We start from the raw sequence: 144,179 nt of genomic DNA, 5'->3' as shown, positions 1-144,179 counted from the left end.
CGAGAATCACAAGAGAAATATTCATACCAAAAATTAAACAAAATATTGGTGGAGAATATAAAGTAGCGTTTCTCCATTGGTGCTAAGCCGCCACTCTTCTCTCTCAAAATAATACAGAATAATGAATTATGAATAAAAATTAAGCATCAAGTCTTTTAATAATATCTTCTCTCATAATTTCCTTCTAAGTCCCTAAACTAATTATAACTGATAAATTAATCTTGGACATAGTTACTAGGAGCCACATTTAGTCCAGACTGCTACTCTCTTTTGTGTCATAAGTCATCTATATTCCATAGTGCCATTATGTCTTCATCTACCTCATTAATACCAGAAATCATGCTAATCATATCAGTTAGCTCAATTACATAGAATTAGAGTGAAAACATATGAAACTAGGCACTTTGTTCTCTAAACTTAGCTAAAATATAGATAAGTTATGGTGCCTAGGCGTGTAAATACACCCAAGATCACCACGTTTTCCACAACCCTAGCTATGGGTTTTAGTTTCTCATGATTGTGAGGAGATTAATAACATTTATATTGGAAATAAAAGATGAAATCACTATGATAGATGAAAGAATCCCACACCTATAGATTGAATAATCATGCAAAGTCAATACAAAGAAATCCTAAGATCAAAGATGGATCTTAAAACCAAAATATGTTTCTAAATGTTAAAATGTGGCTCACTTCTACTAAAAAGTTTATAAAGGGTATTTATCAGACAAGAGAAAACCCTATAAACCAAGCCCGAATAGAATAGGACAAATTAGGGTCGGTGGCCACCCGCTTCCTATACCTGCGGTTTTGTCCTGGACAGGTTGTACCTACCATCTACCCTTGGTACATATACCAATTAAAGGTTTTGGAGGGGAAAATTCCATCAAGTCAGTTCACAGGGTTTTAGACTTTCTGGTACCCGCTTTGTCTACCTGTAGTCCATAGGTTAGCATAGGGTCCATCGTTTGACCTAGTAGCTCTCGGGAGTTGTTTTTTAGCTGTATTTTGAATCTTGAACATACATTGATAACAATTAAGCCAGAAAATATTCCAATCATCCATAATTCTCCAAAAGTAGGCAAAAACATCCTTTTCAACATTTTCACATACTTATCGTTCAAATCATGGTTTCTTACAAAACATACCTAATAAAATCATATCTAACAAAAAGGCATTAGAAACTTGTATATTTTCTCGTTTTAAGCATTGAAAGTGCTATATATCTATTGGACATCAATACCATCAAATTAGAATATTTACACATCGTCGGGCAACGTAAACACAACAAAACTAAAAGAATGCTTAACTAAGAGAATCTAAGATAGTCAAGGCAAACAGTCATCACCTTTAGATCAAATCACACTATCCCCTCCTATATCACTTTTTGAAGCCAACTGTGTATGAATATTAAGCACAACAATGTGACACAATGTGATCATGGTATGAAAACTACATTAGCAACCGACAACCATTTATATGTATATGTTACACTAATCAACATAAGCAGATAGCTAGCAATATGATTCAAGTGGCATCATAAAGATAATGTCCCACTCACTTATATGAAATCATAAATGTAAATAAAGGGATAGTCAAGAGACACTCACACTCAACAATGACTTTCCAATCAATGTATGTGAAATACCATAGGCTTGCCCTTATTTTCATTACCATAGCATTTATGTAGACAATTTAGGATCACTATAGGACTTTACTCAGCTTATAATGTAGGATCAAGTGCTAGAGTGATAGATATGGACACTTAAAGTGACTAAGCCTCCTTGTCACTACACTATCTTTGGTGTCTCACTTATTAATTAATTTTTTTATATTCTACCCTTATATCTACTTTTTATTCTTTTATTGCTCATTCAGGTTCGGTGTGATCTTTTCATTCTTTCTTATTCACTTTTGTTTTCAAATTTTTTTTGTTTTTTGATTTTTTTCTTTTTTTCTTTTCTTTTTCAACCAGTCCTATCCCTACTTTCTTTTTCCCTTACTTTACCCCTCTTCATAGCCACTATACACTAGATACCCCTATGATAGCCACACTCAACTTAAGCAATTTGCCTCAGCTTTAGTGCACAATTTCCAGGGAGGACCAGGACTAAAACAGGTTCATTATAACACAAATGGTAAGGTGAAATATGTAACAAGAAAAATAGGCTATAAGGCTCCAAAACAGGGATCAAGGGTTATAATTCACATATGGAAAGACATTTAGCCTAAAACTGGACTATAATAAAAATGGCCTATGATTATTTCCTAACCGACTATCCTTCAACCTAGGCATGACTAACCCGGCAAGTTCTGAATATAACATACAACGGGAACTTGGTAGTATCTCACACTCACATAGCACAAAGTCAATATCACTAACTACTACCTATTTAGTTCATGTAATTGTCTGCAAATGGTTATCATGTCCCTAATTGTAATGCCATAACAAGATCCCTAGAGTTAACACATATATACATCGACACACAGTTCTAAAACATAAAATTTTTTAGGGTTAACAAAAATCAGTCAAAATCTGACTACTTTCAAAAATACATAAAATATCCTAATTACACAAAACATCATAATATGAAAAACAACAACATTATGATACATAATTATCCAAGATATGTCTTTTATACAAGTATACTATGGACAACAAAAAAAGAAGCACGACAATAAAAACTCGCGGTGGCATGGAATGCCTACTCCCTACTAAAAATTGTGCACTATCCTTAATGCATAAAAACAAAAAAACATAGGAAAGTGACAACATACTTGGGATGCACTAAGTGCCCGAGTCAAGAGCCTCCTCTTATTAGTATATAAAAGTTGGCGGAGGCAGTGGTGATAGCAGTGATCTACTAGATGAGGCACCCATTTCTATAGCATCATGCCTCATCCTATCTAGGAATGTAGTCTCCAATGAGTCATGTCCGACCTTTTAAAGGACCACTCTTGTATAATAATATGATCCTACAAATCGTGCAAGTGAGCTCTCTTTGTCCAAACTATTGGGAACTACTCATAATCCTCTGTAAAAAAGTCAAAATATTTCAGTACGTGTGGAGGTGATATTTGGACTATAGGGATTATCATAAAGAGAGTATATATTACATAACTCTAGCAAGAGAGCATACTTCTGCCCATAGGATATAAAAATCTTCTCTCATCTTAGTGAAATCTATCACACATGTCTCTTTATATTGACATGTAACCTATCTCTATAGCTCATCAATCCATGCATGAAAGTTGACATGCAACTCAAATAGTGTGGCTCTCTAAGTAGCCTTTCGCCGAGCCTCGGACTACTCAAATTTATCCCTGACTCCTAATCTCATCTACCTAAAAATGGTAGTCATCTTCGTTCAACAACCTTCAACCAAGCATTTGTAGCTATGTATCTAAATTGTAGGCTCTGTTAAAACTCACTAGATACAATAATCATACCTATCACAGAAGTTGTATTTAATGAGTGAGCAGGCTTTATAGATGCACCAACAAAGTTTAAGGTTGAAGCTAGGGCTTAAGAAGAAGAGGCGTATGTCCCGTCTCCTTAGTTACTAGAATCTGGAGACCCTCTCTACTCCTCAATGGCAATATCTATATCAATATCCATATAATCTCTATGTGCCTTATCAGGTGCTATAAAAATTATCAGACCCCCATTCTAGGTTGTTGGTGCTGCTTCTTACTATTTAGATTTCCTAGAAGTGCCTGAATCTATCAGACCCTTTAGGTTCCTTCGCTATGCTGTAGCAGCTAAAGTCACCCTCTCATCAATACCTATTAACTCAGGAACATCTACCTCATCACATACCCTATGGATCATACAAGGAAATAGAAGGTTATTTGGCTCTCGAAAAGTTCTATTGTGTATCTCATACCTGAGGATGGTAGCAAAAATAATATCATAACCAGCCATCAAGCGGGCAGCTAATTCAAATCTTTCCCATGTTAATGCATTATTTGAAGTCATGGGAATTAATCGATATCAAATAAAAAACAACGAAAATATTGCCTCTAGTGTCAATAGACCCTTTTTAATCACAAATAGCCCCTCAATCCATTGGGCCTCATCACCTTGTGGTGAAATATAACTGGCTATCCACCTAGCTATCTTGACCCTCTTAGATTCTTTCTCAGTATCCCTCATAATATAACAATATCCTGCAATGTGCAATATGTTGACATATTCTACTATAGATGTTGGTATAATATAATCTAGGCCAAATATATCTCTACGGATTGTCTTTTTTATGGCATCAACTTTGACCCCTCCAACTAGTGTGTGATCAAGTTGTGGCTTTCATGAAAATCTTATAAAGCTTAAATGATGGAGCATGGAAAGGAGTATGGTGGTTCTATATTATGTATAAAACTTATGTACCATAGCCGAGCTATAAGAACCGAGTGACCTAGCAATCCACCCGAATTGATACCTGTCAAATGATGCCCTTAATTATGGTAAACTCTGCGACCCTAATAAGTCAATCCTGCATTTCTCATATATAGATCATCTAGGCATGCCTTGATCCTAGACAGTGTGATCAAGATCATAAATGTGTCACATTCCTTTCACACACCACCTCAATTGTCCCTCATCAGGAGGTACATCTGCAATATATATGGGTGCCTGTTGTACAGTGTGGGATACTTGTGTTGTTGCACCATTCTTAGACTGGTAGGGTACCTCTGTCTGTTGTGTATGAATGACGGTATGTTTCATAAACTGGGCACCACTTATGATTGCTCTTTTTTAACATCGTCAAAAGAATCCAAGTACCCTTCCACATCATCATCACCATTATCGGGTGGAGGAGTATGTGGCGGTGATATCCTTACAAAATTTATCTTAGATCAAGATTTGGCTATCTTAGCAGCTCGGAGAGTCTATCCTTGTGTGACTCTATGAGTCTCTATAACTTCATCATCAATATGACATTGTCTCGGATACTTATCCACCAAACCGCTAAGCTCAGATGACCCTGTCTTCTCCTCGAAGTACCAACTGCTTTCTTCTTTGCTACTTTAGGTGTCATGTACACCTGAAAGAATAAATATTAGTTTCAAACAAAAGTGAGGGATACTGAAAGTTGAAGAAGAACTTAAATTTCAAATAATTAGAATTTTTCCTCACTTATCACACCCCTATGACCTATTTGAGATCCCACCAAGTCCAATACATACACACTAATTAAAGATCATAACATTCAAAGCAAACAAACAAGTTCAACTCATGTCATTACTTTTGTTAATTCAAGTTCAATTTCCTGTTAGGGCTTAACATATAATATTAACTCGAAACAAGGCCTTTTATTATGATTTTAGGATAATTTATGGCTCCTACATACAATACTAATAGTTTTTTTATATTGACTATGTATTACACATATCAACTTTTTTATCAATAGGTAAAGTATTATATAACTATTAGGAGACAAGAAAGTTACAACTTTTATGAAAATTCAGAAGAGAATAATGAAGAACTCAAGTAAAACCAAGGTTAAAACTTGTTTCTAGCATGTTAGGACAAGTTGGTATCTTAAATAAGTGTCAATATAGCCCTTTATTAAGTGTGGGGTTTGATTATGTTTATGGTGGACAGTTTGAAATTAAAGAGAAAATTTAAATTTTGAGGATTAGATTGAGTTAGAATGAGGGTTATGATGCTTTTATATATATGGGGATTGTAATAGGTCATATTTAAATGTTGGTAAAATCAAAATATAAATAAAAAAGTGGACCCAATTTTTTACCTTGCTGCGTTACCTACGCACACCCTATACCCGCGGTTGGGTCCTAGGCCATAATTGTTTGCCTACGTTTCTACAAACTGTACATTGCGTGGAAAATTTTTTCCAGATACTTATCATTTCAAAACCTATGTTTTAGGTCCCAAAAGTAAAATTAGGTGTCAAATCCCACAACTTACCATTTCTTATCCTCAAAATATCAACTTCTCAATTTTCTACTCCACTTACCGTGTTGAACTTTTGACCATGATGAGTTGATCACATAGTCCCCATAATTGGAAATCAATGAATGTAGCTATGTTTACCATATTCCATGTAAGATCCAAAATTTAAAACCTATAAAAACAAAAACAACAAAAATGTAATAACTAATATATAGTGGGTTGCCTCCCATGTAGTGCTTAATTTAACATTGCGGCACATCATGGCTATGTTGGTAACTCTGAATTTATAAACAATCCCATGACTTTTCTCTAATGTAGCACTTGATTTAACATCGCATCATGATGCGGGTATCTTGACTACTCATTTTTCATCAACGTACCCATAGGAATATACTCCAGGGTCATTAATACAATCAATCACCGACATCATTCTCATGTCAATTGGATGCTTCATAGACTTTTGTATGTTTAATGTTGTTTCTTGTTTATTTAATTAGAATTTTATCTCACCTTTTTCCATGGCAACCATAGCTCTGCCTATGGCCATGAATGGCCTTTGAAAAATATTGGGCTTTTTGATGTCAGCGTCACAGTCCAAGATAATGAAGTCAACTAGTAAAATGAATTTTTCCACCCTGACGATCACATCACAAGAGATTTCCATGGGCTTTTTCACTGTACGGTCAATTATCGATAACCATATCGAAGTTTGTTTTGGGGGGCTCAACCTTAGTTGCTTCAAGATAGCCAGCGACATCAACTTTTTGGCCTCTAAAACATAAAAGGCTTGGGTAAACATGGATTACCCAATAGCACATGCTATAGTGAATGCTCTGGGATCACCTTTTTTCGTGCCACGAAGCTAGTCCTAATTGCACTATAGTGGTGCACACCATTTACACCCTATAGAGTTTCTTCTTTCTTTCTTATGACTAACTTTTTCATGAACCTGGTGTATCCAGCTATTTACTCTAATGCCTTAATAAGAGGTATGTTTAAACTCAACTATTTTAGCATCTCTATAAATTTCTTAAACTTACCTTTCTCTTTTTTTTACATCAGTCGCTGAGAGAAAGGTTTTGGTGGTCTCAGAATTTGTCTTGACTCTAGATCAATGACCGAACACTTACCTTTATCTTCAAAAACTATAACTCTCCTATCTGGTGTGTCCCATTATCAACAACTTCTATAGTAGGTAGTGGGGTATCCATGGTAGTGATACCACTCCTACTGGTAATAAAAAGTATGTGACCTTCATTTTTTAAATTTTGAATAGTGTTGCTCAGAAGGGTACTTGGCTGCCTCTGGTTCAAAGTTGTTGACATTTGTTAAAACTGGTGCTCCTGTTGCTTGATAGTAGTGGTATTGAACTCAACCTTTTGGGTCAATCATCAAATATTAGCTTTACGGATGGTCTCTTGATTTTCTCTTGATTTTCCTAACCCTTCACCAATTTAGCTAGCATCTTTTACCTTCTAGATTTTGTATCGCATCTACAAGGTGGAATATATCTATCTCTCTTCTCTCTATAGTCATCCTTATTCCTTTAATCACCATATCTCTCTCTCTGCTACAGTCTCTGTAGCTATAATAATAGTTTTAAACTTTGTCCCTTTGCCCTTAGGCTCGGAAAACTGCCATCTGACAATCCAGGTAGTTATCATCTTCTTCTAATTTAGACTCATATGCTTTAAAATCTAACCCATGTACCACTACTACATTCACTTTCTCAGAATCGGTCACTGCAAACTACTTCGCTAAAACCCTTAAATCATTCCTTAACAACATAATTTTTTGCGATACAATATCATCGACTGCTCTTTGGTTATGGGAAGCACCAATAGCATAAGTACCATATCCCCTCTCAGCCTCCTGAGTTTTCCACCCTGTGTTAGTGAGTGAGATCCTATCTAACATCTCTGAAGCAGCTTCCTAGCGTAGTCTCATAAAATTTTCTCTAGAAATAATGTATGCCATGTCTCTAGAGCTGATGTGCAAGGCTCTATTGAATATCTCTGATAAGATTTTACATAAAAACTAATAATTAGGCACTAAGTTCAGCTTCTTTTTAAACCTGACCAAAGCCTCCTACATGGACTTTGACTGCGGCTTCGTGAAATTATATGTCTCATCCTTAAGCTACAAATCTTTGATGAAGGAAAGAATATGTTTAAGAATTGCATACACAACTCATTTTAAGTCCTGATATAGCCTTTTAGAAATTCCCCTAACCATATAAATGATTATCCTGTAAGTGAGAAGAGGAAAAGCCTCAGTCTAAGTGCTTTCTAATTTACCCCTACATTGGTATACAAGATACAAATACTAAGGAAATTTGCAAGGTGCAAATTTGCATCATCGGTTTGCAATCCTACAAATTCACCCTTCAAATTTGGAAATTGGATCATGACACTCGTGATGTAAAATTTTATGCCTGGATGCAAAAACAGTAGGTACGATGGATCCATTTTCTGTTGGCTCAAAATATCCCATATCTTACTTATTATCAATACATGGTTGCACATACTGATATTTTGGGATAACTTGAACACGGTTACCTCTATCTCTATTTTGATTCCCACTGAGTGCTACTCGTTGGTCTGTTGCTTATCTCTGCTTAGCTAGATCTGCATCCTTACCTATCTTTCGAGATTCTTCCTCTACTATCTTTTTGGCTGCTATTTGAGATAAAGGATCACCCATCTGATGATCAACCATATACTATACCCCATCAGTAGAAGGCATAATATCACAAACCCCTTCTAGATTATCTCCTCTTTTCATCTCTAACATCTTACCAGGTATTTATAGGATCCTCTATGGATTTGGATCCACTGGAAGTAAATGATTTCCTCTACTCTATATGCTAGGCATACACCAAATTATACCAAAATATGAAAAAAAAGAAACACTAAAAATCCAAAAACTGCAATTTCCTTAATCTACAAATCAACACCTTATTCCCTTCTAACAATGCCAAATTTTTGTAACGTCCAAAAAGCTCCTCCTTTTAGATGATGATATGGTCTGTGTAAAGATATAGTAACCCAACTAAGTTTGGGGTAGAATCCCCAAGGAATATGTGAATTTACAAATCTCAATGGTTACAGACTATGTGCTAAATAGGAAAGTAAAAGAAAGGGATTTGTTTGTAGTAATCTCAAACACAACACAATATTAACTTTGTTGAATATTAGTCAAAAGTGAAAACTAAGATTATGTGTTACCCGGCATGTCAACTCCATAGGTTTCTCATGTACTCTTGATCCAGCCCAATACCTTGCTAGCATAACCGATAAGTTATGTACATTCTATAGTCTTTTGGACGAGTAGAAGGATTTCACACATTACCTTTTGAGTTTTAGGATGTCACATTAATAAAACTTACCTTGGTCCCAGTTAACTATCAAATTTTGAGTCTCAATTTATTAGATGAAGGCTAATAATCATTCAGATATATACCATTGTACTGTAATAGATCGACTATTAGCTCTCAAAATTACTGTTTTCTTTATCTTTTCCCAGTTTCTACCCCTTTATTGGATAAAGTAATAATATCTGTGTGGGATCCTAATGTATGAAACCATTATAAAATATATCATTTTAAAGAAAAAGAAATACATTCCATGGGTATGGGTTTCCCGTTAATAATCACACTTTCCTCACTTTGTCAATCTGCCAGGGTTTCCACAACCCTAGCTATAGGTTTTAGCCACTCATAATTGTGAAGAGATTAATAACATTAGGATGAAAGAAACCCACAACTATAGATTGAATAATCAAGAAAAGTCAATACAAACAAATCCCAAGATCAAAGATGGATCCTAAAATCAAAAGATGTTTCTACGTGTTAAAAGTGGTTCACCTATACTAAAATTTACATAAAGAGTATTTATAGTACAAGAGAAAGCCCTAAAAACTAAGCCCGAATGAAATAGGAGAAATCAGGGTTAGTGGTTGCCCGCTCTCTGAACCTGTGGTGTGGTCCAGGCCGCAAGTTGTACCTATGGTCTTCCCTGGGCATAGGTACCAACCACAGGTACGGGATAGGAAAATTCCTGCATGTAAGCTCTCAGGATTTTGGACTTTCTAGTACTTGCTTTGTCTACCTGCACTCCATAGGTCAACATCTGGCCCATAGGTTGACTTAGTAGGTATCGTGAGTCATTTTTAAGATCCAACATGCATTGATCCAATCATCCATAATCACTAAAAAATTGGCCAAAAACACTTTTTCACCATTTTCATGAACTTATCATTCAAAAATTAGTTTTCTGCAGAATATACCCAAAATAGATCATATCGAACAAAAGGAGTCATAAACTTCCATATATTCCTAGTTTTACGCATCAAAATTTCTATATTTCTATAGCACATCAACCTATGCACAATATTGTTGGAGCGTATTTCTAGGTTTTTTCCTTTTGCTTTGACTTAACTTATTTCATTTTTTATCATATGTTATTTATATCATGATCTAGATAACTCAATATATGATTCAACTGAGTGCTCGTGGTGTTTTTACTCATTCTACACTTCTGTACCTTTTTAATATAGATCTGAGTATAAGTTGTCATCATTGACATGACGTACGTTTCAGATTAATTTTTGAGATTAGGTGATCTCTTGTAGTCGGAGTTTCCATTTTTCCATCTACTTATCAATGCCTAGTCTTTCATCTTTGAGATAAATTGTATTTGACTATTCAATACATATAGTTTATTGAAGTTGCTCTTGTGTGCTGAGAATATTAAGTGTCGGGGTGGTGGTTGATTTTTTATTTATCAATTAGACTGTTATGACTGTATTATTGCTAATTAAGTCTTTAGGTGTTGATTTCAACTTTTAGGCCATTTTTACCAATGTTATCCTATTGTGTATAGCTCATGGCTACGGTTTAGCATACATACTAGTAGGATAATGTAGGTGCTATCACGACCTATAAATTGGGTCATGACAGTAGCATTGTTCTCATAGTAATATGTAGATTGCCATTTTGATAGTGTAGCATCATGTGGAAGCTTCTTGGAATGAGAAATCACCAACTTAGCAAACTTTATCCGGCTTTATTTGGCGTCTAGGTAGGCTAGGCTTACATTTCTCTTAGCTTGAGCTTAATTATAGTATCAATAAGAAATTATGCTAATTTTGGGTCAGGAATTAGGACTTGGAGGTATGTTTAGGGTGATTTAGATTATTAAGCCGTTTATGGAACCATAATTAGGCATAATTGACTTCACTAACTTTTCCTTAGGTTAATTTACTGTCTTAGGATACAATGAGACTTGTTTAGTACCTTGTAGAGAGATTTAACACCTTATTCTATTTTGGGGTAGAATTTTCCTTAGGATTGACTTTTGGGGTTTTGTGTTAGCCTCTCCGGTCAACCTTAGACCAAGATTACTATTGGCTCCTTGTAGAGTTAATATGCCTTTATACGTTATCTTAATTACATTCTTGAACTAGAGTAGGTTTTAGGAATACAATGGTTATTCTAATTTGTACTCCGAAGATATTAAGGCTAGTTCAAGTCGGCCGAATTATGACATTACTTTCAGTTTATATCCAAAAAGTGATCATAGTTATTTTGGTTCAATTTTGGCATCAAAGATACTATATTCTGGTTCAAGTATGATATTGCGAGGTTACTTTCAGCGATTATGAAATCTATTCGCTTTCGGTATTTACAATATGGAATGATGTACGATTATGGTTGGGAGATATGGATAGTTAGTGCAATATTTCTGTTACTTCATCTTGATTTCATCCACCAAGTTTATGGGGGGGGGGGGGGACTTATTGAGTTATTTTGTTTTTTATATCTTCTAGACTTATGGCGGCCCAATTATATTAGAGATAGCTCTGTTCTGTTTAATATTATTATTTTGGTTGTTTACTTTTAGCATTTGGTGTATTATTCCTGGTTTCCCCTTTCCCTTGACATAGCATATTAATCTCATAAATTTTTGTATTTATATTATGATTTAGCTCAGACAGTTGATGATGCCTACTAAGTACCCATGGCTTTAGTGCCATACTACACTTTTATACCTTTTTTATGAAGATTCAAGTAATATTTGTCGCTATTGACAATATGATTGGGCTTGCCAAATTTGCAAGATATGGTGAGCTCTTGGAGCCGAAGTTAACCTTCTCTCTATCTTTAGTTTTAGGATAGTCTTTTTGATTTGAGACTGTTGTATGTGTTACTTTGATAGTACTCGTATTCTTTTGGAAGAAGTCTCTTGCACTGACCTTACTAGGTCATGGGATCTCATTACTCTTTTCATTATCACTTTTCTGTTATCTTATTATGCTTATGTTTTATGGATTGTAATCCTTTTACTTGGATAATTTAGGAATTTAAGCCACTTTCAACCAAAAGGCCCATTACATGTAGTTTTGGAATATGGGTTGGCTTTCCCATTAGTGGCCATGACTCAAGAAGTGAGGTCTTAACACTATTCAACATTTGCTCTTATACTGGGAGGCCACTAACCTAGTCTCTAATGCCAATTATCATGTCACGACGTAATTTCTTAGTTCATGATGGCATCTATTATAACTCACTAGTAGGTAATACAACCCATAGTCCAATACTATTAATAATGGACTACCAAGAGAAATGAAGGAATAACACAGAATAAATACAGTAAGAAAATATTGAAATACATAAAATAAACCCAAAACCTGGTGGAATTAGTACAAAAGATTCTAATGTAATAAGATTACAAAATAATATTCTAAGTGAATATACTTATACAACCCATCTCTTAATAAAACGTAGAGATTAGTCTAGTAGATAAGAGGGAGAATAGTAATACATTGAATGGTAGCTGCTCATCCTACATCTCTGAATGATAGCTGCTCCACATGATAAAAACAATAATGGCGAGAACATGTACTATGACCTGCAGGTTGTAGAAGTTTAGTATGAGTACTAAACCCATGGTACTCAGTAGGCAACTGCAGACTGAGCTCCAAAGATAATGGAAATATAATAGCAAGTAAGCAGAAATGTAATTAATACCCACATATCCAACAAACTACATATTAAAGATAATGTGACAATAAGGTTAAATTGTCCTATTCATATCCAAAAACCTAGCGTAATAAGGATACGGAGGAAATAAGATTGAATTATCCAACTCTAGTCATTCATGAGACTCTTAGAATTATAACATATATCACTGGCCATTATACGAATAAGGAAAAGAAGAAGGATGTATATATATGTGTTCATAGCCAAGAAATAGATATACAACATGAATAAATGAAAGGGAGGGATATACGGTTATACCATAAATTCTATTTATAGATATATACATATAAGCAAGGTTGACTCAAAGTATAACCTAAGTAATCATACTTGCATCTCAAGGACTCCTAATTACAGAACGAACTAGATCTAACATAATCAGGGTCCAAAACCATAACACCTAATCAAGTACCATAATGTAACCAGTGTATACACTTCCTCCAGCTCGACGGCTTACAATGGCAAGACCTATGGTGACCTCTCTTCTTTGGAATAATGGATTAGGAACGAAGTGGCTTTTAGAGGGTTCGAGAGCACCCGTATACACCGACTTGGTCTTGATCAATGATTTACAATATGTATCATCGTCATCAATCCACTCTTTCTTGTACCTATATAAATACATATAAAATACACGGGATCGAATTATGGCTTAAAGAGTGTAAGTACATAAACATATTGTCTGAGTTAACTCTAAAACTAAATCATCATATATGTGTTCGAAGGGTTAGAATCTCTCTCAATCGAGGTAAATAGTAGTAGAAAAATTATGGACCGGAATATATCTCTATCAAATCTATAAAATATCATTTTTTAGTCTCATAGGAATATAAGTTATTCATTAAGATGGTAGACTCTCGTTATGAAAAAATCTGCTTTAAAAGTGGAAAGTGGGAATAATTCGCTTAATACAAAAAACAATAATAAAACCATATTTTTTGTTGGAATCATACAATTTACTATCTAAGAGATCATTACTGTACCGAATCTATGCAGGCCATCACCAGAATCTTAATAATATGATTATAAGCATCAATATGTCTATGAACTATGACCACTTCTTTTACAAGGATAGTATACTTCCTGGAATCCAACCAATATCATAATCACGACCTTGGTACCAATAATATATCCGGCATAACCATAATATCATAATCCGAGAAAAACCGTCACAATCCACCATGTAATGCTTTATACTAAAGGAATATTAGTCTTAACTATACCTAACATTACTAGTAACCTAAGGTAATAAGATCATAAAAGCACAATGAGTATTTCACCCTGAGGTCAATTACCCTTTTATCCCCAAAATTCATAATTTAGGCTAAGTCGCAGTATTTTGCCCACAATCACATCCTAACATCCCTATCTAACGTGAAAAAAAATTAAAATAGCATCTCAAGAAAAAGAGTAGATAGAAGCCTAACTCCATGTCGAACTGCAAACCATGAGTCATCCACAAATGATCAGTCTTCACTCCACAATTCCAAAATGCCATCATGACTATTGTAATAATAATCTAGATGAAGTTAGGAGTAAAATAAAACCCATATTGCTATATTACGGGATGGGCTGAATTTTGGGTCAAGAATGGGATGGTAGAGCCCGCAAATGAAATCTAAAATTGAACCCATCAAAGGTCCCTAAAAGGACAAGGAATTCGTTCTCAAAAGTTGAGCAATAATCGAACATAAAGTGGGTCTGAAATCAACCCTTAAATTTTAGGAATTCAAGACCTAATTTCGAAGAATTTTGCAAAGAAATAGGATGAAAATTAATGGGAATAGACTAAGATAAGTTAGATAAGATTATTTTAACCTATGTGGATGATTTCCAACTTTTTCATCTCTTTAAGCTCTCAACTTATAGTTAAAATAGTGGAAGAAGTGATAGATAATCATGTGGGTAAAAGGGATAAAAAGGATACGCATGCCACTAAAGTAGACACCTGGGGGCTAAAACGCTTATTGCTAAAACCGCTACACCACCGCTAAACTGGTCTGGTGGAAAATCCTGGGTACGACCAAAGAGACCCTAGTAACGCTAATGAGGGAACCACTTTATCGGCCATTAGGTGTTACACCGCACTACAACCAATGAGCAAGAGCTATTAGAGTGGACAATGGGCACTAAAGTTGCCCAATATGTGCTTAGGCGGACATACCAGGTTCCATGCACCATATTTTTTCCCAGTCCAAAATGAACTTTGATCGGGTGTTCAGGTGCTCGGGATGCATTAGTAACATAACCCGAACTAGGGCCTGGTCATGTCGGGTATCACAAGTCCATCCAAGACCAAAGACCACCCCCAATACCCAAAAAATTAACCTCCCTACACCCCATATTGGATGAATTTTAAGCATATAAAAAGATAAGGTAATGCTAAATTAAAAACGTGATAAAAAGTCTAAAATCAAAACCAAAAGCAATACCTAATTAACATTCTAATACCAATACCAATTGTAATACTAATACCGATACCGCCCATGCCCATAGTTGTCAAAAAAATCCTCTAACCAGAATCATAGAATATCTAGTCGGGATATGTCCCCAACCATAGCTAAAACCAAAACCAAAGAAAAAAGAATGACATACAAAAATCCATAGCATGAATGGAGCCTTCCGGGGTTTGGAAACTAACCACTTTAGTTTGGCTCAAAAGTTGTCCCCGCATCTCCAAGTCACTGAGCAGGAGTAGAAGTATGGTCGGTTCCTGCATCGTGTGCGGATACAGTGCCCAATTACAGTTAGCAGGGTGAATGATAGCATGCAGCTCAGTGATAGAGATAAAATAATATCATTAAGTCAAAACTACATCAAACTAATACAAATAACCATATGCAGTTACATATACATATATATCTTGCTAGGATAGGGAATAATGTTTAGCATGCATATAAAAATTTTACTCGAATGGTGTAGATATGCCCTCATTAATATACCCATGAGCTATATGGGTCCAGTGTTACCCCCTAAATGCGCCTAAGTGCGTGTAGCTGTACTAACCAAAGATATCATAGATGGCCGGGGATTCCCATGTACCCTTCGCCCTCAATGATACATATATACGTCTATAAACTTGATGGATTCCCTTGAACCCCTCAAGTATATGGTCACTAAGACCAACCCTCATGTCGGTAAACATGAGTTTCCAGTGTTTGTCATTTGGACTCACACCTTCACGACTAGCTATCACAACCAACATTATTGCCCACTTAAAACATTTTGCACATAACAAACCAAGCAATTCCAGGAATAGTTATTGATGCATTATAAAGTAGTATCATCATACCGACTATAGCATACAACTAATGTATTAACCAACACCTAGGGTTTTTCCATGTACCCTGAAGACTCATTAATAAAATCACACCGGGGATTACCATCTACCCTGCAAGTTTTTCATTATATAACCATTTGGGGGATTACTATGTACCCAACAAGGTTTTAAAAAACATCCTTAATAATTTGACCATTTATACCATGCATTAGTTTCAAGAAATCAGTCAAACCAAGGAATTTGGGGTACTAACCACTTAAAAAGTCACAAGTTTAGAGAAAATTACCATTATCAAGTTCCACCGCCATTCCATGCTTGCACATGTTCAAAACCATAATTAAAACATGGAAAACCATCATTAAACCATGGGAAAACATCATTCAACATTAATCATTGAAATACCCCTAACCTCTATTTCATAACTGTAACAATACAATGAAAGCCATATATCAAAACATGTGTTTTAAGTAAATTAACAATGACGGAGGAGTAATATGCCTGAAATACGAAGAATTTGTAAGATATTGCACCCCTTGAACCCTAGATGACCACTTCTTTTAAAACCCTATCCTTAGCTTGAACAAAGAGCTTGAGAGAGAATTTTGGAGTGCTTTATTGGGAATAATGTTACAATGAAGTCTCAATAGAGGTTTTAAGTTGTGGTATCAAAAGGACATAAATTGGGAAATGTCCAGAATACATCAGCTTAAAAGCTATAAAATAACCATCTTTGGTTACGAGTCGAACCATTGACTAGTCACCACATCGTACGAATTATAGCCTTGCATCATATCCTAGACAGTGAGTTGGACACCCATACACCATCAACGTTACGACTCTATGATCCCATCCATAACCTGATCCAATGACTTATATGGTCTCATTGTAACAAACACATTACCTTAAGTGGTCAGACGCTAGAAAACCTATGACATCACCCCACGATATGTAACCTATCCTCATGGTTCTTCGTTAGCCACTCATACTAAGAGAAAATTTAAGCCACTAAGTTAGTAATTTGGTTAAGGTTTTTCCAAACGAATCGTCACCATCCTTAACGATTCATACCACCAAGTCATAACCAAGACAAATATCCTAACTAGCATCCATTAGACACCTAACTAATAGGGTTACCTGACCCATAAGGAAGCCATATGATTCATATGGTCAAGTCGTAATCAAGGCATTGAGCTCAAAGCTCAAGAAATTTCCAAGAGCAAAAAATCCGGGGTGTTTTAGTTTGGAGTATCGTACACGCAAATGAACTATGCTACCATACAAAATTTGATGTTTGGTACTAAGCTGAACAATCAAATCTTTCATTGGAGGTTTTTTCGACTAAGTATGGGGCATACATATATAGTTCCATTTTTCACATAATCCGCCTAATAGCACAAACGAGTCCTAATGCTACAGTACCTGAACCAAGGGTTCCCCTAGCCTAAAATAAACATTCCAAAGCTAATGGCAATGTTGAAATTATCATTCGAGGTCATCTACTATGAGTTTTGGTCTGAGACCAAATCATAAAAAATGAATGCTCTGAACTAAGGAAATGGGCCTAAAATCCAAATGAATTCTTTGATAATCAAATCAATAGTACTACAAGGTCATAAATCACCTGTAGCCATTGTCGAAAGACTTGAAACACTGGAAATACATTCAAATATAAACTATTAAATAAAATTTTGTCCTTAAAATCAAGTTGAAAAGGTCTCTAAAAGTTTGAAAGGAGGAGATACTGAGGCCACGTACTCTAATCATGACTCACTGATAACCTCCACGAAGAAACAACACTTCCCACGGATTTTACTATTTGTATCCCTTTTTCTACCAACTTGCTTTCTTTCCTTCTCAAACAATCTTGACTTAACCTTATCCACATACTGGCCACCAATATTCCACCAACTGGATCAATAAAGGCTGGTGCATGCAAATTTAAACCACAACACACTGACCAACATAATTAAGCAAATACTCATCCAAGCCAAAGGCAAACGAAAACGTGATCCTTGCAACCTATTCCTAAATTCAAATATAACTTTCTTTTGCCTTTTTAAACCTATTATCCACTCTAAACCAAGAAGAAAGTCACCCAAGTCTTTTCTATTCAATTCCATCACACTATCTATGAAGACTAGAAGTTGATCCACTAAAAATCCATGACGGAAAACATCAAAACAAGGCCATAAGATGATACCTAGGAATAGAAATTGATATAACAAAGGTCTACAATCTATGCAGACGCTACAACCAGTCATAATGACAATCAAAATTGGTAGCCAGGAGTCCAAAGCATAACCACTCACCATTAGACGATCTCCTTCAGTATTTTCCATCAAGAAAGGATGAATTCATGTTGAATCCAACTCATGTATATTACTTCTGTTGTGTAAATAATCCAAAAATTCCAACGATAACTGGAAATCATGGTCATGACTGAAGGAACAGACACCGAATCCATAAACTTTTATTTGATCATTTATCAACCACAATCCATCTAAACTGAATAACACCCAATAGGCAATTACAGAGTAGATTGATCTACCTATAAATCAAATACCAACTAAGAAAAACCTAAAAATGAAAGATACACCCATACTATACAACACCAAACTAAATTATTGACACGAATAATTAATTGTTCGATCAGAATTACCCAAACAAAATAGTAGGATTGGTAAGCATCCACACTCCTAATTCATTATAACATCTAAATCATTGTTCCTAGGTGTTTAATCCAAAACTGAGCGAACGAGTCTAAATTAAGGCCAACTACTCAAATTGACCTTAATATCTAAATTAAACCTATTCTTACAGAATCAAGCTAAGCCAAAATCAAAACATAGTTAGAGAACAAATTCACAATGGAGGATAAATTACCGACTAAAAACAAAAACAAAAAAATCCATATTTTTTGGAGGGCATGAACCCCAAAAACATACTCAAGAACTACCAAGGTTGTCACTACACTAGTAATAGCCAAAAATCTAGAACCTTGGAGAAATGAGACTTTAGCTAGAAAATAATAAATCTCATACTCCATCTTGACAACGAATAACCAATTCACCAAATTAGGAAATGGTCACTCGTACTCCATCTATCTAAACACCACAAAGACAAGAACCACATTAAGAACAGAGTATCTAACTCCAAACTATTACCAAAAGCAAACTATTACGTGAATATGAACCCAATAAACCTGCAGGACAAATCAAAGACTAATCACTATAAACATCAAAACCCCTACCGAGTGATGAACTAGTCAATTAGAAGGATCGACCCTAGCCTAGTTAACCTCAGAAATGGGCTACACAATATAATCACCAACTCTAAAACAACAATTGAAGCATGGAAAGACAACATAACTTCAATACCATAATTAACTCCATAACCACTTCCATAGACAATAAAAGAGGAAAATTACAAACCTCACCTCACCATAGGAGTGAAATCATCCAACCAACTTGCTGTCTAAGCTAATGAATAAAAAACCTGAGAAAAGGAAATCAAACTATATACTAAGGGGTCGTTTTGTGTGTGGTACTAAATCAAATAGCCTCGGGATAAAATAATAGTCCCAGGATAAAATTTTTAGTACACCGTTTGGTTGTCAAGGTCAGGATAACTTATCCCACCATTAAAACAGTAGTAATGGGATAAGTTATCCCATATGGATGGTGGGATAAGTTATCCCGAGTAATCCCGGGATAACTAATCCCAGGATTAATTATCCCTGGATATCCATTTTCCAACAAAATAACCCCTAATAGTTTATCTATCTACCAAGTGAGGATCGATCAGAATCAAATAATGACAATAATAATAATAGGAATATAAACATCAATATAAATGATAAGTGGTACAAAAAATAAAATTGAATAACAAATACCACTATAGGGCCACAAAAAGGCCAATATGGCAAGTTAAATGGGACTCGAACCAAAGTTCAACACCCAAGGGGAAAATATCAATACTAATCTACTCCATCAACTAATAGAAAAGATAATCTACGATCGACAGTCATATATCATGAACTTTATATTGAGATACACAATGATAAATATAAACCTATCAAGACCTACAATCCTCTATGGGTATGAAAACTCTAATATGCTCAAATGAATAGTAAAGATAGGAAATAAAAAGTCGCACCTATCATTCTAAAACCCAATGTCACATGTCTAACATGCCCGAATAAGAAAAAATCTGAATGGGTTAAAAATCATGTAGAATATTAGAATCATCAACTAAGTCACTAAGCGCATTATCTATAATCGATGGGGCCACAATACTATGAGACTGATATAAATAATTTAAATGAAAAATAATCCCACATCGGACTGATATGAATAAGTTAAATGAAAAATAATCCCACATCGGGAATACTTTCTGGACCTGACCAATCTCTTTATAGTCATAACAAGCCCAGAAGCCCTAACCTAGCAAAATATATGAGTTGACCCCAACTAGCTGACCAACTAATGACCATCCTCCCGACAGTGATAACATACCTCAATAACTTTAGGTTTTTGAGGATTATATGCTAACCTAGTCTTAAAAACTAACTCGAATACGGGGCACTCTCTAGACTAATATCCAATCTCACCATAACCACAACAAGCTCTTAAAATACTTTGAAGTGCTACCCCTCATTATCCTAAATGAATGCAACAACTTGAAGTCCTTTACCAAAAATTCTACAAGGAACACTACTCGTTGTGATCAGCATGATTAATATAAGAGGTACCTATCATCTAAAATGTTACCTGCATAGAACCGATAGGCTACAAGTAAAGGTGACCTCTACTAGGAGGAACCTCACTTGTTGATGGAATACCAACTGCACTATATTTATGACTTGGAATCGTATCGCCATCTCTATAAGTATTAATACATTCTCTCTCTATGGACATCATATGATCAATAATTCTGGAAAATGGAATACACAGCTGCTATTAAGTGCTCCAATTCCAAATAGAGTGGCAATGCAAATCCTCAAATAATCTAGACACCATGTCATTCTCTAAAGTATATAGTATAGGAATATGTCTGGCCCTTTTAAAAAGCCAATATTGTACTCTGAATCTAACAAGGAACATTACTGAACACTAATAAGCCCAACATTATCCTGAGAACTGCTCGAAGAACCAAATGTCATCTCAAGCTGTGAGGTATCCACAAAATGACTGGGATCCCTAATGTTTAAGCTTAAAAGAGTGAAGTAGTCACAAACATTATCAGATCCTGGTCTATCCCTAAATCCTATAACAAATGCTAAAGATATTTGACATCATTCCCTAACTTCCTAGTTTGATACTACATTGTAGCTCTAAAAATATATGTCAAAGTCTCATCTATATCTATCTAAAACTTCACGTTATCCATCTGGGACAGAACAGAGTCAAAGAATGTACTTGAGGTTCGTAGAAATATGGACACAAGATAAGGAGTTTATAACAAAATTTCCTAAGAATTCCTCGTAGACTCCAAAAGATAGGTTACGAACGCCTTCGAAATAATCTGCAAGACTAATAGATAATTAGCTCTTGCATCAACACACTGGTAAACCTAGGCTTTGATTTTAATTTATCACAACAAAATTTCTCAAGTCATAATAATACCTACTATAACCCAGTTGTAGGTAAGCCTACCCGTATTATGAAACTATTAATAATAGGCTACCAAGATAGAATGAAAGAATAATGTTGAAAAACTATAGTTAAAGTGTAAAATATATAAAATAACCAAAAAACCTGATGGAATCAGTACAAGATCTTCTAATGTAATATGATTACAAAATGAGATTCTTAGTGAATATGTTGATACAATCCATCTTAGAATACAACATAGAGATTAGTCTTGTACATAACATGTCGAATAGTAAAACTCCACATGCCAGGATCTCACCGTACATCTCTGAACCGTAGTTTCTCCCCATGATGCACACAATAATGCTGAGAAACTGTAATACAGTCTCCAAGCTACAGAAGTTTAATATCATTAAAAAACATATGGTACTCATTAGGCAACTGCCGACTGAGCTCTAACTATAATGTAAAAATAATAGCATGTAAGCAGGAATGTAAACTACACCCAAATATCCTATAAACCACGTAATAAAGTTAATGAGATAATAAGGATGAACTATCCAATTCTAGCCATACCCGGGACCTTAAGAACTATACCATATTTCACTGGCAATTATACGAATAAAGTATGTATATATATTTATATATATATATATATAAACACAACTAAGAAATAAATAAATAACAGGAATAAATAAAAGGGGGGATACACGGTAATACCATAACTACTATAAATAGGTACATATATATCAACAAGGTTAACTCAAGGTACAACCTAAATAATCACACTAGCATCTAAAGGCTTCCCAATCATATTACGAACTAGAACTAACATAATCAGGGTCTAGAACCATAACACCTAATCATGGGATAATCATGCATATTAAAATAACTAAAAAATTAAGAAATTAGAATCATACCTCAAATCTCAATACCAGTCCAATAATCATCCTATCACAAACTATCCTTAACAATAATAACAATATATAGTAACCAACTAGTCTTGACAAATAATACCTAATTAAGCTTTTCATAAACCACCATCATCAAAGGCTTAGAAGTTTCAACCAATACTCATCAAAAAATAATCAAATTCGATACCTATGCAATCTCCCATAAGGATGATAATTAAAATCACTATATAATATATTACCGAAAGTACTCATATCTACACCTATGCAACCCCCAAATGGTTGATAGATATAGGCCATACAGGTGATAGGAAATACACGTGTAACAATGAATTACATGTAAATCAATAATACCATTATTTATCCTAAGTATAATAATATAACCCAGTGTATACACCTGCTCTAGCTCGATGGTTTGCATTGATAGGACCTACGACAATCTCTCTTCTCTGACACGATGGCTTATAGATGAAGGGACCCCTACGGGTTTAAAAGTACCCATATACATCGACCTGGTCCTGATCCTTGGTTTTCAATAGCTATGATCATCATCAATCAACTCTTTTTTATACCATATACATTTATATATACATATAAAATAAACATGCTAGAATCATGGCCTAAAGAGTGAATGTCCATAAATCCATTGGTTGGTGTATAAGACTAAATCATTATAATTTTGTAGAAAGGGTTAGAATCTCTCTCGATTGAGGTAAATAGTTGTAGCAAAATTATGGACTATAGTCTATCTCGGTCACATCTATAAAACATCATTTTAAGTCTCAAGGACACATAAATAATGCATTAAAATGGCATGACTCCTATTTTGAAATAATCCAATTTAAAACTAAAATGTGGTTATAATTCCATTTTTATAAAAAGTAGTAATAAAACCATATTTTTAGTTGAAATCGTACCATTTACTATATAAGTGATCATGAATGTACCAAATATATTCATGCCATCACCATTATCCAAACAGTATGATTATAAGCATCAATATTTCTATGAACTATGACCACTTCTTTTACATAGATAGGATACTTCCCAAAATCCAATCATAATCATAATCACGGCCTTGGATCCTGTACTATATTTGGCATAAACATAAGATATAATCCGAGACAAACCATTACAATTCATCGAGTAATGTATTAGTCATTATACTAAAGTCTTATAAGTCTCAAAAATACCTAACATTACTATCCACCTAAGGTACTAAGATCATTAAAAACCAATCAGTATTTCACCCAAAGTGTCAGTTACCCTTCTTGCCCTCGAATTCATAATTTAGGCTAAGTCAGGGTGTTGTACCCATAATAAAATCCTAAAAATGCTATCTAACATTTAACAGATTTAAAATACTCTCTCAAGAAGAAGAGTAGACACCAGCGTACCTCGATGCCGAACCACAACCCTTGAGTTACCCATAAATTATTCGTCTTTACTCTACTATCTCAATTTTTTTTCATGCTATAAAAATAGTAATCTAGACAATATTAGGAGTAAAATGAGACCTATATTTTTATATTATGGATTGGGTCAAATTTCTGGTCAAGAATAAGTCTGTGGGACCTGCCAATAGAATACAAAGTTGAACCCATCATGAGGTCCATTGAAGGAAAAAGAACTTGGGCTAAAATGTTGAACATAGACAAAGCATAAATTAGGTCTCAAGTCAACCCTTAAATTTAGTAATTCAAGACCTAATTTTTATGAATTTTACTAAGAATTAGGATGGAAATTAACGGGAAAATTATTGGGAAATGACCTAGAAGAATTACGTTACCTTACCATAAATTATGTGGATGATTTCCCACTCTTTCCTCTCTTTGAGCTCTCAACTTTGTATAAAAATGGTGGAAGAAGTGATAGAAGATGGGTTACAGGAAAAGGCTATGAGTGCCACTTTAGCGGACACCTAGATACTAAAGTATCTACCAATAAAGCGACAACACAATCGCTAAAGTGGTTCAGTAAAAAGTTATGGGTTCCGATGAAATGGCCCCAATGGTGCTAAGCTGCTACAGAGCACTACTTCCAATGGGCTAGGGAGACTAAAGCAGCCCAGTAAGCGCTTAAGAGGAGCTAATTGGTTCCATGCACTAGATTTTGACCTAGTCCAAAATGGACTTCGACTGGGTGGTCAGCATTTATTTGGAACCCCATGTGTGCAAATGAACTATACTACCATAAAAAATTCAACATTCTGGAATCACCAAATTATTTAAACTTTAATCTGGTATTGTTTTGACAAAATGTGGGGTTGTAATACCCCGTACGTTTCCTTGCTTAAATTTATCCCTAGAATGAAAAAAAATTGCTTCAAAGATAAATAATATTTATTCCACGTTGAATTTTCAAGATTTCAACTTTTCATTGTGTGGGAAATTGAAAAAGCTTTCCATCGACAACAAATTGTCCCTATTCTGACACTCAGTAAATGAGTTATGACATTTTTAAGTTGACAGTGTCCCAACTGAGAAACCACCGTGTTACAGTGAAGGATTATTTCATAATTGTAAATTCCAGTGGACCTTCAAATTCTGATTTGGCGATTTCCAGTATCTCAAAGCGATAGTGGCGCATCGCGCCAGTAGCCAAAATGGCAAAAAAACTATAGGGCACCACGATAGCTCCACATCACAGAGAATGCTAGTTCCCACTCGTCCTTTTCCAGTGAACCACCGCTATTCTGGCGCGTTGCGGTGGCCAAACAAATTGGGAAAAATTTTGCATTTTTTAGTTCAGACTTGAAGTTTAAAAGGGGCATTTTTGTTAATTTCCAACGCCCCAATCCGTCAAAACATAAGATTTAAGTTTAGTCTAAGTACTTTATACTCATTATTCATCATTCTCCCCAAAAAATTCCTAGAAACCAAAAGCCCCTTCTCCAAGAAATCAAATTCCACCATAGATTCTCCAAGGAACCTTGAGATTAAGGATTCCCAAGACAAGATAATCAAGAACTCATCATCAAGAACTCAAATAGGAATCCATTGTTCAGGAATATTCATGTAATCATCAATCAAGGTATGTAGGGTTTATGAACAAGGATCTCCTTCCATCCTTGTGCCCAAAACTAGGTATTAATTACAAATTAATATGATTTTGATTGATTATTCATGAGATTTGAATTACGGTTCGTACCAATTATTGTTTTTTACAAGATTTTGAGATTTCAAGTACTTTTTCACTAAAGTAAACTCAAAAGTAGAGATTGAAATACTCCCTGTGGGCTCTAGAGCTAGGTAGTAGCATCTTTTACCATTAAAAGGGTCTGGGGATCCCACACTTATTCTTGGTCATGCTCCTTAGCTCTATCTCTGGTACTCAAATTTTCCATCAACCTCTGAATCAAAACAAAAATAAAAACCATGCAAATTAAAATCTAAAATACTTAAAATAAAGCCTATCTTAACTTGGGTTTGCTCCCAAGCAACAACTGATTTAGTGTTTCCATGCAACCCAAATTAACTTTTTCCTTCACCTTGAGGATATAAATTTCCCCCAAAACCTTGCATCCATCATTTGATCTGCTCATAGGGTGGTGTTACAAAGATGAAAGAACCAAGTAATGGATGGTGCATGGTAAACCAATTGGACTTGTAGTTAGGCATGTTTTAGTGTTGCTTGTCTAGTGTAAATTTAAGAATATAGGATTCTTGTTCCTCATCTTCATACTCTTTAACTTTTTCAGATGACTGTAAATACATGTTATTATATGTACATAATGTAGAAAAGTGCTTTGAATGAGACCTAACCACTCCCACTTCAAGATTTACACCATCCACCACACATTCACTCTTTTACACCTTCTCAATGTCAATCTAATGAAAAAGATAACAGTTGAATGCCTAAAATACTTGTGTCTGCTCCACATATTAGATAGTATCTACCTAATCTAATGAAGGTCCCAACCACTCGCTTCCCTAAAAATTTAGACAATAACCCTCTTGGTGGGTCCTTCAAAAAAACAACAAGAATCATCATCACTGGAAAACCATTTGTCCCCAGATTACATATCACGAAGTGTGATAGAAAAGTTAAAGAAAATAAAAAGAAAAAAAATACTAATCTATCATATAACCCAAAATCGAGACTTTTTTTATAGGCATCTCAAGTCCAATAACTATCGAAGATTGCCCCGCTAACCCCACCAAACCATTATATTAATCCACCATCATCGGATAACTCAGAACATATAAGAAGATAACAGAAACAAAACTAACATTTACAACTTAAGAAAGTGTAGTCATTCCATTCATATCAACATTCCATATTCAATATACCCAAGTGTATAGTCATCCATAAAACCTCTACAAATCTGATTTCTATTAACTTGTTGGGACACGCCCCAGACAATAGCTAAATATCGAGTCTAAAACCACTCTATAACATAAATAAAGAGACTATCAAATTAATGCCTTCCGAAGGATGTAAGCTGACTACTTCAATGATACCACACGAACCGTCTGAACACCTGTCACTGCATAAAAAGAAAATAAGAAGCTCTGTCCCCCATTTCGCATGGGGACAGAGCGTTTGGGGACGGTTAGTGGTTGGAGCGCTAGCATGTAACTCAACGGTAAGGATAAAATAATGTTAATATTCAATTCCAAGGCAAACCATCATAAGCCTCCACATTCATATAGACATGTACATACATAAGGATATATTAAGTGTCAAACGATAACAAGACCATATCATGCATCTCAAAGCATTCAAGCACCAGCAATAAAGTTGAGGACATAAACCATCCACCGCATAGGCTATCTCGATCAAGAGAACTCTAACCTCAAGCCATGTTATTAAGCAAGTGGACTCTAACAACAAGCCCATCGCATTAGTCAAGTGGACATTAACCATAAGCTATTTCATTGCGTATACGGACTCTAACCACGGGCCCTTTCATTATGTAAGTGGACTCTATCCACAAGTCATTCCATTGCACAAGTGGAATCTAACAACAAGCTATCACATCCATTACTAGTCGACATTGAGCCTCTAGCCCATTATCCATTCATTCATATCACACCACTCACATTTGGGGACTATAACCCACTTAACTATTTAAAAGCCATGAAGACCACAATTCAATATCATACATGACCATAAGGTCTTCATTAAACATATATAAATCAAACACTGTAACAATCCAATGCATTATTTTCAAATATCATCCAAGCCAAATTGTGGTCATCAAAATCTTTTTCAAATTATTCATTAAAACTCTTGCACAAAACATTTATTCAAACATAATTCAATTTCATACTAGGGACTCTAAACCCATTTTCTTTAACCAATAAAACCTCCAAGGGCATCATTTAACTAATTACATGGCTGACAAGGCCTCAATAATATCATTTTCCAAGCATTCTTACTCAATAATCCATTGCCTTAGGTCAAAATTCTATTAGCAGGAAACTTGTAATTTTTCTTAGACATTTTTCACAAACACCTTGAAGGCATAGCTTAACCATGAAAAAAATTCAAGTGAAAACCTTCAATATTAGGGTTACTTAAGACCCAAATTTCAAAACACAATAAACAAGCATCCAAATGTGCAAACCATCACAAAAATATGTAAAATCATAAGTTTAAACCAACCGATCACTTTAGATTAAAAACCCTTATCATTTATCTCAAAATCCATCATTAAAGATTCATAAACAATATTTAAATAACATGGTATTTGAGAAATAATTACAGGGGAAGTGTCGCATGTCTTAAACAAGATGATTTCCCAAAGAAAGTTGACTCCTTTATTGCTTCTGGATGAACCTCCCTTGGAACACTAGCCTCCAATCCTCAAAAGTGTGTATAAGGGAGTATTTGGGTGGTTTTGATCTTGCATAATGAGTGTTTAGGAGGCTACAATACATTAGTGTGGGGACTTAAGGGTTTTGGGGTGGGAAATGTCCACATAGATCCTGACTTAAAAACCAAAAGTCACTTCCTAGGTGGGTAGAACTCACATAGCTCAACTATATCCTAGGGTTCGATTGGTACCCTAACTCGTACCCTAGGCCTCACCAAGGACCCTTCCACTGACCAAGGTATGACCATTCACATATTACTTGTACCCAAGGGTAAAAATGGTACCCTAAACCATATCCCTAAATTATACCTAAAACAATTTCACTAGGCCAACTTAACACTCTATATAACTAAGTAGTGTACGACTCGTACCCTAATAAACGACCATGAGGGGGCTAAGTCGTATCTTGGAAAGTGTATAACCCTTATCACACTGTCTAGCATACAAGAGAGGGTCACTAAGTTTTATCTAAGGGTACGACTAGTACCCTAGAGTTCTACCTCGTCCAGAAGCTTCAACTAATTAAATTTTCTAAGGGTCCAAAGCCTAGGTGTTTCAATTCCCGTTTGAATCATTCATCCTCGAATGAATGGTAAGGCAAGTACAATCACGTGATAACACATTATTACACATCAATATTACCATTAACCAAGTTAGAACACAAAAACACACAATAAGGATGAAACACATGTCATGATAATTATCATTCAACTATTCATTTAATTGTCCTTGGGACTCTAACCCATTATCTATCAAAAAACATGCCAATTTAAAATTTAGGGACTTGAATGCATGGCCTATCAAAGACATAAATCAAGTTAATAAGGTCAACACATACCTCAATCATAAGTTTCTGGAATAGAAAACAAATAGGGATACTTAGACTTTATCTCCTCTTCCACTTCCCAACAAGCTTCCTCAAAATTTTGATTCCTGCATAGAACCTTTACCAAAGCCACCTCTTTTGTTCATAACAGGCGAACATGATGATGTAAGATCCTCATGAGGACCTCCTAATTTGACATAAAGTCTTAAATACCAATGTCTTCAAAGGCAACAACTAACGAAGGGTCACCATACATTTTTCAACATGGACACATCGCATACCGGATAGATGGATCTTTAACTAGAGGCCATTTCAAATTCATAAATGACATTACCAATCCTCGTCAGAATAAAATAGGGACCAATATATTGGGGACTCAATTATCCCTTCTTACTAAACTGCATTACTCCCTTCATGAGAGAAACCTTCAACAATACCTAATAACTAATAATTAACTCAAAATCCCTTCTCCTCACATCCATATAGGACTTTAAGAGACTTTAAGAAGCTCTCAACCTATCAAAAATAACCTTCATGTTTTCCAAGGTTTGATGAATCAAATCGGGGCCAAACAACTTACCCTTTATAACATCATACTACCCTATAGGAGATCAACATCTTCTACCATAAAACACCACAAAAGGAGCCATACCAATGATAGAGTGGTAGCTATTATTAGAAACAAACTCAATCAGGGTTAAATGCTCGTACCAGCTACCACCACAATTAATTACACAAGTACAAAACATACCTTCCAATTTTTGGATAGTCCTCTCCACCTATCCATCCATTTACTTGTGGAAAGTGGTACTAAGGCATACCTTAGTGCCCAAACCTATACGAAACTTCTTCAAAAAATATGATGAGAATGAAGCACCATGATCCAAAATTATAGAAAGCAGAGCACCATGCAATTTCACTTTTTTTGCAAGGTACAACTTAGCATAATCCTCCATGGAATAACCAGTTCTTATAGGCAAAAAATGAGCAGACTTGGTTATTCTATCCATAATAACCCAAATAGAATCACACTGATTTCATGACTTGGGATGACCAATGATGAAATCCATATTAATCGCTTCCCACTCCATTCGAGCAACTCTATCTCTTTATACAAATCATCGGGCCTCAAGTACTCAATTTTCACTTACTGACACACCATACACCCATAGCTAGCCACATCTCGCTTCATATTATTCCACTAACAAAACTCCATAAGATATGGTACATCTTTATAGAACTGGGATGAATAGCATACCGAGACTAATGAGCCTCGACCATAATCCTTTCCCTCAATCCATCAACATCGGGAACATATAGCCTACCTTATTACCTCAAGACACCATCACCACAAATAAAAAAGTCAACAACCTTTTGTTGACCCATATTACTCTTAATATTCATCTATTTGGGATCCAACCTTTGTTTTTCCTTTACCTAACAACAAGACACGGCTACGATACTGGATGCATGAATGCACCACCATCCCCTAAGTCTGAGATACAAACTCCAAGACTAGTGAATCGGTGAATATCCTTCAATGACTCCTGCTTATCCTCATAGACATGAGCTAAACTACCCATAGATAACCCACTAAGAGTATCAACAATATTGTTAGCTTTACCTGGATTGTAATTGAGACTCATATCATAGTCCTTCAATAACTCAAGCTTTCTCCTTTCCTTGAGATTCAACTCTTTTGGAGTAAACACATACTATAGGATGTTATGATTGAAAAATATGTCAACATGAACCCCATAAAGATAGTGACCCCAAATCATCAAAGCAAAAACCACGTCCAATAACTCAAAATTATGAGTAGGGTAGTTTTTCTCATGAATATTCAATTGTATTGAAGCATAGACCACCACCCTTCCTTATTGCATCAACACACAATCAAGCCCATTACGAGAAGCTTAACAAAACACTACAAATCCATCATTACCCTCGGCCAAGGTCAAAACTGGAGCCGAAGTCAATTTATCTTTCAACCTTCTAAAACTACTCTCACACACATCCAACCATAAGAACTTGACCTTCTTATAGGTCTACTTAGTCAATGGAGAAGTTATCATCAAGAAACTCTTTTCAAATCTTCAAGAGTAACTGGCTATACCTAAGAAGTCTTGAATATTGATTGGAGTTATAGGTCTAGGCCATTTCTTATTTACAATAACATTTTGTTAATCCACCATAATCCCTTCACTAGAGATTACATGACCAAGAAAAGTCACAACCTTCAACTAAAACTCACACTTAGAGAACTTGGCATATAAATGATGGTCCTTCAAGGTTTGCAACACAACACGATGGTTACAAATATGATCCACCTCACTCTTAAAATAAACAAAGATATCATCAATGAATATAATGACAAACAATTCAAAAGTAGGTAGAAGACCCTATTTATAAAATAAATCAATGACTCCAAGGCATTGGTCAACCCAATAGACATAACTAGGAACTCATAGTGACCATACCGGGTCCTAAAGGTAGTCTTAGGGATATCTACTTCCCATTCTTTAGCTGAGTATAACCCATTCTAAGATCAATCTTAGAGAAATACTTGTGCCTTAAACTTGATCAAATAAATCATCAATCCTAGGTAAAGGATATGTATTCTTTATGGTCACCTTATTGAAATAACAATAATCAATCCACATTCAAAGAGAACCATCCTTTTTAGGCCCAAACAACATCGGAGCACCCCAAGAAGATACACTAGGAAGGATAAAACCTTTATCTAATAGGTCCTACGATTAATACTTAAGATCTTTTAGCTTTACCGTAGCCATTCTATAAGGATGGATAGAAATAGGATGAGTGTCCAAAACAAGATCAATCCCAAAATGAATTTCCCTATCGGGAGAAATACCAGGAAGGTTATCGAGCAAGACCTTGGGATAATAATTAACTGCAGGAGTGGATTATAGTAAATGACCTTTTGAGTTATAATCTTTAACTTGGACCACATGATACAAATACCACATAGAAATTAATTTTTTGGCTCTAAGATATGAGATAAACCTCTATTTAGGAACTAAAGAACCACTTTCCCATACACTGATTAGCTCAATAGGGAATTTAAATGTTACCCTATGGGTCTGATAATATAAGGAAGCATACTACAAATGCAACCAATCCATCCCCAGAATAACATCCAAATAAATCATGTCTTATTCTATCAAGTCTACAAGTGCTTCTTTACTACCAACAACTTGCCCACACCCCATAGACTCTTTTAATAATCATCGAGTCTCCTACCGGGGTAGACACAACCTGATATACAATAAAGACCAAAGTTAAAATTTACAACCACAAATAGGGTCATATAAGAGATAGTGGACCTCAGATAAATCAAACAATACACATCATGGGAGATTAGACTTAACATACCCATAACAACATTAAGAGATATCTCAGAATCTTTTCTAGTGGCAGGTGCATACAACCAATTCTGGCCAGTGCCGATACCAAAAACAAAAGAAGAAACAAAAGTCGCACCCTTCGGTGCAAGAGCAAATGAAGTAGTAATAGGGGCCTTATTAACCCAAGAAGTCACTAGAGAGAGGAACTCTCACTCTATGTGCCTTATTTTACCACATATAAAATATTTGTTCCTTTCCTTATCATACAAGCCACAGTGATGCTAACTACAGAACCTTCAAGGAGGGTATGATGGAACAAACTAATATCCACTAGTCTAAAATTGGGCACTCTATGCTCAGAACCCATGACCAAATTAAGGTCGATGATCACCCAATGGTATCAGTTGAGGAGCATTAGTTAAGGAGAAAAAATCAAAACTCCCTCACTTATTTCTTGGCTAGTTGCCACTATCTCTACTCTTTTGCTCAGTAGGGCAAATACTTAACCAACCTAGAGATGTCCACATCATTAATCAACAAAGTCGAGTTACTCTCAAAGACAAACTTATGAGAAAACCTCCAGGGAAACATCCTCATTTGAGCCCTCATATCTTACAGAATACCCAAAGCATACATAGATAATTGGTTAAAACTCATGGAATACTCCTTAATAGACAATTTTCATTGCTTAAGATTAACAAACTTCTTCACCTTTTTTCGCTCAACTCTAGAGTAAAGAAATGATTTAGAAAAGTATTAGTGAAGTCCTCCCACAAAAATGACTCATCAATATCACCCCTAGTCTGCTCCCACCTCTCATACCATTTGTATACCACGTCCTTCAACTAATAAGATGCAATTTCCACCCCTTACACATTCGTGGCATGCATGACGCTAATAAAAAATTTCATCTCATCCAATAAACCTTAAAGATATTTCACCACCTTAACATAAATGAAGGTTAGAGGCTAAAAAATTACCAACTGAGAAATCATATGAATCAACTAATGAAACTCAACATTTGAAACGCCAGCCTATAAAGTTGTAGGAGAAATCGAGGGAATCAATTGAACTCTAAAACCATTAGGTAACGAACCCCTAGATAGAGTATAGACTCCATAAGTATAGCGAGTCCCATCAACATCGTCTCCAGTTTTGATAAAAGGGTTTACAGGAACTTCAGATCTTCTTAAAGGCATAATTTAAAAGACAAGGAACTAGAAATTAGGAGGACCAAGACCTTAATCTATATCTCGAGATAAGAAAAAAAGAATGTGAAATATTCCTAAATACCTTATTACCTCTTCTTATAAGTGTGGTATGCTACACACCCATAATAGAGAATTTACTCGACAGGTCTTTGTCGACACCCAGCCGACCATGAACCTGGATCTAATACTAACTTAACACAAGTAAAAACCATTCCTTGTCATATGGGTATCTCAAGCCCAACAAGGATCAAAGATCTCCCTACTACCCCACCTAGCCATCACATCAATCAACCAGCATCGAATAACTCCTAACTTATTAGAAGGTAGAAGAAACAAAACAAACATTTATAATTTAAGAAAGTCTAGTCATTCCATTCATATCAACATTCCATATTCAATCTATCTAAGTTCACTTCATCTACAAAACCTTTATAAATTCAATGTCTATTATCATGTTGAGACAAGGGCCCAAAAATTACCAAATACCAAATCTAAAATAAGTCTATAACATAAATAAAGATACTATGAAATGGATCCCTACAGAAGGATGGAAGCTCACAACTTTAACATCACCATACGAACCGCTCGAACACTTATCACTATGCAGGAAAAGAAGAATAAGCTTTGACCCCTACGTCATATAGGGACATAGTATTTGGATAATATTAGCGGTTAGAGAGGTAGCATGTAATTCAAGGGTAAGGATAAAATAATGTTATTATTCAATATCAAGTAAAACAATCATAAGCCTCTGTATTCCTACTGTAATACCTCGAGTTCATACCCTGGATATTACTCGGTGTGTATGACCCCAACCGCCAGCTAACCCATGTCTGATATCTATTATGAGCACTAAATAATATACTATACTAAATACAAAAAATAGGTTAAAATGCCATAAGGTTCAAAATCCAAAATATTGATGAATACCAACATCTGATAAGACATCTGAATCTAAAATACTATTTGAACTAGTCTAGTCTGAAAAGCACCTAACTAAACTGTCTGAAAGTGAGTTGATGGGACAGGCCCCCAACTAACTCTGACTACTGATAAACTTAATTACTAAAATAAAAGCATGCCCTCGATAGATGAGGACTTAGAACTAAATCTTCAGCTACTAACTAGATCTATCTAAGCGTGGTCAGGAACCTGAGCATCCAAATCTACGATATAAGACATCACAGTACAAAGAAAGAGTATGTGGTTAGTATGTGGAATGTAATGGAATGCTAAATGAGGTAAGGCTGAATGCAAGGGTTCATATACATGAACAATAACTGACTGAATGATATAGAGTAACTCAATTTAAGAGTTCGTGGATAACTGATACTACTTAAAATGCTGAGTATACAATAATGTGGACATACATAGATATATAATACATCTAAGCTTTTCTTAAGCTGAGTACTAAGTTCTAATATCTGAGCAACTAATATATGAAGTTACCAATTACTGAACTCTAAACTGAGACTGAAACAAAAATTGTGGGAGGTAATCATTCAACCGACATGCCGCTTTTTAAACTTATTGGGGTCTAACCTATAACCCCAGTTAGAAGGGTGGTAATACCATGCTATGGGTATGAACACTGGATGTGAGTTAACCCTAGCTAATGTGAAGAGATTTTGTCAACCATAACTAATAGGAAAACTCATAAGAGATTTGTAAACCCTTATCTAGCAGTAAGTCAATCTCAACCTATGCAGGCTACGTAGTTCTGTAACTCAAGGATTTCTACTAAGGGTCAAACCCTACACTAACTTGAATGCCCCCATCACAAGATTTTCTTGGTATTGAATTGGACTCCCAACTAAAAGACATTGAACTTATTATACTTAACTGAACTGGACTAATATTGAATTTACTAAGTTCTCCTGAGTTCTATAATAGACTGAGAGTACTACTGGTCGTGACATGACTGATATATTTTTATAACTTATATTGGCTCTAGGTAAACAGCTAAATAGTGAGTATTAAATACCTTGAAGACTCGATAGCGTGAAAAGTTAATCTTAGAAAAATCTTGAATAACATAACAATGTTCACTTGTTCATAATTCATTCATAGAGATATTTCATCAAATACTTGTAATGAATAAGCTTGTACATATACTAACATATGATGATTTCATCATTTAATTCACATGAACATTTTATCAATCACTTGAGGAGAACGACCAAATGCACATATTTATAGATAATATATAAACATGGCAACTACAATGCCCAACTTTCAATTTCTTGGGTTTAATATGTTATTCATATAATTCCCCCAAAATACTATTTTATATTCATGAATCTTATCATAATCATGTATTGATGACAAAATAAACATCTTAGATACATTAATCACTTTCTAAATTCAAGGGTTTATCAAGATATTCACATATTTATCACACATGCTATTCATTCTCATGAACTTGCACTTAAATCATGGATTGAATCCCAACTAATATCATGAACATGACTTCATTCTAATTCATACATGGAAGTTCATAATTCAACAATGTTGTAGTCCTAAAATGGATTTGTGGACTCTATGGGTGAATGGAACCCATAGATGAACACCTAACATACTTGGATATTTTAATCTTAAAGGTTCTTGGAGGATTTCTTGAGTATGTTTTGATTTCTTGAACTAGGTATTTTTGCCACTTGAGAGAGAATGTTTTATTCTTTAAAGAAAGTGAGTAAATAATGAGATATTTGGTTATTTAGGGTATGAATACCGTGTTTAGTCTAATTATAGGTTTTGAGAAATGACCAAACAACCATTGATATTAAATAACAGAAATAAAAAATCTAAATTTTTTATCCTAACATGATGCGTTACAATTGAACCGGCTTACTGGAAAGTGGACAACTGAGAACTGGGCTAATGGCATGATGTAGTGCCATCACGGTGCCTCAATGTATAGAAAATTGGGCCTTTGTGTGATGTTCCTTATCGCGGAGCAACACCAGAAAAGTGATAATTAGTGCGATCTAAACTGGAAAATACTGAGTATTTCAAAAATTTTATATTGAATAACTTATGGACTGAGAGTTAATTTAAGCTAGGGAAATATGGGGTATTACAATATCTCCCCCTTAGGAACATTCTTCCTCTAATGAGACTTACTAGGCTGAGAAATAATAATAGATTGAGTTTTCACATTGAACATGCACGGCTGAAGCATGACTATATCACTGAAATTACAGATACACTGAGTTTTCATATTGACCATGCATATTAGATACATGGAATACATGAATGAAGTTTTGATAAGCTGAGTTTTCAAACTGATCATGCTTATCTAAAGTAGGGAATACATGACTGAACTGATTCATCAATGATGACTACACATGCAACAGTAAGGAATACCAAATTCGTAACTATAAACGAATATGGAACTAAGTAAATCTAAGGAAGGCTATTACCTTAGGTTGAGAATACTGATGAACTTCAGATTATTTACTGAACATGTAAGAATGGTAACTTGAGGGCATGACTAAGTCTGAAACATGATACATGAACTGAATATCCTGAACTGAACTGAGCCCCTGAATACGTGGCTTATGACTAAGATTAGAACTTAATGGTAAACTTATGAGTACCCACAACTCTAAATAGACACATTATGTATAGAGAAATTGGAAGGTTTAGGACATAAAAGATCAGGGATCATAGTGCATCTCTACCTTGGGACACTATGTCCCTTAAAGAATGCTGGCTTGGCTGAGATACTAAAGAAAAGCTGGGACGATGCATGAGACACCTACAAACTAAATCATTACTAAATATCGGTGATCTGTAACTAAGGCATGATACATAAACTAAGTTGAATTTTCAACTACAAGTATATTCCAATTTAGGATAGGACAACTAGATGGAAAGGCAAAAAACCATCCAAATTTGTCCGCCTGACTGGTAAATTTGATTGTTGGCTTTATGCACAATTTCATACTGAAAACCTACACTTAAATTGAGCACTTCTTTTACACTCTTCCTATAAGGTTCTAATGACTTTGGGGGGGTACAAAATCTTGAAATGGTGTGAATAAGACATTTGAATAAGAAACCACAACATGGCCAAAAATTCTATAATATAGGCACTGATAACCATACCTGCTGGGTTTTAAGCTAAACTAAATTCACCCCTTAACTTAAAGCCATCATTCTAAAGTTGTGATCCACTTAATCAACAACACTGAACTGAATTGTCACCACTTTACTCTAATGTTTGGGGTAGACACTGAGGAGGGCTTTACTAATATTTCAGGTCTGACACCGAAATTGATGTCTATATAGGGAGTAGAAAAAAATTAAAGCCTCGATATCTAACAAGGCATAACATAAATATAAAAGATTCATAATGAACCCGTAACTATATTAGGAGAACTCTCCTGATCATGGTGAGACTGGAGTGCATAAAATCTTTTCTGGCATTGACCACTAGTGGTACTGAAATTAGTGCCCTGCTGAGTTGGACGACTTGATAGAACGTAAGAATGGCTATGCTGACTTCGTGGACCATCGTTAGGATATTATAGGACTCTATGACTTGACTCACCACATCCAAAAAACACATCAATATCAGCTTTACACATAGTTAGGTGATTTCTTCTATATTCTTCTCAAAGTGGATGGGTATGACCACTGCTCACACTACCCTGGGCTTTAGAGCCTGGCGCCCCATCCAAATGGTCATTCCTAAACTTTAGTACTGGTGCACTAGCTGAGGAAAAATCTCAAACTAAAGATTTTATATAAAAATGGGAACGGTTACTACCTTCTTTCTTAGGTTGATTGAAATTAAAAAAATTTGTTCTATCTCTCTAGTACTCTCTTTCCTTCTTCTTAAGCTTCTGCTCCTTAATCTATTGAGCATGGACCATTAGTCTAGAGATTTCTATCTCCTTAGTCAATATTGTAGTTCTGCACTCCTTAACTATACTAACTGATACTCCAAACATGAACTTGCTCATTCTGGACCTATTGACTGCTACTAGATGGGGAGCATACTTGGCTAATTGAGTAAACTTAAAGAAATACTCTTTCACAGTATTGCCACCTTGCTTGAGATTGATGAAATCTAACACGGTCTTCTCTCAGCTCTAAGGGATATAATCTATCTAGAAAAGTAGTAGCAAACTCTTCTTATTCTACGAGATCTACATCTGTGCCCCTTTCTACATCTAATGGTTAAACTACGTATAAGCTATATTTTTTAGCTCATAGGTAGCTAACTCAACACTCTCACTGGAAGACACTCACGTAATATCTGTGACTTTCTAAACATGATCGAGGTACTTATGTGGATTCTCTTCTGACTTAGATCCTGAGAATAGGGGAAGATTCATTTAGGTGAAGTCCCAAATCCTGGATACAGCAGTATTGGCCACTGGGTTAGCCTCAACTGTTGTTGGCCGTTCATTCTGAGCTATCACAAAATTTTATAGTGTAGTGAATGTAGCTCTGAATTTTGCATGGGAAACATACTCGTCCAGGGTATCTGCCTGAACTGGTTGAGGTGCTAACTGATTTTTGGTTATGTTTTCATTAGTCCTTTTGGGAGGCATATTTTTTAAATAAAAGAAAGAAATATATTAGACTAAGAGTTTAACTTGAGCTCATTCTCACTAATGGAACATGAATACATAATGAAGGGGAACTTTTACTAAAACATCTCATAGCCTCCGATCCATAAGTGTGGCACGCTACACACCCATACACAAGACTCTACACGATACGACATTCAGACTCCCTAGGACTCTATTGAACCTTAGGGTTTGATACTATGTTTTAACACCCTGAGTCTATACACCAGATTCTACATGATGCTTACGACCTCAAAGGACCATAAGCTAACCCATGTCTGATATCTAGTGTGAGCACTGAATAATATACTGTACTAAAGTGAAAAATAGGTTGAAATGCCTTAATGTTGAAAATCTGAAATACTGATAAATAACAACATCTGATAAAACATCTGAATCTGAAATACTGTCTAAACTAGTCTAGTCTATAAAGCCCCTAACTGAACTGTCTGAAAGTGGAGTTAATGGGACAAGCCCCCAGCTAACTCCGACTACTGATCTACAGATAAGTTTGATTACTGAAATAAAAGCATGCCCTCGATAGATGAGGACTCACTACTAAATCTGCAAATGCTGACTAGATTTATCTAAGAACTGTCAGGAACCTAAGCGTCCGAACCTATGATATGAGACATCATAGAATCAAAAAAGAGTATGCGGTTAGTACATGGAATGTACCGGTATGCTAAATGAGGTAAGGATGAATGCAAGGGTTCATATACATGAACAGTAACTGACTGAATGATATAGAGTAACTGAATGTAAAAGTACGTGGATAACTGATACTACTAAAAACACTGAGTATAAAATACTGGGGACATATTTAGATATATACTATATCTGATCTTTCTGAAGGTGAGTGCTGAGTTTTCATAATTGAGTAACTAATATCTGAAGTTACTAATAACAGAATTCTACATTTAGACTGAAACTAAAATTGTCGGAGGTAATCAATTAAATGACATGCCCCTCTCTAAATTGATTGGGGTCCAACTTGTAACCGCAGTTGGAAGGGTGATAATACTGTACTGTGGGTACTAACATTTATTTTGGGTTAACCCTAATGAACAGGAAGACATTTTATCAACCCTCACTAACAGGAAAACTCACAACAGATGTGTCAACCCTTATCTAGTAGGAAGTCATCTCAACCTACACTGTTACATAGTTATGTAACTTAGGATTGCTACTAAGGGTCAAACCCTACACTAACAAGAATGCCCCCATCCTTGGGTTCGCTCGGTGCTGAATCCTACTCCCAACTGAAAGATACTGAACTGATTATAATGAATTGGATTAGACTAATACTGAGTTTACTCAGTTCTCCTGAGTTTTGTAACTAACTGAGAGTACTACTAGTCGTGACATGACTAATACTATTCTATAACTGACACTAGATCCAGGTAAAAAACTAAATTTTCAGGTATTAAATACCACCAGGAATTGATAGCATGAAAAGTAAAGGTTAGTAAAATCTTGAATAAGATAAAAATGTTCACTTGGTCATAATTCATTCATATCGACATTTCATCAAACACTTGTAATGCATAAGCTTGTACATATACTAACATGTCATTATTTCATCAATTAATTTACGTGAACATTCTATCAATCAACTAGGGACCATGACCTAATGCACATATTAATAGATAATATATAAACATGGTAACTACAATGCCTAACTCTCAATTTTATGGGTTTAACATGATATTCATATAATACTCCCAAAATTCTATTCTATCTTCATGAATCTTTTCATAATCATGGATTGAAAACCAAATTAACATCATAGATAGATCAATCACATTGTAAATTCAAGGATTTATCAAGATATTCACATATTCATGTTACATGTTATTCAATTTCATGAACTTGTAGTTATATCATGGATTGAAACCCAACTAATATCATGAACTTGAATTCAATCTAATTAAAACTTGGAATTTCATAATTTAACAATCTTGTAGTTTTAAATAATGGATTCATGGACTATATAGGTGAAAGGAACCCATAGATTAAAACCTAACATACCTGGATATTTTAATCTTGACGGTTCTTAGAAGATTTCTTGACTATGTTCTTGATTTCATGAACTAGGGTTTTTGTCATTAGAGAGAGAATATTTTATTCTTGAGAAAAAGTGAGGAAATAATGACATATTTTGTTATTTAGGGTATGAATCTCGTGTTTAGGCTGATTTGGTGTTTTGAAAACTGACCAAACAGCCCCTGAAATTAAAAAATGGAAATTGGAAATCCCAATATTTTGCCCTAGCGCAATGAGGTACAATCACGCCAGCTTACTAGAAAGTAAACAACTAGGAACTGGGTTGATAACATGATATGGGGCCATCGTGGTGCTTCACTAGATGATAAAATGGGCCTGGGCGCAATGAGTCATTATGGTAGATTAACACTGGAAAAGGGACAATTGGGAAATTAGCTAGTGGCACGACACGGTGGTATCACGTTGGATCACTGGAAAATGACAGTTGCCATTTGGATTGCCTCCGTGATGTGCTAAAGTATAAGGTGGGACATTGTTTCACAAAAATGGCTCTAACTCTTTGCCCTGGTATTGGATTTGGGTGAATTTTATATTGATGGAAAGCAGAATGAATTTCCTATGCATTTGTAAGCTCTAAACTGGAAAATAATAAGTATTTCAAAAATTTTAAAATGGATAACTCTTGAACTGAGAGTTAATTTAAGTTAGGGAAATATGGAGTATTACAATATCTGCTCCTTGGGAACATTCGTCTTCAAATATGACTGACTAGGCTGAGAAATGTTGATAGACTGAGTTTACACATTCAACATGTATGACTGAAGCATGACTACATGACTAAAACTACTGATACACTAAGTTTACATACTGACCATGCATATTTGATGCGTGGAATACTTGACTGAAGCTATTTATAAGTTGAGTGTTCATACTGAACATGCATATCAAATTCATGGAATACATAACTAAACTGATTCATGAATGAATGACTAAACATGCAGCGGTAAATAATACTGAATTTGTAACTGTAACTTAACATGGAAAAGATTAAATGTAAGGAAGGCTATTACCTTAGGTTCAGATTACTGATGAACCTGATATCATTTACTGAACACGTATGAATGGGAAGATGATGTGGCACGACTAAGTTTGAAACGTGATACATGAACATAGTATCATGAACTGAATTGAGCACCTAAATACATGGATTACAACTAATATCAAAATTGGAGGGTCAACTTATGAGTACCTACTACTACAAATTGGACTCATTACATGTGGAGAAATTGGAAGGTTTAGGACAGAAAGTTCCAGGATTATAGTGCATCTCCCCCTTGGGACACTATATCCCTTAAAGAATGCAGACTTGGATGAGATACTAAGGTAAAGCTAGGACGATTCATGAGGCACCTTCAAACTAAATCGTGATTGAATATCTAAGATCTATAACTTAGGACAGAACTAGAACTAATGATTTTTGATGAAACGGGGAATGGTTACGGCCCTCTGACTTAGTTTGATTAAAATTGAAACTACCTGTTCTACATCTCTTGTTCTCTGTCTCATTCTTCTTAAGCTTCTGCTTATCAATCTATTGAGCATGGACCATAATCCTAGAGATGTCCATCTCCTTAATCAATATTGCAGTTCTGAACTCCTTAACCATACTATCTGACACCCTAGACACGAACTTGCTCATTCTGGATCGATTGTCTTCTACTACATAGGGAGCATACCTGGCTAACTAAGTAAACTTAATGGAATATTCTTTCACAATTGTACTGTCGTTCCTGAGATTAATAAACTATAACATGTTGTCTTCTCTCAACTCTAAGAGAAAGAATCTATCTAGAAAAGTAGTATCAAAATCTTCCCATTTTATGGGCTCTACATTTGTGCCCCTGTCTACCTTTCACTGCATAAACCACATATGAGCTACATCTTATAGCTGATAGGCAGTTAACTCAGCACTCTCACTTAAAGTCACTCCCATAATATCTATGACTTTCAAAACTTGATCGAAGAAATTTTATCGATCTTATTCTGACTTAGATCTTGAGAATAAGGGAGGATTCATTCATGTAAAGTCATGAATCTTAGATGCAGTAGCAATGTCCACTGGGTTGGCCTGAATAATAGTTGGTTTTTCATTCTGAGCTATTGTAAAATTGGCTAGAGTAGTGAATGCAGCTATAAATTCTGCATGGAAGACATGCTCATCCAGGGGATTTGGCCGAATGGGATGAGGTGCTGATTGATTTACGGTACTCCTTTTGTTAGTCCTTTTGGGAGGAATGTTCTATACAAAAAAGGAAGAAATAAATTATAATAAGATTTTAACTCTCATGCTCACTTGCACAACATAAATACTTAAAGAAGGGAAACTTTTCCTAAAACATCTCATAGCCTCTTGTAAATAAGTGTGGTGTGCTACAAACCCATGCCCAAGACTCTATGTGATATGGCTTTAAGACTCCTTAGTACTATGTTGAACCTTAGGCTCTGATACCAAGTTTGTCACACCCCGATTCTGTACCTCATATGCTACATGGTGGTTATGACCCCGATGGACCACAAACTAACCAATGTCTACTATTTGGTGTGAGCGCTGAATAATATACTGTACTAAATGCAGAAAAAAGGTTGAAATACCATAAGGTTCATAATATGAAATACTACTAAATAGCAACATCTAATAAAACATCTAATAAAACATTTGAATCTAAAATATTGTCTGAACAAGTCTAGTCTGAAAAGCCTCTAACTGAATTATTTGAAAGTAGAGTTGATGGGAGTTGATGTGCCCCATGGAAAAGAACAGAAAAAACAACCATGTGGTTGGTGAAGTTTACACCTACTAGACTAAGCCAAATAAACTAAAAACAACAATGAGAAAAACTATTTGTAATTTGTAAAATATACCCAAAACTAGAAAAAAAACAACTAAGACTCAAGACCAGGTAACATCACTTCACCAAAAATAATGGGAATATCCTTACCCCAAACTTAAAAATCTACTTTGTCCCTAAAATAAACTCAATAGTAGAGATAGAAATACTTTTTGAGGCCTCTAGGCCTTGCTAGTAGTAACTTTTAACATTAAAAAGGTTCGGGGACCCTACACATAATCTTTACCATTCTCTTTAGCTCTAACCTCTAGTAATCAGAATCCATAAACATCTGACTAAAAATAAAAACAATAAATACATAAGTAAAACATTAAATACTTAGGATAAAACCTACCGTAACATGGGTTTCCTCTCAGGAAACACCATTTAGTATCGTAGCACAACCCATATTAACTCTTTTCGCCACCTTGAAGTTATAAATTTTACCCTAACCTCGTATCTATATTTTTGCTTTACTCATAGGATTGTTTTACAAAGATGAAAGAACTAAGTAATGGATGGTGTATGTTAAACCACTTGGACTTGAAGTGACGTATGTTTTCGTGTTTCTTGTCTGGTGTATATTTATGAATATAGGATTCTTGTTCCTCATCTTCACACTCTTCCGTAATTTCAGATAACTCCAAATTTATGTTTTCATATGTACATAATATTGAAAAGTTCTTTAAATATGACCTAACTAATCCCACTTTAAGATTTACACCATCCACCACCCATTCAATCTTTTTCACATTCTCAATATTAGTCTAAGGAAAAAATGGTAGTTGAATGGCTAAAATACTTGTGTCTACTCCACGGATTGACTAGTATCCACCATATCTAATGATTGACCCAAACACTCGCTTCCCTTCTAATTTGGACAATAACTCTCTAAGTAAGTCCTCTACAAAAATAACAAGAATTATCATCACTCACAAACCATTTATACCTAGATGATATATCACAAAGTGTGATATAAAAGTAAAAGAAAATAAGAATAAAAAATACTAAACTATGTATAACTATATATAGAAAAACTAAAAATAAGATAATTTACTATTTAAAAGTCCCTAACAATGATGCCAAAAACTTGTTGATACCAAGTATACACACAAGTGTACGTGGTCCCACCAAGTAGTAAAGTAGCCGTTTTAGAGAAAAGTATTAACACTAGATGTAACACAGTGCTTAGGACCTCGAAGTACCATAAGTTAACCCATGTCTGATATCTACTGTGAGCACTAAATATTATACTTTACTAAATGTAGAAAATAGGCTAAAATTCCATAAGGTTAAAAATTCAAAATACTGATAAATAACATGTGATAAAAAATCTAACTAGTCTGAAAAGCCTCTAACTGAACTATCTGAAAGTGAGTTGATGGGACAAGCCCCCAGCTAACTTCGACTACTAGTCTACTGATAAACTAGATTACTAAAATAAAAGCATGCCCTCAATAGATGAGGACTTACTACTAAATCTGCAACTATTGACTAGATTTGTCTAAGCACGGTTAGGAACCTAAACATCCATACCTACCGATAAGACGTCACAGTTCAAAGAAAGAGTATACGGTTAGTACAAGGAATGTACTGAAATACTAGATGAGGTAAGACTGAATGCAAGGGTTCATATACTTGAAAAATAACACACTGACTGATATAGATTAACTGAATTGAAGAGTACATGGATAACTTATACTACTGAAAACACTAAGTTTACAATAGTATGGACATACATAGATATATAATATATCTAAGCTTTTTTGAAAATGGGTACTAAGTTTTTATATTTGAGTAACTAATATCTGAAGTTAGTAATTAATGAATTCTAAACTGAGACTAAAACTAAAACTTTGGAAGGTAATCATCTAACCGACATGCCCCTCTTTGAACTGTTTGGGGTCCAACCTATAACCCCAGTTAGAAGGGTTCTAATACCACGCAATGGGTATGAACATTGGGTGTGTGTTAACCTTAGCTAACAGGAAGATATTTTCTCAACCCTAACTAATAGGAAAATTCATGAGAGATTTGTCAACCCTTATCTAGCAGGAAGTCATCTCAACTTATGTGGGCTACGTAGTTATATAACTCATGGATTGCTACTAAGGTTCAAACACTACCCTAACAGGAATGCCCTCATCCTTGGGTTGGCTTGGTATTGAATCGTACATCCAAATAAAAGACACTGAACTTATTATACTTAACTGGACATGACTGATACTGAATTTACTGAGTTCTCTTAAGTTCTATAATAGACTGAGAGTACTACTGGTCATGGTATGACTTATATATTATTATATCTAACATTGACTCTAGGTAAATAGCTAAATTGTCGAGTATTAAATATCCCCAAGACTCGATAGCATGAACAGTAAATCTTAACAAAATCTTGAATAACATAACAATGTTCACTTGATTAGAATTCATTCATAGAGATATTTCATCAAAAACTTGTAATGCATGAGCTTTTACATAAACTAATATGTCATGATTTCATCATTTAATTCACTTGAACATTTTATCAATCACTTGGGGAGAACGACCTAATGCACATATTCATAGATAATATATAAACATGGCAACTACAATGCCCAACTTGCAATTTAATGGGTTTAACATGCTATTCATATAATTCCCCCCTAAATACTATTCTACATTCATGAATCTTATCATAATCATGGATTGAAAACAAAATTAACATCTTAGATACATTAATCACTTTGTAAATTCAAGGGTTTATCAAGATATTCACATATTCATCACACATGCTATTCAATTTCATGAACTTGCACTTAAATCATGTATTGGAACCCAACTAATATCATGAACATGAATTCAATCTAATTCAAACATGGAAGTTCACAATTCAACAATCTTGTAGTCTTAAAAATGGATTTGTTAACTCTATGGGTAAAAGGAACCTATAGATGAGCACTTAACATACCTGGATATTTTAATCTCAAAGGTTCTTGGAGGATTTCTTGAGTATGTTCTTGATTTCATGAACTAGGGTTTTTTCCACTTGAGAAAGATTGTTTTATTATTGAGAGAAAGTGAGGAAATAATAAGATATTTGGTTATTAAGGGTATGAATCCAATGTTTAGGACAATTAGGAGTTTTGAGAATTGACCAAACAGCTCCTGAAATTAAATAACAGAAATAGGAAATCTCAATGTTTTACCCTAGCATGATGTGGTACAATTGGACTAGCATATTGGAAAGTGGACAACTGGGAACTGGACGGATGGCGTGATGTAGCTCCATCGCGGTGCCTCTCTGGATAGGAAACTTGGCCTTGGTGCGATGCACCATTATAGCAAAGCAACACCAGAAAAGTGACAATTGGGAAATTGGTTAGTTGCGTAATGCGGTGGTATCGCTTTGGATCACTGTAAAATGACAATTGCTATTTGGACTGCATCTGTGACTCGCTAAAGTACCAGGTGGTACACTATTTCACAAAAATGACTCTAACTCTTCGCCCGGGTATCAGATTTAAGAAAATTATATATTATTAGAAAGCTTACTGAATTTCCTGCCAATTGGTGCAATCTAAACTTGAAAATATGGAGTATTTCAAAAATTTTATATTGGATAACTCATGGACTAAGAGGTAATTTAATTTATGAAAATATGGCGTATTACAATATCTCCCCCTTGGAAACATTCGTCCTATAATGAGACTGACTAGGCTGAGAAATACTGATAGACTGAGTTTACACATTGAACATGCATGACTTAAGTATGAGTATATCACTGAAACTACTGGTACACTAAGTTTTCATACTGACCATGCATATCAGATACATGGAATACATGACTGATGCTTTTGATAAGCTGAGTTTTCATAATGATCATGCATATCTAATATAGGGAATACATGACTAAACTAATTCATAAATGAATGATTGAACATGCAATAGTGAAAATACAAAATTCATAACTGTAAATTAGTATGGAACTGAGTAAATCTAAGTAAGTCTGTTAACTTAGGCTGAGAATACAGATGAACTTGAGATCATTTACTAAATATGACTATTTGAGAATTTATCCAAATTTATCTATAGTCACGGGTAGGCTAGATTTAGAGGAATTAGTGTCATTAATTAAATATAATACTAAATTTCATTTGTGGATTCTGTTGAACACCCCATAAATGTGTCCAAATAACCAATCCAATATCTCTCAATTGATAAGCTTATTTACAAGATGGTACTATCAAATAGGTTAACTAAAAAAACACCCTTATTTCAAAGATGATGTTATCCCATAATCTAACCCATGTTATTGATTACAAATACTACTTACACAATACCCCTCTTTAACATTTGGTATGTGATCCTAAACAAATGGGGTTTTCATCCATAATTTCTAATTAAAACATTAAGTATATACAAAACCCATAAAAAACTAACTAGGGGGATAAATAAACAATGCCCATACACTAATCGCACACTATTTAAGTATAACCCCAAGGGAAAAAACTAGCTACTTATAAATATAGTAAGTAAAAATATACCAAAATCTCCATAAAATTGATTCATTAAAGATAAAGAAAATATCAACTACACTTTCAATTTTAATAAATCTTTAATGGAATTTCCCAATCCATCACATAGTAGTTACACTAATGTCCTGCTAGCTCAAGATTAGTACAAAATTTTTTGCAACAAACTACCAAGAGATAAGCTAAAAAGTGATAGTGAAACATAGGATAAAGATGGATGAAAATGAGATTCAACCCCCCCCCCCCTTTAGCCCTAATTTCACATTTGGCAAATATTGCAAAAATGCACTCTTGCAATTGGTCTATTTAGAAAATTACAGTTTTTCCCTTGAAATATTTTTGATCCATTATGATTGTGTCCTTTGGATCATGATCGCATTGCCGTAATCGGGCCTCTTAAGTCGTGATTGCTATAACTGAGTGGCATTCTAATCTATGATTGCTTTACGTAGATCGCAACTTTGAGTACCACGATTGCGGTATATGAGGGCTTTGTAATATCCTATGTTTTCTCCTTTTTGCCCAGTTTCATGCCTTTTTTGCTTGATTTTTTATTTTATTCATCATAGGTTTTGAAGGATCACATAAGTTTGAAATTAATGCATTCACATGGAGAATTAGCCTCATTTACATAATTTTAGACAAAATTGTCCAAGAATTTTTATGCCAATAAGTGTTAAATTTTCCACTTATCATTAATGAACAGCGGATGCAAAGATGGTAATTAGGATTGTAGTGTGAAGACCACCAAATAAACCATGGTCTTTATTGTGTAGAGTAAGGATACATGTTGTACTCCTTTTTCCTTAACCAATGTTTATCCAATTGGGTTTTCCAAGTTAAGTTTTTTATAAGGCAATAAGGAAATATGTATTCACTAGATTTCCTTTTACATGTACATACAAAGGGTAGTGTTATGCAATTATTTGTCCATGATACTTTGTGCGCAATTAGCCAACAATATTGACTAACTTTGTGCGGCTACTTAATGCCGAAGAATACAACTTTGTTTCCATGTACTTTGACCAATATATATGGCCCTCCTCCTCTCTGTAATTGAGATGTGTGAAAATAGTAAAGATGTAATATAGTTAATAGTTTCGTCTCTATCTTGTTGTCACTTATTTTTTTATTAGCAATATCTTTAATTTTATATCATATGCTTACTCCTCCCGATGAAAACCATAATTCTGATGGTTAAATATTCACATTCTAGTCCTAAGTACCATTTTCTCAAGATTTAGTGAACAAATATATTGGATTTTAAAATAAAAGGATTTTTTGTCAGTTAATATCACCATTATACTAGAGATCATTTGTGAAGAATAACTTTCACGAGATGTGTTTTGTTTTATCTTTTCCATGAAGCCTCTTTTTAACTGAGCTATGCATGCAACATTTTCTTAAAAAGGATTGTATGCATATTAATATCACACTTTAGGCTTTGTCTCTCTTTGATGAAATATATCACCAATCTCAATCATGCACATTCTTTACTTGCTTCATGAATAGTTATTATTTCAGCATGACTTGAAAAAGTAGAAATAATAGACTACTTGTAGATCATCATGATATAGCGGTACCTTCATATGTAAACACATAGCATAGTTGTGATCAATATTTATGTGGGTTAGGTAAATAACCTACATTTGTATGACCAACAAGATCTACGCTATCTTTATTAGAGAAGACATACTCATATCAATTGTCCCTTTTAGATATTGAAATATATTCTTACACCAATTCCAATTGTCTATGTCTATTAGAAAAAATATACCTGGCTAGCTAACTAACATAACAGATCCTTGTGCTTTTTTCAAGGTACATAAGTGCATCAATAGAACTTGTATATGGTACTTTAGGATCAAGAATCTCTCCATCCTCTTCTGGATCTCGAAATGGATCCTTACTCATTTCAAGTGATCAAAAAATCATTAGAGTACTTAATGAATATGCTTTGTCCATGTCAAATCATTTTAAAACCTTCTCAGTATAGGCATCTTGGTGGATGAAGAACTCTTCTACTAAATGTTCACATTTACATATCTAGACAAAGTTTTGTCTTTTGAAAATCTTTCATCTCAAAACTCTTTCTTTATATATTCAATTGACTTTTGGACCTTTTCTGGAGTTTCAGTGACATTTATGTCATCAACATAAACAATGATTATAAAAAGCTATTGTATTAGAAGTACAAGGACCAACGCCATGTTTAAGATAAGCTTCTTTTATTAAGTACTCTCTAAGGTTATGAAGCCACATATGTCCAAATTATTTTAGATAATCTAATGATCATTATAATATGATTGAGTAAATTTCCTAAGGGTTTGAACTCTAGGTGGTAAATATATTTAATATTATGGAATTTTCATTATCAAGTATGATTAAATTTTAAATAAGTGACATCGTCTAGTATTAGGACAAGGGTCCAACAAAATTTATTCTACCAAGAAGTATATTGAACTTCAGAATTATTTATACATCGGCACACTTAAATAACATCAAATTCAAGTCCTCATAATCTTATAAAATATTTAATGCTATATTGTACTATAGATATCATCACCGAAATATTTTAATTCATTCATAATGAGACATAACTTATTGAGATCTAGCCCCTTCATTATTTTTCTAAGGAACCTAAAATTCTCACGAGGATTCATGAACTGTTATGTGGTAGGATCTTCATGAGCACATTTCCTCCTAATTATGATCATTTCCTCTAATCCATTTTTGAGGATTATTTTATTTTTATTTAGTGGTCTATCATGCTTCTTAATGTTATAGACTATGTCCTTCAGGGAAACATAGTAGGAGCTTTAATTTAACTATGGTTTAATTCTATATATGGTAGAATTATATACAAAAATACCATTAAAATCTTGTAGTCCAAATGGGTTCATTCAGAATATGCATATGGGAGAATAACCATCTTTAGGTGGTCATATCTATCTTTTAAATTATTCTATGATATAGTATGTCCTTAAAAATAAGATCTTTTATTTTTAATCCCTCATAGAGGTGATACAGGAGAAATATCATGGCCTTAGCACAGTCTTGATTTGATACTAGTTTTTTATCATTGATGTTGTCTGCTAGACCCATTTCAGCCAAATCTATTTCAACATCAAGTTCCCAAGATAAGTATTTTTTACCTTATATATCTAGAGAAACATATTAAAGTTAGATAGGTTCGACGTTATGTTTTAAAAAATAAGTTCTTACCCTTATTATCTGCATTTACTCAAGTAAACAATGCATGTCATGGTAATCTTGGATTTTTCTAGTTCAAATAATTTTACCTATTGACATGAATAATTTTGTCTAATTAAAGATAAAAACATTAAGTATTAAACATATACTGAAGTACTCGAAGATTCTATAAGAAATATTGATTATTCTTATGATAAGTTCATTGAACCAGCTAAAATTTAGACTGAATTCCCAAAATTCTAGAAAGTACAAAAGGTGAATAAGGGCTTATTAACCTATCATGCGATATGATGAATCCATAAATTAGTCAAATGTACGTTTATCATCAACCAGTAGTTTTAAATTCATAGAGTTGCTTGCTCAGATAAATTGAGCGATATTGTGTAATCAAGACAATTGATCCGTATAATGTGGATCATATTGAAGATGATTTAGCATTTAATGCTATGACAAATAGCTAAATCATTGCTTATGAGAATAAGGCATCATGTGTAGGTATGAAATATGATATATTGTGTACCAAAGATTTTGTATGCATTAGAAAAATAAATTATGATCAATTCCACCCCCTCAATTTGGTTAGGGTTAGGAACCAAATATTACATCTAATAGTTTCTTGATGTATGGCATGTAATTAATGGATATACTATGATACATAAAGATGGATTATCAAAAGTGGATTGAAATATATGTTAATTTTCCTAACATGAGAGGGAGATAATATGAAACTAAGACATATGTTATGCATTATCATTAGTATAATCCTCATTTAAATGATTCAAGTCAAATGCTAGAAGCATAAGATAGATTTCATATTTAACTATTGATGCTCTTGTTGTATATACCTAAAGGGAAGATTCTATAGCATGCATGAAGCATGATAGGCCAATTGGCTAAAATACAGTAATGCTTGTGTAACACCCCGATTTTCTGAACCAAAATACTACACGGTGCTTATGACCCTGAAGGACCACAAGCTCACCCATGACTGATATCTGTACCTATACACTACATAATATACTTGTAAAATGCAGAAAACATGAAAAATAGGACATAAGGTTCAATTGAATAAAGACACTATCAAAACATGACATCCGTGTGGGTAGCTAATACCCAAAACAACTGAATCTGAACTGAATCTGAATACTAAATATGAAAACCTCTAAGTACCATCTAAATCTGGAGTTGAAGGAACATTTCTACAACTAACTCTGTATACTGAAAACTAACTGAATTAATAAATGGATAAATCAAGTAATATCATCCTCGAATGAAGAGGAATCACTACAAATCTGTATGCTGAATACGAATGCTACTGTTGGTTTGGAACTATTGTCTCTGAACCTATTGTGTAAAATAAAAAGAAAGCACCATAGCGCAAATGCGTAAGTACAACTGGAGTATGGAGTATATGAGTGAGGTAGGCTAATGCGAAGGGTTTACATGCATGAATAATGATAACTAACTAACTGATATGAACGTAAGAGTGCAAATATACATACATAGTAACTGCGATCATGAGTATGTGATAGTTAAATCTGTAAGCTAATACATCGCTAAAAATCTAATTCTGATAGGGTGAGGAACTGTATCTGACACTCCTGAATCTGATGGAACTATCTGAGTTTCATACGATAACTGAGATTTGACTGTTGATTTGACTATATCTAACAGTCCTGGTATACAGATATCTGAAGAAATTTCTGAGTTCTTTTACTGAGACTAAGTCTGAAACTATGGGAGGTATTTGTTTAACTGACATTCCCCATGTATGCTAAAGAAGCTGAACAGGGGCCCAATTACTGCCCTGATTGGAAGGGTGTCAATTCCGTGCCATGGGTAAACACATACTATGAGTGACCCTTAAATCTGGCAGTGTCCCTAAAAGAGAACAGCGGATGTCCGCCACCTCAACCCTCAAGCTGGCAGTATTGATATCTCAACCTATGCTGGCTACATAATTCTAAAATGCAAGGATTGCTTCTAAGAATCACACCTTCATCTGAAGTAGGTGAGTTCCCATCCTTGGGTCCAGTTGGTGCTAACTCCTACTCCCATCTGAAGAGACTGAACATGACTTAACTGATTATACATGAACTGGTTTTACTAAATTTCCATTGACTAACAGAATAATACTGATAACTGACTGAGATAATGAGGTTTCTGAGGCTTCCTGAGTCACATGACTGACCGAATTCTATGGAACGTGGCTTGGCTAAAAATATCGTGACCACATGACATGGCTCTAGCCACACAACTATAGTTTTAGGTACGAATAGTCCTAGGACTCGATAGAAGGAAACTGACACACATGACATGACTTGATTACAAGATTTGAGTCCATAATTCATAATTTCATAAATAAGGGATAGTGTACTTCATGAGTCTATTCATCATGTCAAACATGGTAGGGAAAGCATGGATACATTTCGTGTACATGTTCTATAATTCCATTATCACACATACTTCACACCACAATAATAACAACACATAAATTGCATGGAATTCATATTGAGTGTATATCTAATATGGATTTGTCAATTAGGTATCATAAAATCATTTAAATATGGACTTCTAGCATTCTAGGTATTTTAACAAACGCCTTGCATGCACACCTTGGGCATAGGTTTTCTCAACAAATGTTAATCATCTTTAACCACCCAATTCCATGGTTTTTAACCACAAACATGCATAATTCATGGAAATCATCTTAAAATTATATTCTAAAGTTTAAACAATGGTCATTGACATGAACACCATGACATAGCTACAAGAAAATCAAAGTTTCTCATTTAAAATCATGGTTCTTGAACTCTATGAATTAAAGGGGTCCATAGATGAACACTACACATACCAGACTCAAGGTTCTTAATGTTTTTGAACTAGAAAGATTTTAAATCCTTTGATTCTTTAAGAAGAATGAGTCTTGATCTTGAAGATTTAATTTAGGGAGAAAACCTAGTTATTTGTAATGATAGAATGATGAAAAGTGGCTGAAATCGGATGTAATTGGGTTTATATAGATGAGTGGTAAGTTACCAAAATACCCCTGTTAAAACAACCTAGAAATAAACTAAACATGGCGTGTGATGGTCTGACTAAGGGTTGGTCATCAGGCCTTAAAAATAATGGGTCCCTTCTTCCTTCAAAGTGACGGTTCAAATGGTGGTCTGTCACTAATTTGACGGTCCTCCAACTGGGTCATCACACCTGGGCGATTCTGATAGTTCCAAGTAAAATGTCTATAATTCCTTCATCTGATGTCAGATTTGGATGAAATTGGTATCGTTGGAAAGCCAACTCAATTTTCCACATAATAGAAAGTGAAAATCTTAAAAATACCGCATTTACAGAAACATATTTGAATTTTAAAGTAAGTCCTAGCATTATTGAGATGATTTCTAGATAGGAAAAAGCACGGGAATTACAATACCTCACCCTTGAGAACATTTCTCCTCGAATGAAACTGACTGGTAGGGGAAACAATGATCTGAACATGATCTCATGACTGATAAACTGTACATAGCATACTGATCATGCATATCTGATGCAAGGATAACTAATACATGACTACTTAACTGAGCAATCTGATAAACTGAGTTTCTCAAGGTGAGAATGCATAGCTAATGCATGATTAAATACTATACTGACACATGAACGCATGTATGAGTATGCAATAGTAATAGATACCAAGTTTATGCTGAATGCTGACCGTGAAACTGAATAAGCTTAAGAAGGACTGTTACCTTGAGCTTGATCTGAATTGGCGGAGCAAAGGTGAGGGTACTTGGTATGCGTATCTGCTTCCTTTTCCCAAGTAGCTTCTTTATGAGACTGATTTTGCCAAAGAACCTTAACTAGAGGGACTTCTTTGTTCCTCAATCGACGAGTTTGATAGTCTAACATTTCAACAAGAATCTTTTCATAAGAGAGGTTATTTTGAATATCAATGCTCTGAATAGGGACTACAACTATTCATTCACCTATGTACTTCTTGAGAAAAGAGACATGGAAGACTAGATGGACTGAGGCTAGATCTGAAGGCAATTTGAGCACATAAACTTCTTTCCCGAAGCAACTGAGAATTTTGAAGGGACCAATATAGCGAGGACTGAGTTTCCCTTTCTTACTGAACCTCTTCACTCCCTTCATGGGAGTGATCTTAACATAGACATAATTGTTGACCTTGAACTCGAGGTCTTTTCTATGAACATTTGCATAAGACTTTTGTCGGCCCTAAGCAGCCCGAAGTCTCTCCTTAATCAACTGAACTTTCTCTAAGGCGTTGAATACCAAAAAAGGACTTATGATTGAGGCCTCACTAACTTCGAACCAACTGATTGGAAATTTATACCTCCTATCATAGAGATCTTCGAATGGAGCCATCTGAATACTAGAATGACAGCTATTGTTGTATATAAATTCAACCAAAGGCAAGTGGTCATCCCAACTTCCTTTGAAATCAAATGCGCACACCCTTAGCATATCTTTGAGAGTCTGAATAGTCCTTTCTGCTTGACCATCTGTCTGAGGATGAAATGCTGTACTGAGATGGACTTGGGTACCAAGACCTTTTTGGAACACTTTCCAGAAGTTAGAGGTGAACTGGGTACCTCTATCTGAGATAATAGATGAGGGAACATCGTGTAATCTGACCAACTCCCTGATGTAGAGTTTGGCATAATCCTCGACTGAGTATGAAGTACGAATTGGAAGGAAATGAGCTGACTTAGTCATTCTATCTACAATGACCTAAAATGGATTATGCTAATAAAGATTGCAAGGCAAACCCATCACAAAGTCTATGTTCACTTCTTCCCACTTCTAAGTAGGAATGGTGAACTCCTGCATGGAACTACTAGGTTTTTGATGATCTATTTTAACCTGCTGACATATAGAGCACTTAACCACAAACTCTGCAACATCTCTCTTCATCCTACTTCACTAATAGATCTCCCTCAAGTCATGGTACATCTTAGTGGCCCCTGGATGAATAGAGTATCACGCACCTGCGCTTCTGCAAGAATTCATTTCCTCCAGTCATCTACACTTGAAATGCACAAATGACTATGACAACAAAGAACACCATCTCCCCCTTGGGAGAAAACCTCAACCTTTTGATTCTCAACTAACTTTTTTAGCTTGACAAGGATAGAATCCCTGTCTTGCTTTTCTTTTACCTCAGAAACTAGAGATGACTCTGAACTACACTGAACACATACACCACCCTTTGAAGAGTCAACTAAGTGAACGCTTAGCTTGTCATGCTGATGGATTTCCTAAACTATTTTCATCTTTCTATCCTCAACGTGAGAAATACTACACATGGAGAGTCTACTGAGAGCATCAGCCACAATGTTGGCCTTGCCCAGATAGTAAAGGATACTCATGTCATAATCCTTCAAGAGCTCTAACCACCTTCTCTGACGAAGATTGAGATCTTTTTGAGAAAAGACATTCTGGAGACTCTTATGATCTATGAAGACGTCTATATGAACTCCATAAAGATAATGACTCCAAATTTTTAAAGCAAAGACTACGCTACTAACTCAAGATCATGAGCAAGATAATTCTTCTGATGTGGCTTTAACTGTCAGGAGGCATAGGCTATGACCTTACCATGTTGCATGAGGACACAACCTAAACCTACTCTGGATGCATCACAATATACCACGAAACTGTCTGAACCATCTGGAAGGGTTAGAACTGGAGCTGAGGTGATTCAAGTTTTCAATTCCTGAATACTCTTCTCGCATGAATCTGACCACTGAAACTTGACCTTCTTCTGAGTAAATCTAGACATAGGCGATGCAATAGAAGAAAATCCCTCGAAAAACCATCTGTAATAGCCAGCCAAACCCAAGAAACTCCTAATATTTGATGGAGAGACAGGGCGAGGCCAATTCCTTACTACTTCAGTTTTCTGAGGATCTACTCTAATACCATCACTGGAGACAATGTGGCTAAGGAATTATATTGATCTTAGCCAAAATTTACATTTGCTAAACTTGGTGAATAGCTGATGATCTTTGAGAGTCTAAAGAACAAATCTGAGATGGTCTGGATGATCACGCTCTGTGCGAGAGTAGACTAGAATATCATCTATAAAGACTATGATGAACATGTCCAAGTACTTATTGAACACTAGGTTCATCAAGTCCATGAAAGATGCAGGTGCATTGGTAAGACCAAAGGACATGACTCGAAATTTGAAGTGACCATACTGAGTACGGAAAGATATCTTTGGAATGTCACATTCTCTAACTCTGAGCTGATGATAGCCTAATCTGAGGTCTATACCTGTTCTTAATCGTAACTTTGTTGGACTGACGATAATCGATACAAATTCTAAGAGAACCTTCTTTCTTGAACATGAATAAGACTGGTGCACCCCATAGGGATATACTTGGCCTGATAAATCCCTTATCTGAGAGATCCTTCAACTAATCTTTTAGTTCTTTAAGCTTTGCTGGTGCCATTCTATATGGCGGAATAGAGATAGGTTGAGTATCTAGGAGAAGGTCTATGCCGAAATCTATTTCCTTTCGAGAGGAATGCCTGGAAGATCTTCGGGAAAGATATCAGAATATTTATTAACCACTGGGACTGATTCGAAACTAGGAGATTCGGAGCTGGAATCCTTAATATACATGAGATGATAAATATATCCCTTAGATATCATTCTCCTTGCCCGAAGGTAAGAAAATAAGCTGACCCCTGAAAGATGTAGTACTACCCTGCCACTCTAAGACAGGTTCATTCAGAAACTGGAACTGAACTAACCTATTTCTGTAGACAATTATGGCATAGCAGGAATAAAGCCAATCCATGTTGAGAATGACATCGAAATTAGTCATATCTAATTCAACTAAGTCTGCTGAGGTGATTTTTTGAAATATCATAACCGGCTAGTTCCTGTATACCCGCCGGGCTATAATAATTTTACCCACTAGGGTAGAGACTGAAAAAGGCTCAGCTAGAATTTTGGGACTGATTCCGAAATCTCCTTCTATAAAGGGAATAACAAAAGACAAGGATGCACCTGAATCTATCAAAGTGTAAACATGAACATAAAAAATATGTAACATATGAGTTATGATATTTGGAGAATTTTCCTGATCATATTGAGTTCGAAGAGCATATAGTCTATTTGGGCGTTGATAACTATTAGTACTGGAAGTGGCACCCTGCTTATTCGGGCGACCGAACTGAGCTAGGGAATGGAGATATTTTTGCTGACCTACGGAGTACAATACTTGATCCAGTGGCCTGGCTTTCCACATCCAAAACAAACATCACTACCGGCTCTGTAAATACCCTTGCGGTTCTTACCACAAATCTGACATAGGGGATTAGTTTGAGCACTGCTAACACTGCCCTCAAACTTAGAGCCTAGGGATCTATCTTGGTTACCCTCTCTGAACTTAGGAACTGAAGCACTGGCTGTAGAATAAGCTAGGGCTGATGACTTAGGATGAAACTATGAATGGTTTCCTCCCTCAAATTTGGGTGGAGCAAAATTAAAACTACCTTATCTTGCTCTCTTATGCTGCCTCTCTCTAGTCTTAACATTCTACTCCTTTATCTGCTGAGCATGGGTCATGAGTTAAGCTAAGATCATATCACTATTCAAAATTGTAGACCTACACTTATTTACCATACTGTCGTTCACCCCTGACACAAACTTGCTCATCTTAGCCCTATTGTTTGAAATCACATGAGGGGCATATCTGGCTAGCTGAGTAAATCTAAGAGAATACTCCCTAACCGTCACGTTTCCTTGCCTGAGGTTGATGAATTCAAGAACTTTGGCTTCCCTCAACTCTTGGGGAAAGAATCTATTTAAAAAAGCCATGAAAAATTCCTCCCACTTAATAGGATCTGCACCATCTACCCTCTCGAATTTCCACTATTTATACCAAGTGTGAGCCACATCTTACAACTGATATATGGCTAACTCAGCACTCTGAACAGAATTAGCACCCATGATGTCAATGACCTTCTGGACTTGGTCAATGAACTCTTGAGGGTCGTCATCAGACTTAGACCAGAAGAAAAGAGGGTTCATCTAGGTAAAGTCCCAAATCCTAGCTATTGTGGAATTTGCCACTGGATTAGACGGAATAGCTGGTGGCTATTTATTGTGGGCAGCCACAGACTGATCAAGTGTAGTGAATGCGGCTTTAAATTCCAAATAGCAAACATGTTCTCCCAAAGGATATTCGAGCTGAGGAGCTAGCTGGTTTCTTCTCTTTGGAGGCATATTCTGAAATAAGAGAAGGATAGATTAGAATGAGAGTTTAACTTGAGATTATGCTCACTAGCACGACATGCGTACCAAAATAAATGAAATTGTTCCTAAAACATCTTATGGCCTCCTGCCCATAAAAGTGGCGTGCAACACACCCATGTACAAGACTCTACTACATGTGGCTTTCAGAGTTCCTAGGACTCTATTGAACCTTAGGCTCTGATTCCAAGTTTGTAATGCCCCAACTTTCTAAACCGGAATGCTACGTAGTGCTTATGACCCCGAAAGACCGCAAGCTAAACCATGACTGATATATGTACCAGTACACTGCATAATATACTTGTAAAATATAGAAAACAAGAACAATAGGACATAAGGTTAAATTGAATAAAGAAACTATCAGAACATGACATCCATGTAGGTAGCAAAGACCCAAAACAACTAAAGATGAACTGAATCTGAATACTAAATCTGGAAACCTCTAAGTACTGTCTGAATAAGGAGCTGAAGTAACATATCTCCAACTAACTTCGTAAATTGAAAACTAACTAAATTTATAAATGAATTAATCAAGTAATATCGTCCTCAAATAAAGAAGACTCACTACAACTCTGTGTGTTGAATGCGACTGCTACTGCTGGTCTGGAACTCGTGTCTCTGAACCTATAGTGTAACATAAAAAGAAAGCACCATAGCACAAATACATCAGTACAACTAGAGTACTAAGTATATGATTGAGGTAAGCTAATGCAAAGGGTTTACATGCATGAATAATGCTAACTGGCTGACTGATAAAAATGTAGGAGTGCAAACATACATACATAGTAACTGAGATCATAAGTACGTGATAGCTAAATTTTTTACGCTAATACATGGCTAAGAATGTAGTTTTGATAACATGAGGGACTATATCTGATAGTCCTAAATATAATGGAACTGTCTGAGTTCTGTACTATAATTGAGATTTGACTATTGCTATGACTGTATCTATCAGTCCTGGTACACAGAATCTGAAGAACTTTTTGAGTTCTTTTACTAAGACTGAGTCTAAAACTATTGGAGGTAGTTGCTTAACCGATATTCCCCATGTATGCTAAAGTAGCTGAACTAGGGCCCAATCACTGGCCTGATTGGAAGGGTATCAATACCTTGCCACGAGTAAAGACATATTATGAGTGACCCTTAAATCTGGCAGTGTCCCCAAAAAAGAACGGCGGATGTCCGCCCCATCAACCCTCAAGTTGGTAATGTTGATGTCTCAACCTATACTGACTACATAGTTCTAGAATGTATGGATTGCTTCTAAGAATCACACCTTCATCTGAAGCAGGTGATTTTCCATCCTTGGCTTCACTCGGTGCTAACTTCTACTCCCCTCTGAATAGATTGAACATAACTTAATTGACCATACATGAACTAGGTTTACTGAATTTCTGTTGACTGATAGAATAATACTGATAACTGACTGAGATCATGAGGTTTCTAAAGTTTCCTAAGTCACATAACTGACTGAATTCTATGGAATGTTGCTTGACTGAAAATATCATGACAACATGACATGGCTATAGCCACACAACTATAGTTTCAGGTACGAATATGCCCAGAACTCGATAGAAGAAAACTGACACATATGACATGACTTGATCACAAGATTTGAGTCCACAATTCATAATATCATAAGTAAGGGATAGTTTACTTCATGAGTCTATTCAATATCTCAAACATGGTAGGGAAAGCATAGATACCTTTCGTGTACATGTTCTATAATTGCATTATCACACATACTTCACAGCATAGCAACAACAATACCTAAATAGCATGTAATTCATATTGTGTGTATAGATCATATGGACTTGTCATCTAGGTATCTTAAAATCATGTAAATATTGACTTCTAGCATCCTAGGCATTTTAACAAACACCTTGCATGCACACCTTGGGCATAGGTTTTCTCAACAAATGTTAATCATCTTGAACCACCCAATTTCATGGGTTTTAACCACAAACATGCATACTTCATGGAAATCATCTTAAAATAATAATCTAAAGTTTAAACAATAGTCATTGGCATGAACAACATCACATAGTAACAAGGAAATCAAAGTTTCCCATTTAAAATAATGGTTCTAAAACTCTACGAATGAAAGGGGTCCATAGATGAACACTACGCATACTTGACTCAAGGTTCTTGATGTTTTTGAACTGGAACGATTTGAAATCCTTTGATTCTTAAAGAAGATTGAGTCTTGGTCTTGAATATTTAATTTAGGGAGAAACCCTAGTTATTTATAGTGAAAGAATGATGAAAAGTGGCTAAAATCGGGTGTAATTGGGTTTATATAGATGAGTGGTAAGTTACAAAAATACCCCTGCTAAAATTTCCTAGAAATAAACTGAATGTAGTGTATGATGGTTTGACTGATGGTCCGTCAGACTCGTAGTGGACCATTATTTATCCCATCAGACATGGACTATAAATGGGCTTCACTGGATAAGGGTTGACGGTATGAGTGACGGTCCATCAAATATCTGCTGGTCCATCAACTCGTCCATCACACCTTATCTAGAATGTGGCTCAACTGGAATTGCTTTAATGATCTAAGTGGTAGTCCATCACTAAGTTGATGGTCCGTCAACTTGGCCGTCAGGACTTAACCAGAATGAGGCCCTTCTACCTTGGAAGTGACGGTCCAAGTAGTGGTCCGTCACTAGTTTGATGGTCTACCAACTAGGCCGTCGCACCTAGGTGATTCTGATAGTTCTAAGTAAAACATCCATAACTCCTTCGTCTGATGTCAGTTTTGATGCAATTGGTATTGTTGGAAACCCAACTCAATTTCCCATGTAATAGAAAGTGAAAATCTTAAAAATACTGCATGTACAAAAACAGATTTGCATTAAAAAATAAGTCCTAGCATTCTTGATATGATTTCTAGCTGGAAAAAGGCACAGGTATTACAGCTTGAAATGGAAGTTGAGCAAATGATCATAATAAGGAGGAAACATTCTCGTGAAGAGCCTATGACATAACACTTCATGAATCTTCATGAGAGTTTTACGTGCCGAAGCAGAATAATAAAGTGGTGTGATATCAATAAATTATGTTGCATTATGAAACAATTTAAATATTTCATCATAGATATCTTTAGTACAATATACTTTGCAATATTGCATAAGATTTTGTAGAATCTAAACTCTCACTTATTTAAGCATGTTGACGTAGAAATAATTATCAAGTGAAATATGTGTCTTGGTAAGCATAAAGTTCATTTGACATGTAATCATGACTATAGAATATACCATGTATTTAATAATTAATGTTGTTACTCGATAATGAAAATTCTAGAAGGATTAAAAATATTTAACGCATATAGTTCATGATTATGGAAATCTACTTAATCAAGTTATAAAAATCATTATATAGTCTAAGACAATCAGGACATATCTGGTTTAATTGCCTTAGTAAGTAACTGATAAATGAATATTATATTAATGATGTCATTTGTCCTTGTATTTTTAACATTAGAGTTTTTTATGCACTTGTTTACATTGATGACATAACTATCATTGAAACTCTAGTATAAAATTAAATCAAGTGTTAATGCTAAAATAAGTGGCAACAAGAGGGAGAAGAAACTTTTACTATATTACTTCTTCACTATTTCCATGTAGCAAAATTACAATAAGGAGGAGATCAATATATATAGGCCAAAGTACTTGGAAACTAAGTTCCCATTCTTGGGCATTAAGTAACCACACAAAGTTAGTTAATATTCTTTACTACTTATTCACAATGTAACATGGTTAAGAAATTGCATAACACTCCTTTTACATGTCGATGGAAAAATAAACCTAGTGAATACACATTTTGCTTGCTACCTCATTCAAAATCTTACTAGAAAAATACTGTGAGATAAAACCTTGGTTAGAGAAAAAAGAGTAGAGTATGTATCCTTACTCTACTTAATGAAGACCATGGTTTAGATGGTGAGGTACTCATATTCATATCTTGTGTTCCATCATCTAAAGAGATGGAGTTGGTAAATATTTAGTCAACAAATAAACTTCCAGAGCTTAATTTAAGGCAACATAGATGGATTGAGCTGCTAAAGAACTATGATATTGCTATTCTATGTCATCCGAGAAAGGAAAATGTGGTAGAAGACATCTTAAGCCAGAAGGTAGTTGGTATGCTAAAAGTTAGGTTTTTGGGCCTATAGTCCAAACCCCAAATGGTGAATAATCAGTTTTCCATATATGGATCTTCGTATGTAAAAGAAATGAGATAAATAAAATTGTAAGATATAAGGCACTCCTTGTTATACAAGGATTCTTTCAAAGACCTAATGTTGACTAAAAATGAATATATTCACTTATTATGGATGCAATAACATTTTGATATATCATTGGTATAGCAATACATGAAATTCTGAAATGCAATTAATGGACATGGTAACAACTTCTCTTTATGGTTCACTTTATATTAAAATTTATATGATAATTCAAGAAGAATTAAAGATGCTTAAAGCATATAGATCACTCTTAAGAATTGTGTTCAATTATTTTAGAAGTATCACTATACAGTCTAAAAAAATTATGACTTATATGGTATAACCGCCTTAGTGAGTACTTGATAAATTTAGGTTATATTAAAGATGGCATTTGTCCTTGTATTTTCATCAAAAAAAACATCAGAGTATATTAAAGATAATATTTATGTTGATGAGATATATATCATTGAAACTCCAAAAGAGTTCCAGCGGACAATTGAATATATAAAGAAAGAATTTGAGATAAATGATCTTGGGAAGACAAAAATATTTTCTTTGTATGTATATAGAACATCAAGTTATCGGGGTCTTCAACCACCAATCTACCAATACCTATAAGGTTTTGATATGATTTTACATTGACAAAAAATATCCATTAAGTACATAAATGGTTTTTCGATCTATTAAGGTAAGTAAAGACCGAATCCAAACTCTAGAAGAGGGTGAGGTGATGCTATGTCCCTTAGTACCATATCTAAGTGCTATTGGTGCACTTATGTATCTTTAAAATGGTATAAGGCCTGATATAGAATTTTTAGTGTATAATTAAGATTGATTATGCATTTCATCAAAGACAAATATTACCTAATGTCTGATCTCAAGATACCCATAATCCTATTCGAAGACAATGTTGTATACATAGCTCATTTAAAAGAAAGCTTCATAAAAGGAAATAGAATGAAGCACATGTAGCCAAAGTTATTCTTCACACATAATCTCCTAATAAAATAGTGATATTGATTTATAACAAATTTGTTCAAGTGATAATCCAAAAAACTTGTTCAGTAAATCTTACCAACTTTAACTCTTGAAAAGTTGGTACTTTGGATTGGAATGTGAAGATTTAACCATCGAAATCATGCTCTTCTTTAGGGAGGGGGTGAAGCCTTATAGATGTGTGTTATACTTTTTTCCTTAACAAATGACTTATTCCATTGTGTTTTCCTAGTAAGGTTTTTAATGAGGTAGCAAGAAGATGTGCATTCAGTGGATTTCTTTTTACATGTACCTCCAAGGGGGAGTGTTATGTAATTTCTGATCTATGTTACTTTGTGAACAAGTAGTTAAAAATATTGATTAACTTGGTGCGGCTATTTAATAACCATAAATGTCCACTTTGTTTCCAAGTACTTTGGCCTATATATATATGGCCCTCCTCCTTCTTGTAAATGATATACACAGAATAGTTAAGAAGTAATATAGTTAATAGTTTTCTCTCTCTCATTTGTTGTAACTTATTGTAGCATTAGCACTAGCTATGATTTTATTACATGTATCTCCTTCATTGTGATCCTTATTTGTTGGCCTAGACAAATAACTTGGTTGGGTGATTTTGTCTCTATTAGTGAGGTGGGGTTGGTTGTTTTCCTTTTTAGTTAGCAAAGTTATGTCATTTATTGAGAAGAAATGATGGTAGGTTGGCCTTCCATGGCTTTTAATGATTCTAGAGTTGGCAATTTGGTCATATTACTTGTTTTTGATGTGGAAAAGTCTAAGGCTTGCTCTTATGGGTTGCTGAGATTTTAGCATTAGCTATCTTTTAATATATCCCATTCAAGAGGTTGATAAATTTGACATTTTTCCTTCTAATTTTGATAGTTCATTGTCCAATTATGGTCTTAACATTGATATTGATAGTGATTTGGGTACCCTATTCTCCCTATGATGTGGTGTATGATTCAGTTGAGTCGAAGTTGGTCTTCATTGCCGAATTTTGAAATTTCTCATCTTTAGTATTTATTTTGTATAATATCACTTCATGGGATGTTTGTTCTTGGAGGTATGTGCTTGTGTAATATTGTCGGTAACCAAAGTGGATGTCTTTTTAATTTTTATATTTATTATTGGTTGACTAGACTAAGTCTAAGTCCAACTTTATAATTCCCGTGGTCTCAGAAATAGTGAAAAAGAGTTGAGAAATTAATTGGAAATTCGAGTGATAAAGGGGGATTTAAAATCCCAGGTTTTCCTTAAGCGATTGCCGCTAAAGTGGCTCCTAGACCACTAAAGCGGCCAGATGAAAAGGGAGGCAGTCTCTAAAGAAAATTTGTGCCACTAAAGAAACTTCCAAGTAAGCAGACCTTGACCTCTAAATAAGACCTCAGAAAAAAGGGACAAGTCTTCTAAAGTGGCTCGGGGTCGCCAAAGAGACTACCACTTAAGTAGTTGCACAAGCAAGCTGAGGCAGAAGATTTTTACAAAATTCAAATTGACTCTGATCCAGTTCTTGGGATTCATTTAGAACCCCATGGGTGCAAACAAAATATGCTATCATAAAAAATTCCATATTTTGGACTCAATGGAACCATAAAAACTTTCATCTGAGATTATTTCAACTAAATCTGATGCCTGCACCTATAGTTCCATTGATCATAGAATCCACTCAATACCTGAAAATGACAGTGAACGCCTTAAGACCTGAACCAAGGGTCCCCCTATCCTACAATAAATTTGTTAGAGATGATGGAAATAAATTCTCATTTAAGGTCATTTACTAAGAGCTTTGGTCTTAGACAAATTCCCTAACAACAAAAGTTCCAAAATAGGGAAGTGAATCAAAAACCTAAACAACTATCTGATAAACAAACAAAAAACTTTGGAATGTTATAAATAACCTATAGCCATTAAGGGAATGCCAGAAACGTTAAAAATGCATGAGAATTGAGAAAATAACCTAGAGGGTCAATACATTATCCACTAATAAAAGGACTTTTATCTACAAAAGTCAGTTGATAAAAAAAGCACAATAGCTAAAGAGGATAAGCTATTGTTCCCATATGCTATTTGCATGACTCCTAAGATAACCTCTATCAAGACACAACGCTTCTAAGTAATTTTTTTGTAGGCATCCCTTTATTAACCATGCCTTCTTCACCTTTCAAATAATAAAAACTCAACATCAACAAACAACTACCTCTAACTGATCTGGAAATGTATAATGCCTGTAAAGCCAAACTACTGAAATTCAAGAGGGAGTGAATTGAAAATTTTTTGTGATTCATCTACTAACTCTTAACAGTTGACTTACTAATAGATTAGTACACTGTATAAAATAGATTAGATACGAAATAATAAAGAAAATAAATAATTGAGCATAAAATAAAGACACAGAGATTTATCATGGTTTGAAACATCAATATGGTGCCTACTTCCAGTCCCATTGGGTTTCAAAGTTTCTTTAGATCTCTCAATGTCAGGCTAAAGTACAATGAAGAGAAATAAGTTTAGAAGACCTATTTTGCTCTTCAGATCTTGTGACACAGCTTCAGTTGATGTTACAAAGTGGACTCAATCCTACTTTTCATATGGTAAATGTAAACTCGAAGTTACAAAGCCTTGTGAGACTAAGATTGAGACATATTTAGGTTTTCATTAAAGTTATGTAACCCATGTCTGCCTTTAGTCTTCTTCTTTTATAGCCTTTGGCTGCTACTCTTCATTAGGAAACCTAAGAGATTTCATCTCAATTGAGTATTTGAATTGATTCCTTGCTTGAGAAATGTTGCCATATGATATGTCCATATCATATATGAGTTCAGCAATTCCCATTGACTATGTATTCATCTTCAGTTTGTTGGCAAGTCAACTAAGGTTTGCTCCTTCATGAGTTATGAACTTGGGAAGTCACTCATATATAAAAACTGTCATTAGAATAGAAAAATTCTCACAAGAAGTTGTTAGAACTATCAGGAATAATATTAAAACATGTACAATAATAAGACTTGAATCAATTTTTTTAAGAATAGAGTTATATCAAAATTACCCCTTTTTTCTTATATATAAAAAAATTAATTAGTGAAGAACTTAATTTCTCATGCTAAGCTTTGGGAGCTCGTTTGATACTGTGGAGTGCTATTGCAGTTTGAAACTTGATTTTTGATAAGATAGATTTTTAAGTTTTGGAGCTTGTCTCATGGAAACTTCCTCATGAATAAAACCTTTTAAAATAGCTTAAAACATTTGAAGGAAGAAACTACTAATAATCATTTGTATGGTATTGGACCTTTCCATGAGGACAATGGTTTTATAAAATTAAGAAGCTTCTTGGAGGGAATCGCCTTGAGCTATATGTTTGTCTTTATCTCTTACCTTCTATAACCAACTATAGATGTCAGGGCAACTGACACTTGTCTTCTCACTTATTCTCTTATTTACACATATTCATTTGGACTTCTAAGGATGAAGTAATTTGGAATGTTGCCATCCTATCCTCATTTTCATAGAATATTTAGTTTCTTCATTTATGTTGTAGAAGTCGATTCTGTAGAGGTTATAGTCAACTTTTCTTGTGATGGGTCAGAGGTTGTGTGGACATTTTCTCTAGATTATATATTTCTTACTTGTTCTTCATCATTACTCAAACTCATCGAGAGATGATTAGATTTATCAAACTCAATATGATTGGGTTCATTATTATGGATAAGGCATCTATTGATGATGTGACATGCATCATATGCTCCTTCTACCCATAGATGATCTTGAATGTTATGTTTTAATACCAAGGTCCTAGAAGTTTCCTGAAAAGACTTTTTCTATCACTCTACTAACCCATACTTGGCATTCACTAATGAGGTATATTCTAATGTTGTCATATTTTATGTACCAGTTTTTTAGTTTGAGGAAAATTTCAAACCCATTGTGATTCGGCTGACCAATGCTAAGTGAGTTATACTTGAGTTCATCTACTAGGTATACTTCAGTTGATTCATATGAGAAGCTGAGCTTTACTGAGCTGACTGTGGTGACGTTTCATCTAGATTTGTCATTTGAATTTAACTGATCCTCTACCTACATTCTTTAAAGAGAAAGAAATTTTTTTCTTTTTTTGTAATGTATTTGGAGCATTATCCTCCATCAAGAGCCCATATTTCCTTTTTATGGTTTTGGCTGACATGTTTCTGCAAAATAAAATTATTAATTCTGCTTAGGTACCTAAGTGGTCTTGGGTTCTTGTGGATTAGATGTTCTTTCTTTGAGCTTCTAAACCCACACACTTTTAGGTTTATGTTATAGATATAGAATTTGTTCCCTATTTGTACACAGATAAAACAAATTGGTCCTCAAGAGGAGAAGGGGTCTTAGTTAATTTAAACGACCCTGATGAGGATCTTAGAAACTCACGAGCTAGTATAAGGTTTGGTGTGAATGACCCTGTTCGTGGTTCACACTATTGATATTTATTCGTATCCTGGATTGATGTGGGGTTGGGGCACTCCCTGGCCTTCCTTGACACCTCTGGTTCGTGTGACTAACACGTACTGGGCCCCTTTCAATAGTGGAGCTGAACCCATATAGTCTGTGGGTACCGTTATATGACGGTTAAACTATATTGTCCAAGATAATATTTAACTTGCATGCTAAGCCTCGCTCCCTATCCTAGCATCATAAATATATATGTATGTATGAATGTATATGAACATGTACATTGAATTTGGACTGGATTTTGAATTGGAATTATTTTGTCCTTATTTTGAGCTACGTGCTAGCTCTTACCCTACTAACCATCTCTAAATGCTTTATTCCCACATGATGCAAGAACTGAAGACACTTCTACTTTTCTTGTGCACTGATAGGAATTCTTGGTTATTAGTAGTAAGATTTGAAGCGGTTAGCTTCCATTCTCCGAAAGTGATATCATTATAAAGTCCTATTTTATTTATATCTTAGCCTATATCTATTAAATTATTTTGGCTATTGTCGAGGGAATATCCTAACTTAAGATTTTTTTGGTCTGCTTAGAGGCTTTGCGGATTATTGTGGATATGGATGTTGTAGAAATCCTTAAGTTTCTTTTAGATTTTTCTATCTTATTGTTTGTTTGGAACTCACCTTATCTTTTTACATGTTAAGAATTCATCTGCTGCTAGTTACATAGTGTTATATCTTTTTAGGTAATGGGGGTGGTCTCCAGTCCTTGGTTGACTTGAGATACCCATCACAGCCAGGTCCTAGCTTGGGTCATGACATATAAAGAGAGATGTGCTGGACTTTGTATCCTACTGCCAATATTGTCATAAGGTGAATGTCAAGCATCAGAGACCTGGTGGCTTGATTTCGAGGATGACAATTCTAAATTGGAAATAGAAGAGGATTACTATGGACTTTGTTAGTGGTTTGCCTTGTAAAATGCTTAAGCAAAAGGTTCTTGCAGTTCTGATGGAATTTGGGTCATTGTAAATCGGTCGGCCAAGTTGGAAAATTTTAATCCTAATTGAATGTCCTTCAGTGTTAAGAGGTTAGCCTTTATCTATGTTAGTGAGATAGTCAATTTTCATGGTGTCCCTATTTTTCTTATTTCAAATTAGGGTTAAATGTTGACTTGTAGCTTTGGAGAGCTTTTAAAGATGAGTTGGGTAATAAGGTGGACCTTAGTACAACCTTCATTCCTCGAACCAATAGACAGTTAGAGCTTTAACTATTTAGATTCTTGGGGATATGCTTCAAACCTATGTTATAGATTTTGGAGGTTATTAGAAAAGCACTCAGCCTTAGCTAAGTTCTCATGTAATAATAGTTACCATTCAAGTATTGAGATGCCATCCTTTTAGGGTTTGAATGGTAGATACGTCCTTCCCCGATTGGATGGTTTCAGAATTTTGAGATTAAACTAGAGTCACTGAATAGATAGTGTGATTTAGAATAGGTGGAGGGTACCTCAAAGTATGCAGAAAGCTAAGTAGACTGTAGACTTTGTTCCTTGAGATTTGACGTTGGTGATCGGGTATTCCTCCATGTATCGCCCATGAAGGGTATAGAGAGGTTTGCGAGGAAAGGTAAGCTCAGCCCCAGATATATTGGGCCCTTTAAGATTCTTTGCACAATTGGCGAGGTGTCTTATGAGTTAGCCTTAGCCCCAAATTTTGTTTTTCTCCTTCTGGTTTTCCACTATGTTGCGGTGAAACCTTCCTAACCCCTCTCATGTGCTTAGATAGGACTCAGTCCAGTTGGATGAGCGATTGACCTTTGTGGAAGATCCTGTGTACAATTTAGCTAGTGATGTCGGGTAGTTATGCACTGGAGAGATTCTATTGGTTAAGTTCAGTGAAGGCACCGCCTGGTAGAGGAGGCTACTTAAAAGATCGAGAGCAAGATACGGACCCAATATCCTTACCTATTCGAGGATTTGGTAAAGCTAAATCCTTTTCTTTTGCAAATGAAAGTTCTTTTAGTAGTGGATATTGTAATAACCCTCAAAGTCATTTTCTTAATTATTTCTCATTTTCACTATTTACAGCTTTCCTATAAGTACCCTAAGAAATTTATGACTTGCTGGAATTGACAATGTAGTTATCGAGACCAATTCATTTTGTTTTAGAGCAAGCTCTCTATTTTGAAGCCTTCGCTAGTTCAAATTGTATATCGACCAAAATGTCTAGTCAAACAACCTCATTTGCCAATTCTGATAGTTTTGACAGCTCCAAAATGTCGATTTTATGCTAGGTGGATACTTTGATTGGGTCCTGAGGCTCCTGGGCTCATTTCGGGCTATTGTTTAGAAGTTAAGAAATATGGCAAGTGGGTGTGGGAGCCATTTTTGATTGAAACAACCTCAGATGGATGTTTTGACTGCACCATTAAGTCTAGATTGTCGAATTTTATAAATTAGCATAGTTCATTTGCGTACATAGGATTTTGGATGAATCCTGAGGGGGTTGGTGGAGACTCAAAAGTATTCCCAGGCTCCAGTGGGTGCATGATATTTGGTGTGACCACTAAAGTGACCCTCTAGGATCTTTAGAGACACCTGGGCACTTTAGCGGCTAGCGCTATAGCGGCCCATGGTCCGCTTTGGTGGCCTGGCTTTTGGGGATGGGTTCTACTTTAGCGGACCCTAAGCTCTTTAGGAATGACTGCTAAAGAATCCCAAGGCCCACTTTAGCAGCAGCTGGTGTTTATAAATTCCCTTTTTTTCCTAATTTCTTCCCACTTTTCACCTATTTCATGAGAGTACAACTCTATATAGTTTGGAAAGTTGGAAGAAACTTTATGGGTGATTCTTGAGCTTTAGTATAGTTTATTTAATGATTCTTCATCGCATTTCTGGTAAGATTCCTTTAACTTCATGGTTAAATTCTCCGTGTTTTCTAAAATCTCTAAAATCTTGGTGGCTTGATTACAGCACCTCTCGAGTTCACAATTCACCGATTTTAGGGTAAATTTTGCTCGATCATAGAGGAACAAAGTGTCAATTTTGAAAGTGTGGTTTTGGAAATAGGCGACACATGGGATTTTTACCTAATTTTGTACCTGAAGCACAATAGTGTAGTATGGGTATCATTTTTCTTATTTTGCAAAGTAGATAATAATTTTTATAGAGTGGAATCTTGTGGAAGTTTTTCAAAAATGAAAATTTATGGTTTAGCTGAATCTTTAAAATTTTCTTCGGCGTTCAGGTAGGCTAGGTTTACCCTCTATATAGATTAAGTTATTTCTTTGTATGCTTATGATATTATGCTAGATATGGGGTGGGATTTAGGTGTTGGAGGAATGATTGAAAATATATGGGTTAGTTGGACTGTTTAGGCTATCTTAAAACCTTAATTTAGGCATTATTGACTTAGGGCCTGAAGTTTTACAAAGTAATGATATCTTACGGCTAATTATGGCTAACTTCACTTCTAGAAATGAATTTAGATACCTTCTCCTGGTCTAGGGTAGAATTTGCCTAAAATGTATTTTGAGGAGTAGAACTAGGCCCCTCCAGCCCATCTTAGGCCAAGAGTTTTATTAGCCTTGTAGACTTAATTATGCATGACTTACCCTTATTAATGTTATTTGGGGACTTTGATGAGATTCTAAGCTATTGATTACACTAGATTAATAGTTGAAAGTTATTGCTTATTTTGATTAAGTTCTGGCGGATAATTGTTGTGTTTTAATGAGATGGCTTCTGACTACGGCCATTTACATGGTCTAATGATATATAATTTTAGTTAAATTTTTTATATTAATGATGATGATGATAATATAGAGTATTTATTTATGTCTGTCATTTGCCATTGATGTTTAAGATATGATTTTCAGTTCAAGTTCGGTAATGATGGGAATGATGATGATATTATGGAGTTTCGATTCATGTCCGATATATTATGAGTTCTTTATGATATGATATGGTCAGGGTGGATTCTTTGTTATAACATGGTAATTGGTAATTTATTGTCCGTTGGGTTATTTACTTTCCTTGATTGTACCATCTAGGCTTATGGGGGCCTCCGTTGGGTTATTTACTTTTCCACACTTGTTAACTTGTGGTGGCCAATATTGTACTTCTACAAGTGTGATCTTTATTATATTATTTCACATGCATTTATTTACTTATGTACAGTGGTGTTGGAGCTTATTTCTAAGTTTTTCCTATTACCTTGACTTAGTTTACCTTTTTTGATATCTTATCATATTTATATCATGATTTAGCTCAGTTGACGAATAAACCCTACAGAGTACCCGTGGTTTTGGTACTCATACTATACTTTTGTACCAGTTTGGTATAGATTTGAGTATTAGTTGTACTTCTTGATTTGAAGATCATGATGAGTTGATTTTCAGAGATTTGGGTGTGCTCTCGGAGTCAGAGTTACCCTTTTTCCTCCTATCTATTAGGGTCTAGTCTTTCATTTTCCAGATAGATTGTATTTGACTATTCAGTACCTATGGTTTATTTTTAGTTGCTTTTGTACCAATATTACTGAGTCTTAGGATGGTTGTTTCTCTCTTATCAATCTATTAGACTGTTATGACTGCATTATTGATATTTAAACTCTTTAATAATTTATTTTTAGCTTGTAGGTCACTTTTCACAATGTAAACCCATTGCTTAAAGCTCTAGGCTACGGTTTGGCCTACCTACTACCGTGATAAAGTAAGTGCCATCATGACACATAAATTAAGTCATGACACTATTGGTAATAAATTTCCACGTTACCCAAATTTCCCCATTTTCTACTGTATTTCTCTTCCATTATTAGAGCGTGGAGTGTCAGAAGTTATGGAAAATCATCCATTGAGGATCAGGTGAGCTAACTCAACAGCCATTGGTCATTTATGATTGTTTTCCCTATCAAATTCCATCCTTTTTCCTTCAAAATACCATGAAATTATGTCATTATTTCCCATATTTGGTGCAATAATTTGAGCAGTTTTTGATACTCCATTTGTGCAGAACTTTTGATCACGCTTCCATTGTCATTCTATGAACCCCATGATAGATTTAATTTTGGGATACCATTAGTAGACCCCTATAATGCCCCAAATCTGGTACCCGAAATTCCACACGGGGCTCATGACCCCAAAGGACCACAAGCTAACCCAATGCTAATATATGTAACTAAGCACTGCATAACATACTGTATAAATGTGGAAATAAAAGTATGAAAGGCCATAAAGTTCAAATATCTGATAAAACATAACATCTGAATAATATGGTACCACAATACAAAAACTGAAATAACAGTCTAAACATGCTAGTCTGAAAGACTCTAAACTGACTTAAATGGAGTTGATGGGACGTGTCCCCAACTAACTCCAACTGCTGAAATAAACTAAGTACTAAAAGAATGAAATAGTCAAATAATAACATCCTCAAATAATGAGGACTCACTGCTAGTCTGTCTACTGAACTACTAATCTACTAAGGATACTCTAGAGCTCATGCTTTTGACCCTATGGTATAAAACACCTTACCGCAAAAGAAAAGTATACGTTAGTATGTGAGAATATATTAGTAAGAAAGTGAGGTAAGTTGAATGCAAATGTTCATATGCTTGAACAATACTGACTAAGTTATATGAACGTGGGAATACATGCATGAATACATAACCATAAATGAGATCGTGACAACACTGATTACTGAGTCTGAATACTGATAACATGGATTTCTGATAACTTATATAACTGATACTGAGCGACTGTGTCTAATAGTCCAGGTTCTGATGGAACTTGCTAAGTTCCGTACTAAGCTAAGTGACTGTATCCGACAGTCCTAAATTCTGTTGATCTATCTGTTCTATTACTGAGACCTGAGACTGAGACTATTGCAAGTAGTCATTTAACCGACATGCCCCTAATAATCTATTATCACTGAGTTGGTTCCAATCTGCAACCTCAATTGGAAGGATGTCAATACCTAGCCACTGGTAAGGACAAGCTACGAGTGACCCTCATCTGGCAGTGTTCCCCAAAGGAGACTGGTGGGACCCTCATTATGCAGTGTTGATCCCCCTCATCAACCCTTAACTGACAGTGTTGATGTCTCAACTTATGCTGGCTACATAGTTATGGAATGCAAGGATTGCTTATAAGGGCCACACCCTCTACTATCAGTGTGTGCCCTCATCTTTGGGTTCACTCGGTACTGAATCCTACTCCCAACTGAGTAGAAACTGAACTGATTTTACTAAGACAAACTGGACCAAGTTCATTAAGTTCCGTGGACTGACGAAATTCTACTAAATTCTGTTAACTAACTGAGTTCATGATATTACTAAGTTTTCTAGTCATGTAACTTACTGATTTCTATTGATCATGGTGTGACTGAGATTATCATGAAACTGACACTGTCTTAAGGCACACAGTTAAATTACCGGGTATAAATATCCCTATGACTCGATAGTATGAAAGTAATTCATGGAAGAAGTTGGAAAGAACAACAATGGCTACACATATATCCACAATTCATTGACTAAGACATTTCATCAAATACTTGACAAGCATTATCTTGTACATGAATGGGGATTTCATACTATCATACTATAATGACATTTTTTACTTCACATAGGTATTTATTCAAACATATGGGGAGCATACTTTGGTTATACCATCATTAATTCATCTAATTATCATGATTGCATAAATAATTTGCAATTTGAAGGGTTTATCCTTAATATAATGCAAATCATCACATACTAGGATCAGTCATTGGAACATGTAATTTAAAACATGAATCAAAACCCCACAACAACATAGACATGAATTTCAATTAAACTAAATCATGAACATTCATAAATACACAAATCTTGGATTTTCAAAAGAGATTCTTCAGATTCAAGGGTGAAAGGGACCCATGAATGAACACTTGACATACCTTTATTATGAGTTTCTTGAAGTTCTTGGACCTAAATAACTTGAATCTCTTAGTTTCTTGAAGAAGGTTTGGGATCTATTTATTGGGGATTGATCTTAGCGAGAAACCCTAATTTGGTGTTGTAGATGAATAATGAAGTTATGAGCCCTGGTCTGGTGTAATTATGTGGTAAAAAGGATAGAAAAGAACCAAACAAACTTATAAAAATTGTTTTAAATTAATGTACGGGATCTAGGAGGGCTTGGGCGACAGACCGTTACTGGCTCGACGGCCCATCGACCTTCACGTCATACTAGGATAGTATGTGATCTTTTTGCATAGGTTGTGATGGTTTGGAAGATAGTCCATTTCTATCTCCACGGTCCATCAAACATTCCATCACACTTGGCCAGAAAGTCAACTCACTGCCTCCGTTGCGACGGTTTAGGCGACGGCTCGTCGCTAGCTCGACGGTCCATCATTTCCAATGCACCTGGGCGGTTAAGACTATTTTCCATATTTCATCCATAAATATCAACCTCGATCCCGTATTTAGGAAAAAATTTTATCGATGGAAAGATTATTCAATTTCCAACACAACAAAAAGTCAACATCTCAAAAATTCCATGTGTATAAAAGTGGATCCATCTTCGAAAGAAAGTCTTTAAAACATTTGGGATGATTTTAAGCTTGGTAGAAGTATGGGGTATTACAATATCTCCCTCTTGGGAATGTTCGTCCTCGAATGATACTAATTGAGATGGGAGAAACGATAAGCTGCAGTACATACTGAATATGAACAACTGAAACATGACTACATGACTGACATTACTGATATTCATGCAGATTATGCATATTCGATGTATGGTTTTATGAATGAGCTGATACATGAAGGCATAACTGAGAGTACTAATAAGCTTATCACACATATCTGATGCATAATATATGGTTGAACTAACTCATGAACATGCGAATGAACATATAATGGTAAATATACCAAGTTTTAATTAAAACTAAGCATAGTTTGTAACTGAAATTTGAACCATAAGCTGAATGATCTTAAAGAAAGCTATTACCTTGGGCTGGGTCAGAATTTACAGAGAAGAGGTAAGGATATTTGGTCTGCATATTTGTTTCTGCTTCCCAAGTAGCTCCCTCAACAGACTAATTCTGCCAAAGAACTTTGACTAGAGGGACTTCTTTATCCCTCAATATGCGAATCTAATGTCAAGGATTTAGACTAGGATTTCCTCATAAGAAAGACAGTTCTGAATATCTACGCCCTCAATAGGGACTACGACTGCTGGGTCATCTATGCACTTATTAAGCAAGGAGACATGAAAGACTAGATGCACTGAAGTAAGATCTGAAGGCAATTCAAGTTCATAAACTACTTTGCCAAAGCGACTGAGAATTCTGAATGGACCAATATATCAAGGACTGAGCTTTACCTTCTATCCAAACCTCTTTACTACCTTTATGAGAGAGATTTTTAGGTATACATAATCACCAATATCCGAACTCGAGATCCTTTCTGTGGTCATCTATGTATAATTTTTGTCGGTTCTGAGTTATCTTAAGCTTCTCTCTGATTAACTGATCTTTCTCTAAGGTATTTAAGATCAAGTCAAGCCCTACTAATATAGCCTCCCAACTTCAAATAAATGGATTAGAGATCTGCATCTCCTACCATAGAGAGATTCGAATAAAACTATCTGAATACTGGAATGATAGTTGTTGTTGCAAACTCAATCAAAGAAAAATGGTCATCCTAACTACCCTTGAAATTAGTTGCACATGCCCTTAGCATGTCTTTCGAAGTCTGAATGGTCCTTTCTACCTAACAATATTTTTGAGAATTAACTCGAGTACCAAGACCCATTTGGAATGCTTTCTAAAAATTAGAGGTAAACTGGGTACTTCTATTTGAGACAATAGACAACGGAACACCGTTCAATCTGACCAACTCCCTGATATAGAGTTTGGCATAATCCTCGGCTAAATAGGAGGTATGGACTGGAAGGAAATATGCTGATTTGGTCATCCTGTCTATAATGACCCAGACTGAATCATGCTGATGATGAGTAGGAGGAAAACCCATCACAAAGTCCATGTTCATCTCTTCCCACTTCCAAGTGGGAATATTGATCTCCTGCATCGACCCACTATGCTTCTAATACTAAACCATTACTTGTTTACATGTAGAGAACTTAGCCTCAAACTCTGCAATATCTCTTTTTTCCCACTCCACCAATAGATTTCCCGCAAATCATAGTATAGCTTAGTTTCCCCTAGATGAATAGAGTAACGTGAACCATGCACTTCTACAAGAATTTGTTGGCTCAAGTCATGTACACCTAGAACACACAGATGATCCTTACAATGTAATACACCATCCCCCCTATGTGATAAAACCTCAAACTTCTGATCCTTGACTGACTCTTTCAACTTGACTAGAGTGGGATATCTATCTTGTTTTTTCTTAACTTTGGAAACTAGAGATAATTCAGAACTACTCTGAACCCATATATTACCCTTGGCTAAATCGACTAAGCAGATACCTAGTCTGGAAAGCTGATGAACTTCCTGAGCTAGCTTCTTCTTACTATCTTCAACATGAGAAACACTATCCATAGATAGTTTACAAAGAAAACACATGTCATAATCTTTCAGGAGCTCTAACCACCTTCTCTGACAGAGATTGAGATCTTTCTACGATAATACGTACTGAAGGCTTTTATGATCTGTGAACACATCTAAATAAACACCATAAAAGTAATGCCTCCAAATCTTCAAGTCAAAAACTACGGCTACTAACTCAACGTCATGAGTAGGATAATTCTTCTCATATTGCTTAAGTTGTCTGGAGGTGTAGGCTATGACCTTACCATGCTGGATGAGGAAACAACCCAAACCTATTCTAGATGTATCACAATACACCACGAATCTATCTGAACCATTTAGAAGAGCTAAAACTATGTTTGAGGAGAGTCGAGTCTTTAACTCCTGGAAACTCTTCTCGCAAGGATCTGACCACTGAAACTTGACTATCTTCTGAGTCAATCTAGACATAGTGGATGCAATAGAAAAAAATCCCTCAACAAGCCTTCTGTAATAGCCAGCCAACCCCAAGAAACTCCTGATATTTGATGGAGAGACAGGGTGAGGCCAGTTTCTTACTGCTTCGGTCTTTTGAGGATCAACAATAATTCCATCGCCGGAGACGATATGATCAAGGAATGCTATTAACCTTACCCAAAATTCAGACTTATTGAATTTGGTGATAATTTCTGAGAGTCCACAATACTATTTTGAGATTGTCTGCATGATCATACTCACTGTTAGAATAAAAAAGAATATCATCTATAAAGACTATGAAGAACATGACCAAGTACTGCTTTAACACACGGTTCATCAAGTCCATGAAAGCTTCTGGGGCATTGGTAAAACCAAAGGACATGACTAACAATTTGAAGTGACCATATCGAGTTTGGAAAGCTGTTTTTAGAATGTCACATTCTTTGACTCTAAGCTGATGATAGCCTGATCTGAGGTCTATCTTGGAGAAATAGATGGCACCCTGAAGTTGGTCAAACAAATCATCAATTCTAGGAAGTGGATAATTGTTCTTGACCGTTACTTTTTGAGCTGATGGTAATCAATCCACATTCTGAGAGAACCGTCTTTCTTTTGCAGAATAAGACTGGTGCTCCCTACAAGGACATACTTTGTTAGATGTATCCCTTATCTAAGAGAACCATCAACTGATCCTTTAATTCTTTAAGTTCTGCTGGCGCCATTCTATATGGAGGAATAGACATGGGTTGAGTATCTGGAAGAAGATCAGTGTCGAAGTCTATTCCTCTTTCGGGAAGAATTCCTGGAAGATCCTTGGGAAAGACATTTGAGTATTTATTCACTCTTGGGACTGATTCAAGATTGGGAGTTTAAGAACTAGTGTCCTTAACTTGAACTAGATGATAGACACATTCGTTAGATATTATTTTCCGTGCCCAAAGGTAGGAAACAAGTTGACCTCTGAATGTTGAAGTACTACCACTCTACTCTAGGATAGGTTCATTCGAAAACTAAAATTGGACCACTCTATTTCTACAGTTAACTATGGCATAGCAGGAATAAAGCCAATCTATGCCGAGAATGATGTCAAAATAAATCATCTCAAATTCGACTAAGTCTATTGATGTGAATTTATGAAATATCATAACCGAAAAGTTCCTATATACCCGTCGGGCTATGATGGTTTCACCCATTGGGTTGAGACTAAGAATATCTCTGCTAGAATTCTCGAATTGACTTCAAAATCAACTGCTATATAAGGAGTAATAAAAGACAAAGAATCTCCTTGATAAAGCAAAGCGTAAAATTGTAATTAAAATATCTGTAACATACCAGTGACCACATCAAGAGAATTTTCTTGATCCTGTCGAGACTTAAGAGCATAGAGTCTGTTTGGCCACTGCCTACTGATTGCGCTGGAAGTGGCACCCTGCTGATTCAGGCAACCAGAATAAACTAAAGAACGATTCTGCTGTCCCTGATATCCTAATTAGGGACAATCTCTAACTCCATGGCCTGGTTTTCCACATCTGAAACATACATCATTGCCATCTCTGCAAATACCCTTGTGGTTTTTACCATAAGTCTGACAAAGAGAATGGGTACGGGCACTGCTAAAACTATCGTGATACTTATGCTTGGTGCCCTATCTCTTTCACCATCCTTGAACTTAGGAGCTGGAGCACTGGCTGAGGAAGAAGCTGCAATGAATGACTTTGGGAGAAACTGAGAATTGTTACCACCCTCTAACTTAGGCTGATAAAAGTAAAAGCTACTAGTTCTAGCTCTCTTATTCTTATTTCCTTTCATATTAATCTTCCTCTTTTCTATCTCTTGAGCATGGATTATAAGCCTGACTATGTCCATCTAACTAATTTGCATTGCAAAAATACACTCATTGACCACACTATTATTTACCCCAGAAACAAACTTACTCATCTTTGCACTGCAATTTGCCACCACATAGGGAGCATATCTATCTAGTTGAGTAAACTTAAGAGAATACTCTTTCATTGTTATGTTGCCCTCACTGAAGTTGATAAATTCTAATACCTTAGCCTTTCTCAGCTGTAAGGGAAAAAATCTATCAAGAAAGGAAGCGACAAACTCCTTCCACTCAATAAACCCTGGATCTATAGCCCTCTCTACTTTCCACTATTTGAACCATGTGTGAGCCACATCCAGGAACTGATATGTAGCTAGCTCAGCACTCTCACTAGCAGTAACGACCATGATATCCATAACCTTTTGAACCTCGTCAAGGAATTTCTGAGGGTCCTCGTCTGTCTTAGACCTGAAAAAGGAAGGAGGATTCATTCGAGTAAAGTCCTAAATCCTAGCTGCAGCAGTATTGGCCACTGGATTGGCTGGAACGATAGCTAGCCATTCATTCTAAGAAGTAATTGAGTTAGCAAGCATAGTGAAAACAGCTTTGTACTCTGCATGAGAGACGTGTTTGTCTAAGGGATCTGCTTGGATGTGCTGAGTGGCTGACTGATTTTCCTTTTTTATTTTGGGAGGAATATTCTATAAATGAAAAGGGAGAAATAGATTACATCAATATTTAAATTTGAGCTCATGCTCACTAGAAAGACAAGAATACTGAAAGAAGGGAAACTGTTCCTAAAACATCTTATAGCTTCCTGTACATAAAGGTGGTGTGCAATGCACCCATGCACAAGACTCTATTAGATGTGGATTTTAGACTTACTAGGACTCTACTGAACCTTAGGCACTAAATCAATGTTTTTAACACCTCGAATCTGCTACTCGGAATGCCACACGGTGCTCATAACCGCAAAGGACCATAAGCTAACCCTTGACTAATATCTATAACTGAGCACTGCATAACATACTATATAAAGGCATAAATAAAAGGCTAAAAGGACATAAGGTTCAAATAACTGTCTGAACAAGCTAGTCTGAAAGCCTCTAAACTGTCAGAATAAGGAGTTGATGGGATATGTCCCTAACTAACTCCAAATACTGAAATTTACTAAATACTGAAAGAATAAAATAGTCAAATAATAACATCGTTGAATGATGAGGACTCGCTGCTAGTCTTTCTACTGAATGGTTGATCTACTAAGGATGCTCTAGACTTCGTGCTTCTGAACCTATGGTATAAAACACCATAGCACAAAATAAAAGTATATGTCAGTACGTGAGAATGTACTGGTATGCAAAGTGAGGTAAGCTGAATGTGAAGGTTCATATGCATGAAAAATGGTGACTGAGTAACATGAACATGGGAATACATGCAGGAATACATAACCGTAAATGAGATCATGACAACACTAATTACTAAGTCTGAATACTGATAACATGGATTTCTATAACTAATATAACTAATACAGAGCGACTGTGTCTGACAGTCTAGATTCTGATGGAACTAGCTGAGTTCCATACTAAGCTGAGTGACTGTATCTGATAGTCCTGAATTCTATAAAACTATCTAAGTTCTATTACTAAGATTTGAAACTGAGAATGTGGGAAGTACTCATTGAACCGACATGCCGCTAATAATATATTATTGTTGAGTTGGGGTCTAATCTGTAACCCAAATTAGAAGGGTGTCAATACCGCACCACTAGTAAGGAAAAGTTGTGACTCACCCTCATCTAGAAGTCTCCTCCAAAGAATAATGGTGGGACCCTCGTCTGGCAGTGTTGATCTACCTCATTAACCCTCAACTGACAATGTTGATGTCTCAACCTATGCTGGCTACATAGTTTTGGAATGCTATGATTGCTTGTAATGGTCACACCATCTACTATTAGTGTGTGCCCTCGTCCTTGGGTTTACTCGATGCTGAATCCTACTTCCAACTGAGTAGACACTAAACTGACTATACTAAGATGAACTGGACTGAGTTCATTGAGTTCTGTGGAATGATGGAATGTTATTGAATTTTGTTAACTGACTAAGTTAATGAGATTACTGAGTTTTCCTGGGTCATATAACTGAGTGAATTCAACTGATCATGGCGTGACTGAGATTATAATAAAAATGACACTGGATATAGGCACACAGCTAAATTGTTGGGTATAAATACCACCAGGACTCGATAACATAATTCATGGAAAAACTTCAAAAGGACAACAATGGCTACACATATAACAATAATTCATTAACTAAGACATTTCATCAAACACTTAACATTCAGTAACTGGTACATGAATGGGTATTTAATACTATCATACTATAATGGCACTTTTTTCTTCACATAGGTATTTAGTCAAACATATAGGGAGAATACTTTGGTTATACCATCATCAATGCATCTAATTATCATGGTTGCATAAATAAATTTTTAATTTAAAGGGTTTATCCTTAATATTAAGCAAATCATCATACACTAGGATTAATCATTAGAGCAGGTAATTTTAAACATCAATCAAAACCCCACAGCAACACGGACATGAATTTCAATTCAACTAAATCGTGAAAATTCATAAATACACAAAAATTGGATTTTCAAAAGAGATTCTTAAGCTTCATGGGTGATAGGGGCCCATGAATAAACACTTGACATACCTTTATTGTGAGTTTCTTGAAGTTCTTGGACTTGAAGTACTTGAATCTCATAGTTTCTTGAAGAAGGGTTGGGATCCTGTTCTTGGGTATTGATCTTTTAAAGAAATCCTAATTTGGTATTGTAGATGAATAATAAAGTTATGAGCCCTGGTCTGGTATAATTAGGTGTTAAAAAGGGTGGAAAAGACCCAAACACCCTTATAAAAATGGCTTTAAATTACTGAATGGCATATGGGATAGATTGGGCGACGGACCATCACTAGCTCGATGGCCCGTCGAACTTCCCGTCGTACTATGCTAGAATGTGATCTTCCTGCCTTGGATGTAATGGTTTAGGCGACGGTCCATCGCTTGCTCCATAATTTTTTGGACATTCCATCGTACCTGGCCATAAGGTCGACTCATTGTCTCCACTGCGATGTTTGGATGGTGGCTCATCACTAGATTAACAGTCCATCGGCCCCTTTCAGTCGCACCTGGGCGGTCCAGACTGCTTTCTATATTTCGGCCATAACTTTCTACCCAGATTCTAGATTTAGGTGAAATTTGTATCAATGAAAAGCTTATTCAATTTCCCACACAACAAACAGTTAAAATCTTAAAAATTCCACGTATATAAAAGTAGATTCATCTTTTAAAGCAAGTGTTTAAAACTTTTGGGATGATTTTAACCTAGGTAGAAGTACAGGGTATTATAACCCCGTGGACCCATTTTCTCAAACTTTAGGCTCAGGAATTTATATTTAAATATGGGTACATTTTACTCTTACGAATGGAAAATTATTATTCTGCTAGCATGGAATCATTTCCGGATAATGGATCAAATATATGCAATTTATAGGAAATTCAAGAAGTTGTGGTAAAACAAGGAGGTATATTATGTATATTAGTTCCTAGCTAGAGATTATTGTATGAAATTTTGTCCAGTATATAATGACTTAATCTATTTTGGGGAATTGGTATAGAAATATAACCCAAACTTTAGTATCAAATATTCTTTTATGGTTATATGTCACAACCCCATTTCATAGGTCATGATGGCACCCACCACTAAACCCATAGTTGGAAAACTACGCCATCATCTAGAATGGCAAGTAACGGGTTCTATAGGTAGGATTTGGTATACTTTTCTTCATGAAAGGGTGTAAAGTATATATTCCATGCCAGATAAAGTTGATAGAACATGTTTATGCCTAGTGTATCTTGATTTAGCCTAATTAAGAAATTTAGGATCAGAAATGTAACCCGACCCTTAAGGTGAAATACTTGGTGTGTCTATTGACTCCTATCACTGTAGGTTATATGTATGATAAACATAGTTCGATATTATGGATCCTTTAATATAAGATTTACTAATTGGATAAGTGAATTGAATCATAGGTTCCCTGATCATAGTATTACTATTACTCTAGTTTTATATTGTTGGGCTTGAGGCCATGCTTATGATACCAGTTTTACTCCAGGTGAGCTTCTTACCGTACAATGTATGTAACTATAGTCTATAGAAGATTATGGTTGTATTGTTTGGATACTGGTGATGGAATGCATACATTTATGTTCATTCATGCTCTTTTAGGGGTACGATTCAAATCAAAAACATTAGTTTACTACTATTTTCTAAAAATTAATTCTAATTGAATTTCCTATTGCCATTTTGACCAATAATTTCTTTATCGACATCTTTCGATAAAGGGAAGTTCAAGGTCCTCATTGTCTTGCAAAATATTTAGTGTCACATTATATGAAAGAATATTAATTATTAGGATTTTTTATCAGTCTAAATTTATCTCATCACCGATAAAACTCATTAAATGGTCATTGTTAACTTGATTCTCCAGTTAATTGATTTCTTTAGGAATATTAAGATTAATAAGATCTTGAGTCTCTTCATAAGATTCCTTAAAAATATCATCTTTATCATTTTTTGTGCTTTTTTACACAATTTTTGTCTTTCAAACCTACTGTCCCACTTTGCTTCAGGCGTGTTTGGGATTTTGAAGCTATGATAGCAGTAGATGGTCCCTTTGGGATAACAATTCAGACAGGCACATTCAATGTAGGAATATGTGACCTAGTTATCCTTTTCAAATTAGTAAATGTGTCTGCCATTGATTCGCTAGTCATTAAATGATCTTTTTGACTCATGTTCACATATAGGGGTATGTGGGTCAAAATGTGATAATGATGAACTATCCTTGTAATTACTCTTTTTGAGTTCTGTTTGTCCCCCCCACCCCCAATGGTAGGTAATTTATGTAATCAAATCAATAATTTACAAATTGAGCAGTAAATAAATTTCCCATCTCTCATTCAAGATAATAAATTATTAAGGGTGACTCAAACCAACAATATAATCCTAACCTTCTCTAGGGCCTATTTTAGTGCGTTATGATGGTGCTATTGGCGCATATATAGCATATTCAAAAAATTGTAGATGAGGAATTACTTAGCTCATGACCAAAGAAAAATTGTGAAGAAGAGTATTTATTATAATGCGTTGGTTTGAGATGAACATGTGATGTTGCATGCAAGATAGAATGACCCCAAATAGTAGAGGGCAATTTTTCACTAATAGTGGTCTTAGTCAATTATAAGCACTAAATAAATGACTCATCAAGTCCATTTCAAGTGAGCACATGAGCGACATAACATTCAACTCTTATTCCAACTGTTACACAGTTATTGTCATGGTCCAAAGCAGGGACTGGCTGTGATGGGTATCTAAAGTCCAACAATGACCGAAGACCACCCCCAAATACCCAAACGACCAACCATACCTAACACCCCTTGTCGGATGGATTTCAAAGATACAACAAGATAAAAGAATATAAAATTAAAGACATTACGCTAACTTTATATCAAAAATAAATTATCCTCAACCAAATAACCATCCAATACCCATGCCAATACCAATAACAATACTGACACCGCCCACTACTACAGTAGTCTTACAAATCCTCAAATCAAAACCAAAGAATATCCAGTTGGGACATGCCCTCGGCCATAGCCAACCAAAACAAAAAGTAATAATAATACATAAGGAAATATATAGCATGATTTGGGGTCTTTCAGTGTATGGAAGCACACAACTTAAGTCTGACTCAGAAGTTATCCCCGAAACACCGCGTCACTGTGCAGGAGTAGTGGAAGTATGACCGATTCTTCCATCGTGTGGGCATACAGTGCCTAAAGATGATTAGCAAGGTGAACGCTAGCATATAACTTAGGCATAAGGATAAAGTAATGTCATCAATACAAAACCAAGTAAAACCAATGCACATAACCATATGCAAATGCATATATATATATCTATAAGCATATGTTGGGACGGGGAACAAAGTTTAGCATGAAATTTAAAACATTTAACCTGGGTTGTGTAGTTTACCATCATAAGTTCACCCACGGGCTATATGGATCCAATGTTACCCCATCAAAGGGCCTCAGTGCTTGTTAGACACACGAACTAGTGATATCATAGATTATCGAGGATTCCATTATACCCTTTGCCCTCTATGATACATATATATGTATAGTGGCTTGGGGATTCCTTTTACCCCGCAAGAACATGGTCAACAAGACCAACCCTCATATCGGTAAACATGAGTTCCCAGTGTCCATCCTTTTGAATCATACCTTCACGGCTAGCTATGACAACCCCCATTATTGCATAATTAGAACATTTAACACATAGCAAAACCACTAATTTCAGGAGTCAATTATTATGGCATTATTAAGTGGTATAGTGATACCTAATATAGCTTGCAAGCAATGTCATTAAGCAAGGTCTTAGGGGGTTCATATGGACCCTGTAGACTCTATTATTAAAATTACTTAGGGGATTCCCATGTATACTATAAGGTTTTTAAAACCATCCTTAAACAATTAACCGTTTATATCATGCATTATTTTCTAGAAAAAAATCCAAGCCATATGATAATGTATAACCAAAATAATTTATACAAATAGGTTGAGTTTATTACCCATATCCATATGAAAACAATCACTTTGGGGATTCCATTGTACCCCTATTTTGATCGACCATTCCCATGCACCCCAATTCGTTTACCAATCATAAATTTAAACACAATAGTTTCATAGATAACATGGAAGTACCATTTAAACAATTTATTTTAAAAACCCTCAACCCATATTTCAAAACCTTTTACGAGCTGATTCATGAGTTGTGATGGCACCTACTAAAACCCAACAGTAGGTAAGCCCACACAGTAACCCGGAGGTAAGGCAATGGATTACTTTAGTAGAAACACCTAAGAAGGGCCACAATAAATGAACACAATAAAAAACAACAATGTCCATAATAGACAATCAACTATGGATACCAATCCTACGACCTGGTACTATCAGTACAAGAGCATCTAAGTTCGACAATAGGAAATACAAATCAAAGTCAAGATAGTCTTATATGTTATTCTTGAATACAAGATACTAAATAATGATAGAAGGGAAACAAGTAACTCAAAACACTAAGAGCTCACCCTGTCTCTTGAAGATCATCACTGATCAATCTCAACTCAGCGGTGGCAACTAGTACTCAGGTTTACACCAAAATGGTACAGAAGTGTAGTATGATTAATAAAACAATGGATACTCAATAGGCATCATCGGTCGATTAAGGTAAATTATGATATAAATATGATATAAAGCAAGATAATATATCTAAGTCAAGGCAAAGAATTGAACCTGAATCTTCTTCATCAGCACTGTACAAATAGGTAATTAACTAGAACAATAAAACAACATCTCATATCAATTCATACTAATACCATCACATAAAATGGATAACCAATCTGAAAGCGTAAATCAACACCAGTATAGTCATAACTGCATATGTACCAATTCAACACACATACATCCAATAGAGTATAAAGTAAATGAACTCACCACACCATCCCATACCACCGAAAAGTACACCCAAAAGAACATAAAGTTAAAAACTATCATGGTGTCCCATACAACCGGAGAATGAATCAATAGATCAAATCATCAATATATCAAGATACATGTATAACCAACTATAATTTATGCATGGTTTCCACAATTCCCATCAATGATCACTTGCTAGGATCCATAATCATCATCAATTACTGCAATTGAAAAGTATATCTGAAGGTAATCATCACCATCATCATATAGACGTTTAGATATATACGATATCAATACACTTTATCTAGTCATTATTAACTAATCAACACTTATTCTTATTAGGCTACTAATTCACTAGTTCGTATAGGATCTCTATTATGGCATAACTGATTCTTTACATAAGCCTCAATCATGAGGTAACACTAACTATTATTAACAAAGTAGCCAACATCCACATATAGTCAAGGTGCATTACTAATCTGTAGATATTGTTTGACCAAAGTTTTTTTCTAGTTATCATAGTGCACGTAATCACATTGGAACAAGGTTACATATCATCAAAATTACATATCTATCTATCAACTAATGCCTCTTTCTATCATGCATCAAAATCTACAAGTCCTCATTTTAACAGCCCAACAACATAATACTTTAGTCATCAATATCATCAATCATCACCAATGCTAACCTCTTTTACCATTGACCATATAACAAACATAATTGCTACTTATCACATCTCATCTATCAACGTCTATTACTTAGCATTCTAGAATTTTAGTCATCAAGTAAAATAGTCACTTAGTAGACAACTTGTTACCACACAATTCATTTACTAGGCAATATGTCTTAGATAATCCCTTTATTCAAACCAAATACATCCACCATGTTAATTTTTACTTCTATACAAGTTTCCACTTACCAATTAGCATTAATTCTTTATTCTGGATATTTTATTTCCACTAAAACTTTAACACCCCTGAGAACTACACCACTAAACAAGTGATTAGGATTGAAAAATTATAACCAACATCCTAAGATGGACATCATATTTTCAATGCACACACGAAAATAGTCAAATAAAGCATAATCTTGCATAATAATTTACACACATGTTTACCATACACAACATCAATATATCCTTCGAACTTATCAGGCACTGCCATAACATTAATATATTATCCGTATGTCCATGAATCATAATATCAACAATATATCCCCTGGACTTATCATCCATCATAAACCATCAATATATCTTCGAACTTATTGTGCATCATAATATCATTAATATATTCTCCGGAATTATCGGTCACCAAAATATTATCAATATATCCTTCGGACATACTGGGCATCATAATATCATCATTATATCTTCCAGACTTACTGGGCATCATATTATCATCAATATCATCATCCAAATTAACCTGGAATCATAATATCATCAATATATCCTCTAAATTTACCGAGCATCATAATATCCTCAATATTCATCATTACAGAACTGTATATATGTATATGGACAAATAAATAACAAGTAAAAGCCCCACAAACAATAGAGTGTACCAAAAGTAAGGAAAGATATTACAAGGTACCTCACCATTTATCATCAATATATTATAATAGTAAGTGCATTAACATGCATATTCATATTGTTTGAACAATCAACACATTACCATGCTTGACATAATTGTTAGCATGGCCAATTATAAGTCATGGCTATACTTTCTTGAATTATTCTTATTAGTGAAGGTTTACATTAATAGCACAAGAGGGTCCTTAGTACAAACCTTTGCTTAGTCATCCTATTTGAACATAATATGAGTAATATCATAATCCAAGGCTCACATGATAATCTATATGATGATTTATGCAATAGCATAGTCATAGGTTAAATTTACAAGACTTTCCAATGCTATCCATGTAATGACAATAAGACAATCAATGAAGTATGGACATTATTTCAAAAATCAATATCATGAATAACCCATTGATCATGTTTAGCCATCATATTACCAAGAACACATTCCAGGTGTTATCAAGTATCTCGGTTGCTACTAAAGCTATATAGTTCAAGCTTAATGCGGGTCAAGCTCCACTTCTAATATCCCAAATTATCTTCTTCAAGTCTTAACTTCTAACTGGAATTAGACTAATTTATCTAAATCATGCCTCAAACAATACATATCTAGGTCAGCATACTCTTAAGATGAGTGAAGAAGGTTACTCCCATCAAACTAGAGCAACTAGAGCACTCTCATGCTATTCATGAGATAACAAGTTCAACTAACAAAGGTTCTAGACTATAAGTCAAATATCACATTTAATGTATTCAAAGACCTAAGTGATTCAACTAATCCCAAACATTACCATATACTATTTAAACATCTAAGAAGTCACCCAATCTTTTGAAGATAATACAATTACACTACAATAAAGCTCGATCTAACACAAGTAAGCGTAACTTACATTGAATCCAAATATAGCTCACAAAATAACAATCTTTGCTTTACCTTTCCAAGAAGCTTCTTCAATGAGCCATGATATCAAAAATATAATCTATGCATTATTATTACAATAACAATGTCAATATTGCATCATTGTGCTTCAGGTCTAAAATGACCCCAAAAAACCCCATGTGGTCCCACATATAGAAAATGTGTTATCGAGACTAACCCATTGTTCAATACCATTATGGAGTTATATCCCTCAAGAAATTAGTGCAAAACAACCATATTTGGGGCTAAAACCAAGCCTCAAGCCATTTGGGGTTTCGGGTTAATTAATAAAGAATTCAACACAAAAATTAAAGAATTCAGACCTTAGATTCAACGTTAATCATGATTAAGTAGGTTATCTAAGATGCCAATCAACACCCAAGACTAAATTTAAAAACCACACGCTTTATTAGGGTTTTGGGACTCAAGACAATGGAGAAAATAGCCAATTCTCGGCAAAAAAGATTTTTTAAATGACCCCATCCCAAGCCCTCAGGTAAGGCGATCGCACACCTACACGTGCTATAATTAAGGATTACCATCGTACTAAGGCCATAGAGATTGCGGTACCTTGCTTCATAGATGACTTAAACTTAGAATTAGATACCAATTTTTGGCCAAGGCTTAGGGATGCATTCAGAATCCAATACGAACAAACAAGATATGAAACCATACAAATTCGATATTCTGGATGTGTTAGAAGTCATTTCTACCAAATATAGGCCCTACACCCAATTTTCCAATTTTTCAACTTTTCAACCTACTGGTCGAAATGTGTTCAGGTCTAATGGGACCCAAACCAAAGATCTTCCCAACCTAAAATCATTATTCCAAAGTTGTTGGCACAGTCAAAGTTCATGTCTGATATTGTTTTACTAAAATTTTTACTCGATTGCCATTTAGAATAAGCGAAGACTTCTAAATGGGGAAATAGTTCTAAAAATCAAAGGGACTACTCTGTAATCGAACTACCACTTCCAATAAGTCATAAATGACTTGGGCAACTATGGAAAAGCTCTAACAGAGAAAATAAAAAGAATCACGAGAAATGACCTGAAGGGTCATTACTACATCCACTACTAAGGAACTTTCAGCCCCTATAGTTTAAGAAAAAAATGCCTAAAGTCTCGAACAAATGAGGATATTGGTCCTGCATCTTTCTCTCAATCTCCCAAGTGGCTTTCTCTACTCGATGGTGCTTTCAATGAACCTTAACTATAGGTATCTCATTAGAATGCAACTATCTCACACCCCTATCCAAAATAAGCACGGGCTCCTCCGCAAAGGTCAATTGCTCATCTAACTAGACTGAAACCCTCCTTATTATATAAGATGAATTAGGAATATACTACCACAATATAGAGATATAGATAACCAGATGAATAGAAGTGAAATCTTGAGGCAAGGAAAACTAATAGGCCACCTCGCCAACAGTGCAAAGAATCTCAAAAGGACTAATATATCAAGAGTTAAGCTTACCCTTTCTTTTGAACCTCATCATACCTCTTATAGGTAAAACATGAAGAAAAACTCAATCACCAACTTTAGTCTTTCTGCCAACTATGGGCTACTCTCTATATATCCTTAATCACCCTAACTCTATCAAATGATCCCTAAATCAAATCTATACCACGAGGTCTCACCTATGAAGTATCAAACCATCTTATAAGAAAATAACATTACCTACCATACAAAGCCTCATAAGGCATCATCTCAATACTCAAATAATTGTTGTTGTTGCAAGTAAACTCTACCAATGCTAAGTGTTGATCCCACTTCCCTACAAAATCCATAACATAGGCTCAAAGCATATCCTTGAGTGCCTAAATAGTCTACTCAGACTGACTATCTTTCTACAATTGGAAAGCTATACTCAAATCCACTCAAAGACCCAACTCTTCCTGGAATGCTCTATTGAATTGTAAAGTAAATACAAAACCACGATATGATATGATAGAAATAGGCAGCCCATGCAAACAAACTATCTCCCGTACATAAATTTAGGAAAATTTTTCAGCACTGAAGGTCATCTAAATAGGAATGAAATATGTTGACTTGGTCAAATGATCTATAATAACCCAAATATCATCATGACCACGGGAAATATGAGGAAAATCACTAATGAAGTCTATAGTAATCCTTTCTCAATTCTACTCGAGAATGGGAAATCTCTGAGTCAATCCACATAGATGCTAATTCTCTACCTTAACCTACTGAGAAAATAGGAAATGAGCCACAAAGTATTCTATATCTCTCTTTATACCATCACATCATTAATGATACCTTAAATATCTATACATATTAGCCGTACTAGTGTGAATAGAATATCTTGAGCTATGAGCCTTATTAAGAATCGACAGAATCAAATCATCAAGATGGGGAAGACATATACAACTCTGAAATCTAGAAAATACCCTAGAAATCATTTGTGTAACTCCCAGACTCACTACTCACCACCAAATCATGGAGGAAGCACAACTTTCTATCCTCATATTGATGATCACATATCTACTCAAATATGGAGGATCTCATCTCTACTTAAGCCAAAATCCTCAATAGATCCATAATACGACCTTCAAGTTGGCTAAGGACTAAATCCCTCGTGCCATGGGCACTAAGAAACTAATATGAATGCCAAGATACCCATACTCACTGACTTGTGACTCAAGGCACCAGCTATAATATTTTCCTTATCCAGATGATACAAGATGGAAATATCTTAGTCTTTTATCAGCTCCATGCATCTACAGAACATATAGACTTTGAACCATTAAAAATCTAATTCATTTTTATATCTCTGAGTTGGGTTCGTCTAAAGACTTGAGTCGTACCCATTGTCACCACTCGTACCATCCTTGCCCCTCTCTCTCATATCCTAGGAATTATAGTGAGGGTCACTCACTATCCGTGGTAAAAGTGACCCATCCTCAATCATAACCTATGTATATGAGTCATATCTTTGAAAACTCTATAGAGTGAGAATTGAGCTTAAGATAAACTGTCTAGCATACAGTTGAAGCTTACGACTAGGGGGTGATTCATATTTTTGAGATATAACTCATGGGTGTGTTTTTGTACCCTTAACAGTGTGTGTAACCTAAGAGAAATCTAGGTACGAGTTAGGGTACCACTCATACCCTAACGTAAGATCACTAAGGGAATTATATCGGGGAGTTGTACCCTTGCATGAGCTCACTTTTCAGCTTTTAACTAAGGACTTTTGGGTTATTTTTGTTTCCTAAAACCCTAACCCCTCTAAATATATAAGGCATTGAAGCATTCTAAGTCTCCATTCTACAAGAATCAAGCACTCATATACACTATAAAGGCATATTAAAAAAAGATTAGAGGCTAGAGTTTGGAGGGCGGTCATCAAGTAGCAAGAGAGAGTCAACATTCATGGTGATTCAAGTTGTTTAAGGAATGTATATCTTACCCTTCTTAAATAAATCTAAAACCCATGTATTTCACACTTGAATTAGCAAGTGTACCTGGTGTTTTGGAAATCAAATGAAAAGGGTGTTGTTGCTACATGATGAACAATGATAATTCCTACTTAGACTTGTGTTTATTCATTTTATTGATGTTGATTTGCATATATAGATGCTGGTTGTATCTGGTCTAACATGAGGCTCATGAATAACCCTAATATTGATGAATTCCACCCTCAAAATGACTTTGTTGAAGGTAAGCGCATAAGGTGTTTGTGAAACTATCTAAGTGAATTGTCTAGTCACATATTGGTGTTATTTTAAACTAGGGCAATGGTCCAATATGTATGAATAAGTAATAAATGATATTGTAAATGCATTATGACTCATGTAATGAGGAATTTATAACCTTGTTGGTTGATGGCTAAAGAGAGAGTAAATCCCTAGGCATAAAGATGAACTCAAATTTTGTATTGAACCAAGTGTAGTGAAAAGGTGATATAATGTTGTAAATGAAATGTTAATGTTTGTGTGTGTCTTGAGGACCATAAATTGACTTGAATGATGAATGGAATAAAGGCATTGTCCTATTAAGGTGGTTGAGCAATAAAGATCCCATGAGGACCATGTGGTCATGTATAATGTTGAATTGGCTAAATGAGCCAAAGCTATTAAATATGATATAAATTATATGAGTGAAAATTCATAAACTAATGGATTAAGAGTTCAAATGGAGACTAATAATGATGGGCGATTCAATTTTCTCATCTAATGATATGACTTGTGGTTCGAGTTCCTAGTCCTATGAAACCATGGGTTATTCGAGTTCCTCGTCTAATAACAAGACTAGTGATTCGAGTTCCTAGACTGGTGATATGACTTGCAATTTGAGCTCCTAGTCTAAAAAGATCTCTTAAGGATAGAATACCTCGTCAAATGGCATGGCTAGTGATTTAAGTTCTTAGACCGATGATACGACTAGTGATTCAAGTTCCTAGTCCAATAAAATGAAATGGCTAGTTATTCCAGTTCCTAGACAGGTGAAACAACTAGTGATTTTGTTACTAATCAAATGAAATGACAATGAGATTGGTCAAATGAGCTAACGTGGTTGAAAGTTCTTTACTCTATATCTCACGAATGAAGGATTTGAGAATGTATGCTAAATTGTTTTCCCTTGTGATATAATATGATCATGTTGTGTATATCTATGTGTATGAGTATATGTTTAAGAATGATGTTGACTCTTGGTCTCTTGATTACCATGCGAAATGCCTATGTGTTGGTATAAGTGTATCAATATGAATGATGATAATATATTAACTTCTTGTTAAATGATGATGTTATTATATCCTTAGCCTTGAGTTACATGCTATCGTTCCAATCGTTAACCATCTTTGGACGCTATGTCCCTAGACGACATAGAGGCCAGAGCTATAATGCCTCGATTCCCATGAACCAGAATTCCACACGGTGCTCGTGACCCCGAGGAACCACAAGCTAACCCTTCACTGATATCCGTACCTATTCATTGCATAATATAATATGATAAATGTAGAAACTGGCTAAATCTGTCCATAAGGTTCAAATATCTAAATATACAGTACTGAAAACTAAATATCAATATATCTGTCAGAAAAGCCTCTACACTGTTTGAACTGTGGAGTTGAAGGGACAATTCCCCAACTAACTTCGTCAACTAAAATCACCAAAACACTGATATAGAATATCCTCGGATGATAAGGACTCACTGCTCACCCACTGCTATAAGATCTGACAACTAAATATACTCTAAATCTTGCTCTTCTGAAACTATGGTGGGGAAAGCACCATAGTGCGAATGCGTCAGTACAAAGAATGTACCAAGTATGCAAGGATAGGGTAAGGTAAAATATAAGGCTTATGCATAAACATAAAAATTTGAATAATATGTATTCGCTGGAATAAACATATATAGAAACTCTGCAGTTACCAATTTTGAAACATGTCTGATCAACAATACACACATGGATGCATAAAGTACAACTGAAATCATCATGACACCGAATGTTACATTTTGAACGCTGACACCCGAAAATAATAATACTGACAATAAGATACTGAGTATCTGAAGATACTATAGCTGACATCTGTACTTATCCATACTAATAAATTGGATAACTGATATTACTAATATTTGATATTCAAATTCACCAACTCTGGAACACTGAACAATCGAATCTGAGATCAACCTTCATCTAGCAAGAAGTCTCTAGAACACTGAACAACTGAATCTGAGATCAACGCTCATCTAACAGGAAGTCTCTATACTCAACGATAATGGTAATGGGTAAATAAGTTTGAGAGCAACCCTCATCTCACAGGAAGTCTCTCTACTCAATGATAATGATAGCAATACTGGGAGCCCTGTATCTGACAGCCTCAACTTCTGCACATTAATTGAGTTCTTTTCTGATACTGTTACTGAAACTATGGGAGTAATCATTTAACCGACACGCCCCACTTACCACAAGTGGGATCCAACCTGTATCCCAGCTGGAAGGGTGTCAATACCGTGCCACCAGTAAAGATAACTGCATAGGACCCTATACTATCAGGCTCTCAAATAAGAATGGTGGGACCCTCTACTCGTAGGACAACCACCTCATCTAACCCTCTACTCACAGGATGGATGTCTCAACCTAAGCTGGAGACGTAGTTCTGGAGCATAAGGATTGCTTCCAGGAATCAAACCCTCTACTCGCAGGAATGTTCCCATCCTTAGCTCGCTCAGTGCTGAATCCTACTCCCAACTAAAAGACATTTAACCGGTTCTTAACTGTACTCAACTGAACTGAATCTGTTCTCACATTATGATACTTTATCAATATGAAAGAGTTTGCTTGATTCCGTTCTCTGACATAGTATTTCTAATTGCCACTTACTTTTAAGATAAGCTTACTATCTCAGAAAATGTACACAGGTCTGTAACAGAGTGAATTGATATAAAAGATTTCAGAGCTTCATGGCCAGATTATTTGATAAAGAATGATTTCCGAGATTACTGATTTTTACCCAAGTTTTGAAACTAATCGGGAGTTCATTGTTCATCGCTCGATTGAGATTACCGTGAAACTGACTCGGCTCTAGACCAGCAGACTATTTTGGGCATACGTACCCCCAGCACACAATACCATAAAGTAACACAAGATAGATAACTCATACATAATATGCCCATAGGCCATCATACGCAACACATAATTGAGGACTTCACACTTAGGAAACCAAATGGCCTCATTTCTCCATATAAGCATCCAATCGAACACGTGGGGAGCATGCTTTGGGTCCACAGCAAATACTAAACACAAACATCATAGTTACCTCAATAATTCATCATGGCATTCCATCATACACCCACAACGCACCACAAATTCAAGGAAATCAACTATCCATAGGAACAAAGCATGACTTTATCTTTTAAGACCTAATGAACCACAATGCATAGTTTCCTATTCTCTTAAATATTTGTCAAACATATGGTAGACATAAGTTAAGCATATGGATATGGCATGAAATCATAATTTGGATAACAAACATGTCAAATACTTAAATTCTTCTTCACATAGGCATTTTAGCAATCATCTTACATGCACCATTTAGGGCATAGGTTTAATGCTCAATTTCATGCACCACAACACCGTTATCCTTCAACTTCAACAACATAATCACCAACCATCATACAAATACTACACACATATACTTCAACAAACACACATAATCATCCCACATATATATCTCAACCATCATGTGAATACTACACACATACAAAATAAAAATTTAGAAAGTATAATCATATATATATATATATACACATGTACCTTGAGCCTTTGAAAAAGGATTTGTGGGCTCTATGGACGAAAGGAGCCCATAGATAAACACTTGCATACCTTAGATTTCATAGCCAAAGAGATTGACGGAAGTTATTCGCGAAGCGAAGCGTTGAATCGATTATCCCCCAATGAGAACCCTAACCCTAACTCCTCTTCTTCTATATATATATATATATATATCTGCATATATTTTGAGAGATATAAGAGAAATGAGAGAAAATGAATAATAATTCTCAGCTCAAAGAGGGTATATATAAAGGGTTACCGTAATGGGATATGACCAAAATACCTTTAAAAATCAATTAATGTCAAATCTTTCCTTCAGTGATCTATCCGGTAGGCTGAAGTAAATTGGCCATAACTTTTTACTCCGATGTCCAAATTGGATGAAACCAATTTCATTGGAAAGAAGACTCTCAGGGATTTCCATTGATATATAGCAGCTCACACAGTTCATTATGTACAAGGAGTTATGATCATTTGAAGTTGACCAAAAAAAATCATCTGGCTGCAGTATTTTTTTTCCTGCACATTTTACTGTTCACAATTCGATCAGAATAGTCGTAGTTTGATCGGAATGGTCGTAACTCATCGCTCGAGTATCCATTTTGGGTGATCATATATCTTTAGAAAGCTTATTCGATGCTCTACGCAATGGTGGGTAGTAATCCAAGAAATGACACACAGAAAAATTATAAGTCATTCTCGAAGATAGGATCCCGACACATTTACGCACAAAATTTCAATGAAAAATTTTCACGGGGTATTACAAGAGCATCATCTTATTTTCCTGTGCAGTGATTAATGTATCAATGCGGTTCATGCATTGACTTCTGGTACATGTGTGCTTAATATGCCCATATGACATGACCGAGTTTTGGGTCGTTTCATCTACACAGACGAGCGTCAAGATCTCACTGGGTCATAAGATGCTAAAGGATGCAGTGATTAGTGAAAAACTCACAATGCACTTCACACAGATAATGAATCCAAATCATGACCGGGAAAAATACCGCCGCCAACTCCAAATTATGAGTGGAGAAGTTATGGTCATGCAAAGCTATCTAGAAGTATAAGCACTAACATGACCCTTTTGCATCAAAACAAAACCAACACCAACACCAGAAGCATCAGAAAAATGGTGATTCCCTCACCCTCAAATGGTAGAGCTAACACTGGAGTTGAAGTAAGACAATCCTTAAGCTTTCCAAAGCTCAACTCACACTCCTCGGACCATTGGAAAGGAACTTCCTTTTGAGTCAATTTAGTCATAGGGGCTTAAATAGTAGCAAAGCTCTAAACAAAGCATTTGTAATAACTAGCCAAACAAATGAAATTGGGAACCTCAGTCAGAGAAATAGGTCTAGCCCAATCATGATTTGACAAAATCTTAGCCGGGTCGTCCATGAAACCGGCACTAGATACCACATGTCCAAGGAATAATACTCACACAAGCGAAAACTCACACTTAGAGAACTTGGAAAAAAGTACATGGTCGCACAAAGTCTGAAGAACAATTCTCCAGTGTTGCACATGTTCCTCACTATTCCTCAATTATAAAAGAATGTCATTAATACACACAATAATGAAAGAGTCTAGATAATGTCTAAATATAAGTTTGATCAAGTCCATGAACTTGATTCGGGCATTAGTTAACCCAAAAGACATCACAAAAACTCATAATGACCATAGCAGATCCTGAAAGATTTCTTTGGGATATCCTCTTTCCGAATCTTTAGATGAGGATAACCGGATATCTTAGAAAACATGGCTGCACCTGAAGCTAGTCAAACAAACCATCAATGTGAGGCATAGTATAATGGTTATTCACTCACCTTATTAAGTTGCTTATAATTGATACACATATATATGGAACCGTCTTTCTTCTTTTCAAACAATATAGGAGCACCCCACAGGGATACACTCGGTCTAATAAAACCCATACCAAGAAGATCCTAAAGCAGAGAATTCAGCTCCTTAAGATAAGCAGAAGCCATATGATAAGGTGCCATGCTCAAGATCAATAGCAAACTCAATCTCACGGTCAGAGGGAATACCATGTAGGTCGGTAGGGTACACATCAGAAAACTCACAAACTATAGGAAAAAGGTTAATCGACGAACTCTCTATATGAGTATCACATATATAAGCAAGATAAGACTCACAACCCCTCGATATAAGTCTTCTAGAACAAACATAATAAATAATCTCCATTTGCTCATGACTAACTGCTCTCTGCCATATGACTGGGGGTACACTTGGCATAGCTATAGTAACAGTCCTGGAAAGACAATCCATGACTACATGATACTGGAATAAACAATCCATGCCCAGAAATACATTGTAATCTAGCATATAAAAAATAATAGGATCTACATAAGTACCAACATCACTAACTGTCATAAGACATGATTTGACTACTCGATCCATAAAAAAAGAATCACCCACAAGAGTAGATACGCAAAATGGAATAGATAATAAATCACTAGTCAAGCCTAACTGTGATGCATAATAAGTAGATATATAAGAATAAGTTGATCTGAGATAAAATAAAGAAAGAATTGATTTGTGTCACACCAAAATCATACCTATAACTATCGCATATGAAGTCTCAACCTCAGGTCTAGTAGGTACTGCATACAACTGACCATGCCTGCCACCTGGCTAGGCACCTGACCGACCTCATGTCATGCTTGCCTGAGTACACCTCGAGCACCCTAATAACGATCCCTGCGACCTCGCAAACCACCTTTACCAGAGGGATAAACTTCCCTAATTGGAGTTTCACCCTGGGTTAAAAAAACCATTGTCGTACGATTAGGGTAATCTCGCTAAAAATGACCAGGAAGCCCATAAGGAAAGTAAGAGTCACGAGTAGAACCAGAACTCACAGATCAGGGAAAACCAGAGTAACAACCACATCTAGTTCATCCTACAGAAAAATGCCTTAATTAATGATTAGCTCCCTTATTAAGGCAACCACTGGTACAAAACTAACCTCCATCAGTAGTCTAAAGAGATGCCTGAACTAGTTGACTATTCTGACTCTGCGACTAAAAAAATATTAACAAAGGACGCCCAACATGAGAAATAAAACCTCTGAATCAGGAACTACTATGGCTCCCATCAAATATTCCCTGTTACTTAGGCCTCTTATCACGACCCTCGTGATGCATATCCTCCATCACCCTAGCATGATCTGAAACCTCAGGAAATGTCCTACCTACAGCAACTAAAATCTAAGTAGACATTAGAATAGGGAGTCTAAGTCCTCTCATAAAAAAGCAAACTCTCTCACACCTAATATCAAAAATAAATGATGCATGCATGGCCAACTTATGGAAATGGGCCTCATACACAACAACTATTATAAAACCCTGCTCCAATCTAGTGAACTGATCCCTTAGTTGATCTCTAAGGTTGTGTGGCATATACTTCTCCATGAATTTCTCAGAGAATTGAATCCATGTAAAGGGAGAAACTCTAGCCTAGAACTTATAAAACCTCTCCACAAGTATTGACCAGACAAATCATTCTAAAATATGGTGTAATCCACCCCACGAGTCTCAACAAGGCCTAAACCACGAAGCTTGTCCTCACAGGCATTAAGAAACTAAAATGCGTCCTCCCCAAGAGCACCATAAAACGTATATGGAGCAAACCTCAAAAACCTACCCACCATCTTCTGCTCCTTAGCAGACATAGTAGATTAGGTCACAACTGGCTGAGTGGCCATTGACTGAACAACTATCGATATTAGAGGACCCTTTACTCTAGATGTTGCAACTACAAGCTGCACTCCTACCCCAGTTGTCTGCATACCATTAATAATACCCAATAGTCAAGCCAAGATGTCTCTTAGCAAAGAAGAGGGAATAAAACCTGGTGGATCCTAGGCTTGTCCCTGGCCCACCGTTTTCTATCGCGAAGGAATCTCTAGCTCAAATGCAGGAATGGGGTTTTGGAGAGGCCCATCCTAATCCCTAATTGGAACACATCACGAGCCTATCCTTTAATAGGAGTAAGATCCTTGGGCCAAGTCTCTGGACCCTCTTCATGCATAGTTATAGCATGTGTCTAGAGCATCTATGAATGAGTAAAGTCAAGAAAATATCCTACAAACCAACTTAGAATTTTAGCACTATACGAGTGAAAGAAGTGAAGGACTCTTAAGAATGTCCTATAGCCTCATTAAGATAGAAAACGGATCTCAACATTCTGATATGCAGGACTTTATTAGACACTTCTTCTTGTATCAACAATATTGATGAAACCTAGGCTCTAATTCCAATTTGTCATGACCTGATTCACGAGTAGTAATACAACCTACTAAAACCACCAGTAGGTAAGCCAACACCTTAACCCAAAATAAGGCAATAAGTTATTTTGTAAGAATACCTAACAAGGGCCACAATAGATGAACACAGTCATAAACAACAATGTTACACAATAGACATTCAACTACTTATACCAATCTCACGACCTGGTAATATTAGAAACAAAGAATCTAATTCTGAAAATTGGAAATACAATTCAAAATGTAAATAGTCTTATACATTCGTCTTGAATAAAAAAGACTTAATAAACATGAGAGGGAAACGGGTGACGCAAGACTCCAAAAGCTCACCCTGTCTCTGGAAGATCAGCACTGCGCGATCTAAACTCAGCGACGACAACTAGTACTAGGGTCTACACTAAAAAGGTATAAAAATGTAGTATGAGTACCAAAACAATGGTTACTCAGTAAGCATCTTCTCCCAACCGAGCTAAATTATGATATAAAGCAAGATAATATATCTAAGTCAAGGTACAAAATAGAACATGAATCTTCTTCATCATCACTCCACAAATAAGTAATAAACTAGAATAATAATATGGCATTTTATATCAATACATATCAATACCATCACGTAAAATGGATAACCAATCCAAAAACATAAATCAACAGCAATATAGTCAAAACCGCATAAGTACCAATTCAATGCACATACATCCATTAGAGCATAAAGTAAAAGAACTCACCACGGCATCCCATGCAACCGGAAAGTACACCCAAAAAAATCTAAAGCAAATAACGCATCACGTCATCCCATACCATCGGAGAGTGTATCAATAGATCAAATAATTAATGTATCAAGATATATATATATATATATATATATATATATATATATATAACAAACTGTCCTTTATCAATGGTTTCTACAATTCAGATCAATGGTCACTTGCCAAGATCCATCATCATCATCAATTACTGTAAATGAAATAACATATATCAAGGTAATAATAACCATAGTCTTATAGCCATTTAGATATCTATGATATCAATACACTCTATCTAGTCATTATTAACTAACCAACACTTATTCTTATTAGGCTACAAATTAGCTAGTCCTTATAGGATCTCCATTATGGTCTAACCTATTCATTACATAAACCTCAAACACGAGATAACACTAACTATTATTCACTAAATTGCCAACATAAACATCTAGTCAAGGTAAACTACTAATCCATAGATGTCATTTGTCCAAAGCTTATTTATAGTTATCATAGGCGCACAAGTCATCATCTAGGAACAAGGTAACATATCATCAAATGTACATATCTATCAATCAACCAATGCCTCGTACTATCTAGCATCAAAATCTACAAGTTTTCATTTTAACAACCCAAGATCATCTTACTTTAGTCATCGTTACCACTAATCATTACCAAGGCTAACCTCTTATTACCATTGACCACGTAAGAACCACTATTACTAGTTATCACAGTTCAACTATCAAGGTCCATTACTTGGTATTCTAGACTTCTAGTCAACAAGTAAAATATCACTTAGTAGTCAAATAGTTACCTCATAATTCATTTACTAGGAAATATTCCTTAGTTAATCCCTTTATTCAAGACAAATATATCCACCATGTGAATTCTTATTTCTACACAGGTTTTCACTTACTAATTAGCCTTAACTCTTTATTCGGCAAATTCTATTTCTATTCACCATTTAACATAGTGAGAACAACACCCCTAAAAAGTAATTAGGATTATAGAATTATGACCAACATCCCAAGATTGAAATCATATCTTCAAAGCGCACACAAAAATAGTAATATAAAGGAATAATTGTGCATAATCATGTATACACATGTTTACCATACATAACATTAATGTATCCTCTAGATTTATTGGGCATCACCATAATATCAATATATCCTCCAGATGTACTGGGCATCATAACATCTTTAATATATTCTTCAAACATACCGGGCATTATAACATCATTAACATATCCTCAAACTTATAGGGCATCATGATATCACTAATATATCAACCAGACTTACTGGGCATCATAAAATCATCAATATATCCTTCAGGCATACCACACATTATAATATCATTAGTATATCCTCCAAATTTACTGGTCATCATAATATCATAAATATATCATTTGGATTTACCGAGCATTATAATATCATAAATATATTCTCCAAATTTACCAGGCATCATAATATCATCAGTTATCCTCTCAATTTAATGGGTGTCATAATATCCTCAATATTCATCATAAAGCACTATATATTTATATAGCCTAATAAATAACAAGTACAAGTCGTACAAACAATAGAGAATACAAAAAGTAAGGGAAGACATAACATGGTACCTTACTATTTATCATCAATACATTAGAATAATAAGTAATCAACATTTATATTCATATGGTATGAACAATTAACACATTACTAGGCTTGACATGATTGTCATCATAGTCAATTTCAAGTCATGGTTATACTTTCTAGAATCTCTTTTATTAGGCATGGTTTACATTAATAGCACAAGAGGGTCTTTAGTACAAACTTTTACATAGTAATCATACTTGAACATAATGTTAGTAATATCATAATCTGAGGCTCACATGGTAATCTATTTGATGATTTAAGTGATAGCGTAGTCATAGGTTTAGTTTACAATACTTTCCAATGCTATCCAAGTAATGACAATAAGATAATCAATTAAGTATGCACATTATTTCCAAAATCAACATTATGAATATCCCATTTTCCGGGTTTAGCCATCATATTACCAAGAACTTATTCTAGGTATTTAACAAGTATCTAAGTCGCTATTGAATTTACATAGTTCAAGTTTAAGATGATTCAATCTTCGATTTTAATATCCCAAATTATCTTATTAATGTCTACCTTCTGCTCGCAATTAGGCTAAGTTATCTTAATCATGTCTCAAGGACTTAACATTCCATACTAGTTCTATAGGATAATTCTTCCTTAAGTATATCTCTTAACTCATCCAAAACACCAAATGCTAATTCACAACTATGCATATCTTAGTCAACATACTCATAAGAAAAGTGAACAAGGTCACTCCCCTCTAACTAGAGCAACTCAAGCATTCTCAAGCTATACTTGAGATAACAAGTCCAAATAACCAAGGTTCTAGACTATGAGTCAAATATCATATTTATTGTATTAAGGCCTAAGTGATTCAACTAATCTCAAATATTACCATATACCATTTAAACATCAAAAATCAAGCGTCAAGCCATTTGGGGTTTTTGGTCAATTAATCAAGAATTCAACACCAAAATTAAAGGATTCATACCTTAGATTCAACATTAATAACAATTAAACAAGCTATCCAAGCTGCATATCAACACGCAAGACTAAATTTACAAACCAGACACTTATTCGAGTTATGGGACTCAAGACTATGGAGAAAATTGCCAATTCTTTGCCAAAAAGAGCTTTTAAATTACCACTTACCAGGCACATATGTAAGGTAGTTATGCACCCACATGTGCCACAATGGAGGTATTGTGATTGCACTAAGTCCTCCATGATTGCAGTACCTTGTTGCACTAGACGATCGCTGAAGCTTGGAATTTGATTCCATATTTTGGCCAAGGCCTTAGGATGTATCCGGAGTCTAATATGAGAAAATGAAATATGCAACCATACTGATTGTGATATTCTTAATGCTTTGGCAATGTCGGATTTTTCATTCAAGGTTATTTTGACCAAATATGGGCCCTACATCAAATTTATAATATATAAACTTTCTGGCCGACTAGTTAAAATGTTTTTGGGTATAGCAGGACCCGAACCAAAGGTCTACCCAACCTAAAATTGATATTCTAGAGCTGGTGGTGCAGTCAGAATTCATATCCAATATTGTTTTACTAAATTTTTACTTGATGGCCATTTGGAACCAAAAAAGACTTCTAAAAGGGAAATGGTTCTAAACACCACACGGATTGCCCGTTAATTCAACTATAGGTTCCAGCAGAAATAAATGACCTGGGGCAGCCATAGAAAAGCTCTAATGGCAAAAATAAGTAGTATCAGGAGAAATGACCTAAACCGTCATTACAATTCCCAACATCAATATTTTTTGAAAAATAATTCAATTCACATGCTTTTACAAAATTGAATATGAGAGAAGTGTAACATGTCATTATTATTAAGAAGTATGGAGAGAAATCTTCCTTGAGAGCCCTAATTGATATGTTTAACAAAAACCGTAAGTGTTCTTAACCTTGAGGATTTGGGAATGTACTAAGAGGTTATTTGATGTGTTTTTGCTAGCTAATAATCCCCTAAGAAAGTTATAAGATGTAGGTTATAAGTTGGGCACGAGGGGAAATGTCCAAAATTCCCTCAACTTAAAAGCTAGAAAAAAGTCACATTTTGTTACGAGTCAACCCCTTGACTCGTACCCACACCTTACGACTCATGCCAATAAGTCATAAACGAGATAGTGACTCGGAGCCCCAAACACTGTCTACCTTACAAATCCACCAACAAAATTGTAATGAGATCTTATGACTCGTAAGGTCTAGTCGTGACCTACACAGAACCCTAATGATTTAAACACTGGACATCCTATAATTTAGACCTACGACTCATTACATATCCCATGAATTATAGTGAGCGAATTGTAGTAGGGTAAAACCAGGTCACAAGCTTATTGGTTTAGTTAGGACTCGTTCCAATGAGTCGTTAAAACACCCTACAACACTAGGCATCCAGTAGTAACCAAGGCAGTGAGCAGAAAGCTCAAGAATTTTCAAAGGCAAAAAATCAAGGGCATTACATTCTTCCCAACTTGGATTATTCGTCCTCGAATAATGGTTCAAGGAAACTCAAGATTAATTAGACTATATATACCTCTACTCTTACCTTTAACTATGAAAATAAGGATACTAAGGGAATCACTGTTTCCTTTAAGAAAGTTAAAAAACAAATATGTTAGGAATAACACATACCTTAGGCATGAGTATCAGGGGCGGAGAAAAAGAATGGATACTTGGATTTCATGTCCTCCTTGGCTTCCCAAGTAGCCTCTACAACCTTGTGGGTTCCTCTATTGAACCTTTACCGAAGTTACATCCTTCATCCGCAACCAACAAACTTGCCGATCCAAAATTTCAAAAGGGACTTGCTAATAAGATAAGGAATCCAAAATACCAATATCCTTTATAGGCACAATAAACAATAGATCACCTACACACTTCCTCAACATTAACCCATGGAACACCAGATTAATGGAGCTAAAATTAATAGGTAACTCCAATATATACGCAACATTACCAACCCTATTCAAATTAATATTCGGACCAACATAACGAGGACTGAGTTTTACCTTCATACAAAACCTCATCACCCCCTTCATGGAAGATACCTTTAAGAACACCCAATCACCAATCTCAAACTGTAACACTCTATACCTCACATCTGTATAGGACTTTTGGTAACTTTAGGTGGTCTTAAACTTATCCTAATTTTTCTTCACTTTCTCTATGGCCTTTAAACTATGTTAGGACCGAACAACTCATTTTGACTAACTTTATACCACGACACCTCCTATCATACAATGCCTCAATATTAGCCATACCAATGCTAGAGTGATAATTATTATTATATAAAAACTCTATGAAAGGCTAATGGTCTACCCAACTACTACAATAGTCAATCATGCAAGATCAAAGCATACCTTCCAAGACCTCAACTGTCCTTTCCACCTACCCATCCATCTGCGGGTGAAAAGCAGTACTAAGGCACAATTTAGTTCCCAAACCTCTTTGAAATGATCACCAATATTGTATAAGAACTAAGTACCACAATCCAAAATGATAGAAATTGGAGCATTATATAACTTTAAGATATCCCTAAGAAACAACTTGGCATAATCCTCAGCCGACTAATTAGTCTTCAATGGCATGAAGCAAGCAGATTTAGTCATCCTATCGATGATGACTCAAATCAAAACAAATAGATTTCGAGACTGGGGAAGACCAACAACAAAATCTCTATAGATTACTTCCCATTTCAATACAAGAAACTCAATATTTTGAGACAACTCACTGGGACTCAAGTGTTCAACCTTCTCTTGTTGATACACCATGCATTTAGCAACAAAACTAGCCACATATTGATTCATGTTGTTCAGCTAATAAATCTCCTTAAGATCATGATATATCATTGTCAAACCAGGATAAATAGTATAATACGAACCATGAACCTCAACCAATATCCTTTGTCGCAATCCATCCACATTAGGAACTCAGTCTAACATGGTACCTCAAGATAATATCACCACCAATATCAAAATCCATTATCCTTTACTGACCTATATACCCTTAATCTTCATAAAGTCGAGATCTAATACATATTTTCCTTTATTTCAGTAATAAGATATTACTGCACCACTATTTACACAAACATACCACCATCCTCAGAGTCAAAGAGGCAACCTCTAAGGTTAGCAAAATGATGAATATCTTTCACCAATTCTCGTTTCTTCTCACCCACATGAGCTAAAATTTCTATGGATAACCTACTAAAAGAATCAGCAACTATGTTAGCTTTAATTTGGTGATAGTGAAGGCTCATGTCATAATCTTTGAGTAGCTCAAGAAACCTCCTCTACCTGAGATTAAGCTCATTCTGGTGAAAACATATTTCAGGCTTTTATGATAAGAAAAATATCCATATGAATTCCATATAAATAATGACGCCTAGACTTTAATGCGAACATCACAACCAATAACTCTAGGTCATGAGTCTGGTATTCTTCTCATGCACCTTCAACTATCTAGGGGCTTAAGCTATCACCTTGCTATGCTTCATCAAAACTCAACAAAGTCTCACACGGGATGTATCACAATAAACCTCAAATCCATCATTACACTCAGGCAATGTCAAAACTAAAGATGAAGTCAACTTATCTTTTAGCTTCTAAAAACTACACTCACAAGTGTCATACCATAAGATCTTTACCTTCTTTCGGGTTAACTTAGTCAATGAGGCAGCTATAGCCAAGAAAATTTCAACAAACGTCCTATAGTACTCGGCTAAACCCAAGAAAATATTACTGTCAATTGGAGACAGGGGCCTAGGTCACTTCTTAACCATTGCAACTTTTTGCATGTTTACCATGATCCATTGACTAAAAATGTCATGACCCTAAAAGGTAACAACATTCAACCAAAATTCACATTTAAAAAATGTGGCAAACAACTATTGATCTTTCAGGGTCAACAACATGATTTGGAGATATTCGGCATGATCAACCTCACTGCTAGAGTACAAAAGAATATCATTGTTGAATACAATGATGAACAAATCTAGAAACTGATGGAAGACCCTAATCATTAAATCCATGAATGCTGCTGGGGCATTAGTCTAACCAAAAGACATAACTAAGAACTCATAATAACCATCCCAAAATCGAAAGACAGTCTTAGGAATATCCACTAACCTTATCCTTAACTAATGACACCTAGACTGAAAAGAGATCTTAGAGAAAAACATAGCACCCAGAAGCTGATCAAACAAATCTTCTACCCTTGGAATAGGGTACTTGTTTTTTACAATTATCTTATTCAACTGCCGGTATTCCATACACATTCAAAGGGAACCATCCTTCTTAAACACAAATAGAATAGGCACACCCTATGAAGACATACTACGACAGTTAAAACTTGTCTAAAAGATTCTTTAGTTATTCATTAAGCTCTTTTAACTCAGTTGGAGCCATCCTATAAGGAGAGATCGAAATAGGATGAGTGTTAGGAACAAGATCAATTCTAAAATCAATCACCCTATTGGGAGGGTTACCAGGAAGGTCATTAGGGAAGACCTCAGGAAATTCATTTACCACCAAGATGGAATGTAAAGAAGAGCTCTCCGAGTTAGAATCTTTAACATAGACAAAATAATGTAGACACTCCTTGAAAATCAACTTCTGAACTCTAAGATATGATATGCACTTTCCCTTATGCACTAGAAAACCCCCTCTCCACTTAATGACCATTTTATTAGGGAATTTAAACATGAACTTACAAATTTGACAATCTAAGGAGTCAAAGCACGAGTTCAACCAGTCCATCCCCAATATGACATCAAAATATACTATGTCTAACTCTATCAAATCCACTAGAGTTTCTCTACCACTAATAGATATAACACCCCCCTATAAACTCATCTAGAAACCACAAATTCACCCACCGGGGTAGATACAGAAAAAGGGTCTTAAATAGAATTGAGAACAATACCAAAATGCACAGTCATAAATGGGGTTACATAAGAAAGAATGGACCGTAGATCAACTAAATAGTATACATCACAGGAAAAGAGTTTCTACTAACCAGAAATGACAAGAGGCAATACCTCAAATTCCTAGCGGGTAGTCAGAGCATAGAGATGATTCCAACCAGTGCAGAAGCTAGATGGGTCACTATTTTGTATCAAATCTGATAAAAAGGCAACAAGAACCGTGTTTACCTCAGAAGAAACATTACCCATAGGACAGTTTCTAAGTATATTCCTTTGTTGAACACACTTGAAGCACTTGTCCCTTACTTCATAATTAAAACCCCAATGAAAGCGACCATAAAATCTGTAGAGAGGATATGATGGAGCTGATTAGGCCCTACTAGACTGGTACTAGGCACTCGGTGCCCTAGAACTATCACCATCCTAAAAATGCCTGTTACTAGATAGCTTTAGTTACAGAGAACTAGCTATCAGGTAGGACCTAAAATATCCCCACTTTCTCTTTGACCTCTTTTCACCATCTCTAGCACACTATTTTTTACCACCACCCTGATCAGAAAATCTAAACTTCTTACCTTGCCTCTCCACTATTTCTGCATATTTCTTCTTCTATTCCTTAACCTACAGTATGTACATAACTAAGAAGAAGATATCCATGTCCTTATTTTAAAAAATAGGCTTACACACTAAGATCAAGTCTTAGGATAACACAAAAGATAACATCCTTATTCTAGCTCTCATGATAGACACTAACTAAAAGCATACTGAGATAACTAATTGAACTTTAATGAATATTCCTTGAGTGACATCTTGCCTAGATTCAGGTTGACGAACTCCTCTACTTTTGCCTTCCTCAACACCTGAGGAAAGGAGTGGTCTATAAAGACTCTAGAGAAATCATCTAGAAGTGTAGAGTCAACACCATCTCCCTTAGACTGCTCTCATTCCTCATACCACTGGTATGATACATCTTTCAGCTGATAGGCTATGTATTCTACACCGTCCATATTAGAAGAATGTGTAACCCAGAAGATCTTCTCCATATCATCGATAAAACCATGAGGATCCTTCTTAAACTTAACACTAATGAACACAAAAGGGCTCAACCTCATAAATTAGCAAAACCTTGTGGTCTCAGAAAATGAAGTAACGAAAACACCATGCTCAGTTTGAGAAGATTCCAACTAAGATAACATATGAAAGACTGACAAAACTCATTATTCATCATATCACCCTAAGGAGCTCGAGAAGGACTGAGGGGACCGATGTAACACCAGAAGGGAAATTAGCAAGTGGACCCTTAGATTGGCTCAAGACTCCATAAACAGGGTGTGTCCCTTTAATATTTTCCTCAAGTAGGATAGAGGAGTTTCCTAGAGCTTCAAATTATACGGGAAGCATGATCTGAATAGAAAACAAATGGGATTATAGAATATTTCAAGGCATTAGATTCTACAGCCAAAACTAGAAAACAAGAAAGAGAAACCTTCAAAAAATTTTCATAGCCTCTCCTTTATAAGTGTGGCACGCTATACACCCTTAAGAAAGACTTCTGTCTACACGGATTTGTGGAAACCCAATTGACCATGAGCCTAGAACCTTGATACCATCTTTTCATGACCCAAACCTGGGCCTGACAATAATGAGTATCTCTAGTCCAACAAGGACCAAAGACTACCCCCAAATACCCAAACCATCGACTATACTTAACACTCCTTTTTGGATGAATTTTAAGCATATAACAAGATAAGAGAATATTGAAATAAATAAATTTCACTAAATTTATATCAAAAACAAACCATCCACAACTAAATATCCAACCAATACAAATACGAATATTGATACTAGTACTAACACCACCCCCGCCCAAAGTAGTCCAAGAAAGCCTTGGATCAAAATTTATGAATACCCAGTTAGGATATGCCCCAAACCATTGTCAAAACAACACCAATAGAAATTGGGGTCTTTCGATGTACGGAATCTCACAACTTTAGTTTGAATCAGAAACGATCCTTGAATCACTATGTACTTAGTAGGAGGAGTGGAAGTATGGATGATTCTTATACCAGATGGGTATACGCCATTCGATGAAGGTTAACGGGGTGAACTCTAGTATGTATCTCTGATATAAGGATAAATTAATGTCATTAATCCAAAACCAAGTAAAACTAATGCATATAACCATATAAAAATACATAGGGAACAAGGTTTAGAATAAATTTTAAAACATTTAACCTGGGTTGTGTAGCTTTGTTGTCATAAGTCCACCCATGGACTATATGGGTCATATGTTACCCCTGAATAGGATCTAGTGCATGTTGGCCACACAAATTGGAGATATTATGTATAACTATCACAACCCCCATTATTTCCTAATTAAAATATTTAACACATAGCCAAACCACCAATTCCAGGAGTCTATTATTATGGCATTATTGAGTCGTATCATCATACCAACTATAGCTTGCAAGTAATGTCATTAAGCTAGGTCTCAGGGGATTCACATGTTTCTCTCAGAACCCATTACTAAATTACGTTGGGGATTCCTATGTACCCCACAAGATTTTTAAAACTATCTTTAACCATTTAGCCATTTACATCATGCATTAGTTATAAGAAATAAGACAAGCCATGTGATAATGTATAAACCAAAATCAATTATGCAAATGGGTTGAGTTTATTACCATTTTACTTACCAATACAATCACTTTGGGGATTCTATTGTGGCCCTATTTGAATTCACCATTTCTATGCACCACAATGAATTTACCAATCATAAATTTAAACACAATAGTTTCATAGATAACATGGAAGAGTCATTTCAACAATTTATTTTAAAAACTCTCAACCAATAGTTCAAGACCAGATATAAATATTTCATGAATAATACGTTAATACACATGCTTTTAAAAAGTTGACAATAACTAAAGATAAACATACCTCAATCACCAAGAAGTACAGAGAGAAATCACCCGTGAGCATGCTAGTTGAAGTTCTTGATGACTTCAAGTGTTCTTGACCTTTAGGATTTAGGAGTGTTTTAAGAGGTTATTTAATGTGTTTTTGATAGATAATGATGACATGAGGAACTTATAAGATTTGGATTTTATGTTAGGCGAGAGGGGAAATGTCTAGAATGCCCTTAACTTAAAAGTTGAAAAAAGCTGCCTTTGGTTACTAGTCAACCCCTTTACTCATACCCACACATTACAAATCATAACCACGAGTCGTAAGCAAGACAGTGACTAGGACCCCCATACATTAACCACCTTATGAAACCACCAACCAACTTGTACTGAGATTTTATAACTCGTAAGGTCTAATCATGACCAACACAAAACCCAAATAATTTTAACATTGGATGTCCTATGATTTAAACCGATATCTCATAAGATATTACTGCCCTACTATTTTTCTAAACATACCACCATTCTCGCTACTCCTCACCCACATGATCTAAAATTCCTATGGATAACCTGTTAAAAGCATTATCAACTATGTTAGCTTTACCTGGGTGATAGTGAAGGCTCATGTCATAATCTTTGAGCAGCTCAAGCAATCTCCTCTACCTGAAATTAAGCTCTTTCTGGGTGAAAAGATATTGCAAGCTTTTATGATCGAAAAAACTATCCACATGAACTCTATACAAATAGTGACACCTGAACTTTAATGCGAACACCACAACCAATAACTCTAGATCATGAATATGGTAGTTTTTTACATGCACCTTCAACTGTCTGGAGACTTAATCTATCACTTTTCTATGCTTCATCAAAACACAACAAAGCCTCACACGGGAGGCATTGCTATAAACCATAAATCCATTATTACTCTCAGGCAATATCAAAACTAAAAATAAAGTCAACTTATCTTTTAGTTTCTCAAAACTACCCTCACAAGCGTCAGACCATAAGAACTTCACCTTCTTTTGGGTTAACTTAGTCAATGGGGCAGCTATAGCTAGAAAATTTCCACAAACCTCCTATAGTACTCAGCTAAACCCAAGAAACTCTGAATGTCAATTAGAGTCATACGACTAGGCCACTTCTTAACCATTCCAACTTTTTGCAAGTCTACCATGATCCATTCACTAAAAATATCATAACCCTAAAAAGTAACAACATTCATCTAGAATTCACATTTAAAAAATTTGGCATATAACTATTGGTATTTTAGAGTCTACAACATGATTTGGAGATGTTCGGCATGATACGCCTCATTCCTAGAGTACACAAGAATATCATTCATAAACACAATAATGAACAAATCTAGAAACTGATGGAAGACCCCAATCATTAAATTCATGAATGCCGCTGGGGCATTAGTCTAACCAAAAGACTTAACTAAGAACTCATAATAACCATCCCAAGATCAAAAGACAGTCTTTGGAATATCCACTAACCTTATCTTTAACTAATAACACCTAGACCGAAGATAGATCTTAGATAAAAGCATAACACCCTTAAGCTAATGAAACAAATCATCTACCCTTAGAATATGGTACTTATTTTTTACCATTATCTCATTCAACTGCTGGTAATCAATACTTATTCTAAGGGAATCATCCTTCTTGCACACAAATAGAATAGGTGCACGCTATGGGGACACACTAGGATGGATGAAACTTTTCTAAAAGATCCTTTAGTTATTCCTTAAGCTCTTTTAACTCAGTTGGAGCCATCCTATATGGAGGGATAGAGATAGGATAAGTGTTTAGCACAAGATCAATCCTAAAATCAATCACCCTATCAGGAGAGGCACCAGGAAGGTCATCAAGGAAGACCTAATGAAATTCATTTACCATTGAGATGGAATAGAAAGAAGGGATCTCCAAGTTAGAATCTTTCACACAGATGAAATGATATCGACACCCCTTGAAAATCAACTTTCAAACTCTAAGATATGATATGCACCTTCCCTTTTACACTAGAAAACCCTCTCCCCACTCAATGAACGGTTCATTAGGGAAGTTAAATATGACCATACAAATTTGACAAACTAAGGAGTCATGGAACGAGTGCAACCAATTCCTCCCAAATATGACATCAAAATCTACTATGTCTAACTCTATCAAATCCGCTAGAGTTTCTCTACCACTAAGAGATATGACACACCCCCTATAGACTAATCTAGAAATAACACCCACAAATAGGGTCACATAAAAAGAATAGACCCTAGATCAATTAAATAGCACACATCACGGGAAAAGATTTTCTACTAACTAGTAACGACAAGAGGTGATACCTCGAATTCCTAGTGGGTATTAAGAGCATAGAGTTGATTCCAACTCATGTAGAAGCTAGATGGGTCACTAGTTGGTGTCGGATCTGATGAAAAGGCAACAAAAACCTTGTTTACCTCTGAAGTAACATTACCCAGAGAATAGTTTCTTAGCATATTCCTTGCTTGACCACAGTTGAAGCACTTATCCCTTACTTCATCATAGAAACCCTAATGGAAATGACCATAAAATCTACATGAAGGATGATATGATGGAGCTGATTAACCCCCACTAGCATGATATTGGGCACTCGGTGCCCTAGAACTGTCGTCATCCTAAAAATGCCTGTCATTAGATAACTTTAGGTAAGGAGAACTAGTTGTTGGATAGAACCCAGAATATCCCCACTTTCTCTTGGACTACTTTTCACCATTCCTGGCACTCTGTGGTTGACCATCACCCTGATTAGAAAATCTAAACTTCTTACCATGCCTCTGCCCTATTTCTGTATACTTCTTCTTCTCTTCCTTAACCTACTGTATGTACATAACTAAGCAGGAGATGTCGATGTCCTTGTTTAACAAAGCATCCTTACACACTAAGATCAAGTCTTAGGATAACCCAAGAGAAAACATCCTCATTCTAGGCCTCATAATAAACAGTAACTATGAGCATACTGAGATAACTAGTGGAACTTTAAGAGATACTCCTTGACAGACATCTTGCCTTGATTCAGTTTGACAAACTTCTTTACTTAAGCCTTCTTCAACTCCTGAGGAAAAAAGTGGTCTAGAAAGGCTCTAGAGAAATTATCCTGCAATATAGAGTCAACATCATCTCTCTTAGACTGCTCTCATTCCTCATACCATTGGTATGATACATATTTCAACTGATAGGCTGTGAATTCTACATAGTCTACATTAAAAGAATGTGTAACCCAGAAGATCTTCTCTATATCATCGATAAAACTATGAGGATCCCCCTTAACTTCAACTCAAATGAGCATAAAAGGACTCAACCTCATAAATTAGCAAAACCTTGTGGTCTTAAAAAATAATGTAATTGAAGCATGATGCTCAGTCTGAGAAGCTTCAAACTGAGACAACATATGAAAAGACTGGCAAAACTCATCTTTCATCACATTATCCTGAGGAGCTCGAGAAGGAATGAGGGGATGATGGAACTCCAGAAGGGAAATCAAGAACTGGACCCTTAGATTGGTTCGGGATGCCATAAATAGGGTGTGTCCCTTCAACATTGTACTCAAGTGGGATAGAAGAGTTACTGAAGCTCCAAATCATATGGGAAACATCATCTAAAAAGCAAACAAATGGGAATTATAGAATATTTCTAGACATTAGATTCTACAGCCTAAAAATAGAAAAGAAGAAAGATAAACCTTCCTAAATTCCTCATAGCCTCTCCCTTATAAATGTGTTATGCTACATACCATTAAAAAGACTCTAGTCTACATGACTTTGTGGAAACCCAATTGATCATGAACCTAGAACTCTGATACCTTATTTTTATAACTCGAACCAGGGCCTGACCATGATGAGTATCTCTAGTCCAACAAGGACAAAAGGATACCCCTAAATACCTAAACCACCGACCATATTTAACACTCCTTATTGGATGAATTTTAAGCATATAATAAGATAAGAGAATATTGAATTAAATAAAGTACACTAAATTTATGTCCAAATCCAACCATCCACAACTAAATGACCAACCAATACAAACACAAATATCAATATTAACACCAGTACCAACACAACCCACGCCCACTGTAGTCCAAGAAAGCCTTGAATCAAAACCTAAGAATATCAAGTTAGCACAGGCCCCAAATCATAGTCAAACGTAAACCAATAGGAATTAGGGTCTTAAAGTGTATGGAATGTCACATCTTTAGTCTGACTCAGAAGTTATCCTTGAATCACTATTTACTTTGCTTGAGGAGTGGAAGTATGGCCAATTCTTATATCAGATGGGTATACACTGTTCGAAGATTGTTAGTAGAGTAAACTTTATCATGTATCTGTAATATAAGGAAAAAGTAATGTCATCAATCCAAATCCAAGTAAAACTAATGCACATAACCATATAAAAATACATAGGGAACAAGGTTTTCCATGAACTTTAAAATATTTAACCTGGATTGTGTAGCTTTATAGTCAAAAATCCACCCATGGGCTATATGGGTCATATGTTACCCCCTGAATGGGATCCAGTGTATGTTGTCCAAACAAATTGAAGATATCATGGATAGTCGAGGATTTCCTTGTAGGTTTGAGGGATTTTCTTGTACCCTAAAAGAACATGGTCATCAAAACCAACCCTCATGTCGGCAAATATGAGTTCCCAGTGTCCGTCCTTTGGACTCACTCCTTTATCGTTAGCTATGAGAACCCCCATTATTTGCTAATTAAAATATTTAATACATAGCCAAACCATAAATTCCAGGAGTCAATTACTATGGCATTATTAAGTGGTATCATCATACCAACTATTGCTTGCAAGAGATATCATTAAGCCAGGTCTCAGGGGATTAATATATTTCCCGCAGACTCCATTACGAAATTACTTTGGGGATTTGATGTACCCCACAAGCTTTTCAAAACCATTCTTGACCATTTAGCCATTTATATCATGTATTAGTTTTAAGAAATAAGAAAATCCATATAATAATATATAAACCAAAATCAGTTTTGCAAATGGGTTGAGTTTATTACTAATTTAATTAACAAAAAATCACTCTGGGGATTCCATTGTGCCCCTATTTCCATCCACCATTCCCATGCACAACACTGAATATACCAATCATAAATTTAAACACAATAGTTTCATATGGGTTGAGTTTATTATTAATTTAAATAACAAAACAATCACTCTGGGGATTCCGTTGTGCCCCTATTTCCATCCACCATTCCCATGTACAACACTAAATTTACGAATCATAAATTTAAACACAATAGTTTCATATATAACATGGAAGAGTCTTTTCAACAATTTATTTTAAAAACCCTCAACTAATTGTTCAAAACCCAACATCAATATTTCATGAATAATACTTAATGCACATTCTTTTAAAAAGTTGACAATAAGGAAGATTAACATAGAGAGAAATCACCCTTGATAGCATTAATTGATATACTTGATGACCCTAACTATTCTTGACCTTGAGGATTTATGAGTGTTTTGAGAGGTTATTTGATGTGTTTTTATAGATAATGTTGACATTACGAATTTATAAGATTTGGGTTTTATATTAGGCGAGAGGGGAAATATCTAGAATGCCCTTAACTTAAAAGCTGGAAATATGAGTCAACCCCTTGAATTATGCCCACACCTTACGAATCATGACCATGAGTCATAATCAAGACAGTGACTAGGACCCCCATACACTAACCACCTTACATAACCACTAACCAACTTATACTAAGATTTTACCACTCATAAGGTCTAATCGTAACCAACACAGAACCCAAATAATTATAATATTGGATATCCTACCATTTAAACCTACAACTCGTAAGATATTACATCACCACTATTTGCACAAACATACCACCATCCTCAGAGTCAAAGAGGCAACCTCCAAGGTTAGCCAAATGGTGAATATCTTTCACCAATTATCGCTTCTTCTCACTAACATGAGCTAAAATTCCTATGGATAACCTATTAAAAGCATCAACAACTATGTTAGCTTTACCTGGGTGATAGTTAAGGCTCATGTTATAATCTTTGAGAAGCTCAAGCAATCTCATGTACCTGAGATTAAGTTCTTTCTAGGTGATAACATATTACAGGCTTTTATGATCTAAAAAGATACCCACACAAATGCCATACAAATAGTGATGCTCGAACTTCAATGGGAACACCATAACCAATAACTCTAAGTCATGAGTCTGGTAATTTTTCCCATGCACCTTCAATTATCTAGAGGCTTATGTTATCACCTTGCAATGCTTCATTAAAACACAACAAAGTCTCACACAGGATGCATCGCAATAAACTACAAATCCATCATTACACTCAGACAATTTCAAAACTAAAGATAAAGTCAACATATCTTTTAGCTTCTTAAAACTACCCTCACAAGCGCCAGGCCACAAGAACTTCACCTTCCTTTGGGTTAACTTAGTCAACAAGGAACCTATAGCCGAGAAATTTCCACAAACCCCCAATAGTACTCAGCTAAACCCAAGAAACTCTGAATGACGATTGGAGTCATGACCCTTGGCCACTTCTTAACCATTGCAACTTTTTGCATGGGTACCATAATCCATTCACTAAAAATATCATAACCCTAAAAAGTAACAACATTCAACAAGAATTCAAATTTAAAAATTTGACATATAACTATTGATCTTTCAGGGTCTACAACATAATTTGGAGATGTTCGGCATAATCTACCTCACTCCTAGAGTACACCAAAATATCATGATGAATACAATGATAAATAAATCTTAAAACTAATGGAAGACCCCAATCATTAAATCCATAAATGTCATTGGGGCATTAGTCAAATCAAAAGACATAACTAAGAACTCATAACAACCATCCCAAGATTGAAAGATAGTCTTAGGAATATCCACTAACCTTATCTTTAACTAATGACACCTAGACCAAAGATAGATCTTAGAGAAAAACATAGTATCCTGAAGTTTATCAAATAAATCATCTACCCTTGGAATAGGGTACTTATTTTTTACCATTATCTTATTCAAATGCTGGTAATCAATACACATTCGAAAGGAACTATTCTTCTTGCACACCAATAGAACAGGCGCACCCCATGGGGACACACTAGGACGGATGAACCTTGTCTAAAAGATCCTTTAGTTATACCTTAAGATCTTTTATCTTAGTTAGAGCCATCCTATATGGAGGGATAAATATAGGATGAGTGTTTAAAACATGAGCAATCCTAATAACAATCACCTTATCGAGAGGGTCAACAAGAAGGTCATCAGGGACCACCTTAGAAAATTCATTTACCACCGAGATGGAATGTAAAGAAGGGCTCTCCGAGTTAGAATCTTTAACACAGAAAAAATAATACAGACAACCCTTGAAAATCAACTCCTGAACTCAAAGATATGATATTTATCTTCCCTTATGCACTAGAGAACCCCCTCCCCACTCAATGTCTGGTTCATTAGGGAATTTAAACATGACCTTACAAATTTGATAATCTAAAGAATTACAGCATGAGTGAAACCAATCCATCCCCAATATGATATAAAAATCTACCATGTCAAACTCTATCAAATCCACCAAAGTTTCTCCACTACTAAGAGATATAACACACACCCTATAGACTCATATAGAAATCATAGAGTTACCCATAGGGGTAGACACAGAAAAGAGGTCTTAAATAGACTCAGAATAATACAAAAATACACAACTACAAATGCGGTCACATAAGAAAGAATTGACCCTAGATCAACTAAACAATGCACATCACAGGAAAAGAGTTTCTACTAACCAGTAACGACAAGAGGTGATGCCTCGAATTCCTGGCGGGTAGTCAGAGCATAGAGATGATTTCAACCAGTGCAGAAGCTAGATGGGTCACTATTTTATGTCGAGTCTAAAGAAAAGGCAACAAGACCCTTGTTTGCCTCAGAAGCAACATTACCCATGGGACAGTTTCTAAGCATATTCCTTGGCTGACCACACTTGAAGCCCTTATCCCTTACTTCATCATTGAAACCCTAATACAAGCGACCATAAAATCTGTAGAGAGATATGATAGAGATGATTAGTCACCACTAGATTTATATTAGGCACCGGTGCCCTAGAACTATTCCCATACTAAAAATGTCTGTCACTAGACAACTTTTGATAAGGAAAACTAGCCATCGGGTAGGACCTAGAAAATCCTCACTTCTTCTGGGATTACTTTTCATCATCCCTGGCACTCTATTTTTTACCACCACCCTGATAAAAAAATCTAAACTTCTTACCATGTATCTCCCCTATTTCTACATAATTTTTTTCTCTTCCTTAACCTATTGTATGTACATAACTAAGCAGGAGATATCCATGTCCTTGTTTAACAAAGCTGCCTTACACACTAAGATCAAGTCTCGAGATAACCCAAAAGATATCATCCTCATTCTAGCCCTCATAATAGATACTAACTAAGAGCATACCGAGATAACTGGTGGAACATTAAGGGATGCTCTTTGACTGACATCTTGCCTTGATTTAGGTTGTGTCTAATCATGACCAACACAGAACTTAAATAATTTTAAATTTTGATGTCCTACAATTCAAACCTATGACTCGTAAGATATCCTCACTGCTCGTAGTGAACCACTCCCACTCAGAGCAAAACCAAGTCAGAAGCCTAGTAGTTTGGTTAGGACTTATCCCAAGGAGTTATCAAGACACCCTATGACTCCAGAAGTTTAGTTGTAACCATTATAGTGAGCCCAAAGCTCAAGAATTTTCAAGGTCCAAAAAACTGGGGGGTTACAGTAATCATCAAAATATTGGAATACGAATTCTCAAAAATTATTGGGGAAAATAGCCTTAATGGGATAATCTAGAAAATATGTCATTAATTAATTATTTGTTCTAATAATTACGCAAAAATGCCAAGTTGTTAGAGGATAAAGGAACACATGAGATCATCTTGAATATCAATTTATTAGGACTATTAAATATATTAATAACCCACTATATGGGTGAATAGGTTCATATATATTCCCATGCACAAGTTACCGAAAAAGAAGGGACTTCAAGCCAATTTTTAGTGGCAACTACTTAGTTATCAATCTACCTTGATAACAAGTAGAACATAAAAATACATCATTTGCAAGAATCTTCAATTTCTTTAACGGGTTCCCATTGAAATTTCAATGGTTTGTCTCATTATTATAGTCCGATAATGACTTATTCAGTCATGCCAAACCACTATTTCAATCTATCAACTTCTAGAATTTTTGTGTAATATAATCCAAGAAAACAAAGTTGGCTATTTATCCAACACACATTTCTAGCCTTAGATATTTTTATGAATGATAAGTATTCAATATTCATTTCATTTACTATCTCGGCATGATATCCATTATGGCGGATATCTTAAAAACTTAACAAGTTTCTTGAGGATTTAGAAAAGAATAATTCATCTTCTATAACAAGTTTGGTCCTCTTAGGTAGAAAGATAATAGATCTTTTGAAGCCTTCAATCAATTTTTAATTACCAGACACTATTGTAACATTTTCATTTCTTCTAGGCAAGTAAGAAATGGAATATAAAAAGTATTATGAATTAATTTTGCATCTTATTGATGCAAAATAACATAATTATCTTTTAATGAAAAATCATGAATGCTGACATCCTAGTATTGCTCCATTCCCTAAAGTGAATGCTATAAATTTTCACTAATCTAGGAATGAAAGATATCTTGGCCCCAGTCAGGGTGGTGGGCATAGTTGTGGTCAAGGAAGAAATTTCAATCATATAATCTTGCTGCGCTAAATACTAACCTTCCTCATCAGCAGTACAGGAAAAAGGGTGAAAATCTAATATGGTGCAAAAGAAGAATATAAAAAATAGATGTTATCGGTGTAAAAAAGGGGCAGCGATCACATACCTATCGTACGCCAAAGCACTTAGTTAATCTCTATTAGAAATTCCTCAAGAAGATAGATAATATAGAAACAGACATTATTTCAGGGAATAATATTGGGCCTATACATTTAGATTATGTAGATTTTAAAGAATTCCCTTAAGGAAATATAGATCACCTTGTTGGTGATGGATCTGTAACTAAGTGTTTTACTTTGTTTTTTATTGTATTAGTTTATATTTCTATTAGTAGTGTTTCTCTTGCCCTGTAAATAAATTGTTTAATAAGTTTTTAGCAAATAATTTTATAATGTTTACTTTGTTTATATTTTCATCTTAAAGAATATATGGATACTCCTCAAATTTTATTTGTATAAATAATCAATCATAAGGATATTTGTGTAATTGATATTGCAACAATTCATTCCATATTAAAGATGAGAGAAACATTTTTCCTATTTTCTTAGAAGAAAAGAAAATGTTACAACAATCTCTAGAAATTAAAAATTGATTAAAGTCTCTCAAAGATCAAGTATATTTCAGCCAAACGGGATGAAATGTGTGGTAGAAGATGCATTGTTCTCTTCTAAATTCCGGAGAAACTTGTTGATTTTTAAACATATCCACCAAAATGGATACCATATTGAGACTAAATGAAAATGTCGTTGGCTAGAACTGTGTGTTGGGGAAATTGTAATCTTTGTCTTCTAACTTATATTATGTAGAAATTTGTATAGTTGAAGAACAGTCTATCGTAAACCATATATTTACCAATCTAAACATTTTTGTGCTTTGGCATGGCCAACTAAGTCATCTTGGGTGACTAATGATAAGATGGTCATTGAAAATCGAAATGGGCAAACATTAAAGAACCTGAACATTTATGCAAGTGACAATTTTTTATGAGTCGCTTTCTATCAAGGTAAATTAATATCAAGTCATGCCCACTACAAGTTGGCATCCAAAACCCTTTTTTCTAGAATGTATACATGGGGATATATGTGCACCTATTCACCCATCCAGTGGGTTTTTCAGATATTTTATGGTCCTAATAGATGTATTTTTAAGATGGTCTCATGTGTGTCTCTTATCATCTCAAACCTGGCATTTGCAAAATTATTGTCACAATTAATATGATTAAGGGCATAATTTCCAGATTATCTTATTAAGAACTTTTGCCTTGATAATATTGGAAAATTTACATCCCAAGCTTTTGATGATTACTGTGTATCAATTAAGATAATAGTTAAACATCCTGTCACTCATGTCACACTAAAAATGTCCTTGCTAAGTCATTTATTAATCTCTTGGAATTGATATCAAGGCAACTACTTATGCAAATGAAATTTCCCACTACTATTTAGTGTCATGATATCTTTCATGAAACATCACTTATTTGTCTCAAACCGAATCATTGTAATAAATGCTCCCTGTCATAACTACTCTTTTGTTATGAATAAAATATTGCTCATTTAAGAATTTTTAGACATGATGAATATGTGCAAGTAGCACGACCACGATGCACTAAGATGGGCCCTAAGGAAGTTAGGAATATTTGTTTGGTTTGACTCAACTATTATAATTCGCTACCTTAAACCATTGATGGGATATTTATTTACTACTCAATTTTTAGATTATGGATTTGATGATACAAATTTTGTGCAATTAGGGGAGAGAAATATGAAGTCAAAAGAGAAATTGGATGGAAAGTTTCATCATTATCTCATTCCAGAAGATCATTCACTTAAAAAAAATTGAAAAGAAATGACAGACGTGTTTACTAATTTAAAAAGCATAACTAAGTCACATATCCCTAGAGTGAATGTGCTCGTCCAAATTAATGTCCCAAAAGGACCATGTACTAGTACCATAGCTTTTGAATCCCAAACATGCCTGAAATTTGGTAGGCTAGTGGGTTCAAAGGATAAAAATGCTAGGAAAAAATGCATGAAAAATGATAAATATGACATTAGAAAGGAATCTCATTAATAGACTCAAGATCTGATTAATCCTGATAATCCAAAGGAAATCAGTGAACCCTAGACTTAAGTGAATAAAATACTTTCAATCAGTTCTGTCAGTGATGAGATAAATTTAGATTGATAAAAAATTATGGTGGATAATATTTTTTAATATAATATCACACTAAATATTATACAATCCAATAAGGAGCTTAAACCTCTATCTATCGAAGAAGTTGATGAAGGAATGATTGGCCAAAATGGCAAAAGATAATTCAATAAGAATGGAACTCATTTACTAAACAAGAGTCTTTTGGGATTGTATTCAAAACCCCAGATAATGTAAAAATAGTTGGCAATAAAAGGTTCTTCATACATAAAAGAAATGAGAGAAATAAAATTGTAAGATATAAGGCATGATTTATTGCACAAGGATACAATAACATTTTGATATCTCATCGGTCTAACTATACATAAGAATCTTGAAGTATATCTAATAGACGTGGTTACATATTATCTTTATGGTTCACTTGATAATTTAATTTATGTAATGATACAGAAGGATTAAAGATGCCTGAAGCATATAGTTCGCAGTCTCAATAATTGAATTCAATCAGATTACAAAGATCATTATACAATCTAAAACTATCAGGAGGTTTGTGGTATAATCACCTTAGTAAGTACTTGATAAATCAAAGTTATATAAATTATTTGTCCTTGATTTTTATTAAGAAAACAAAATCAGAGTTTGTATACTAGTTGTTTATGTTGATGACATAAATCTTATTAGAACTCCAAAAGTGGTCCAAAATGTAATTAAGAATTTGAGATGAAAGATCTTAGACAGATAAAACTTTGTGTTGGTCTGCAGATTGAACATTTAGCAGATGGAGTTTTTATCTACCAATCTAGCTAAACCAAGAAGGTTTTGAAACAATTTTACATAGACAAATCATATCCGTTAAATACTCTAAAGACTGTTTGATCACATGAGGTGTGTAAAGATTGTTTTGACCTCCAAAAAAGGTGAATAGATTCTAGGTTCTTATGTACCATATCTTAGTTATATTGAGCACTTATATATCTTTATAAAAATGTAAGGCTTGATATAGCCTTATATTTTAATTTTCTATCATGGTATAGTTCTTCTCCTACACGTAGACACTGAAATGGAGTTAAGCATAAATTGTGATATCTAAAAGGGACTATTGATATGAGTCTATTTTATGCTATCAAATATAGTGCAAATCTTATTCGTAATGCAGAAGTAGGTTATTTATGTGACCCACATAAAGTCCAATCTTATACAGACTATGTGTTTACATAAATAGGTACTTTTATATAATGGAGATCTACAATGCAGTCTATTATCACTACTACTTCAAATATTGTTGAGATAATAGTTTTTCGTGAAGCAAGTGGAGAATGTGTATGTTTGATATTAGTGATACATTTTACCAAAGAGAGATGAACTCTAAAGTATGATGTCAAGGTACCTATAGTATTTAAGTACAATGTTTGTTGTATAGCACAATTAAAAAGAATCTTTACAAAAAAAAACTTAATATGAAGAACATCTCTACAAAGTTAAGATTCACACATGAACTCCAGAGGAATAGTGATATTGATGTACAACAAATCTGTTCAAGTGACAATATAGTGTAGAGCATCTATGGATCAGAGATTTTTAGTGAGATTCTAAGATTAGAAGTATTCTTGATCTCCATCGTATTGATTAGACTTATCCCAATTATATATTTTGGAGATGGTTTGTATATGAATATTTATTTTGTATTTTCTCTTTGTACTCTAATAGTATTAGAAGCTCTTGTATTGAAAATACCAAGAATTGGGGTTGCTTTCTGTAGGATTGCTTTCTATACTAGTCCTTTATTTAAAATTTTATTCTGCAATTTTTCTTCACTTTTCTTGATAGTTTGTTACTAGCTGTTTTGAATTTTAGTTTGGCTTACATAGTTTTGGTTTATAGTAGGTGCCAACATGACCTAAGAAATTGGATCAAGGCTAACTGTAATATAAACTAATACAACAAACAGAAAAGTAAAATAATTAGATAGTTACAAATCTATCATCGACATAGTGTTCTACATTTCTTTCAGGAAATTCAAAGAAATCTACAACATCGAAATACATAGGCTCAAAGATAAAGCTTAATTCTGCATTATTATCCATATTATTAACAGATACCTAATAGAGATCAACCAGGTTCCTTAGTGTACAATAAGTACATGACCAGTGCCTATTTATTCAACATAGATAGCATCTATCTTCAATATTTTTTCTTCTATAACACTTAAGGATTTTCACCCTTATTCTTAGATAACTAGTGAGAAAGGTTATTAGTCAGCGCAAGATATAACCATGATTAAAATTTATTTACCGACCATGGTCACAACCACGATAGGGGAAAAACCTATTTCACACCTATATTGGTAAAAATTTGTAAGGTTAACTTCATAGAGTAGAGTATTACCAGGACGTCGACTGACACGATCAAAATCAAGACCTTCTTATAATGGGCAATCTCCAGTCCAACCAGGATCAAAGATCGCCCTCGATACCCAACCCAATCAACCAATATATATCCAGAGTCGGATGGACTCCGAACATATAACAAGATAATATATTAACAATATGGTGACTTTGGGATAAGCCTAAATCTAAGGCTAACCCAACAAAGTCAACCCACCCAATAACCAAAACCCAACATCCAAACTAACCATACTATGTCAAAGCATAAACCAAAATCAAAATAATAAGACACTATGTATTTATATGTATACAACATGATCATACAATACCCAAGTCCATAGTTGTACATACAAAACCTCTAAACAACACTGAAGAGTACCTAGTCAGGACATGCCCCTAACATAGACATAAACTAAGTAATGAAAGACAAAAGTACATAGAGTAATCCATGAAGTAAAATAAATGTCTTCTGAAATATGAAAGATCACCACTTTAATCTAATAGTTGATCTCGAATCAGATCATTAAGCAGGAGAAGTAGAATGGTCGGTTCCTATATCATGTGGGGATATAGCCGCCCAAAGACGAGTTTGTGAATTAACGCTAGAATGGACTCAGGATAAGGATAAAATAATGCCATCCAATAATACCAAGTAAACCAACAATATTCATACAACCCATACATAGACATATATACACATACATATATACATAACTGTGCCAGAAAAGAGAAATGAGGTTTATCTTACATTTAAAACCATTAACCTGGGTATGTGTATCTTAACCGTCCTTATCTACCCATAGGATATATGGGTCTAGTGTAGCCCCCTGAATGGGCACCAATGCATGTAGCCGTATGAACTGGAGATACCATAAGAGTTAGAGATTCCTAATTACCCTCCACTCTAATACATATGTACGATGTACTTAGAAGATTATTTTGTACCTCGTAACATCATATAAGGTCACTATAACCTACCCATCATATCGGCAAACATGAGTTTCTAGTGTTAATCCATTGGACTCCTACTTTCACGGTTAGCTATCACACTACCCCTTTATTGTACAATTAAAACTATTCCAACCAACCAATCCATCATTCCATTTATTATTAACCAAGGCTATTAATAGTGGTATCATCTTACCCACTATAACTTACAAGTATTGTCCTTAGCCAAACCTTTTAAGGTAAAGAGATTCCTATGTACTCATTTTTCAAGTTAACTTGGGGAGTCCCATGTACTCCATAAGTGTTCCATTGTGTTTACTTGGGGGATTCCATTGTAACCCATAAGTGTCCTATTAATAAGTTTTGACACCCCGTACATTGCATGTACTCTTTCTATTTATAAGTAACATGGTATAGACTTGTGGTAGGTAATGGATGAGATAGGTTACGTGAATATTAATGGTCTATATGGAATTCTAGATGCTGCCCGTACCTTTTTATGTGACGCAATCAAGTTAACATTGATACAACTATTTAACTTTAAATTGTAAGATGGTATTTGAATCTAAAGTTCAAATTGACCAGGAGTGTCAAGTTGTAAGTTAGATTAAGGTGATTAGGAGATGGAAATGGAATGAAATATTAAGGTGCTTGCTTTAATTAATTAAGCTAGTAGGTGATTCACCTACTTGGGTTATATGAGCCAAGTTAATGGACCAAGTCCATGAATCAGATTTGGGCCTTTATTAGTATACTTCTTTGGGCCCAAATTAAGTAAAAGAAGAAAAATAGAGAAAAGGCCCAATGGTCAAATCTTCCAAGGAACAAATATAATTGATCCCAACTAAGAAATTAAGCAAGTTGGTGCATCACCTACTTTGACATTTTGAGCTACTTGAACTCCTTAAGTAGATGCATCACTTACTTGGACCAATTTGATTAAATTTGTGGTCCAAAATCAGCTAAGTAGATGGCCGAAATTAGGGACTTTATAAGGCCACATTGCTGGTCATTTTCCCTCATTCTTAAGTCACAAAAAAGGGTTAATTCAAAAATTCTCTCTACTTTCTTTTAAATAACAAGGAGCAGCCCAATTTTTCTTTCTAGGATTCTTGAAGAAGACCCAACCTTTACAAGCCAAGGTAAGTAAAGACACTTATGGCTTATCTTAATTATCACATGGAAGATTATAAAAAACATAATATAAGTGATTAATTATTGATTCATAGCAGAATATGAAACAAGCTACTTGTTCACTTTTTCTTTGCTATTAAGAGATTTCATTTCTTCTTTGGTTTAAAGTCTGAAGGAAAGTTGAAGTTCTTGAGGAGTTCAAATTAAAAGAATAAGTTGCAGAATTAAGGTAAGGTGACTGCCCATTTTGTTCTCATTATGTATAAATTTAAGAAAGAATGGTGGATGTGTTGTTATTGAGAAGTCAAGGGATGATGAGTTCAATAATTGATTGCTACAATACAAGGGATTTGGGACTGTTTTATAGATTGTTTTGTATGTATATGTTATGGGATACCAGGTTGATGTTGGAGAAAGGTGTGACTAGTTTGAATTGAAATATAAAAGAAAGGCGTGGTGGTGCACCACCAAACTAATTATTGCATATGTTTACTGCCCAATTTATTTTTTGTATTATTTGGAGGGAGTAATGAAGCTGAGGTGGTTTCGGTGAATCATATAAGAACATGTATGGTATGTGGGTGTAATTAGAGGAGAAAATGGTTAAAATAACAACCTTGATTGATAAATTAAGTGCTTACTTCCCTGTTACTGGTTTAGGGAAGTTAAGTAGCCCAAATGTGTTTATTGGTTGCTAATACTAGTTTACTATATATTCTATTATATATAAGTAATCTAAAAGGCGGGAAGTCAAGATGGGTTAGTTTCGGAGTTATATAACCAGGTATGTAAGGCATACTTTATTTTGCACTCTTTACGATGAAATCGGACATTTGTTCCATCAAGTAAGCTTCCAAAGTTATCCTATAATAGGTATACATAATAGCAACACATTACATTCTTTGTAGCCAAGGATCTTTTTCCCACTCTTTAATTTGTTAAAACACCTCAATACATGCTTATTATTAAACCAACACCTCTATTTTCACTAGGAAATTTCAGAAGTTCTCCATTTGCTCAAATTAGACCCATGTGTATTTTCAGGTCCTAAACACTTCATTTTTTGTGCCAACAATTCCCTACCTCATTGTCTTTTCATTAAGTTCCCATTTACATGTCTCTTATTGGTAATTATTGTTTCAAGGTACCATAATGTTATGACCACCAAAGTAAGAATCTCAAAGGCTAAATAAACTAAGTAACATAAATCTATAAAATGAGTGGCAGCTCAGGGGAATAACCCTAGCATGGGCCGATATCATTACCTTTATATTTGGGTGGCAGCTCAGGGGCATAATCCTAGCATGGGCCGATCCCAATATTCTTATATGCGTGGCATCTCAGGGGAGTAAGCCTAGCATGGGTTGATCCCAATTTATCTATTTACCACTAATCAGCTGGTCATTTCCATTATTTGTCTTACAAAGATTATAAAGTAATAAACGTGAAAAAAAATAAAAGAATGTAATGTACGTCGTGCCACTAGTATATATAAAGCTGATTTACTAGTACTACGTATACACTTGTATCTGATTTCTTTTGAGATCTTGTATCATGTGTTGTTACCTTCAACCTTACATATTCATAACATATCTTTATACTGATATCCCTCATCGGGGACATGTATTTTATGCTACAAGCACAAGTGCTTCAGCTAATAAACCTTGCTAGTATGAGCACAGGCTATTCAGTAACTATCGACAAGCTCTAGGTTGATTCGAGGCATTCCGAGTCCATTCCATATATTTTAGTATTGTAAATAGTCAAGAGTAGGGAGGGGGGTTTGTACCAACCCTAACTGAGTCCACATATCTTTTAGAGCCTTTGTAGACTAATATAAAGTTAAACATGGTAGTATCTTATCTTTTAGATATTGTGGCCTCAACGGCCAAGTGTTGTGTATATAATTTTGTGCTTGCCTACGTAGTTATTCTCATCGATGCATAATATCATATTTGTCAGAACCTTTGGTTGTCATAGTTACATGCATGAGAAGTACAATATTATGGATTGGTTCTCTCAGGCCTTTATGGCTATAGGTTCCTATCCGCTCTAATAGGATTTGAGGACTGACAAAAGTGGTATCAAAGTAGGTTGTCTGAGGTAGTATACAAAGTTGTTTCCATGTAGAGTATTGCTTATGGGTGTTTTGTGCACCACATCTATAAAAAAAGACGCTATAGGAATTTAGGGGTTGTTTCTTTTTTGACGTCTTAAATCATGCAATAGAGCCCAAGTTATAGGTGAAGTCATATTTAACCACTAAACCTCTTTCTTTCTCATTATACTAAAGATGTTAGTTCCAAGAAGGATAAAAAATACAGGTAAGAGAGTAGATGTGGCTGCCAGAGAAGGGACAAGAAAGTCACCACCTAGACAAGCTAATCAAAGTAAGGCTTAGGCTGAGTTTGTATCACAAACCTCTTCTACTTCTCTACCTCCAGAAAAACTAAGAAAGAGAAGAAATGCATCCTCAGAACAACCTATTAATGCTACTAACCAAGATCTAAGGAATGCGGTACAATTGTTGGCTCGTATAGTTGCTGGGAAAGCTTAAGAACAAACAATTCCAACCACAGCTTCAAGTGGTGCAGATAGGGCAGCTAGCATATGGACACAGGATTTTCTTAAATTGGATCCTCGCACGTTCATCAGATCAGATCTTAATGAAGACCCACAGGACTTTTTTTATCAAATCCAAAAGTCTTTAGATGTTATGCATGTATCGGGTAAGGATACAGTAAAGCTAGCAACATATAGATTCAAAGAAGAGTCTATATTTTTGTATGAAGACTAGAAATGATCTAGGGGTATCGATTCATCTTCAGCTACTTGGAAAGAGTTTAAAGAGGCATTTATTGAAAATTACCTTCCGTTTGAGATTTGACATTCCCATGCAGATCAATTCCTAAATCTTTGCCAAGGGAATATAAGTGTGAGAGAGTACATTCTCTGATTTAACTATTTGGCTAGGTATTCTCCTAATGTAGTAGCTACTATGGATGATAGAGTTCATCAATATGTAGATAGATTGGATCCACATTCTTTTAGAGATTGTACTATTTCAACTTTGAATAAAGACATGGACATAGTAAGGATACAAGCTTTTGCTAAAAAAAAAAAAGGATTGGAGGCTAAAAAGAACACAAGAATTGGAAAGAGGGTATTCCTAGAGGGCCAGATCTATGGGGCAGTTCATGGAATCCGAAGGTAAGTTTAGGCCTTGGTTTTCTAATAGACCTTCTAGGCCATTATTTTCTTATCCTATAGCTAGTGCTTTACCATAGTTTCAAAGGTCCAAAGGCAACCAATTTGGGCAACGAACAACGGGATATCAAGAGCAAGTGAATATGAGCCAATTATGTCCTCCTTACCAGTCATGTAAACAATGTGGAAAGCTTCATTTAGGTGCATATATGTTTGGGACAAATGCTTAATTTTGGTGTGATTCGCCTGGGCATATGATGAGAGAATGCCCACAATGTTGCATGGGTGGTATGGCATGACCTACTAGATCAGCCATTGCATCATCATCATCCGTCCCTTCTTTAGGTAGAGGTGTACAGCTTATAGGTTATGGTAGAGGTACAAAAGGAGTAGCTAGCTCTAGTGGAGTTCAGAATCGTACATATGCTCTAGTAGATCGACAAAATTTAGAGGCTTCTCCAGATGTGGTTATATGTACATTCTCCATATTTTTACATAATGTATATGTATTAATTGATCCGGGTTCTACTTTATCATATGTCACTCCATTGGTTGCTGAAAAGTTCAAAAAGACATCAAATTTGCTAGTTAAGCCATTGAAGTATCTATGTCGGTTGGTGAATCTATTATAGCTATGAGAGTGTATCAGAATTGTATAATAACTATTTATTGTTGGGATACAATGGCTCTCTTAGTTGAGTTAGGAATAGTAGATTTTGATGCTATAATGGGTATGGATTGGTAGCCTTCTTGTTATGCCATAGTAGATTGCCGAACTAAGAGGGTGTATTTCCATTTTCCAAGAGAGACAGCCCTTGAATAGAGGGGTAACATTGGTGCACCAAGAGGTAAATTTATTTCATATTTTAAGGCTAAAATTATGATTTCCAAAGGTTACATATACCATCTTGTAAGAGTGAAGGATACAGATGCGGAGCCACCAACTCTTCAAACTATTCCAGTGGTAAATGAATTTCCCGATGTATTTTCTAAAGATCTTCCAAGTTTTCCACCAGAATGATAAGTTGAATTTGGTATTGATGTAACTTTAGGTAGTCAACCAATTTCAATTCCTCCATATAAAATGGTCCTGGCAGAATTATGGGAGTTGAAAGAGCAATTGAAAGGCTTTCTAAAAAAAGGATTCATAAGGCCTAGTATGTCCTCCTGAGGTACACCAGTGTTATTTGTGCGTAAAAAATATGGCCCATTGAGAATGTGTATTAACTACCGACAACAGAATAAGGTGACTATTAAGAACAAATATCCCCTTCCGAGAATTAATGACTTATTCGACCAGTTGCAAGGTGCCATGTATTTTTCAAAGATTGATTTGAGGTCATGTTAGCACCAAGTGACGGTCAAAGAGAAGGACATACCTAAGAAATCTTTTCGAATAAGATATGGTCATTACGAGTTTTTATTCACATCCTTTGGGCTAACTAATTAAACTACAACTTTTATGGATTTGATGAATAGGGTGTTCAAGCCATTCTTTGATGTGCTTCTGATAGTTTTTACAGATGATATTCTGGTTTATTCAAGATCAAAGGAGGACCATGCCATTCACTTACTACAAGTGTTACAAATTCTTCATGATCGTAAGTTATATGCAAAGTTCTCTAAATATGAGTTTTGGTTAAAATCTATGACATTTTTGGGTCATATTGTATCTGATGAAGGGATAATGGTTGATACTTAAAAGATATAAGTCATGAAGAACTGGCCAAAACCTAAAATGCCTATGGGGTTTCATATTTTCCTTGGGTTGGTAGTTATTATAGGATGTTCATTGAAGGATTTTCTTCAATTTCCGCACTTTAACAAATCTAACACACAAAGCTTCCAAGTTTCAATGGAGTGATGCATGTGAAAGAAGTTTCCAAGATCTGAAGAGTAAGTTGACTTCTATACTCGTATTGGTACTTCCAGAAGGTACAAAAGGTTATGCAGTGTTTTGTAATACTTCAAGAATTGGTTTGGGATGTGGCTTGATGTAGCATTGTAAAGTGATAGCACATGCTCAAGACAATTGTGGTCACATGAGAAAAATTATCCAACACATGATCTGGAGCTAGTAGCGGTTATATTTTCCTTAAAGATATGGCGTCACTACTTGTATGGGATTCATGTTGACATATATACTGACCACAAGAGTTTTCAATATATCTTTAATTAGAAGGACCTAAATTTGAGGCTGCGAAGATGGCTTGAGCTATTAAAAGACTATGACGTTGATATCATGTATCATCCAAAGAAAGCAAATGTGGAAAAAAATGCATTAAGTCAGAAGACTATGGCACTTTCTTAAAGACAAGGGATGACTAAAGATTTGTACCAACTAGCCAATTTGGGGGTTTGCCTTCTTAAAACTCCAGATGAAGGGCTTATTATACATAATGCAGCAGAATCTTCATTAGTAGCTGAAGTGAAAGAGAAGCAATATGCATATCCCATAATATTGCAACTTAAGGAGAATGTACAAAGTGTTATGACAAAGACATTTGAGCTAATGCAAGAGGGAGTAATTCAGTGCCAAAGTAGATTATGTGTGCCTAATGTATATGGGCTAAGAAAGAGGATTATGACAAAGGCACATCATTCAAGGTATTCCATCCTTCCAGGGTCAACTAAAATGTATCATGATTTGATAGGAATGTATTGGTGGGTGAAATGAAGAAGAACATTGCAGAATTTGTAGTCAAATGTCAAATTGTCAAAGAGTTAAAGTAGAGCACCAAAAGCCTGGGGGTTATATGCAATGTATAGATCTTCCAATCTGGAAGTGGGACATGAGCAACATGGATTTCATTACTGGTTTGCCTCGTATATCTCGAAAGTTTGATTCCATACGGATGATAGTTGATAGGCTTACCAAATCAGCACACTTCCTATCGGTTAAAACCACTTATACAGTTAAAGATTATGCCAAATTGTATATTAAAGAGATATTTCGATTACATGGAGTACCAATCTATATTATATCAGATAGGGAAGCTCAATTTACTACAAATTTTTTGAAGTATTTTTAGAGAAATTTAGGAACACAAGTTAATTTAAGTACAGCTTTCCACCCTCAAATAGATGTACAAGCAGAACGTACCATTCAAACACTTAAAGATATGCTACGAGATTGTGTATTTGACTTTAAAGGCATTTGGGATGATCATTTACCTCTCATCGAGTTTGCCTACAACAATAGCTATTATTTAAGTATCAAAATGGCACCATATGAGGATTTCTATGAAAGATAGTGTAGATCACCAATTAGATGGTTTGAAGTTGGTGAAATTGCCTTGTTTGGGCCAGATCTTGTTCATCAACCTATGGAAAAAGTTAAACTAATCCAACAACGGCTAGAGACAGCCTAAAGTCTACACAAGTCATGCAGATGTTATAAGAAGAGAGATAGAGTTTGCTATATGTGATTGGGTATTCTTCAAGGTGTCACCAATGAAGGGGGTGATGAAATTTGGTAAGAAAGGAAAACTAAGTCCACGTTATATAGGCCCATATAAAATTACTCAGAGGTTTGGCCAAGTCACTTAAATTAGAGCTACCCCAAGATATCTCAACAGTTTATCCAGTATTTCATATCTCAATGCTTCAAAAGTGCATCGGAGATCCGTCTCATATTACTCTAACTGAAGATGTATAAGTTATGGAAGATCTCACCTCTGAAGACATATTTATTGCTATTCTAGATCAAAAAGCTAAGAAGTTGAGGAATAAGGAAATATCTTCAATAAAAGTGGTTTGGAGAAACGAACAAGTAGATGAGATAACATGGGAAGCTAAAGAAGACATGAAATCTAAGTACCCCCATTTGTTCAAATACGAAGAAAAAGTCCAAGATGCTGAATTGGAGTAATAACAAGTAAGTATAATATATAAGTACTATATGATAATAGGGATATTTAACTTAGGCTTAAACTTGTTTTGGTTTGATAGTTACTAACATTTGAGGACGAATGTTTATAAGGAGGGAGGATGTGACACCCCCTATGTTGCATATACTTTTTCTATTTATATGTTAATTGGAATAGCCTTGTAATAGGTAATGGATGAGATTTGTTACGCAAATATTAATGGTGTAGATGGAATTTTAGACACTGCTCCTTCCTTTTTATGTGATGCGATCAAGTTAATATAGATAAAACTATTTAACTTGAAATTGTAAGTCGGTATTTGAATCTAAAGTTTAAAGTGACCAGGTGTGCATAAGTTGTAAATTAGATTAAGGTGATTAGGAGCTGGAAATGGAATGAAATATTGAGGTGCTTTCTTGAATTAACTAAGCTAGTAGGTGAGTCACCTACTTGGGTTATATGAGCCAAGTTAATGGACCAAGTCCATGAATCAGATTTGGGCCTTTATTAGTATACTTATTTGGGCCCAAATTAAGTACAAGAAGAAGGGAAATGGAGAAAAGGCCCAATACTCAAATATGCCAAGGCCCAAATTTAATTGAGCCCAACTAAGAAATTAAGAAAGTAGGTGCATCATCTACTTTGACTTTTTGAGCTGCTTGAACTCCTTAAGTAGGTACATCACCTACTTGGACCAATATGATTAAATTTGTGGTCCAAAATCAGCTAAGTGGATGGCCAAAATTAGGGACTTTATAAGGACATATTTCTGGTCATTTTCCCTCATTCTTACGTCACAAAACAGGGTTACTTCACAAATTCTCTCTACTTTCTTTTAAACAACAAGTAGCAGCCCTATTTTCCTTTCTAGGGTTCTTGAAGAAGCCCCAACCTTTACAAGACAAGGTAACTGAAAATACTTATGGTTTGTCTTAATTATCTCCAGTAAGATAAGGAAAACATGATATAAGTGATTAATTATTAATTCATGGAAGAATATGGAAAAGGCTACTTGTTCACTTTTTCTTTGTAATTAAGAGATTTCTTTTTCTTCTTTGGTTTAAATTGTGAAGGAAAATTGAAGTTCTTGAGGAGTTCAAATTAAAAAAAATAAGTTGCAGAATTAAGGTAAGGTGACTACCCATTTTGTACCCCTTATGTATGATTTTAAAAAAGAATTATGGATGTGTAGTTATTGCGAATGCAAGGGATGATGAGTTTAATAATTGATTGCTATAATAAAAGGGATTTGGGACTATTTTGTGGATTGTTTTATATGTATATGTTATGGGCTACCAAGTTGATATTGGGGAAAGGTGTGACTAGTTTGAATTAAAATATAAAAGAAAGGTGTGTCGGTGCACCACTGAACTAATTATTGCATGTGTTTACTGCCTAATCTGTTTTGCGTATTATTTGGAGGGTGTGATGAAGCTGAGGCATTTCAGTGAATCATATAAGAGCATATATGGTATGTGGGTGTAATTTAGAGGAGTAAAGGGTTAAAATAACATCCTTGATTGATAAATTAAGTGCTTACTTCCCGATTACTGTTTTGGTGAAGTTCAGTAGACCAAATATGTTGATTAGTTGATAATACTAGTTTACTATATATTCTATTGTAGATAAGTAAACTAAAAGGTGGGAAGTCAAGTTGGGTTAATTTCGGCGTTATAAATCTAGGTATGTAAGGCATACTCAATTTTGCCCTCTTTAGCATGAAATCGGACATTTTTTCCTTCAAGTAAGCTTCCAATGTTATCCTATAACAAGTGATATATAATAGCAGCACATTACATTCGATGTAAACAATGATCTTTTTCCCACTCTCTAATGTGTTAAAACACCTCAATACATGTATATTATTAAACCTGCACATCTATTTTCACTAGAAAATTTCTGAAGTTCTCCATTTACTCAAATTAGACCCATGTATATTTTCAGCTCCTAAACACTTCATTATTTGTGCCAACAACTCCCTACCTAATTGTTTCTGCATTAAGTGACCATTTACATGTCTCTTATTGGTAGATTATTGTTTCAAGGTACCATAATGATCTGACCACCAAAATAACAATCTCAAAGGCTAAATAAACTAAGTAACGTAAATCTGTAAAATGAGTGGCAGCTCAGGGCATAAGCCTAGCATGGGACTATCTCGATACCTTTATCTGTGGGTGGCTATTACGTCCCTATGCACACACAAGTGTACGTGATCGTACAAGTAGTATCAAGACTTAGACAGTCAGATATCATTCCCACGAAGACTAATAAACTAGAAACTTAATCAACCTTTATTTTAAGACAATTAGGTATTAAGTGCTTGAGAGTATCAAAATGATGTTTTATTTATGAATAAAAATGTAAATTATTAAACAGTTAATAACTAGTGGTGACTAGATCAAAGCAAGCAATGGTTGTAATCAATAATGATGAGGATTCCAGGGTTGAGGTGTTTCGAACAATCATACAATTCTTTATTCTTATCACAGTCTAATTAGTTATCGAGTTGTTGATTCACAATGGTTATGCCACGATATGTGTCTCCCGACCATAAATCTTCTATCTATTGAACATTACAGCTACAACTCCCACAGAGATACAATAATTATTCAAGATTCATAAAGTTATCTTTTTGCCATTGAACCAAGAAAGGCTTCTAGATAAATCCCTATCCTAGATACTAATTCAAACCCTTTATTTTATAAAAGGATAAGAACCTTGCTCCTTAATTTCTTCGTTCTATCCTACGATTCTCCTCCCGGATGCATATATAAATATAGATTTATTCTAATGGTTGCCACTAATCAAAATAGTAAGCTCAAGAAATTAAGAATAACCCAGATGATAATCCAAAAAGAAACTATGAATAAGAATATAAAAGAGTAAGCATGCTCTTGGCCTCAACCCCAGAATAAGGGTGTTTAGCGACTCATGATTGAATTCAACATCCAAAATAAGTAATTAAGCATACCCAAAAATAATTCTTGAAGTAAAGAGTCAAAATAAATATTAAACCATAAAACAAAAAATTTTGCATTTTTTCACCGCTGCTATGCTTGCCCAAAAATTCCTTGGAATTGTGTTCACGTGTTCCTTTTATACTTAAGAAAATTTCACCAGATTTGCAGTCATGACGCGATGCGTCGCTAATCGCATTGAACAAACCAATGCATTGCGTCAACATCACTTTGTCACATTGGAATTCATCATTGAAAATCAAGCTAAGTCAATTTCTTCAGCACATGATATGACGCACTGACATCGCATCATGTCACTAGAACTTGCTCCTCAGAAATTGGCCAAGTGTTAAAACTTTAGGCATTGATGTGATACATTGACATCGCGTCGATGCACTGGAACCTTTTCTTGAAATTTCTTCTAAGGCACAAAAATCACACATTGAAGTGACGCGTTGACATCGCGTCGTTGCACTGGAAGTTGTTTTTCAATTTTTCGCAAAGGCATAATTTATTACCAGTTGACGCGACACGTTGAGATTGTGTCGTGTCACTGGTATTTTTCTCTAGTTTTTTTCTTTCTTCTTATAATTCCTCTAGATGTTTTAGCCTTCAATCCACATGGTCTTTCGCCTTTTCATGATATGTATCCCATTTCCTTCTAAATCCATGAAGAATTAACCCTGTATCTCTAATCACATCGATTATCCACAAAACATAATTTAACTCACAGTTCAATATATTTAGCACACTTTTTATTCTCAAAACAAGTCCAAATATGGGTTAATAGAGGTGTTTGGACCAATAAATAAACCCAAGATCACCTCCCCACACTTAAAACCTTGTTCGTCCTCGAACAACTTCAAGCAACCCAAACATCAAACTTTTTAATCACAACCTAAGAATCATGCTAGTGTTGGGAAAATGCACCTTTATTTCACACTTCATTGTCCCTACAGTGTCATTTAATTTGTTGGAAAACTTAATATAAGCACAAAATCAAGAATTCCATAAGTAATCTGGACTTTTATCCGCATGCACCCTCGTAACAAGAAAGTTTTCACTATATCACTCATAATTTAACAAACTTAATCAGGAGGGGAATATTAAAATTCAATCACCTCCTCTCAACAAAGAATTCATACATAATAGAAGATGAACCATAGGGTTGCCCCTAGTGTATTACTCCACTAATAGTTGAATGTTGAAACATAGGATCAAATAGGTCTTTTTATGGTTGTAATGCAGACTGAGAGACGGGTAGGAAATCTTTTGGAAATAATGACTAATCACCCTAAGAAATTTAATACATAACCACCTTTAATTAAAATCACATTTAGTCAACCACACTTTCTACCTCATTATCCTTACACATCTATTATTTCACCCAGATCTTTCAAAGCACACTAATGTCACTTTGGCAGGAGTATTTTCTTTTACATTTCAGCTTTTCTTCACATCCCAATTCTCATTACGCACCCCTATAATAGCCACCCTCCACCTAAGCAAATTTTCTTAATTGAGGTGCACATTGCCTTAATGGACCAGGGCCAAAACAGGTTCATTGTAATACAATAATCAGGTAACAATAACTCAAATTTTCATCACAAATTATTTTCTAACTCCTAAGCGACAACTTTAAGTGCGCCAATAACTTCTCTTAAAGCTTCTCTTTAACCCTTTTCTATTCTTTGTACTTCAAATTCCCCCTTATTTCATTATCAAAGTGCTTAGGAAATATGGATCAAATTAAAGTCTTATCAAAAAAAAGGATTCCACTACATATGAGGCTACCAAAGAAATCAGGTTACAGGCTCAACAGGGCTGACTATGAATATGCATAAGGGTAGGCTATAGTCCTTAAAATTTAGTTAACAAAGAATTGTCTAAATCACTTCCTACTCCCAACACCCTATATTTCACTTTGTAAACAGACCGGGCAAGTTCTAGTCATCCCCATGCATGCAGAATATAAACAATTTCTCACACACTCGGTGCATGCTAAGAATCAAGTTGAATCCTTAAGGTTTCCGATTTTTGTACATTATCAAATTCAATATTAAACCAATAAAATCATCTACACCTGTTGAGATTTCACATTTAAAAACAAAAAAAAATTCCCAACACTAACATTTCTCAAAGGTTGCAATCGGGATCTTACTACCTTTTCATCTTCTAACAACGCATTCCCCTTAAGACGATCGTCATCCATCAATCATAGGGGAAGGCACCTCTATTAACGATTGCATAAAGTAATTTGCCAAAGAGGGCAGATATAATAACTGTAATCTGAAATTGTACCAAAAAGGGTAAAAATAAAATACCTGTAATTTGAAATTGCACCAAATAATTCTTGCCAAAAATAAACTAACAAAAATAATTCTTGCCAAAAAGGGAAATACTTGTCAACTTACAAATATCCAAAAACACAAAACGAATAAAAATTATATGTTCATCCAACCAGGCCACCACAACATATTTAAATAAAAGAGATGAAGAAGATGAAGACCGACCACTCCATACTTAGGTCGAGCACTGTCCCAGTGCTAGCAAAAGTTGCTACAAAAATAACAATGCACTCAGGTACTCAGACTTCCCTTTTCTATTTCATAAGTCCATGGTCTGTTATCCAATATTACTCTTTTAACATAGATTAATCTTAAGAAAGTGACAAAGAAAATCTTATCATTATGACTACTTTCAATTCATTTAAACAGAAACTACCTTAACTCAACCCCACACTTAATTTCTATCATGTAGTGAATAAACAAATCCTAATTTATTGATAGTGAATCAACAAAACACATCAATTAAGTAATTATTTACCCACATGAACACATGAACAATGCGTCAAACCAATCAAAAGACTATCACCATCACCTCCTAACATTCCCACGAAATTTTAACAAC

The sequence above is a fragment of the Capsicum annuum genome, chromosome 3 (assembly GCF_002878395.1).
Source record: "Capsicum annuum cultivar UCD-10X-F1 chromosome 3, UCD10Xv1.1, whole genome shotgun sequence".
NCBI lineage: Eukaryota > Viridiplantae > Streptophyta > Magnoliopsida > Solanales > Solanaceae > Capsicum > Capsicum annuum.
Note: the sequence above shows the minus strand (reverse complement) of the source record.